This window comes from Camarhynchus parvulus, chromosome 5 (assembly GCF_901933205.1).
Source record: "Camarhynchus parvulus chromosome 5, STF_HiC, whole genome shotgun sequence".
Taxonomy (NCBI): domain Eukaryota; kingdom Metazoa; phylum Chordata; class Aves; order Passeriformes; family Thraupidae; genus Camarhynchus; species Camarhynchus parvulus.
The window spans coordinates 50,955,367-51,077,837 of record NC_044575.1 but is presented as its reverse complement, the minus strand read 5'-3'; the positions used below and the strand labels follow the sequence as shown (position 1 = coordinate 51,077,837).

Genomic DNA, 122,471 nt, shown 5'->3' with positions numbered 1-122,471 from the left:
TTTTGTAAAAGGGCTTTAAATAAAAGCAAAACACTACAGAAAGGTAGAGCATCCCCTTTGACATGGGTTTCAGAGGACATAATCATTTACTCACCTCACAGACTGAGAAGAACAGAGGTTTTAGTTCTAAGTGCACTTTCAGTGAAAAAAATGCACATTCGATGAAAAAGTTTCAAACAATTTTTTTCATTATGACTGATGACAAATTCCATATGCATTCAACTGGTGCCAAGTTAGGTCTTCTAAACCTCTGACAGAGCCCTTATTTCATCTGATCATTAGTTACAAAATTAGTTCTTTGGGAATACCATCTCCTTGGAGAATCAGACAAGTTGAGAAAATTTCCCTCTGGGGAATCACTGGTTTAATATTCAGATTCAATTCTCTTCTAAATTTCTGGTATGCGTCTCTAATATATTGAGTAGAGAGCTGAAGACATTTAGTAGACTATATCATCAATTTGAAATTCATGTTTTGTGTGGAAATGTGAAGGCTGAGCTGCTAGAAGTAAAAGCATATTTGTTCCCAACTTGCCCTGAGCTGGTTCCCCCTTTTTGCACACAGCATTATTACATGTAAAGCTAATTTTGCCATGCACAGGTGCTTTGCAGCACTGCTCCCCATGTGAACACAGCTGCTCAGGTGCCACTTTAGAAGTGCCCTCACATAGATCCTGTTTCCCAGCCAGGATGAAGCAACACAATGATGGGCATCCAGCTCAAAGGGCAGAAACCCACATCAGAGGAGTACCTGATGCAACCTGCACCAGGAATGAAGAGTGGTAGGAACAGGAAAAAATGTCTATTTACACCTAAAAGCAGGCTGTACATGAGAGTGGAGTTTCGAACACACAGCTTCTGGAGGAGGGGAAGCCTCACCCACTGGTGCCAGGGCACTCACTGGTGCCTCTGCAGAGGAAGGATTCCAGTCCCCAGGGCTCTTAATCAGGCATTTAATATAATTGATCTTATTACACTAAGCATATTACTGTTAAGCCTTCAGCTGTTAATGTTCAGTTGCTGTTGGAAGGGTCAGTCCCAGCCACAAATCAGCCTAAAAGCGACATATCTGAAGCAGCAAGATGATACTTCTGAGAGTAATAATTACTTTGTCCAGGGAGTCTCTGAATCAGCACAGCAACAACTCCTAAAAGCACTGACCAGTCATTGTGAGAGACCTCTGGGACACATCCCCCTTGGGCATCTGTCTGCAAAAGTGCCTTCCTCGCACTATCAACTGCCAACCCTGGGCTCTCCTGCTCCTTAACCCCAGCTCTGAGTAACTTGGACAGGTCTGCTCTCCCATATCAGAGAGATCCCACACTGAACTTGCTAGCATCAGGTTCCCAGGGCTCTCCAACCCCTATGCATTGCACAAGCTCTGAAATTCTCCATCCTCCAAAACACACAGAAGCCTCATTGGCTTCCAGCCCAGCTCTTACATCCTCCAGGGAAGCCAGAACTCACCTTCATCTTCCAAGGCAGAGAAAGGTTCCTGCAGGCACCACTCAAACCCCAGCAGAAAGCTTAACAAAACAAGCTTCCCTCCAGCCCAAATCCCAGGACTGCTGCTGAACACACCAGTAAAGATTGATACCCAAAACCAGCATCTCCTCTTTGGGATTGCCAATCCAAACCTTCCAGCTTCTGAGTGCCCTCTATATCCAGCATGAGTAGCTAACAGCAACCAGCTGAAGGCCAGTCCTTAGGAGCTGTAGGTTGTTGGGGCTTTTTGATGTCTAACTGAAAGCTTTAACCACCCACCTGGTGAGGAGTTCTTTTGTGGGTATTTGGGCAGCCATGGTGAACAAGGGGTCAGGGGCAAGTGAGCTGCTCTGGGCCTGTCTCTCCACCCAGTATCATGTGAAACCCGGCAGAAACCATGCTGGGTTGCATTCACACCATCTACTTTTCTTTGTCTCACAGGGGTTTTTTTCAAGAAGTTTTAATATTGGTCAGCTCTTTACATACTATTTGTTTAAAAGGGACCTTATCTTGAATACCTCTTTTGATATTATCAACTGTGATTTCACAAATTATAGAGGCTCAAATTATCTAATGTAAAAATCACCAATGATCTCAAAAACTATGTATTTGAGACTGTCTTCCAATTTCTTCATTTTCCTCAGGCTTTCTAGGGCAAAATTATAACCTTGAAGTTGAGAGATGGAATAGAATTTAAGAAAAAAAGAGTCAAACATTAGCTTTCAAATACCAGGAATGAGGACCCAGGGCTCTAAAAGGATCCTTGAATATTTGGAACCAGAACAGTATTACAAGAGCCATCTGTGCTAAAATTATTCATCTCATTGTTTTTAGACATGGAAATCTATATTTGATAGAATATAGATTTGAGGTGAAAATCTATATTTGCAAAGTTTTGCATGGGATTTAAGCACCCAAGAGAAACTGAAAGAGAAAAATTCAGCCCTGAAGATTTGGTCTATCGAAAGTAAATAACTGAAAACTGGGTGTTTGCTGATTCATTCAGTTTGTGACCAACTCTGTCATTGTCACTTACTTGATTTCCTTCTCTGTCTTACCTCTCTGTTTCACAATGGACAGAGAAGACTGCATGGAAGAGTCCTTGGAAGCTGTAATCAGTTATCAGCACACTCAGATCTGTGACTGAAGGTTGACAAAAATTCAAAGACTTCAAGCAAGTGTTCTTTGTAAGACACAGCTGGATTGAGCTGCTGGTAGTCAGGAAAAAAGCAGGTAAATCAAGATCTGTGTTACAGGGAAAAAAAAAAACAGACTGGATTTCACAACACTGCCCACAGGATGCCTCTGTCAGAGGAACACGCTGGGAAGTCCTCGTTGCTACCACCTATCCCAATCCCTCCTGGTGGAAACCAGGGGCAAGGAATGGCAAACCCCATAGCAAAGGATTCCCAAAAAAGTCCTCCCAATGCTCTCATGCCTTTCTCCCACCACGGGAAGAAGGTGCTCCTGGACTGAGGCAGGCAAGGGAGGTTGTGGCCCCCAAGCCTGCTGCCCTCCCCCAGGAGCTCCCTCCAGCCCCACTGAGGAGGGGGCTGTGCATGGACTGCCCGCCATGGGAGCTCTCCTGGCCAGCCTTTCCCAGGCCATCAGGGCCAGCAACATCAACAAGAGCAGTTTAAGGCCATGGAGTATGAGTCATGCATCCTGTGACAGCCTTTGCACACAGGGACTAAACACTAGGGTACACCATCTCCCAGTGTTTCCGTGTACCAGGAGCCTCCAAACCAGTGCCTCTCAGTTCAGCACAGTGCACACTGTGCCCTGCAGCTTGCACTGCCTCTTTAATGGAGGTTCCTGTCCCTTAGAAGCAGAGCCCAGCCATGCAGTAATCTCACTGCTGGCTTGTTTCCTACAGCCTCGGTTGTGCTGGGGAAAACCGGTGTTGGAATGGGAAGCTTGATGTTGGATAGCCCAGGGGCTTTGCAGCCTGGGTTTGAGGCACAGCCTCTGCTTTCTGGGATGCTCTCTGAAACATTGTCCACAGCTTGTTAATATGACCTGCTCTGAGCAGCCTGCAGAGCACAAAGATATTCTATTGGAAAGTCCTTGGCCACTCAAAACAAACAAGGAAATAAAATGGGATTAAATATAACAGCTCCAATAAAGGCAGCATTCTGCTGCATTATCCCATTTGGAAAGGCTAAACTAAATCCAGTAGTGAGAAAAATCTTGATTTCACTCCTGATTTAGCATTTTCAAGGCTAACATGGGATTACACTACACAAACAGGCTGCTACCAAATTAGTTGACTTCAGGCCCTCCCCAGCTCGATAAGCAGTTGGATCACTATGGCCACATTTTGCTCTGCACTTTTTGCTCTGCACTGCAGTAGGGTTTTGAGTGACTCCCTGTGAGCAGCAAGAAAGCAAAATATCACCCTCCCATTTCTGCATTTTTAGGGCCCAAACTGCTGTTCTTTCCCCTTCTTTGCCCAGGCACAGAGATCTAGACAAGGACAGTTCACCACCATTGGTAAAGACCATCTCCAGACAGGGAAGACATGACCTTCACTTTCCAGTTTCCTTCTCTGCTTTCTTTTTTTCTTTTTTTTTTTTCTCCTCATCATCTCTTTCTCCAGAAAGTCCCCCCAGCAACAAGACCAAATTAATACTTGTGAGGAGTGTCTCACCAGACTGCAAATGCCTCTGCTCTTTATCCTAAAATAATTCTCATGTGAGTGACTAGAATTGCAAATTGTTTTACCTTAGCCAAATGTGGAACTTTAAATTATTAGGACTTTTAAAAGAGGCCAGAGGGTGCCCAGAAATGCCATTTCCACCTGGAGTGAAGCATGACCTCTGCAGGGCATATCTGTGTCCTCTGTCACTGAGGTGGCTGTCCTGCCTGGAGCAGGGGGCACAGAGTCAGAGCTCTGGATGAGTCCTTTTCAATGCAGGTGGCTTTCTTTGATCTCAGGAAGAGCTGCATTTGTATCAGATAATGGCTCAGGGTGATATTTGAAGCTGGCAGGTCCATGAGGCAGCAGCTCACCCTGGGTGATTTTCATGTTGCCAGAGGATGGAGAGGCAGTGCTGGGCACAGGGACATCATCCCACCAGCTGTGGATAGGTCTGCTCTTGTCTAGCAGAATGAATTTGTCATCACCTGGAAATATCTTCTTGATAGACATTTCACTGTACTTGATCTTAAACACACCTGTGCACTTGTGTTCCCATCAGTGGGGTCACTGATATCCCTCCTGTGCTGCCACTAGGTTGAACACTAATTTAGTCACTTAACAGTGAAAAAAGATGCTACAAAGTGACCTTTTGGGAAGGTGGAAATGCTGGTCTCCGATCTGGGGGAGCCCTGCCAACATACCATGTATCCCAAAACCAGCAGCTCAGCTAGTCCAGAGCCCAGAGAGACTTTTGGGTTCAGAGAGGGAACTATGTGACAAAGCCCAAAACACAAATCACCCAAGAAACTGTCAGCAGCCAGATCAAACCCAACATTTGCATTGAGCATCTCAGCAGTACAGTGTGACAAAATCTCCACTCCAAAATTACTGAATCTGGAGGAAGTTTAAATTCAGAAACAAAACACTTATGCTTGAATCAGCCAGTATTTAGAGTGTGTGTTCATGGGTGGGAGTTTATGTGTTTGCATCCCATGCACACACATTTGTATGCACTCATTAACTACTGCAACTTCTAAAAAAAAGTTAAAATCTAAGATCACAAGAAATAAAGATCACTTGTATTAGTTACATTTTTCAAAGGCAAAGTTACAGCAGAGGCTGGCACCACGATTTGCTTTTGCTCAGCTCTTTTCCCACGGACAGCATTTTGGGTCAAAAACAACTGGTTTAGTGAAGCTGCAGAGAGGCAGCCCATGCCAAGGGCAAATTCCAGGCCTGGCCTAAAAGAGCATAATTCACATTCAAATCAGCTGAAGTTATGCTAGCCTGCTGCAGGACTGACCCAGCTCCTGCAGCTTTCCTGCTCAGATTGTTCCCAGCCTGTCACTGTGATGAGCACAGGCTCCCAGGATTTTGGCACAGGAGTGAGGAGAGGATGGCTCAGGACATGCTGATCAATCACAGAGCCTTACATTGGACAGATCTGAAATCAGTCACCAATTTACCAACTTCCAGGCATGTGACAATCAGGAGCATTTGGGGATACATATTTATGTTTCCAGAAGTGAAAACACAGGGAGCTATTAATAGATGAATCTAAAAGCATCCCTGGGACCGTGTGAGGTGTCATCATCTGGCAGCACTTGAGTGTACCCACTGCTGGGAATGCAATCATGTGGGCTGTCATCTGCACCCACCCAGAGCAGAAGCACAGGCTCAGCCATTCTGGGGCCAGCTCAGTCTCCACCAAAGCAGCAGCAAAAGCACTTAGAGAGGGAGTCACTGCTGGAGCCCAGGCACAGATAGGACAGGGATATATTTTCTTCTTACCAACTCAGCTGTTTCTACCTTCCCTTAGGAGACAGGATCCCATCTCCTCTCTCCCCAGGCAGAGTGAGGAAAGCCTGGAGTGATCCCTTGGTTTCATGACAAAGGTACACTTGGGAGCAGGAGGGCGCCTGTGAGGGATGCTCCTCAGCTGGGGGCAATGCTGAAGGAGGATGCAGGACTTAACCTTGCTCTTATTTTCTTGGAATAGGACCTGGCTAGGGTTGGGAAATGGCTGGGCAAGCCTCAACTTGATGCCCAAACCTTGTCAGCATGTGACCCAGCAGAGTGGGAAGCACTTCTCATCCCCTGCATCCAGGCCCAGGGGATCAGGTAAGATTTGGCTGCACAGGCCAGGTGTTCAATGCACTGTGCATCAATATCCAGCATGAGGAACAGAAACACAATCTGTGTGTCCATTTGTTTTCATGTCTGCTCCTCTGTTTCTCCTGCCACGTGTTCCCCTTGGAACTGCAGGCACATTAGACTGTTTTCCAGCTCTTATACAAATAGGCAAGGCAGTACAAGGAGATGCTGTCCTTTCCCAATAACCTCTCTCACATCTATGCTGTTGCCCTGTAGAGGTGGAGGTGATGGCAGAAAGCAGGCTGAATACCCACTGCTAAAAAGTGACAGCGGGAGAGGAAGGTGGCCTGACCAGCTGATTCCTGGTTAAGTCCTCAGTTCCTGGGTATGGCAGGGTGCTGACCTCCTAGGGGGAAAATATTCATATTAATTAAAGCCAAAACCATGAAATAAATGAGCAATTTTACCTCTTTTTTAACCTGTAATTTTTCTGGGAAAAATTTTTCAAATACATTAAAACAGAGGTATTTCACATCTAATCTGTTCTTGTCCTTTAGTGCAGTCATCTGGCATCCCCTTCAATTTCTAGAAGGTCATTCTACTATAAGGCTGTTTCAAATAGCTTAAAATTAGTTACAGATTTATAAACAATTACATATTTATGTAAGATGAGGGATTTTCCTTAATACACATTTAATGACACACTCAGAATATGAACTGGCTATGGTCTGGGATTTTGTTCGTTTTTATGGCGTTTCTACCCATTTATTTTATGGGCTCCAGGGAGTGGAGGCTAAAAGTGAGAACTTGTAAGAGGTTATAAAAGAAAAGAACTGACATATTTTTCATGGCAGTTTAAATAGCCAGGCTGAAGAAAAGAAAAAAAAAATCCAGCAATGCCTTTTATTCACATCTTAGGCTATTGCTTTTTCCCAGTGCTGGACTCAGACATGGGGATATGTATTTTTTCTCATGGGCTTTTTTCCACCACACCTCACCAATGCAGCTCAGTGCTCACCAAGGTGAGAGCATCTCTTCTATCTGCAGCCCGAGGAGGGAGGGGCTGTCATTGTCCCCTCCTTAGGGACTGGGCCAGGCAAAGGAGAGGTTGCAAACAGCCAGGGCCCCACGCAGAAAGCCCCGAGAGCCTAGTCATGGGGGTGCATGGCACTGTGCCTCTGTGTGTTTAAAGCATCACTCCTACCAACATCTGTCAAAGCTGCAGGCACCTGGCACTTCTGTAAATCAGATTTTCAGGTCTTCAGCAGGCATTCAGAGAAAAAGAAAACACATTTATGGGCCACCTGCAGTCAAACATCATGGAGGTCCAGACACAGATTTGCACAAACCAGTTCCTTGTGATGGATGGTCTGAGTACCCAGCAAGCCAAAAGCTCAAACTCCTTCTGTGTTGTTGATTGCATATCTCACATGCACCACTTCCAGCCCCTGTTTTTACAGAAAATTTCTTGAAAGGAGAGGAAACAGCTGGTGAATAATTCATTGTGTACCCTCCCAGTTGTACTGCAGCCTCTCCTCAACAGGCAGGGTTATCTGTACCACCACGAGCCATTCCCCCAATGCTTCTGGAAACAAAGGCTCCCTTTCTGCAGCTGTTTATCCAAAGGACATAGAGAGAACTGCAGGAGGAGTTGGGGAAACAGCAGGAGTGTGAGATCCCACCCAGTGTAATCCCTTCTCAGGAAGTAGAGGTGGACAAGGAGGGCTTGGGACTCACAGTCATATTCCAGGTTTATCTGCCAGCTCTGGTCCCCTCACCACTAAGTCTTTTCCCAACTTATAATGACCCATCTTCCCATACCAGAGACTGCTTCTGGACTTGGTAACAAACCAGAAGTTGTGAAGATTGAAGAATTATGAAAATTAAAGAAACAAGCAATAGGACAAGGGAAAACAGCTTCAGGTTGTGCCAGGAGGTTTAGATTGGATATGAGGAAAAATTTCTTCACTGAAATGGTGATCAAGCTGCCCAGGGAAGAGGCTGCCCAGGGCAGTGGTGGAGTCACTGTCCCTGCAGGTATTTAAAAGATGTGCAGATGTGGCACTTGGGATGTGGTTTAGTGCTGGGTTAACAGACTCTGGAACTGAGTGGCACAGGGCAGCCCTGGGGAATGTGGCAAAAAGTGCTCCAGGGAATACTTTTTGGGGAAAGTGGCCATTCCCTGGGACAGGGCTGCCAACCAGGATAACCACACTGCTCATAATGCACTGAGGACCCCAGTCATCATCTCACTTCCAGCTCATCCTGAACTGGTGGAAAGTTGTTATTTCACCTCCCAGCCCATAACTCACACATCTATTAGTCACTGACAACCAATTATAGTTTTTGCCATCACATGCAGTGCTGTTGATGTTGCCAGAGTCCAGCTTGGGGAATATTTCTCCAATATATCTTTAGATGTAATTTTTAAAAAAGACTGTAATCAGCTAGCTGTCCCAACTGGCCTGCAGCATGGAGGGAGACCAGGGAGAGGTTTGCAAGTTGTTTTTTCAGAGTTGCAGTAAACCCATCTCCAGGCCCCTGCCGCCAGCCAACACTGCCCTTTGTGAGCTGCACAGATGCAGTGGGAGGGAGAATGTTGGTTGAAATCCTGACAGACTTTATGCTAATTCACCAAAGAGCATTTTAGACCATACACGGACACTTAATCGAGTGGGAAAGACAGCAGCAAACACGACATTTAATTATGGGAAAGAAAAACGAAGTCTTTTACCCTGCATTTGGCCTCCTCCCAACACACAGAGTTAATTGTTAGGAGGGTATATTAGAAGGCAATGAAGGAGAAGATTGAAAACCCTGATTATACTGAGGTCCTGAAAATGCTGAATTTATTGAATTTCACATGAGAAAACACAGTCTGTGCTACACTGAGGGCTGTGCCAGCAGCCAGCTAAGAACTCAGGGGGTCTGTGTGTGCATGTAAGAGGGGAACAAAGCACCCCAACTGCTTTATAAGCCTCTGCCAACTGCTGGCCAAGCCCCACTGCATCCCTAAAATGGGGCAGGTCAATATATACTCATGTGGATGCTCTTGGTATAGGTGATGCACAAGGCCAGCATGTTTTTCAGGAGTTGTTTTCCTTTAGAAAAGGATCTAACCAGGTAAAGTTGGAAAGTGCATTTCATCTGTGACCTCTGTGTAATAAATTTCGTTTCATTTGCCTAAATTTGGCTAGAGCCTGAAGCAGCAGCAAGCCCAAAAGCTTTGGCAAGCACTGGCACAGATGCCCATGAGATAACAAGAGCAGTGCGGCTGGATCATGGGAAGATCCATCAGTCCCAGGTTCACCCAGAAGAGGGGGTGTTACCAGAACAGAGAATCAACCAAAATTCTCCCCCAGAGAACCCCATTGCCTCCAACAGTTTGATTCTTAGCCCTGTCCTTGGGCTGTGGTGTTGCCTCAGTGTCCCTCAGCACATTTCACTATGAATTTTTTCAGTTGTCCCTTGAAACCACATAAAGTTTTAGCCCATTTTTTTCTTCATGCCTCATCATGTGTGAGGAGCAAAATTATGACCTGTGGATGTAGTCATTATATCATGATCTGTAGCCCAACATATCTCCCTGGGAAACTCCCCAGATTGAGTCCCACAAAGGAAAAGTAGTGCCAATAATTGCCAATTCTGTCATGGCATTAACAGTCCCATCTGCTTTTGCTGAAGTCAGTAGAATTTTCTCTGGATTTTAGCAGCACAAGATGCCTTTTTTTTTTTTCCTTCCATTTTTTTTAAACAGGAAAATTCCTCGTGGATAAATGAGCTCCAGCTGATGGGGCACCTGCAGTAGCTGTCACTGTGCTGCAGGGGGGAACCTTTGGCTGCTGATGCACTCGCGGCTGCCGCAAGTTGGAACAGGCACCGCGAGTCAACTTTGGCCGAAATGCCCGTGGGAAGAGCCCTGGTGATTCGTATCGTGGTCCCGATTTTATTACACCTTCTGGGGTTTTTTTCCTAGCTTTAAACAGTTTAGGAAAAAGAGTCCTAAAAATTAAAATAATTTGTAAAAAGACAGAAAGAATCTGACATTTGGTGTAAGATAGACAAAATTATTCCTTCAGATCACATGATTTTTGTGCCTGACCAATGTCACTGGAAATACCCAAAGGGAAAACTTGAACTCCCTCACAGACACAGAGTCAGGCTGTCACTGCAGAGGGGAAAGTCCAGCAGAAAATATAAAATTCTGGCTCCTAATGAAGTGCAGCAAACCAGAGGAACCCCAAAGGCTTATGTAACAGGGGCACACCCCTCTCACGGCAGCCAGGTGTGTGTCCCAGGCCAGGAGGGCCAGCCTGGGGACACACACAGCTCCTGGGATGAGGAGCTGAGGCAGGACAGGGCGACACCGAGCATCGATTTGTTGATGGAGATCTCAGGGGAAACTGCTGAGCCGAGAAAAACAAATTGACAGCAGCTCCATCCTCAGCAGCCAAAGGCACTCCGGTTTGGTTTAGATTTATCAGGTGCCTGACTGAGCTTGTGCTAAGCTTGAGCACAAGGCAGGCGTGTTTAGCAGGCTGGTGGCAGGCAGGAAGGAGCACTGTGCCTGTGCCAGCCCAAAGCCTGTGGACAGAGCAAGAACAGTGGGATCTGGAGCTCTGGCTCAGCCCTGCAGGCTGGCAGCATCCACCCCTCGTGATACAGCTTTTAGGTAAATAATTACATTTGGATTTTTTTTTTTGTTTTTGTTTTAATGAGACAAGAATAAGTCTCTCAATTAAAATGTCCACTATGCTATTTAAAATTTGATTTAAACACTTCCTACTGCTTATTGATTATTTATCCCTCTCTCTGAGATTTTTTTGAAAAACAGTCCTCCACTTTAGACAAACATTCTCCTATAAGGACCTCTGTGAGGAAGGGGCTGGCTGATCATTTGCAAGAGTGTTGATCCCTTGGGCTGTTCCAGCACTGCTGGGTTATGCTCCAGGAGACTTGGCAATAATTCATCTCCAAGCTGTGCATGCCCTCAGTCACATTGGATTTTCAGGAACCACGTTAGTGTGGAACCGCACGGCAGGCACACGATGCCTGGGTCAGCAGGAGGAAAGTGTGAGCATACACCTATGGGCAGGTCACAAGTGGAAATGAAGGTTAGAAAAGTATAGAAGCCAGGCAGCTGTTAAACATGGGTGAGCAGATTCCTGTATTTTTCAAGGATTGAGGAGAATTGTTTGACGTTAGTTTGCAGCAACAACCACATCTCAGATCTCCATTGCACTGCCAATGCAAGCGTCCTCAGAGGAACCCAAAGAGATCTCTGCATATAAGGAAGAAGGAGAAGTCTCAAGACAGATTAAAACAAATCTCAGAACAAAGCCACCTCAACTACAACACTTTAAATGGAAGTCAACTTGATGATTTTTCAATCAAAAAGTTCTAGAGGACTGGCCTCCTCTAGAAGCACATTTTCCTGTTCCCTGTATGTTTCAGTTCAGCGTTGGCTGAGCTGCTGGGCAGTAAAACTCACTGGTGAATGAGCTACTTTAAAAGCAACAGAACTTTGTTCTCTTGGTGGCTCAGTTTCTCTGGTGTCTCCAAAATGTTTGTTTATAAGTGGGAAATGACTAACTGGCCTGTGCAGAAATGAAGGCAGTTGAGGTTCCAGCTTTGGGAAGCTGCCCATAGTGTCAGGCAGATGGAGGCTGAAGACAGCAGAGGGAGTGCAGCTCCATCCTTACCACTGCAGGTGACTCAAGGAGTTCAGCTTCTGACATCTGCTTCAGCTCCCTGGAGCCCTGAGAGAAAACCTGAATGTCATATCCTACTGCTCTGACCTCACCTCACCTCTCCACCCACCACCATCCTCACACTTCTGCTAAAAAAAACCTGCCCTCAAACACACTTAAGTCTCTCAGAGCACAAACCAAGCATCAGAGAACCAGTCCCTTCTTCCCCAGACAGCAAAACACTGGGAGTGGCAGTGCCAAGGAGGCTCCCCTTGTCTTTACATCCCCATGTGCTGTCAACTCTGAAACCTAAGGATTGTGCTAACACAGCAGCTACCTTTGCCTTGCTTCCAGGGACCATTGCATCAGGCTGCCAGCTGCAGTGGGCTTGTGCCACCATCCCATACTCCTTCCACAAAGCCCCAACCCCAAATGTTTGCCATGACCCAGCCACTGCTGCATGCCACAGACTGAAACGTCACCTCTGACACAAGACAAACTACAACCCACAGGACACAACATTGCCTCACTCACCAAGAACAGCCCAGGCATTGGGAACAACAGATCAGCACCCTCTGGAAGACCATGGATGCCAGCAGTAACTTAAGCAAAGCTGCTTTTATTCTATACAAGCAAGCAAAGACCTTGAACTTTTATCAGGCACTTATCACCAAGACAACCAAGAAAGGTGCTTGAACCCTGGCCAATATGTTTTTCTTTCTGCTTCACAGAATACATGAATTGCAAGAGCAGGCTGTCTCCAGGAGCATTTGTGCCTCAGAGACAGCAGCCAGGTTTCCAGGGTAAACTCAAATGAACTCTTTATTTTCTTGTGGGCTCAACCAAAACACAGGTCTAAGGGATCTCAAATGCTGACATCACTTTAAAAACCCAACCCCACAGTATTATCTCTTCCAAGCATAGACCTTACTCCAAGGATTACCTCCCTTTATCACACTGGTATATTATCCCAGACCCACTTTCTTCAGTGGTTTAAGCTGAAACACCTGGTGTAAACAGGCACTTCTTATTGTGCCATCTCCAGTTTGGGGGCAGGAGGTAGGGTTAGAGGCTGCCAGCAACAGAGCAGAGATGTGAAAAGGTGAACCTGAGTAATTTTGTCTGTCTCCTACAAAGCCTCTCAGCGTGACTGAAATTCCCACTGGCACTGTTGGGTGCTTCAGCAGGTGATGCTGTACCCAGCTCTGAGTGAGCTGCTGAACACTCCCAGAGCAGCACTCCCAGAGCCACAGAACAGCCCCACTGGTGACAGACCATGTTGGCAAGCGTGGGGTACACAGATGGGATGGGTGGCCAGGATGGGCTCTGTCCACAGCCCTGCAAAAAAGTCTGAGGGAGCCCAAGACCTTTGTCCAAGTGTGCTTCACACCTCTCTGCAGTAAAAAACCCTGCATGTGCTCCAGACACTCTGTTCACCTTGACAGTGGCTGCTCCACTGTGGGCAGCCCTGCAATAGTGAGCCCAGTCAGCCTGTCCTGGTCCCAGTATCCAAGCAAGGCTATAGGAGAGGTCCAGGGAGCAGAGCCAAAGGGGAGGAGACCACTGGGGCTCCTGCAGGTGGTGGCAGCGAGCAAGCTGACCTTTGTGTAGTGCTTAGCAGCTGAGTTCAGTTGTTTCTCAGCTTCCCTATTTACATGTTTTTGTCATGTATCTCATCTCCAAATTACTTTACATCATCTTTTTACACCTTTTTTTTTTTTTCTGTTTTCTGCAGCGGCGGCATCGTGAAACTCTTGCAACACTTTGGAAACATCTGTCCTCCCATTTCCCTAAACTGCATGTGGAGGAGTAGAGGAAAATCCTGGCAAAGGAAGCTTGGACCCTAATGCCCCAGCCACTTAATAAGCCATGAGTAGACATACTAATGGACAAATCTGATCAGGCAGTTACAACAATTTCTGTGCAAAAGCAATGCTTCCAAATGGAAAGTGCATGAAGTTATGCTAGTGCTGAATCCATTGGGTAAAAGGCATTGCTACCCTGATTTTAAGCATCTTTATATTCACAAAATTATCTATCACCTCTACATAGGGGATAGTTACTGACTTAGAAGAAGCAAATGGAAAGACCCTACTATGAACTCACTATGGTTTAACCTCCTGATTGTACTTGGATTTGAAAATTTAATTAGAAAGTAATTACAGAGAAACCGGAAATATTGCAGAGGCCTCATCCAGGCCCAGGAGGTTTTCTTGGCAGCAGAGCAGCTGCATGCAGCACTAGAAGATTTCTGACCACTTTTTTACAAAGCAAAAGACAGACTCTTTCTAAACACCACTCTGCAGCAGAAAGGCTTTTGACTGATAATCCAATCTTTTTTCAGAAAAGCAGGACGGGTTTCCCGTTGGGCTGCTGGCAGAGCTGCGGGAGCGGCAGTCACTGCTGGAGTTAACTGCTGCACCACAGCTCCCCACTGGAGGAAGCTCACCACAGAGCTGCCCTCTTTCTTCATCCCTGTTTGTTATTTCAACAGACCCAGCAGCAGCCAAGAGCAGAGAGAATGAACAAATGGGAATGAAAATAAGTCCTCTAAGACACGCAAAGCATTAGCCAGTTCTTTTTTTAATCTTTCTGCTTGGCCATATATCTATTGTGTTTTAGAGCTGAAATAGCAGAGGGGTTTCTAACAGCAAAGCCAGATCAAATGCAACTCTTGGGTGAGCATTATACTGTATGTACCAGCCTCTAAACAGAAGTGAGGGGGCTGCTTTGCTTTATCTTAGACAGGAGTTTGTCCTGTAATGAGCTACAAGGTCAGAACAGTTCCATGCTGAACAGCAGGGTCTGAACAGCCACACATGCCACCAAAATTAAAAATACCCTAATCACAGGTGAACTCAAACCATTTAGGCCCAATGCTTGGATAGGTAATTTCTGAGTCACAGAGCCCTACTTACATGCCAGCTACAAATGGCTTGGGGGAAAAAAAAAGGATGGTTAGGGTAATGCTCCCCATGGCAACCCAAGCATCTACACAGTGAATCTCCTGCAAAAAGAGGATATCTCTGCTTTGCTCCAAGGAGGCTCCATCCCCCCAAACCTCATCTAGAGAAGGGGATCTACACAGCCCTGACAAGTACAGCCTGCTCCAGAAACAGGAGCTTGTGAACATACAGCTAACACTATGTACCTACACATCCCTCAGCTTTATGCAAAGCCATTCCAGCATTCCCAGCAGCATTGCTTGGAATGAGGGTGCTGCTGCATCAGCAGTCCTGGGCCCTACAGCCTGAACCACAGGTTTCATACAGGCCAATTATAGCACATTATAAACAGAGGATCCTGCTTGTTTTGGAAGCAGCATACAGCGAGTGAGAGGTTCTGCTGCCACAAATAGCCCAGGAGCTGGTGAGGACAGGCTGACATCCACCAGCCTGAAAAGTGCTGGGGTTAAAATGACACACACAGGGAACAAGGAGGTGTTCCCAGCCTGGCCAGAAACTGGAGTGAATAAGTCTGGGTACCAATCCCCTATGGGGCCAGGCTCTGCTTTAGCAAAACCTTTATCCTCCTTATCTAAAGATAAACTGAGAAAAACTGAGCTTTCATCCTGAACCTTCCTTGAACGTTTTAAGTAGCAAAATTTAATAATCACAGGTATACTTTTAGAGCCAAACAGAAGATTTTGTAAGGGTTTTAAGGCATGTTCATGATATACAATACAAAAGGCTTGCAATTCATTGGTTCTTAGGAAACCAGGGCAACAAATTCACATTGAATTCAATCAGGCATCTGCTCAGAGCAATTCCCACTGGGGAAGCCATCCTAGTCTCTAATTATAAAATACTGCATCATTTTTCTAACTTTTGAATATTATTGATTTTTTTTTTTTTAGGTGGAGAGAGAAATGCCAAGTGTGATGTCAGCAGGCAGCAGTACCTGGCACAGTTGCTCTTTCCCAGAGCAGAGCACTGAATGCCAACTGAAGCATGGCTGGATATTGCACAATAAGAGACAAGCTATGCTGTGCATATTTGGGGCAATGGACACAAGGGTATGACCCCTTGTGCCCTTGGGGGTTGCTCTGCCAAGGCCAGGTTGCTATATCATTATGATAAGGGTAATCCTGTTAGGCAAACACATCAAACAAATAGTCACTCCTGATTGCAGACCTTGTCTAGGCAGATCTAAGCCTGGGTTAAAAATGTGCTGAGTGTGCAATTCTCTGGCACAGCACACCAGGGGCTGAGAGAGGAATATGTGGGGGCTTCTGTGCCTCAGGAGCCCATGCAGGCACTCTCTGAGGCTCAGGCTAATTCCTGGAAGTATCTAAAAATTGCAACAGAATAAGTTCCCTCTCTTTCCCCTTCACTTCTTGTGTAGAAGAGGACAGATGACTCTTATGTCAGCCTGTTTTGCTTCTATATTTATGTCCTGCCTCAGGCTCACAATGTTCAGCTCAGATGCAATCCAGTCTGGTCATATTAATACATCTGGGAAAATATTTTTAACAACCAACACCAAGCTGAAGGCCAAGATCATCCACAGGCACCAGGAGCTCTCTGACCCCTCTTGACCGCTTGCTTACGAAACAGAAAGGCTCCCCAAAAGGTGCTCTGTAGATTTTTAAGGGCCAAGCACACTTTTCAGCTTCCCTCTGTAATATGCTGGGTGAAATTTAATCTCTGCTGTAACTCTGGGAATTTCCCTAAATTTCCAAAAGGCTGAATGTGCCTCTTTTATTACAGGTGCCAAAATCAAGGCTTAATGAGACATGGGCTGTGAACCCAGCCAAGGTGAAGAGGACACTGATGACAGCCTGTGAGCATCCCTGAGGGCCTGCAAAACACCTGCAGCAGAAGGAGTTCATCACCTTGCTACCCACCTCACTCTGCCAGACCACTTTATCAAGGAACCAGAATAAAAAAATAAGTTTCAAAGCCTTAAAAATTGGATAATCCCACTGGTGGGCAACATCAACAAATCTGTGACACCAGCTGAGGCATTTATTCAGCCTCTCATCAGCTGGGACTGATGTCTGACAGCAGTCACCCTTAAATACTTCCTACAGAGCCACTGGAGAGATTTCCTTTCCAAAACAAAAGGTATTAGAGCTTCACTTGGGCTCTTAAGAATCAAAAATGGGTAAGGGTGGAAGGGACCACTGGAGGTCATCTAGTCCAACCCCCTGCTCAAGCAGAGTCTGTGGGAGCACATTAATCTGAATTGTGTCTGGGCAGCTTTTTAATATCTTCAGGGAAGGAGACTCCTCAAGGTCTCTGGGCAACCTACTCCATCAAGAACCATTTCGGATGCAGATTTTTGGGATTTGCTCAGCAACAGCCAGGAAACAAGAATAACAAGAGAGGATTTGCTCACTTTGTTGTTTCCAAAGCAGATTTTTCTTTCATGCCATGGATCAGGATGGAGCTGACCCTGTAACAGAGCAGAGAAAGCAGAGCGGCCAAGGTTATGGGTAGCTCTGGCTTAGTGTGAAATGGTGATTCACACAAAGTCAAGCAAGCAGAGACTGACTGTAATACAAATGAAGACTGAGGAGGAAGAAGATGTGGATGCAAGACAGTGCAATGGTGAGTCATGAGAAAAGGGCATGGTTCAAGGCCATGCCTCCTCCCCTGGACAGGGCAATGTTGTCTGATGATTCCAGCAGGGGAGTCAGGAGCATTGCCCCAGCCTAGATCGCTGCTGACTCTCTAATCAGCTGTCTTGTTTATCAAATGAAAATAGTTTTGCACTTTCCAGGAAAACTTCTGTATCTTTTCCAAACTGATTTGATATTCTGGAATGAAAGGACAGCACTTGTGAAAATGCTCCCCTAAAAAATGGAGATGGGCAAAGAGACACACAAAAGGCATGTACATGACCCAGGTGTTACAAACCCAGGTGGATACAGGAGGGAGGTGCTCTCATCTTTGCATCTCATCTGATGTGCAAGAGCCATCCATGGTGAACAGCCCTCACTCACCACCATGCAGGAAGATGTGCACTCCTGCTTATCAGGCAGCCCCAGGCAGCTTCCCCTGCTGCCTTCCCATCCCTGGTGCTGCAGGCAGCCAAGGGCCCTGAGATGACAGAAACAAAGGACAAGCTCATCGGGGGAACCAGCAGCAGCAGAAGAAATGAAACTGAAAGGTTTCTGAGAAAATGTTTGTGTGAGGCTTCCACGAGGTGTCAGCAACAGCTATTATTCATCAGAGCTGAACAGAGTGCCTGGGGCTGCCATCCACCTCCTCACATGGCATGTCCTCACCAAAGGAGAACAAATCCTGGCTAGTGACTGCCAGCAGCTCTGCCCCTGTGTCTCTGCACAGGATGACCAGTCTCTGTCCCCTAACACAGCAGAGCAGAGGGTTCCCCACGCCAAGCCCAGACCCCAAGGACCAGAACAATATACTTGCATATTATCCCTGACCTAAAGAACGCACCAGCTGAAACAGGATGGTCAAAGCAGCACTACTGCACCCTTTGTGCAGGTGGGATGCTGGTGGCAGAGAGATTAAACTGGAGATCAGTGATGTACCTGTGGTGAGGGGGACATACAGTGTGTCTATTCCAGCCCAGCACCCCTACCACAAAACCCCTGACTCTCCTCATTCCTTACTTCACTCTGAAGATGTGCAGTGTTAGCTAAACAGGACATTAAGCATTTCTCTCTGACTTGTTGATGAAGATCCCAGAGGCTAAAAGTGAAGTGGCAGCTGTGCTGTTCCAGCCCACCAGGGAACTGGAGCTGTTGTCCAAACTCTGCTGACCCTTGGTCCTGAGCCTGCCTTTATCCAGAGGAGACTGGTAAGTGTTCAGAGTTAAACCCACGCATGAATTCTTTGCAAGGACTGGAGTAAACCCTGTATCCTTCAGCTCTATTCAATGAGGAATATACTCTTTGCCCATCTTCAATCTCATGCTCAAACCCAGCACTAGACTATGTTCAGTGTGCTCCCTGATAGTGCCTATTTTTATTTTGCTTTTAATTACACACACAGTCACGTCCATTATGTCAAAATTATCCTGCCCTCAATTTGATGAAAGCTTTAGGAAGCAAATGACGTCTGCCACATGAAATGGCAGAGCTTTTCCCTTCGTCCGATTACGTAGTTGGGGTTTCCGTAGTATTAAGAAGGTTTTAGTTGGTCACTGGCTGGAGAAACCAAAGGATCAAGGTCCCAGAGTAGAGTGAAGATGAAAATAGCTGTGAGAGAATACGTCACGTTACTTGGATGTGGCTGCACAGATAGAGTAATCTCTGTCATGTGCCAAGGAACCTGTGATAAGCCCTCTCATAGTCAGATTGGTAATAAGATCAGCTACTTAATTCAAAGTGATTAAAACCAGGATGGACTTCAAACAAACACATCATGTTCATGGGTTTGTGCAAAAAAATATACATATCAGAAAAGTAGAACTTTTCTGGGCTGTCCTGTTACATCACTAGTGCTAAGCACTGCACCCCATAAACAATTCTGGGGCCAAATGTAATGCTGTGCAGCCCACAGACAGGCTGCCTTTCCTAAAGGCAGGATCCCACTTCAAATGTATGTGACAAATACAATTTGCAAAGGGTTACTCACCAGCTGTGAGACCAAAAGGACTTGGTACACTCTGGCCTATTTTTAAGCCAGTGCTGGGGCCAAAGAACGCTATGGTTGTAACCATTCCCACCACCTCCATAGCAGAGCTTGGCCTGTGAATAATGGTACCACTCCTACACCAAAGACATTAATTTCCTGTGAAAAAAACAGTTTGGCTTTGCAACTGTGCTAATGTCTTGCCTTTTGGGCTCTGACTTGCCCAGGTATATGTGCAGGATGAATAGAAAGGCCTAGGCAACCTGACATCACCACACTGGACATCCAAATCGAAGGCAATGTCCTAGCAACAGCTAGAAAAGGATTTGGGATTCTCATCAGGGCATCCCCCAGAGCAGGAAGCACACAGAGATATGGTGGGTACCACTGCCATCAGCAATGGGCAGCAAGGCACGGGCAGACAGAAAGGAAGGGCTGTAGAAGCAGCTATTTTTAAACATTTCTTTTGGTCTGGCACTTTGGTACAAATTATCAATCCATGGCTGCAGCGACAGGACGTGACTGACAGGTCAGTGCCCTGGCTGCAGCAGGGAGTGGTGGAGCGGCTGCATTTAATGGGTTTTCACCTGGAATCGGAAACAAGCAGTGAAAGAGGATTTTCTGTGCCGTGGCTGACATCCAGGATGCCAGGAGCCGCGGTGGATCCGCAGGGATCCTCCGATGACGAATTGTGCTGACAAACGCTGGACGTAATTCTCTCTGGCAAAGCAGATCAGTGGATGTTATCCTTCTTCTATTCTCTTCCCTCAGATGAGGTCAGCAAGAGTTTTTAAGTGTGACAGTGTCCTGCCCAGCTCCCTCACCTGCCTCCACCCCCTCACACGGATCCCCAGGGTTTGCTGTGAACGTTGCTTGGCAGAGAAGTTACAAAGCAAAGCAAGCACAGTTTAGGCATTGTTTCCCTGGCTGAATGGGGGTTCAGAAGAGGCACAACAAAGGGGATGGCTGTTCCTCGCCAGCTTCTTACTCATCGTGGTCATCAGGACAGTTGGTAGCGTGATGTGGTCTCCCTTCCTGCCTCCCCGAGCAGCTTCACAGAGAGGGCTGCGGGGAAGCAAAGCATTTCAGTCCCTGTCTGGTGATTCCCCTCAGTGTGCACAACTGTCTCCATTCCAGCAGCAAACAGCAGCAGTGGGACAACTCCAAGGATAGAGAAATCAGAGCTGTGGCCTGTGAACCCATCAGCAACTAGCATTGCCCACCTGGAGATGCCAGAGTCTGATCTTCCTGATTGAGAGGACAGTGGCTGCAAGAGGGGGAGACACTGGGGCCAAACACACAGAGGAAGAGGGAAATGGTCTCAGGGGGTCAAGGATGGAGCAGATCCCAGTATTTGCTATCAGTAAGGAGGCCTTGTGAGAGAGCAGATCCCAGTAACGCAGCACTTGCTTTCCCAGTGTGTGACTGTACATGTGCATTTTAGGGCCAAGGGACTGCAGGTGCCCAAGGGGAGCCCCTGGTGCAGGGCTGTGGGCAGTGCTGGGCTCACCCCCCACCATGACCATCTATCTCCCTGCTCTTCTGTAGCCTAAACCTGACAGGTGCCTGTCAGAGGGAATGTCTGCAGGCAAATGTCACTCTCTGGAGACATCCGAGAGACAGAAGTTTAGCAGCAAGCACATGTGCACACACGTGTGCTGGCCGAAGGGCAGTGCCAGACCCCAGCCCGAGCCACCCACAGGGGCCAAGAACTGGCACAGGCCAGGCTGGGCCCTGCCAGGGCGGGCACAGGGGTGTGACACCGCCTGCCCCGGCACACGGGGGTGTGACACCGCCTGCCCTGGCACACGGGAGTGTGACACCGCCTGCCCCGGCACGGGTGTAGCCGGGCATTGCCCGTCTGCAGGGGCCGGGTGTCCCACAGCCGCCGGGCACAGGCCCGCTGTGGCCCAGACACCGGGTGCCCTTGACCCATGTGTCCAGGCTCGGGTGTGCCCCGGATCCCGCAGGCTCTGGATCCCATGGCCCCGGGATTCTGCGCCCTTTGCTCTCTGCATCCCTTAGCCCCAGGGCCCCACACCCCATGACACCATGTACCTGTACTCCACACCTTTGGGACCCCAGAAACCCGCACTGCTGGGACCTCATACCCCCGGGAACCGCGATCCTTACACCCCCGGGACCCCACACCCCCATACTTCAGGAACCCCATATCCCTGTGACCTCCCGCTCCTGGAAGCCCCGGTTCCTACCGCCGGGACCCCGCTGCCCGCGGCCCCCGCCCCGCGGCATTCCCGCCCCGCCCCCGCGGGACTCCGAGCCCTCAGCCAAGTTTCTTGGAACTTTGCCTCCCGTGACGCACGCGCCGGCGCCGGGCCCCGTCCTCCCGGCGCAGCCAATGGGCGGGCGGGGCGCCGGGGCGGCGGCCAATCGGCGTTGGCCGGACAGTTCCCCGGTCCTGACCGACCTTCACCGCCCGGGCGGGGGGGCCATAAAAGGGCCCCGCGGCGGCGCGCGGCGCTCCCGCCTCCCGCCCCTCCACTGCGGCGGACACGGCACGGGCGGCACCGCGGGACCGGCGGGGAGGTGAGCGCCGGGAGCGGGGGCAGGGAGACAGGCAGACAGGCCGTTCCCGTGTACCGGGCCCCGTGCACCAGGGATATGGGCGTCCTGTGCACTGCCGGGAGGCCGTTCCCCTGTAGCGGGTCTCCGTGCACGGGAATGAGGGTGTCCAGTGCACCGCGGGGAGGCCGTTTTCCCGTACCGGGTTCCCGTGCGCCAGGGACATGGGCGTCCTGTGCGCTGACGGGAGGCCGTTTCCTTGTACCGGGGACACGGGTGACCCGTGCAGCGGGAGCAGGGACGGAGGGAGGGAGGGAGGGATGGCGATCCCGTGCTCCGGGTGTCTCCTGCACCGGGGTGTCGCTCCGGCTCGCTGTCCCCTGCACCGGCGGGGAGGCGGGCGGGCCAACCCGGCGAGCCCCGGAAGCGGCCCGGGGAGCCCCGGCCGCCGGCACTGACCGCCCGTCCGCTCCCGCAGGTCCGGGCCGATGGTGGGAGGCAGCCCCCGGCGGAGCCCGGCCGCACGCCATGCCCTGGAGCGTCCGCTGGGTCGGCGGCTGCGGCGCCCAGTCCCAGAAGCAGTGCAAGAAATCCTCCTTCGCCTTCTACCAGGCGGTGCGGGACCTGCTGCCCGTCTGGTTCCTGGAGGACATGCGGACCATGGAGGTGTTCCACTGGGAGGACGGGGGCAAGGTGAGCGTGTACTCGCCCTCGGAGGCGCTGCTCTACGCGCTGGTGCACGACCACCAGCCCTACGCCCGGCACCTGCTCACTAAGTTCCCCCAGAGCGCCCTGGCCGTGCCCAGCCAAAGCTTCAGCTGCTGCCAGTCGGCCCCGCACCTGGCCATGGCCGTGCGCTACAACCGCGTCCGGGTGCTCTTCCGAATCCTCAAGGCCATCCAGACCTTGCCCCCGGGGGACAGAGCCGCCCACCTGGACCGCCAGGGCTGCAGCCGCGTGGAGGGCGGCAAAACAGCCCTGCACATGGCCTGCGAACTGGTGCGGCCCGAGTGCCTGCTGCTGCTGCTGGGGCACGGCGCAGCGCCCTGCCTGCGGGACAGCGCCGGGAACACCCCCCTGGACACCCTGCTGCAGCAGATCTCCCACATGCCCGCTGCCAACATGCGTGCCAAGCTCCTCTGCCTCGACTGCCTCTTCTTCTTCGTGCCTCAGGACCTCGAGTTTGCAATGAAACAGCAACTGTTGGACAACCGGCGGCAGTGGCAGGACCTCCTGGGAGAGAACAGGTTCCAGTGCCTGGTGGGCTTAGCTCCTCCATCGCTGTTTGTCGGAGCCATGCGTGTCTTGATCAGGACCATTTCACCTGAGCACTTCCCAGAGGCTCTGGATAATCTGCCTCTGCCTCATTTTCTAAAGCCTTTGGACTTGAAACTGGAGAGCTAGAGGGGTGGTATGAGAGCCTCCTGCTCACCTGACAGAAACAGACTTGTGCTAAAAATGTATCATTATACAAAGCTGCTAATGCAGTGGCCAAGTATCTGTTTTACTGAGAACAGTATTTTTTAAAAGAATTGTATCCGGCACTTTACAATATATTTTATTTAAAGATCCTTGTGGTGAGGTGAGGGCCATGCTGCATTTTATAAAGATGTTCTATGGCATGTACAAATGAGGGTATGGGGAAGAACATATTTGTAAATACATACAAATAAACTAGTGGCAGATGTGATCAAAATACAAAACAAGCAACTGAAAACCCTGGAGTGGCATGTGCCTTGGAAAAGGGTGTGCAGGGTGGGGGAGTATCTTTTTGTTAGGATTTCCCTGTTACATAAGCCTTGTCCTGGAACAGGATGATTCCTTTTTTTACAGCTCTCCTAATACATCTTGGCAGAGATGCTGGGTTTTTTTAAAGGCACAGATGAAAACTTCCTTGTCTTGTACACAAGACCAAAGAGAAGCCAGATACTGTTACAACTTCCCTAAACAAGGCTGCCAAGGATGTGCATGTGAACAAAATGTATTTTAAAATACGCATAAATAACAGTTAGCTTCCTTGTAAAGTTGTCTCTGTTCTCCTTGGAAGGCCAAGGTGTTTGTTGTCAGGCAGAGAGAGATGGAGCACACGTGTTGCTGTGGCCAGAAATGTACCTGCCCTGGCCAGGCTGGACCCTGCAGCCCCTCTGTGCGATTGCTGCAGGCTGAGGAGGTAGCACAGAGCAGGAGGGCCAGCCTGCTGTTCCCAGGGGGATGTAAGGAGGTGTGACAATGGCCCAGGATCCTAGATCATGGCTTTTTCTATGGATTCTGGCCACTCCACTGCCACTCCCATCAATGTGTGATGGCTCAGGTTCAGCTGAGAGCACCACGACAGTCTTGCTGTTCACTCTGGGTGCCAGAGGAGCTTAGATAGCCAAACTTTCCCCAGCTATCCCTTCTGAGATGCTCCAAGGTAGAAACAACATCCTCACAGCTACTCCGGATCAAAAAGCCCTTTAGAGGTAATGTCCTGCTTCCAACACTTTTGTTTTGACCAAGCAAAGGGTACAGCTTCACTCCTTGCCCTGCAGCCTTTACTCTTCAGCATTCTGGGCAGTCCCTGTGTGACTGGCACTGCCCCTGTGTGCTCTGCAGGGAGCTGGGCTGGCTCCATCAGCCCTACAATGATAGTGATCTCCTAGGACACAGCACTGGAGCCTTGGTTCTGTTCTTGGAAGTTGTCATTGAAACTGTAGGGTTTTGTTTCAAGGCTTAAATTCGTAGCCAGGGAGCTGTTTGCCACTTGAACTATTTCAGGACTGCTGTTCACTCTGGGATCATCAAGGAGTTGGTGTGCTTAGGAGAGAAGAGCTATGTTCAAGGCACAAATTTCTTTATTCATTAATTAATTTTGGTTAAGGAACAAAAAAGCCACAAAATGAGGCGCTATAAGCTATTCACGTTTCAGCAGAACAAAGTGGTATTTAATCTAAAATCTCCATATTGCATGCACAATAAAAGATAAGCCATGCTTCTGAAAATGGAGAAGAAACAGAAAGAAGATTGCTATTCTTAGCCTGATAGCACTGAAAATGTTTCCTAGAAGAGAAAATGTTCCTTTTTCCTAAGAAACGAAGCTGATACATGCTCAAACCTATTGCCATGGGAAATTCAAATCCCTTGTTGGAAAACATGGAAAAATTCTAACTGTTCTCTTCAGCTTCCTTGTTGGTTATAAAAATACAGAAATCCAGAGAACTAATCCTAATCTTCCAAACCTAGCCACTTAAAAAAATATCTGTGTTGCTACACTCTTCATTGCAGTATCTGTTCTCCATTGCTTCTGTAACAATGGTGTGGAAACATCTTTCCAAACAGACAAGTAGTAAAGGAGTCAGGTCCAGCTTGCACACGGCAAAGTTTCCAAGGTGAGGTGGGGGAAGAGACAGAGCAGGGGTTGGGACAGAATGTTTATCAGCTCTGCTGACAAAGACATAACGAGATCCAACAGTAGGGGGGAGTTGGTTGGTTGGTTGAACTGGAAAATGCTCCTGCTCCCAAGCTGTGAGGTAATTACACACTGGAACAGCACAACAGGCTGGGCAGGATATCCTACACCTTCAGATGAGCCCTTTGACAAAACACCCTCCCACCAGCTCTGGGTAATTCATTTCAACAAACAGAACTGACCCTCTCAACCCGCTGGGATGGGTGCAAAGCCAGCCGCCTGCTGTGCCCTGTTTTCCTGTGACAGGATCACACTTGGGGCTGAGCCCACGCTGGGATGGCTCTGCCCAGGGTCACCAACAGCCCTGGCTGTGTGTGGCTTGTTGAGGTCTGCCATGCTTAATCTGGAGAGGAACTGGGGGCAAAACAACCAGTGAGCACATGGATCACTCACCCAGCTGGGTCCAGGCTTGTTTTTCAGACAGAGTCACAGCTTGGAAAAAAGGCTGGGGCTTCTTGGCATTGGGAACAGAAGTCTTTTGTTTATAGACCAAGCAATAGCAGCATCATCTTTCCTCAGACTGACCTGCCAGCACATCTCTGTCTCCGGTCATCTTTAGGGCACAGTGGAATGCAGGCTCCACAGCTCAATCAGTTTTCCATCTCCTTCCTTTGGAGAAGGCTACCAACAAAAATACCAAGAAGTGCCAGCTGCATCACCACTGACAAGCTTAAAAAAGCAAACACGGACAGTGATTATGTCATTGCAGAAGAGAACTGTAGTGCTAGAGCCAGGAAGCTGGCCACAAAGGTGTGGGAAAGATTCACAAAGTCCTAACACCATGGGAGCAGAGGGGTAAGGAGATAAAACTTAAAAGCTTGTCTTACCTGCACATGTTAATGTTGTCGCATATGGCAAATTACTCATCCATAGGAAATGCTTTCCAAAAGTGTGCAAGATGGTAGATAGAACCAGCATTCCTGAAAAGCTTGGTTACAGTCAGTCCCCTAAAAAACTACCTTCTGCCAGGAGACAGTGATGAAATCTAATAAATATGTCCCATGGGTTGCTCAAGCACGTTCAAACCAAAATATTCATATACTCCCCACCTTGTAGTACAAAGTGGTTTTATTTGCAGTGACAGTGATTGAAACATTTTCATTCAGAAAGCAAGGGGAGGGAGGAAGTACTGAGTTAGTTTTGACTCTGCAACTGACTCCTCTGCAGTTCCCAAAGTTTAGCCTGCCTAGAGTCTGCTGAAGGAGATGAGGTCCATTGTAATTTTGGGTAACTTGTTTAAAAGATGGGTTTGTGCTCTTTAACAGTCTTCTTTTACCCTGGCACAGAGGCAAGGAAAGAGAGAGACTAGAAAGGGGCCAGGGTGCCAGGTTTGTTTCCTAATTTCCTATTTGTCCTATGTCTGGTGTCCAAGCCATATGGGTTTTTGATTTGCAGTATAAGAAATCTACTGACATCAGCAGATCCTTGTGCATTGCATCATCCCATTCAAGCAAACAAGGCACTTGTGCCATGTGCTTAATATTTAAAGAGCACTGTAAATCCTTGCAAACCAAGTTTCATAAGATCTAAGTTAATAACAGGACTTCCATCCCTGCCTGGTGTCAGCACATGTCTGAGGCTACATCACCATTAATTCCCAGGCTGGCTGCAGTGGTCTCTCCTCCTCCACCTGTAATGTGTGAAAAGGAGGTTCTGCTTATGACTTGCTCAGACCACATAAAATTGTCCTCTCTTACCAAGAATCTCCCCTGTGGTGCTGCAAGGCTGCTGCTTGCACTGATTTACTCCTGCCCTTCCCACCACACAGGAACAGGAGCATGTGGAGCACAAGAGTGGAAGGAGCTGAGCTCCCCCACAAAACCTAACTCAGCAGGAAACACAAATACAGTTTGCAAAAACATCAGAGATCCCTCCCTGCTGCTACAAGAAATGGAACCAAGTTCAGCTGGGGTACAAAGATTGCCCCCACTTGCCCTGATAACCTCTGAAATGACCAGTATCTGTTTGCCCAGTGGTTTAGTTGATAAATGAAAAAAAAAACACAAACACATAAATCAACAAAGCTAATTTCAGAAGCCTCAAAGAGAAACTCATCATGTTTAGGAATTACTGCTAAAGCCAGGAGAGCCTGGGTATCTAATGACCCAGGCCAGCAGTTCTTACATTGAACTTATCACATCTGATTGATTTACAGTATCTGTTTTAAATCCAACTTTACTTTATTGATTTTTTAACTGTGGTGCATCCAAGGCTCTCTGAAGAACCTGTAGCTGAGCCAAACAAAGGTCCCATCCAGCTAACCTTGATTTCTCATGTGTCCCTAAACCCCAAAACATCCCCTGCCATCAACCCTGCCTCCTTATTCTGTAAGAAAAAATATCCTTTTCCTAATACAAATGTGAGAGTTGACCAAAATGGATCTGAATCAGCAAAGAGAAAGGCAGAGACAATTCATAGAAGCAAGGAAGGCAGAGAGGGACTTTGATCTGTCCCACACTTCAGCTTTCTGAGCAAGGTTTTTAGCAAGTCTGAGCCAGTAATTCAGGATCCTGTGTGAGCTCCAGACCCTCCAGCCATTGTAAGGTTACATTCCCTGTACTGCCAATCTAATGGGAAGCAGAACAAATCAACACTTCTTCTTCAGGAAAGCAAATAAGGCCTGAAAAGCTCAATTCCCCAGTTCAGGAGCCATGGCAAGACACCTGCATGTCTGGGATGTGAGGGGTGACCATGGACCAGTCTCCCCCTCCCTGTGCTCCCCAGCTGAGGCAAACACAGGGGCAATACATTCCATGGACCTCAACAGGGAGATGAACAATTAATGCTACACAAGTCCTTCCCCAGGAAAGAGGAAAGCAGTGGAAAGAGGTCAAGGGGGAGAGAGACTTCCAGGCAGAAAGGACTTGGAGAAGCCAGGACAGGGAGCAGCTTCCAGCTCCAAGGAGGGCAGCACCTTCCCTGCACAGTGTGCTGAGTGCCACAGCTGCTCTGCCACAGTCTCATGGCTCTGAGGGCACATGGGCTGATGGGCTGTGCTCCCAGCAGTGGCCAGGCTGGGTACACAGACCTTGACTCTCTTTGGAAAACTGGGCAGCCCCATCTTCTCTCTCAGCCAGCAAAGCAACTTTGCCCAAAATCGTCCCTCTGCTCCTTTGTTCCAGTCCCAGTGGTAATTACTGTTTTGATGTAAGGAGTGGTTTTTGTCATCATGCTCTTAATATTCAGGCTTTATTTTATAATCATTAGGGGTTTTTCTTTTTAGTCGTGCAAGTAAATTGCAATAAACACATACTACATCACACTCCTAGTTTTAATGTGAAGTCATTTTCCTGACAATGTTTGAGGCAGCATTTTAGAGCAAAGGCTAAAAGGATAAGTAATTTCTAACTCACAGTAAGAGAGAGAATGAAATCTCTTGAGGAGCTCAGTTTCTGAACATGCTTTCCTCTAAAACCATCTGCTAGTGCTCTCCTGCTCTCTCCCACTCCTGCAATAGGGACAGCTATTGATGGTTAGTGACTCAAAGTGACAAGGCAGAGGGATGCAGACTCTCACACTGATTTCATGCTAATGCCATGCTCTCTCAGGGCTGTGGCCAAAGGCAGGCTGGATAAAATTCCCCAGCTGATAAAGGAGGTGATCTGAACAACAGCTTGTCCACTTTTTCTGTGAGGAGAGGGGCACATCACTTCTGGTAACATCTGCAGGCTCTCCCAGCAGGACCAGGACTGGGACCTTAAGGGCCCCAGAGCTCAGGAAAACTGCTGAAAGCACGGTAGGGCCAGAGAACCATGGCAGAGCTCCCAGTTCTTTGGGAAAAACACTCTCATGCCACTGGGAAGAATGTGGCACTCCCTTGGGTTTGCCTGCTCGTTCAGATGCCCAAGGTTTGACTCAGCTTTGCTGCTGCCTCATTTTCCCCACCAACATTTGTGGTTAGACCACAAATGCCCTGACAGAAAAACACCTTCTGAGACAGCCCTGAGCTAAGAGCTGCTGGGAGAGCAGAGCAGGTGAGTCACTCACCGAGTCACTCAGCAGGTAGAATATTTTGAAGGATAAAACCAGGTAATTTCCTTCAAAGTGAAATGCCAGCTACACATCACCCAGGCTGCCTTCACTGTGGAGAACATCAGGTGAGGTGTTGGAGCTCTGTACAACAGCCAGGCTAGAGACAAGCAATTCACATCCAGCATTATCCTCCCAACCTTCATGACAGGCCAGCAAGCTACCATCCCATCAGCCAGGGCTGTGGTATCAAGCTCTAGGTGAAAGACTCAAGGTGTAATTCCTCATAATCCTTTGCTCCAGTCAGTCTGGTCTCTATGAGACCATAATTCTTCCTGAGAGTCGCCACCCCAGACTGGGTGTGCAGAGACAGGCACTCCACCCTCCACTCTTTCTGTCAGCAATAAAGTCCTCCCTCCAGCACAGCCTGTCCCCAGACTCTTGTCTGCCACTGAGCCCTTCCAGCCCTGCTCTCAGGATGCACAGGAAGCTCACTACCAGCAGGGCAATGGGCAAAGAGCATCCAAGCTGTCCCTCACTGTTCAAGAGCCTGGGTGAGCCCCAGCTCCTCAGTGAGGATACTGGTTTGTCAGAATGTCCTTTCTGAAATCCAGGTGCTTCCAGCTGTTTGCAGTAACCTTGATGTGAACACATCAATATCAGAGGGAAACAAAGTGAGATCAGGCCCCTATGGAAGCACAGAGCAGGAGGCACCTGGGGCTTGGGGAACACAGCATGGGCAGGCACTGGGGCCAAGCACCACAACACTTGTATCATGAATGTAGTGAGAACCTGAGTCCCTTTGGTACCACATGGCATCAGCTGTGCTTACTCACAGGCTTAGACATGACTGTGGTACTGAGCCCCTGCCCACATGATGAGCAGCCAACCCACAGCACATCTCCTTTTGCCAGTTCAGAGAGATATAGAGCAGTTAAATTCCAGATTGTGAGGTCAAGCTTTTCCAGACTAACATCAGCAAACATTCTTATCAGTAATATCTGCAAATATTCTTATCACCAGAGGTCTCTGGCTCAGTATTGCCCTGCCGTGGCCACCACAGCAGCCTTTAACTCTTTAACTCCTCAAGTCTCCCAGGCCCCCACAACACAAGGCAGACAGCAGCAGACCTTGCCCTGCAGCAGTCCATGCTGCAGCTGCAAACACCATTTTTGCTGGTACCAGCCCAGGGTTGTCAGGCAGGTGTTTCTACTGCACAGCTGAGCCCCATGGGGCTAAAGAAGAACCAAAATGCTCTGCTCTAACAGCACGACTCTCACGTGTTCCCATCCTCTTTCCACTTCAGCTGAATGATGGGGGAGGAAAAATGGGGAACAAATTACTCTGCTAGCCCTGACAGTGAGGGAGTAATTTTCCAAGCTAGAGCCAAACAGAAGAGGGAAGAACTGACACAGAGCTTGGCTCTGCCCACCTCCAGCTCAGAAAGAAAAGCTCTGCTGAGCAAATGCTGTGCCTTTCAGAGGGTGCTAAGCAGCACTGAGTGCTCACTCTGGGAGGTAATAAGTCTCAGCTGGTAGACTGGATCTGCATCTATTCACCTTTTCAGCATTTGCAGTTCATGCATGGGAAGTGGCACTGTGCTGTACCAAACCAAGGACACAGAGCTGAGAGGGTATTCGGAAGTCTTTTGTTCCAGAATCAAAAGAAGCCTTTCCTGCCTCCTACTTGGGATTTGATGCTTTAGAAACTGGTTGCTCAGATACCAAACAAATCTTGTGTAGATTCCCTTTTAAAACAAAAGCATAGAAATTTATGTAATCAAATCCCTGCTTTGGACTGTGACCTTACCAGGCCCTATTCATTAACTGGACTACACTGAAGCTTTACTCAGATCCAAACCTGACACTGGTGCAGCTCACATAGGATACACCCTTGCTGATGGGACACATACCAAACCTGCTGTTTTAATCCCATGATGACCACAGGTGACCTTGACATTAAATACAGTGTGGCAGAAAGACATGTCCCACTTATCTCTGTTAGCTGCCATCTGTGAAGACAAAAGCAAGTTTGGCTATCCAAGCCAATGAATTTTAGCTCAGCTGGCAGAAGGGCTGCACCCCCTGTGACAGCAAGTCTTGAGCTCTGACCCTAAAGAAAACCCATGTTCTTTGTGGTATCAAAACATGAAACTAGCACAGAGCTCCTGGCATTTCCACCTGCCTTCCTAGCTCCCAAGCCTCTGCCAGAGAGCTCTTTATGGGTTAATGGGAAAACACAGCTCTACTGGTCTGTGGCTCACTTTCCTGTTGCTGTAGGATGTGTCTGCCCATCATGCTACTGTCAAGCCCACACCCTCAGTGTAAGCTCAATGCCTGACATCCTGCTGAGCTGGGTAGTGAGGGTCACCTCACTCAGCTCACTCTGGTTTGCTCCTTTCTGAGCAGCCTTTGGGAACTGCCTCAGCAGCAAACCTTCAATTCCTCTTTCCTGTTTGCCTGCTCTCCTTCTCCATCTGCCTTTAGGTGAAGGTAAGTTTACTGCTGATTTACCACAATAAATACATGAGATGGCTGGGTTTGGGGAAAATGACCAGGTAATAAATAAAAGGGACAGCTCAGGTCTGTTGAAGTCAAAGACTGACACTACACATCAGCATCCACCTGTGGAGGGATCACCTCTGTGGAGAAAGACTATTGGAACCAGCACCTAGAGTTTAACAAAAATATATTTACTACACAAGTCTAACCATTTGCCTTTTACAAGTCCCCCATATTGTTGTAATGTCAAATCATCAGTGGTCAAAGGAATATTTCTTATTTTTGTTCGTGACATTCTGATTCTGAAAATAAAAAAGACCAACCCAACCCCCAGATATATTACATTTCTTACAGGTGATGTCACATGTTATGAGCCTGCTGGTGGCATTGCTTTTTTGCCTCTTCTATAATAAAAAGCACTGTTTTCACACAGGCCATCAATAAGCCCTGAACGTTCTCATGGATAAGAGAAGTGCTGGAGGACTGATGTGCAAAACTGCTGTGTGTTCACAGCACCAAATGACTGTACAGGCCATTCACTGATGAGCTGGACACAGTGATCTTTGTGGGTCTCTTCCAACTCATAATATTCTGTGATTCTGTGAAAATGACATCAAGGAAGATGCACTCATTCTTCACCTTCAGAATTCCTGACTTTCTGCAAACATCATTCAGATCTAGCAAGCAGAACATGAGGGACATAAAAGTACTTTAAGAAGTGAAAACAAGGCGATATCACCTACATAAAAGAATCAAGCAAAGCAACAGAACATTAAATGGCTCTGACAGATAGATGTTCTTATTCTTTTATCTAATTATAGACTTTGGTCCCTTTGTCCAGTGTTAAATGCTTCATGGAATGGAACTGCAACCATTTTCTGACAACAGCACAACCTAATAAGTCTTATGATAAGGAAATGCTTACTGGCATTAAGCTTGTTTCTTCTTTCCTCATTCATCTTCCACAGGTCAGAATTACTCTCTTCAACAGTCCCTGAAATCATCATTTTACTTCTGCTCACCCTAGCAACCACAGATTAAGGCAGGTATTCTTTCAAGGCTCTTCCACTCCCATCCCTGCCCCCTTCCCAAGTGGGAGCATTATCTCTGCTCATACTGGTTTGTCAGAATGTCCTGTCTGAAATCCAGGTGCTTCCAGCTGTTTGCAGTAACCTTGATGTGAACACATCAATATCAGAGGGAAACAAAGTCACATTAGCACTGTGCAATGCAATGCAAAAGGCTTCCCCCCAAACCAGGAACAAGGCTGCAAATATTACACAGAACTACTACCACAGGCCTCCTGTGACTTGACTATCTTTTGAAAAGATATGCTCCTATTTCCCAACCAGTGGCACAAAATGGCTTCCAAAGATACTCCTTATCTGTGTGGACTACAGCAGAGACATTGGGATAAAGAGAGGGGAAAAAAAAAATGGTTCCTTCCCCAAGCGTCATCCGTATTAAAATTTTACGAGTCACTGCCGAAGAAGAAAGACTATCACATTATAGAAAGAAGATCCACTTGTTTTGCAAAATCACTTGCTTGGGATGGCTTCCAAAAACATCTTACTTGGCTGAACATAAGCAGAGTTGCCTCCAGAGATGTTATATAGCAAAACCTTATAGGCAAAGCCTACCAATAATATTCCTGAAGCCTATCCAGGGTCCATTGCAGTGAAAGCTTTGCCATGAATACGACTAAATATTCCAGTATTCCCTACTTGCCTGGCTGTGCTTTCACAAGGTATTTTTTTCAAAATAGTAAAAAAAAATGGTTTTGTTTTTCCCCTAGTCAGCGTGGTTATAACTGTGGCCAGTATTTCCTGGGCTTTACATGACAACTGAATTCAGATACTCTTAATCTTAATCGGGAAAACAGCTGAATATAAGTCAAGAGATCAACAATATCAGTGCTAATAAAGTCAGATTTCTTTTACTTTTTGGAGTGAAAGCAATGCTCATATTCCCACTGCAGCAGTGTTTCCGGAGCAGTGATTCTCCAAGACGCTTCATCAGGCACTGTCAAGTGGACCACATATGTTTACAGAAGCATACAACTTCTGTGGTGCTTTCTATTAAAAACTAGATGGAAAAAGTGCAGGAAAATCTAAAAGGAAGTTTTAAGTGGTGACCCAGGTCAACCCACTCAAGAATTTGGGAATAGCTATTTTAAATCTGCTCACTCTGAACAAGCTGTACTTGTAAAACTGAGAGTAACAAAAAGTAAGAATCCTGAATGCAAAATGCAAGCAGGGTAATACTTTGCAAATCATCTGGGTGAGAGGCCTAATTGTTGAGTCCCTTAGACACTGAATTTTAAAAGTACCCATCTCAAGGTCAGAGATGGGTACTTGTGGAGAATCACTGTCACTCAATGTCCTAAAATAATCATAGATGGTAGATACAATACAGGCTGTGCTGCTCCCCTCAACATTTAACTTTTAAAATTAAAAACTGCATGAAATTTGGTGAAATTCACCCTAAGAGAGCATGAACAAAGTTGTATTGTAATGACAACTTATCAGGGATGAAATTTGTGTCTCTTGTGCTGATGTGTTCCACTCTGGCTGACTTTGGGAACTCTAGCAGGGAACCTCAGACTTAAAGCAAGAATCCTTAGAAACAGACCTAAAAAACCACCCATTTGTCCAGGTCTGCAAAAGATTCCTCTTATTCCCCACAGAGGCTGGCAGAACTCAGGAGGCAGGGAAACCTGTGTAGGTGATGAGCCTGCCCATGCTGCCCAGAACAAATGTGCTGAGGGAGACTCTGGAGTCTGCTCTCTTGGCAGTGCAGTTCTGCAGAGACATTGTTATTCCTGAGGTCCCTGAAGCTGACAGCAAATAGATGCCAATCTCCTTCTAAAAGTGGCTCTGAGAAATCACTGGCTGTATGATTGTGACACTCAGGGACTGAATGAAGCATGGCCTTTTTAGTGAAAGCTGAGCTCACCTTGCTGGGTGTGCTTTAAAACTCATCTGGAAAAATATGGCATGTTTTATCCATTTAAGAAAAAAACCCAAACATCTGTTACCTTCCACCTCAAAAGTCTTCTATTAAAATCAGGTTCAAGAAGTCACTACATTTCAAGCAGCCAGCAATGGTGAAAAACATACTGCAGAAGACTAAGGACAAGGTTAAAGCTGACACAAAACCCAGCTGGTTTAAGCTCTGTGTTTTTATTAAAACTGAAGTTAAAGTAGAAGGAGCTGCTTCACTACAACCCTGGGCCTCAACTCCCATCCTACAGCAATTAGAAATGGCAACATGGGGGGAAGGAAAGAAGGTGCCATACACAACACTCAATTGCCTGTGGTTTCCTCAAAGGATTTGCTCTACATGGGCATCATGTAAACACATGAAAGGACAGGAGAAAGATCTCCCCACTAAGCAAAGAACAGTATGAAAAGCCATCAGCAGGCCTTAAAAGCAGGGAGATTCAGCTCCCCAATGCATCCATTCTGAGCAGAGACAAACATGAGTAGAGACAAACACACGTTTCAGATTTTTTTGTTGCTGTTTTAAACAGGCCCCATGTTGGCAGTATTTTAAGTAACCAGCTAACGAGACCTGAAGCCCAACAGATCTCCTACACAAGTACCTATGGCATCAATGTTAATATTTAACAAGGTCAGCATTATTATTATAGCAATTACAAAGACAACCAACAGTGCTAAACATGTTATTTCAAAGTGTTACACTGATCATTTACCATGCTCTCCTTAACTTAAAAGGTCTGACTTTCCCCACAGCTCCATGGAACAAAGTGCAGGTCCATTGCTTCACATGTTTTTGTCCCCAGTTTGGAGTGCTGGGTGTGGCTCACAGAAGGAACAGACCCTCGGCCATCTGTTAAGGCACAAAACGGATTTAGCAAGACAAGCGTGGGAGCTGAGCAAGTAAAATCTCAGTCATTCTAGCAATTACCCTACTTACTTTGCACTTCCCATGATCAGCTGGCTGGTCTGTTCCCTAGAACAATCAGGGATTGTGGGGTTTCTTGCTGGCAGTTGCAGTTTTTCCCCTGCAGCTCAAGCAAATTCATTCTCTATGGTACATCCCCCTGCTCTGTAGGGAGGCACATGTGCCAGGAATTCTGCTGGGGGCTTCCCTGGAACTTTCCTCCCAGCCTCGTATTTTTTTTCTGGGAGAGATCTACTTAGCTTGATCTTTCATCTGACCCAACAGAGCTTAGCTAAATTCATCCAGCCCACAATTAGGGAAAAATACAGCAGCATGGAGTCATCTGTTGAGTGTTCTCATGACTCCTCAGCAAGGAGTCATCTGTTGAGTATTCTCATTTCATGCTTCAAGAGATGTTAACACCTGTGTCACTTCTCCATCCCATACACAAGATACCTCTGCACACCCTTAACAGCAGAGAGCTCTCAGCAAAGGCTCCCCACACTGATTAGACAGCAGGTCCACTGAATACAAATAAAGCACAGTCACTTGTGCAAAGCCAAGATGGTAAGTACAAGACATTAATAAAATTCTGTACACATCTTTAGGTACATTTTCTCTGGATATGAGATTCAAAACACAAGTGTTGTAAATGGAAGTCTCCTTCCTTTATCTGCTCTAAGTGTATCTCAGCTGAGGTTATGAGAAAAGTGTGTTAAAATGGAAAAACCAGTCACTGGTTTCTTCAGTATCAGAAATAGTGAATAATGTTTGAAAGATTAATTCATAACTGCAGCTCCACTCAGTGAAATTCAGCTGTGTACTATTCAATTCCTCTATCAGGATCACAGGCTATAAAAATCCCTGTATTTAGAAGTAATTTCTGAGGGCCAAAATGGAAAGGGCATTTTTCAATTTGGAAGATTTAGTACATTTTTGGTATCTTATTATCATTGTTATCAGCTTTTACAGAACAGAAATCAAAGCTTTTATGTAAGTACATATAAAAAGTCCACCATCCATAAGAACACAAAGATTCTCAAACAGATCTTTACTTTTTCTATGCTTTTTTTCTTCCACTAGCACCAAGAAGGATTTTAACCTTATAGCTAATACAACAATCTGATAGATATATTTAAATAGATTTCAAGTCAGGCAGACTCAAAGACCAAAGGAGTCATCATGGTAATTTCACTCAGCTGCTAGTGTGATACCAGCCACAGAACATTCTAAAACATTTCCTGCACTAAACCCAAACCTCACTTCCCATCTCAATTTCAAGCAGTGAGAAATCCATAACTGATAAACCCAGATATTGCTATAGCAGACTAGGGAGATAATTTCATTCATCCAGACATTTTAATCTTTATTGGTAGAGCTCTGGTTGTAGTAATTCACAAAAGATAATGACTGCAACTCAACTTTCGCTTTCCAGTACTTAAAATCCAGTCCTATATATTACAAGTTCTCTTCTGTCCTGATGTGAGATGGTTAACTACAATAACTCATTATCAAAATATCAGGGTGATCTACCTTGTTTGGCACAGGATTCATCAGTCTTTTCCAGCTACTTGCCATTAAAATACTGTTTCCAACATGTAACCTTGGCTTTCAGGAAGGCTACAAGAGGAATAACAGCTGGAAATACAGCTGGAAACCCTCAATCCAGTCTTACCTCTCTACTCCTGACAGTAGGGATGGGATGTAGACAGGGCCAGTTAGTGTAAAATCTGGACACCTGAGAATTTACACCAAAGTAATGAGAACTCCATACCTTCATAAACAATTTATGCTTCACTAATTGCTAATTGACCAGGATAAGCCATAGGCATACAAGCACTTGAATGTCAAGCCTTTATACTCAGAACAGCATTTACTGAAAAGGTATATCAAGGTTGTTCCTTGAAATCTACCCAGAACTGGCTGAAACAACTAGCAAAAGCTCCCTCAGTAAAGGGAGTTCCAAGAGAAAAGCAAAATATAAACCAGAATGTCACACAAGTCTGAAATAACCCACAAGTGCTTTTGAAATGCTTGGCAGAACTCATCTATTGAAAAGTAATGTAGGGCAGTTATGGGGTTCTGACGTTCACAGGTGTGTGGGAAGAAGGGAGGATCCTGGTCTATTCCATCAGACACTCTTGGAACAGGTAATGGAGACTGAAGACTTGTGAAACTTTGTGCTGCAGAAATAAAGCTATGTTTAGACAATGACCCAAGTTCATAATTAAGAGCTTCTCATTGTAATTTTCCTCATAGTAGCACTGTTTCACATCAACAGTTCTACTACCTTACCTAAGGAATTAGTATATTTTCTTTGACACTTGTTAGTGAAAGACTTTCTCTGTACCATTTAACATGATCCTATCCATTTTTATTGCTGTGAGACAAAGAAAACCAGGAGTTTCTCATCTGTCTAAGATAGCTGGTTTCACAACAACTCATCACAGACATCTTCCTTAAGCTGTGACATCAGGATTACTCCTGCACAATAGCAAGGAGCCAGTGCTGTGAGGAGACTACTATTTCCCTGCAGGAGTCAGAGAAGCAGCTGAACCAGTTTGTCAAGATAAAAGCTATGATAATTAGCAAGGACACTGCCATCTGAATCTGAACACGATTCCTGGGGCTGGAAGTGTGTTTAAGAGTCAGAAGGCTCATTAATCACTGTTACATTCTCTTGTGTGAAGTTACCCAGGTCCCCATTCAGCCAGGAAACAGCTCTCTCTTTTGGGAAGCAAAGCCAAGGTGCTCTCTCTTAAACTCCAGCTGCAGTTCCAGTAAAATGCCAGAAACACAGGAAGTCCTCAGATAATGAATAATTCAAGGAAGGGTGCAGTTACAGCGCACGTGGTACAATCGCCATTTTCTGCTGCACCATTTTCTAGCTGGAACCACAAATGAATATTTTTCACTGACAGCTAAAATATTCCAGATGCAATTTTTGTTCAGCATGCAAGGAAAGAAATTTGTTTACTTCTATTACAGAAATACTATCTTAATATGGATGCAACAAGCTTAATATTCAAATGAGAGACGTGTTTAATTGCCTTTGCTTGAATGATGAACATTTTGCTGTCTTGACACCCCTGCCACAATTTAAAAAAAATAGATAAAATAAACTTCACAGTACTCAGGTCCTTACATTGTCATTACCATGTTGTCTGGGGCAACATTAGGGCACAGTCTTTCACAACAGAACGACTGTCAGACATAGAGAATTCTCTGGTAAATCACACAAAAGATGAGTCTTACCACAGTAATTTATTTCTTAAAAATCTAATTTATTGCACTTTGTCTTAAAGCACAAACAAAACCAAAAACCTAAATACAGAAATAAAAGTAAAAAAACCCATCCTAATTTTGTTGAAACTACCCCAAAAAGTAGTCTGTAAGAGGTCTTGACACCAATTGAATATTAACGACCATAGCAAGGAACAGTATTATACAGTAAATAAACAACTAGCAAGCTCAAACCATTACTAAGATGACTTTGAAAAATGTAATACAAAAGTGTCACTATTAAATAATGCCATTGTACTTGAGCATCTGGTGCTTGGAGGGCACAGAGAAGTTGTTCTTTCTCATGTCCTTTCTCCAAAGTGACTGACTCAGGAGTTGCCACAAGATACTTTTAAGCTGAATTTCAGCTTCTTTGGGGTCCTCAAGACACCAAGTTATGCTTGCATAAAACTTCACAAGCTGATTCCATTACCATCCACTTCCAGACAGGCTAAAAGAATCCCTCTGGGGTAATCTCTGTATAGAGATGAGACAGCAAAGAAGCAAACAATCTGTAAAAGGGAATTAAATCTGTCCTTCCTGTAGGACTGAGATTCAACTGAGAACTGACAGCCAATGCCACAAGTGCTACTAAAAAAAAAAAAAAGACATAACTTCTCTCTCCCCCAATTCACATTCTCACCTTGCACCATGTTTGTTCCAAGTTTAGTGCAGTACACGCATGAACTATTCTGAAAGAGAACAGAGGTTAAAAAGAAAACACATCCTTCTCCATTTGTGTTAAGTGCTGAAAACAGAAACATCCCCACTTTTCAACTCTTGGCCTTTCCTGAAGCTGGCTCTTTTACAGTATTGGTTAGCAGCTGCTTAAAACATTCTGATGATTTATAAGCTTAGAACAAACACAAAATAATTCCTCCGCCTACATAGTGAACTCAGGTTCTCTCATCTATAGTTCTATTGCTTAAAAAAGATGAGGTATCTTTCCAAGAAGATTTAGTATAAAGAAAAATAAACTGCAATGATTAACTTAGGTTATTTCCCAGTTCATCACATACTCCTGTTGCAACATCTGTTAAGTATAAGACACTTCAAAATTTAGCTAACATAGCTAAAAATCAGAATATTGTTAAGTATTTTCTCACAATATCACGATTTTAAATGGGATATATAGGTAATTCTATCAATCACCATATTATTCTTAACAAATTTAAGTTTGGTACTCAAAACAATATGAGTCCAAATGTTAAAGCACTGGCTGGAGGCACGAATACAGCACAACAGGAATTATGAAAGCTGCCTTGTACATTCCTGCTTTGTACTACAAACTCAACAAGCGACCTCTTCTTACTCCAAACTGGGACTCACCCCCAAAACTCTGTCAGCTTCCTGATGGCTATGGAAATGGGCAGAAGTCCCCCTGATATTAGGTGTAATCCAAACCTCTACCTTGTGAATGAAGCCAAATTATGAACAAAATTTCTGGAAATGGAAGGTTAGTATAGCCTCACAATTATTTATATGGAAATGGATCAAACTAAGTTCATTCTAACAATACTGTGTAATCATGATGTTCTCTGATCTTACTAAGAAATACTTCACCATATTTTCTTCCATGCTGCAAGGAAAAATAATTCTAAATATATGTACAAGAGTGATCCCATCAGTATGGTATGGATTTCCAAATACAAGAAGAAATTGAGAAATGCTTGATGTTTCCACTGTAGAGAAATATTTAATGCAATGGAATTCCTTCTCAAAATCAGTACATTAGTTGCATGCTGTTGTGAAGTACTCACTTTCATTGCTAGTAAGGTTAACTTAAAAGTTATATTTCCAAAGGAGCTTTTACAGTAGTACGGTATAACAATTGCAGTATGCCACACCTAAAGAGTCTCCCAAAAGATTATGTAACAAACATTAGAACTCACAGCTTGGGGGTATTTAACAGGTCAGTTTTCCAATACAAAAGTGCTAATATCACAGGTCCAATATGAGTTGCTTTTAGATCCAATATTCTGTACATACATTACAGAAATTCTGTCCTCCTGTTTTTTTCACTGCTTCACAAGCTTGACAGACTTCATATCACTTCCCATTCATCTTCCAGATCATCAGGGTGAAGCAGAACAGAGGTGTCATTATTTTTCTGCAAACTATGGGAATGGCTAAAGGTCTTAGTGAGGCGCTGGAGCAGAGATCCTGAAGCACTGATCGCCCACAGTTCATCTAGAGGGGTCACTGCAAGGCATAAATTATCCATCTTTTAATTACAATAGCAGCTTCCAATTCTAAACATTGAATAAATAATATTTGGATCTGTTTTCCCAATTATAGCCAGAGAAGGCTTTTACTAATGTGATAAAAACACCCTTGGTGAAACAGAGTGCGTGTGGCTCTCCCTGCACATGGCCAGCTTGAGCACCATCAGGTAGAGCTCAAAGCAGACATCCCAACATTTTGGACAGACTGCCATGCAGAACCAACTTGCCTGTTAAACGTGAGACATTCCCAGGAATCTTTTTCCAGTAGTCTCCTGCAGGGTTCTTGTCAGTGACGCCGTCGCGGCGAGCAACGTCTCCATTGGGGCAGCGCACCCACACCGTCCTGGCGCTCAGAGCCAGCTGGCAGGCCTGCAAACCTACAGGGATTGGACATGAGCAGGGAATAACCAGGCTGTCCTGCACTCTAAATACACTTGCAGAAAGTACTCTGAGAGCAGACATCAAGACTATAATAGTTTTTGTATATTCTTACATGAAGCACTGGTGAACAAAAAAAAGGTTTTTAACTGCAGACTTGGCACTCCCTGCATCTATTTGCCATAAGGGTTATCCCAACATGGATATAATTTGTTGTGTGGCCACAGCCACAAGCAACATCCAATTAGAGGACCTTCATAACCTCCTTTTGGAGCCCACACTGTATGTGACTACCACATGGGGAATAAGCCGACAATTACAATCTTAATTTGTCTAGAAATGGTTAATATTACAGACATTATGGACTCTTGCCCCCTCTTCACAAGAGTACTCTGCAACTAAGTGCCATGAGTTAATGCAGTGACAAATCTTTAAAAAGCAGACAGCATCAATGCACAGTTATTTAGAAGGAAACAAATAAAATTTAGTTTTATTTAAAGGCAAGGCAGAAGTGTAATTACCTAATCCACAACATATCTAGCACGCAGGATTAGTAGAAAGATGTGAGAAATAGTGTAAGGTTTTTGTTACCCACATCTAGGTAAGAAACCTCATGTGATATCATAATTAAATACAAAACCCCCCAGCACAACAGTCTCCCTACTGCTTAGGAATTCTGCTTTAGTTTTAATTGAAAGGGAACTGTACCACTTACTAATAGAGTGGCAGCAGCCTGAAATAACACATCAGAAATTCATTTTAAAAATCATATTTCTCCCAGTTAATTACTCAGTGTTTTTAAGTAAAACCAAGGTCCTCTTAAAAATATAACCCTTATCAAACACTTGACTGAAAAAAAAAATTAAGCATTACTTTCCAATTTAAAGCAACAAGGAAAAAAACCAAAAACAAAACCACTGAGAAAATGGCAGAAGCAACAAGGAACTGATGCATTAATTTTTACCTGGTACATGTTCCCAGTCAGTGCCTACAGGCATTTCATCTGTAATTCCAACTCGTACGTGGACATTCCATTTGCTATCAATTGCCCACAACATCTGATCATTTGGACTTGAATGAATGCTGACCAAGTTGATTCCTACTGGCTATAAAAATTAAGCATAGTATTTAAACTTTGTACTACTGTATCTTTGTACTATTGTAGCATTTGTTTTTCACAGAAGTACACAAGAGCAGTAAAATATTTACCAGACACTAAAACCAGGGAGAAATGTATCTGATATTTTATGTGTTATTGTACACAATTATCCATTTTCCAAGAAGTTTAGCCCTTTATAAGTGCAAAAGGAACATGAATGAATGTATCATTACTGATAATGATACTAATATTTAAAGTTCAGTATTCAAGTCTAATAATGTTAGTATTTGCTTAACCACTGCTATTCCAATCAGATACAGTTTGAAGTGCAAGTTGGAAAAGGAGCTCTTCCAAAGAAATGCACAAAATGCAGTTTTTTCCTCTTGCTTGACAGAAAGTTTTCCTAACATTAATAAACCTGTACTTTATTTCTAAGCATATTCTAAAGCAGTACATTTCTACAGTCTGAATGTTTCCTCTCTGCAGTGAAATGATGATCTGCCTTCTTTCCTGTACTCCATTCCACAGGAATACACCCATGGAACTCGCTGCAGAGCACTGCAGTACTGGAGCACCTCATCTGCAGGAGAGGATCCACACCACTACCCACTGGCAAACACAAGTGAAATACACTTCCCATTCTGCTCCCAGGCATGTCCTTACTCCAGTTGCTTCTACAGAGATTTGCCTTAACTACTGTTCAAAATCAGTGGCACTGATGTAACATCATGACTTTGTAGCAAAAGCTATCATCCAATCAGGCTGGATGATTGCAAATATCCTGCAAAACATGGAATTTAAATAAAACATGGATATTAAAAAAAAAGTTTTTCCCCACACCAGCCTAGTAAAGGCACTGCAGTAGACAGTATGATGTCTGCAATACATCATCTCCTCACAAAGCAGCACTGCACTCCCTGCTTTAGCCTCATGGGCATAAACTGAAATTCCAGAGTACTAAACAGAAGAGCAAGTAGCTCTCTGTATGTATAAACCAAGGGATACAGAAGCATGATCTGCATGTATACACAAGCACACAGCCCAGTCCCAGATGGGCCTTCTGTGTACATAACAGTTACCTGCTTTGGCTTTGCTTTTAAAATTTTGGTGCTGACTTGGGTCTGACCAAGCTACAACCAACTCTGACTTGCATCACCAAATCAATCCTGTCTATTCAAGTTTCAAGGCCCCTGACAGACTATATTCTCATGTTTTTCCTCTCATGAGGTATTTGCCCTTTGTTGGAAGCTTGAGGCTGGTAGAGCCTTCATCAAGTGTTTACCTGTGGTCACAGTAAAGCCACTAATTGTCTTGAAAAGCACTGACTACATAGAATACCACCTGCTCAGCTACTGTTAGATTGGCAGTAAACTACTGTCTTGAACAAAAATCTCAATCAAGAAAAAACCAACCCAACCCCAAAACAACAAACCACACCAAAAAAACTCCAAACACATTCAAAACCAACCCATCAAACACCCAAACCACACTAAAAGCAAAACACCCCAAAACCCCACATGATTTTCCCATTTGGACTTCTGCCCCTTTTCTGGAATTGATCCTCCTGGCCCAGTTTCCATTTCCCCCCCCATTTTTCATTTGCTTCTTTCTGCAGCCACCTTGGCTCTCACTCCCCCTGTCCCTGCTCATGTCCCCACAGCGCTGCCATGGGCAGTGCCTCCCTCCAGTGCAGCTCCCTGCTCCATCACATCCCTCACCACACTCCGACTCCCAGTCCCAAGTTTTGACATAAGGGAGCTGGGCAGTTAGCAGCTTGTGCAGGCTGGAGTACTGCATGAACAGGAGACATTGGCCTTTCATCTTTTTTTTTAATATTTCATTTTTTGAAATCCACTTATCTCCTTCTTACCACATTCTTCTAAATAGTCACCACTTTCTGTCACCTTTTTCCCCTGTCCTTCACACCACAGACTGGCAGAGTGTCTGTCCATGCTCTGCAATACACTTCATGTTCCAACCCAGGGTCTGTGCCTGACCCCTTGGTGGAATTTTGTTGCTGAACTGTTGAGATTTGTGCACCTTGCTCCCCACTCTCATACAGCAGGATCTCAAGCCTCTCTTCTACTGTCATTTGTCTAGAAAAGAATTCTCTGAGAAAGAGCTGGAGGAGTATTTCTATCCAAAATACTTACTGAGTGTTTAAACCTGCTGCCTAAGCCTGTGCATTATTACAGATTTAGAGGTAGTGGAAGCTCAGAAAAGCAGGAAACACCCAAAAGGAGAGCCACAAAAGGAGTTGTATGAATCTCAGCTAAATTGCTCCTGACACGACTGCAGGCTCAAGTGTAATCAAAGCAATTCCTTCTACCCTATTCTGCACCACCAACACATCCAAGAAAAAAATGCCAATCATCAAATTCAAAATAATGTGTTTAAAAGCTTGGCCAAATATTCCTCTCAATCTTTGCTTTTCTAAGTAAACTCACTTCATCCTTGAGTTTCCCCTACCTCTCTGGGTTTCACTTACAGCTTCTCTTCCTTCTTCAGGCTACTCAGCTCTTTCTGATAACCTCACATCAATAAAACAATTCTCTTACTACTACTGCAAAGGATCCAGGCAATTCCTCTACCCTCAGCTTTCTGCTGTGGAACAGCCAGTAAAGGACACAACTGACAGGACACACAGTGACATCATTATATACAGCAGCTTTTGGCACAAACCAGGAAATTTGTTTGGAAACAAATACAGGCAATTCTTAGAGCCTGCTGCAAACGTTTGACTTCTGGATTATTTTTTACCCATCTACAACAAGAAGCCACCCTCATGGCTACCACAGTAAGCTGGATAAAATTAATTTTAAATTTTCTTGACATAATGAACTATTTTCTTAGAACAATCATGCTGTTATTATCTCAGATATATTCAATTTTCACTTAGTTTTAATTACCATAAGCATGCTTTAAGTATTTTATAAGTTATATAACAAGAAAATCTCTACAGCTGCAGTTAAAGGTTAAATAGAGTTCTCTTACAGCACTAAAGAGAGATATCTCTGCTAATTCATATATCTGCTGATAATATTTTAGAGACTGATAACCATGAAAATTGATAAATTATTTCAGCGTAGCCTTTACTTTATTGGTTTAACTTCCAACAGCATTCATGAGATTTATATACCTTGACTGTGAAACATGTCCTATTTGTAATTTACTGGAGAATCTGGAATTTTAAAGAATCTTGCAGCAGTCTCTCAGCCTTCCTGCTTGGACACACCAAACTCTGTTTATACATTTATCCACAATATAATCACCAATGTGAGAGATCAACCTGTTATGGATCATTCATGGATCCAGTGCTATTTGATAAAAAATTGCAGAATGTTGTTTTTCTATTACTTGGGGTGCCAAACATTTCTAAACTCTAAAAATCTCACAGGTCTGACTGTTTTAGCCAGTCAGATCTGAATGCAGATTCCCCATCCTGCAAACACTCCAGTCACTCCGTGTCTTTTGATAAGAGAAATCTCCCATCAGGACCATGGACTGCAACACTATCAACTATGTCCTTTTCAACATTAAAGCAATATACTGAGAGCTGTGGATATATTTGTTGTCTGCTACAAATAAAAACAAAGAAAACCAGCTTGCCCCAAGTCTGTTGTGAAAACAGTGTTGATAAAATGAAATAAACTTGAAGGAATCACATAACTGGCAAATTGTTAAATGATATCAAGAAACAATGTCTATGCTAAACATATTTAAGTTACCAAGTTGTCAATTAGCTTTACAATTCTGTGCAAGTTACTTCCTCTCTTTTGCAAACCACAGAGAAGTAAGTTTCAGTGTAAGAATTTAACTTATTGGTAATAGTATCAAACAAAATCCAAAGTAAAAACTAACACATTTCTCCACTCAGTCTCCCCTACATACTACTCAAAAGTTTTCTCTCATTGGTCATAGCTGAACCCAAATGGTTAAAGTTCCTTGTCAAGGAAGAAAGGACAAGCACACGCACACAAAAAAGGCACCAGAACATTTTCCACGTCACTTTTCAGGAGCACAGAGTCCATGTGCCAGCAAACCTCCATTATCTCTGTTCTGCTGCAAATATGCAGGATAAGGAAGACTAAACAGAACATTATCAGTCTGGCCAAGCCCAATCCTTTTTGTAACAGGTTGGTGGCTCCATTCAGCACAAATGTTCTCCTTTCCTTCCAAAGACAAAGCAGAAACACCTTCAGCTGGTCTAGGCCAGGCTGTAAGAAGGTCATATCAGGAATACTTCTCACACTCTTGAGTATTATGAGTTTATCAGGCTAATCTGACTATTTTCATGACTAACAGCATCTAGACCCTCCTAATGAGGATAACAAAGAATGCAACTTAGAGAGACTCTCCCCCAATAAAGGCCTATTTACATATTATTTTCTGAGGTCCATTTGAATGAAGGTTATAAAGCCCTTTCAGCATTGCTTGCTAAATTAAGCGCTGCTTTTTTCTCTGCAGAGAAGTTCAAGGCATTATACAGGAGCAGTAAAGATCAATCTGTTTGGCTGTCCTTGATGCCACATGTTCTTCAGGAAAGCTGGCATTAAATTGCCAGAAAAACATAACTCTTTATTGTCTGTAAAACTGGAGCATTATTTTCCTCAGAAGCCTCAGAACAGCAACAGGACCCTTTGCCCCACTTTCTGCCCTCACTGGATAAAAGGGACAAAGGCCTTGGCTGGGTATTTCCAGCCAAGCAGGTATCTACTGTGCTATGACTAGCACAATCTGGAAGACAAAGCAAAGCCAAGGAGGAAATCTCTTGACCTCTCCCTTCTGCTAGCTCTAAATTTTTTATTCCAACGTTTTTTCCCTTGCAGAAACATGGGAAAGACAACACCACATGGTATCAAATCATAGAAAAGATCAAACCAAACCCATGCAACTACTCAACATGTTCTCAACAGAACCATAAAATACTTTAAAAATACTTAATACAACTGTTCTTTAGAAGTAATTTAAAAAATAAATAATTTAAATTTCATTTAACCACTTTAGAGACCATACAAATTCCAGGCATACTCAGGTTTACCCAACTGTATTCTGGTCACACTGTTTTACAACTAAGATTATAAACTGTAATGTAGCAGATAAGCCCTCTGTAATTACCCCTACAGGTATTTTTAATAACATATTGAAGAACTGAACAGTTAGGAAGATAAGAATTAATTATTTACAGAAATGTGCATTAAGTAAACACTAAGTGGAAGTTCCCAGGAAACAGAAAATAATTTAACACTAGGTAATAAAAACCTCGTATAAGCAAACCTGAGTAACCAAGGCTTTTATTTTCTTATAAATACACTTTTAATGAGCATCAGTGAAACACCTTCTGATGCAGCCTATGCCTGTGAAGTGCCCCCTTTGGTTTTTGAAACTTAAATACCTTACCAACGAGAGAAAGCATTTTGGGGGGGGGTTATAGGGAAGGGTCTTCAAGCTCCTAATTCAAGATTGAAGGGTCTGATGTGTCTAGCAGATATCTCAGAATGTCTCCTTACTCTGTGCTACCACAGCTCATATCTGCTAAATCATGATGATCATCCTCTACCCATGAATTTTTATACCGTGGTGCTTTTATTTTTGAATAGAATAACTCTGAGAAACAGTCAAAACTTAATGATAGTTGTGGTTACTTTATTTGCCTCTCTGAATGTTAAATATATTTCTTCATCTCTCTGAAGAATAATTAAATATCTAATTCTAGATATTTAATCATTTAGTGTTAACCAAAATATGGGACTACTGGAAGAATTGGAGGTATGAGGAAGTTCCAAATAATGACCAAATTGAAGTATGAAAACTGAAGGTTCTCTCAACTGAAGGTTCTTCTCACAATTGTTGTTCTATATGTAAGCCAGTCTTGTCAAACAGCAAATACACCACCTGGAGATCACATTTCAGAAGGACACAGGAGGATTGCCTACTGAATTTCTGGCTGTACTGCTCCCTGGGCACTTTCTGTGGCCTGAAGCTTCTGGTGCTGATAACAATTGTTATCTCCCAGGCCAGGCCACGTGCCGCTTTTCTGAACATGGTGATAGCTGGGCCCCAAAACAACATCAGAGGGCTAAAACTCCAAAGCAGCAAACTACAGTGAAATACAGAGACAGCAGTTTTCTTAACTAGCAACAAGGAGGAAGATAATAAGCACTACACTCAGCAATGGAATCAACGTGAGGCAACTCCAGGACAAATGCTGAAATTGCAATTTTTTCAGCCTCTAAAAGCACCTTTTATGAAACTTACAATTACTTAAGATAGGCATGCCTGTGAAGAATAGCACAGGCTTGAACTTATACATTATGGCATTCTAAATCAGCTAAACAAAAGACACAGCTGCAGAAGCTTTGATCTCCTGTACTTATTTGCAACCCACCTTGAGACAGCTGCTCTTACTACTGCCAAACAGCTTTTCTCTACATCATCTTGTAAAGTGCAGTCCTCCAGGAAAATCATCTCCCTATTAATGTCTTCAGAGGCCTCACATGAGTGAAGATACACAGAACAACAGACTAGTTAGTCTGGTCTAGAGAGAACCAGGCCAAATGACTGTATTACTTCTCCAACCTAAGCAGACTTTGCTTAATTAAAGATACTTCCTCTGAATCTCATCTTAGCATCCAAAGCAGAACTCATGGTAACTCAGAAGATGTCTGTGCAATGGCTGAGAAATGCAAACTGGTCTGTGCTAGTGAAAACTACTGGACTTGGAAAGAACACGCATGTGATTACTGCATTGGAAAGAACAGAGACTTCCATGACAAGGATGGTTGAGAAGTAGATGATGATTCCGAAGTAAAAATTATAAAGCATTTTCAACAGAAAAATTTCCTTCCCCTCTAAATATTCAATTCTTGAAGATCATTTCAAACAAACCCTTCCTGCATTTCAGCTTAATGGCAAAATCTGATCTTGAGGACTGCTCACCACTTCCTCCCCTAAGTACCACTTAATGCACAACTGGCCTTAATAACAACAGAAATCTCACTGAGAAATGCAACAGCAAGGCAGACGCAGAACAAAGTCCCCAGATCCAAAATAAGTGTTCTGTAAGGTATGCAGAATTTTATCTAAATAAAGGAAACAAAACAAAGATGATGATAACCATTCTACCAAGTCAAGACTCATCTGTAAGGCACAACCAGCTCCTTACCTTTTCTTGACATATGTTCAATGTGAGGTATTCAAAAGAACTTAAATCTATCCTGTAGTGGTTTTTCAGAATTACAGATAATTTGCCTAAATTTTAAATGGCATTTTTGGACTACCATTTTCTTCATAGTTTTAATAATTTTTGAATGACCGTGAAAGCATGAAAAGCCTTAATTTATTTTATGGAAGTCTGTGTGCAAGAAAAAAATAGCTCCTCTTACATCAATAAGAATTTCTACTACCTGTAAGAATTTCTCTTGCCTATGATAGCAAGCTTAAAGTACAGAGACACAATTACCAGGCTATTTATGGGAAGAGCAGTAAATCAAAAGTTTCTCTAACTCGAAGCACACAAAATGCAGGTGACACTTTTATGGCAAACTAAAGTCAAGCAGGGCTCTTCTGCTGAGAACTACAAATCATCATCTAAAGCTTTATGTAGCAACTAAGTGTTTCCCTAAACAAACCCCTTGTACTTTGTAGCTCAGACAAGCTATGAGAATATTTAAACACACCTCTGGATTTAATAATATCACTTTTTCAATTCTATTCTCTATGAAATTTGGTTACAAATTAACAAAGAGCAGCAATTAAAGAAGTGACAATAAAATGTCTCAATCTATTTTTAGAGTAAGACTGATTATTTACAATGAGTAGATGATTAGTCACTCATTACAAACATTTGTTCTGTTTCCTTTAATTTGGTCAGATAAAGTTGTTTATCTGATAGATGGCTTGATGTAAATCTGAGAAGGTTTTAAGGCCAGTTTTTAAACTGTGGGAAGCAAGAGTTTCTCAATATCAGATTTTGTGTCAGCATTTTTTTCAGAAGGTACCAGAAATCAAAGCTGAAATGTTCAAAGAATTATTTTCAAACAGTTCAACTTGGGGGGACCTTTGAAAGCAATTTAAAGACTTTCACCATTTGATCAAGATCTACCCTTTAATAATCTAAATTAGTCTTACAGTCTATACTAATTTTCTATTTTATTTTTAGTTATTTTTCCTTTAGGCCAGATATTGGAAAGGCATTAAATCCTAATATTAGATACAAACACATAAAAAGACACTCTATATTATCTATATAAATAATATTTATATTTCCTGCCTTTTTTTAAATTAAATTTTTATGTATGTAAAAATATGGGTGTATTTTGAGACGTGTTGCAACAGATGATAGTTTTGTCCTGCACGTTAACAATAGAATAGAAAAACATTTTCTATTTCCTGGTCTAAAATAATTTCATCAAAGCATTTTGATTTGTTTTGTCAATGTCCTTGAAACAGCTTTCAAAAAGCTGCTTAACTACATAATTATTTTACTTCTAAGACTGCAGAACCAAATTGATGAATCACAGAAATCAGCTATATATAAACTACTACTGCTCAAGATACTCTAATGATGTTATCAACCACTTCTGAAGTACTGGATAAAATAAAAAAGAAGGAGGGCAGATAACAAATAATGTTTTCTCAATCTCAAGAGATGCTTCAGTAAGGAGGTACAGAGAGAAGAGGTACAAACAAGAATGGGTTTAGCCTTGATTTAAGAAAAAAATACAGCATCACAAAGTCAAAGATTGAACTTAAATTATATTCAGTCATTTTAGCATGAGCAAAATCTCATTAAACCTGCAGTCTCTGAATACCTTTGTGAAGTTCTGCAAAGATGAAAGCTGTGCAACTGCAGCACTCCTTTAAGGAGAAGTGACACCATAAAAGCAGAATCTGCAGCTGCTCCCAAGCTGCTCCTGAGTCATGAGATCTGGGACAGCCAAGTCATATTGGCTCTGACATTTACTAGGGAATGAAATATCCATAGCTGGTTTTAAATTACGTTATTTGAGAGTGCTCCTGTACTCGAAGCAAGTGAAAAGCAATTTTGATTTCCTTCTTCAAACAGAAAATGGCTGAATCATTCACAAATACTTCTTACTGTTGTTCTGAACATAAGAGCAAAGCAGCATGAACTGTGTGAAAGTCAATTAAGGGACAGAACAGTAAGGTGTTCCTAATAAACAAATATTGTTCACTTAATTGTTCACTCTTTCAGACATCATCTTGTATTTGGAAATACTTTTAAAGTTCACATATTTTCTCATTTTGCATTAAGCCTCTGCAAAAGCATGAATGGCTGCTCGTTTAATGACTTGTTTTAACATGCTGGAATTGTCTCAAAACAAGCATGTAAGCCATGAGTTTTCATCATCTCTGCAAGCAATGTTTGAATTCTTGCCTCTTCATATTGACCCATTAAATTTGCCATGTCAGGAGTTGGCAAGATAACAGGAAAGAGAATGACACTGCTCTGGGTATCAGAAGGTTATAATTTTTGGAAGGCAACATCATCCAGCTTTGTTGATAAGATTATGGGAAATAATTTGATTTTCAACCTTGTCCACTTTCTACTTAAGGAAGTCACTGCCAAATCATGAGCCACAGCAAATCCCAATTCTTGTAAACACCTTAGTATTGAGAAGTTTAATCTACTTCAGTGGAGGAGCAGAGAACCACTTAGTACAGAGAAAACAGTATCAGCATAGTGAAACAGCTTTTTGGGCTATTCTTCTGGATAGACCTTTGGTAAGAAGATAGTACACAAGTTTAATTCTCTGTCGCCTGGCAAACTCATTTTAAATGGAATGTTTCTTCCTCTTTTTTTTTAAGGATACTGCCTCTATGGGAGACATCATCACCGACACCTTCAGTCTCATCTTGCTCCTGCCCCACCCCCTTGGCAGCAGGGACAAGGTTTTACATCACAAAGACCCACTTGCAGCACACCAAGAACAAGCTCTGGAACCAAGTCCTTTTTGCAACTGATATTGGCACCTATTTACCAGTCTGCCTTGCTATTCTACAAAAAAAAGCTACTCTTTCTCCAGAACCACATTACAAAATGTACAGAATTAGTCATCTAACCAGTGCTGTGCTAATTGATGGGATGCATATCTGCAGTTTTCATTTCCCTGTTCCCCTGCCCTTCTTTGCTGTTAGACCCTGAGATACACATAAGCCAACAACTGGCTGATGAGAGATAAGCAGAACTAAAAGCAAATTATGTAAAAACCAAATAAATTATTGCAACTCCACTGCCACAGATTTACTTCTATTTCTTAATGTGTACTTTTGAAAGTATCACACATTTCAAAATCTTTAAGAGAAATGCTGCAACATCACAGAATGTCCGTCAAGTATGCAAACACATCCAGTGTTACTGTGCTAGACCAGCAGACAGTTTCAGTTCAAGCAATTTTGTGCCAAGGAGTAAAGAATGAAATCAGTAGTCAGAGGTCAGCTCCATTACAGCAGTCCCAACCCACAACAGAAATTACTCCCATTTCATAGATTAACTTGCAAAGTATTAGAGCAGCAATAAAAGCAAGCACTGTGGTTAAAGGAGAGATTTAAAAAGAAAACAACCAAAATCCAAACAACAAACAGACACTGGAGAAACAGATTTTGTCAGTTTTCTATATTTTCCAAATATGCTTCCAGGTTACTTTAGGAGGCTTCTTTCAGCTCTGACCCTCCCAACTGGCAGGTAGAAAGGATATAAAATTTGCCCATTCTGGTAAGAAGGGAAAAGAGCTGCAGTTGTACTGCATGCTTACAAAGCATGGCATGACAAGGGAAGTCCCTGAATTCAGGCCCAGCACCCTATCAAGCATCCCAGACTCACAAGGGTGAGGATAAAGGAAGAGGGAGGCAGGCATTCAGCACCATGCCACCTGAGCAGAGCCTTCCCACACCCTCTGCTCTGCGCTGCTTGCCCATCCAGCCTTGCTTAGCACACAGAGGGTACTCAGCATAGCTCAATGCTACACTCTACTATAAAACCTGGCTCTACTGTTTCCCATGAATTCTAAAATTACTGTTTTATTGTTTAGCACAGAGCTAAACCACTGGGTTACAAAGAATTGCAATCAACATTTTACCTGTATGGGTGGCTCAATCATTATCCAGGCAGGAAGCATCAAACTTGGGTTAAGAGGTTGAGTTCCTACACGGAAATAAATGCCACCGTTGGTGTCACAGGCCCAAACATGCTGATTTCCACAGGTCAAGCTGATCAGCTTTACACCACCTAATAACAAAGAGATTATTAGTAACCTGGCATTTTCCTTTCAAATTCAGCTAATAATCACAACTTGCATTTAGACTTCATTGTATTAAACAAGCTTTAGTCACATAAAAATGATTGGAAGTTAATACAACTTGTGGGAGAATAAAAAAAATTGCTGGATACAATGAACAAAACCAACAGGTAGAACATATGTGAGAAATCTCTCTTCTAAACCTAAAAATGAATGTTTTAGTCATAGGAGAGTGCAATTTCTAAAGCACATTGTAAATACTCTATTACAATAACCAAATTCAAGCAGGGAACCATTCCATGACAAATGTTATCAGTGCCTAGACAAACTTTCACATGACCTAATGTGAACTCTTCTCTGTAGCTGGCCATGCTTGGAGACCTTTAAAGGTGTCAATCTGATAATACAGTCAGCAAAGAACATTCCTAACAGCAGCAGCATTTCAAAAATATGAGAGCATATGGGTTATGCATTTCAGTGTTAACATACCAGTGTCACATCTGTAAATAAAGGAACTGATTTTTAAATGGATTTATATTCCCCACTGTACATATTTATTACACCAATCTCAAATGTGCAGTAGTATTTTAACCCTGTCACCACCATCAAAACAAAGATGCCAAAAGAGTGTATGTTGGAATTTTGGCATGGTTTCTTTTTGGGTTTAGTCTAAATTCCTGCAAAGACAGCAGAGATGCAAACCTGGTATTTTAGATTAAAAAGAACTGCTATTAACTGTCTACTGAAACTCTTACTCTTTCAAATTAATTTTAAAATAGCCACACAACGTAATGTATCTAACATTTGATTTCCTTTTTTCACTCCATGTTGGAGAAAACAGAGCTAAGTCACAGAAAACAAGTTCCAAAGTAAGTGGGACCCAAGCAGTACAGATCCACTACAGAAGGAATGCTCTGGTCAGACTCCAAACTAAAGACACTAAAAATAGGCCTTGCTGGTTGCCTGAACATGCCAGGGCTGCTTGGGATATCCCATTCTTGGTAACAGTTCTGTTCTCAGGGATGTGAAATTTGGCAACAAATCCTTGTAAAGTGCATCAGACACAGCATTCCTTAAAGAGAGGCTTGGAATTCTATCCCACAGAGTGCAAGTTCAAAGTATTTATTGCTGCAGAATGCAATAATCCCAATTGTTAGGGCTTGCTGGGGAAAAGAACAGGAAACAACAGGACAACATAGCTTTATCTTTTAATTATCTGTAGTAAACAGATCTCATTAACCAAAATGATTTAATTTTCTGGATCACAGGAATAGAAATCAATCTATCTCATCCCAAAATTTCCTTTAACCAGACAGCTTCATAGAAAAACCAAAATGACAAAAACTTCAACTGCTTGGGATGAGAATATCTATAGCAATTTTCTTTTGAGAACAGAGGCTTGACTTTGAGCTGCAAAGCCAAAATCTTACTTAAAACATTGTTATTCCTTCTAATAAAGTATGCCTCAAAGCAATGGCTTTGTCACATGATACCTCAGCTGTCCAAGTGTTCTGATGCAGACAAGGATCAGGCACTCAAAGATGGAATCACATATCACCTACCCAGCAGAGCTGATATTATTTACGTCTACAGTACAATTTGATATTCAAAAACACAGCTCTTATGAAAATGTTTTGGGGTTTCTCCCTCCTCCCACTTACCATTTGTATCTTAGGACAAGGTCATGTTAACCACATTCACCAACTGTTTTAGAGCAAGTAGCATGAACCAGCAGCATTGTTTATTGTTAAAACCTAAAGGTCATTCTACTGTGTTTAGAAACCTTGATAGTGATAGTGGAATGCTAATCAAAATAATCTACTGGGTGCTACTCCCAGTACATAATGCAAAAGGCAAGATACTACCAACATAATATTTCAATCTAATGCTGGTAAACCCCATCACTTCCATAAAGAATTCTGAACTGCACTTAACAGAAATTGCTCCCACCCTGCCTGCCCTCTGCAGTCACAGTCCTCATGCTTCTGGAGTAAACTTAAACATCCACTTGACATAATAACAATAAGTCTCCCATTTCTTCAGCCCCATTAGAACAAATAAAGGCTTTTCTATCATAGCCATGGATATGCACTTGTCAAGCAGTGATGCACCACATGCAATTAAATGGAGAAAAAATACCTAAAACATTTTCACATTTCAGTGCTAACCCACAGTGACAGGTACAGAGGAGTGTTTGAGTATTTCCTGACCCCAAACCTCTTTTATGCCACCACCATGTGCCAGAGCTGACAGGAACAGCTGAACGTAAAGGCTGAATTTCAGAACTGCTGAAGTTCACAGGCCAGGTATTACAGTCAGCTAACACCAATTACACTGATTTCCTGTATGAATTCTTTTGAGATTTTCAGGCAATGACTAGAAGTTACTTATTTTTTCAGTTAAAGAATTACTGTCTAAACTGTTAGAAAGCAGTGGTTCATGAGAACAGTTTCAAACCACACTAAGGAACATGAGAAGGACAAAGTGGCCAAATCTATCCTGTAGGTCAGTAAAAGGCATCAGTGTTTAAAGTATGGTATGATGAGTGATTTGAAACCAAATCATCAGGTCTGAAAAATAACTGGTGTACAACTGAAAAACAAGTTAATTTTAAAAGACACAGTTTATAATTTTTCCATTCAATATTATAAACTATACACTAAAATTGTACACAAGGCTTTAACTCTGCCAGCTGTGTCCACCTTTCCTTAAACCTTAAGTTAAAATTGCTTGTCTGTTATCAGACCAGTCATGAACGCTGCCATCAAAAATGGGAAAATTGCAAACCAGTTGAATTATTTTAAAATGGTGAGAGAATGGTGCACAGTCTCAATTTCCTTTCTCTTCACCTGAAAGAGGTGTGCAGATTAGCACAAATATGAGAAAGTTCTAACAGTCAGACTATTAAACAAATAAATCTGATGAGAATACTACTTATGAAGGGGGCAAATAACTTGATTACCCCAGAGCCAAACTCCAAACTGTGATTACATTTCAGTGATCAAATCATGGTCAAGCACCTGAGCAAATGAAAAGAGCAGTTAACCAGCATCACATTCTAAGCATCATGCTGAATGTTTACATCACTATAAATCTCAACATGAGTGCTATCAGCTGCATCACTCATGAATGATTCAACTCTTGGAGCATAATTCTTCCTTGGCAGGAGCTAAAAATGTGTTTAACCATAAAATTCAGATGTTTGCGCCCTAGATCAGGTGACTATGGCTGCACTGAGGTACAAGAGCCAGCCTAGTTAAAGCTGCTGGAGCCCCTGCACAGCACCGTGTCAGGCTGAGCCACTTCAGACTGACCAACACAAGATGCACTGAACACACACCAAGTACCTTGCAAACAGGAATCTTCTTGTCTCCAGGAAAGGGCTAAACAGAACAGTCTTTGAAAGCCACATCTGTTCCTGATATTTTACAATCACCTGCCAGTAGGTACTATTTAATCAAGTAAATGTTATATTCTACATCAATAAACTGAAAGATACTTCTGGAAAATATGGTGTGCTTAAGAGACAGTCTACTCGCTAAAAATGTCCTACCTAGTTGGGAGAGATCCAGTTTTGTCCAATGCATCCCTGTTGGGCAGCTGGAGGAAAGTGTTCTGATAAATATCTGCCCGAGACTATCCAAGCCCCAGATGGCATCCTGGCAGGCAGAGTAGTGCACCATTTCAGCCTCCGGTGGCAGCTGCACCGTAGAAGGACGAAAATGAGGATTCTGATCACTGACACAAAACAGATCCTTGTTGCTTTGGCACAGCCACAGAAAGCTTCCTATAGAAAGGACACTTCTGTTATTAAAATAATTCCTAATCCACTCTGAGAAAGCTTACACATCTATTTTTTCTGAAAAAAAATTATCAGTACACTTGAAGGCAAAACTAAAGCTTCTTGGCTATGCTCATAGGGTAAGGCTTTGAAGTACAAATACACATCCTAAGCCCTTATTTAGGCACTTAAATACTCCATTTCTCAAATAAAGGAAGTAGTAAGTGATCTCATTTAAAGAAATGTTTCATTTGAAGGAACTAATAGAGAGAAGACACATGTAACAGTGCACTATCACCTCTCTTTATCCTTTTGCTCTTTTATATCCTCAATAATAGCCTTGGAAAACCAGCATTCTTTTTCAGCTCTAAACCACATTTTTGCCACTAAAGCCAGTGTACTTAGATAATGCAATTGCTAACTACTGTAACCAGCAGCTCAATTCCCTGACAGGGTCTCACTTTTACCAATAATGGGCAATTTTGCTGCAGTAACTGCACTGACAAGAGAAGCACTACAGGCATTTCAGCAAAGCATGCTCTGAAACTTCCAACTACAAATGCTGGCAATTCATGCTTTGGCAGTTTAGGAGGTTGCTGCTCCTGAGGACCACCCATTTCTCTGTTGGGTGCCCCTCCATACCAAAGGTGAGAGGGAATAATACATTATTTTAATCTCCAGTAGTTTTACAGATATACTTCCACCCTACTTCAACTACTTTAGATCCTAGCAAACAGAAAAGACAACCAAAATCTGAAGTTATTCAGGATACTTAATTATTTACACCATCAATTCCACTCTGTTTAAAAATCAGGTATTATACACCTGCACTGCTGATTTACCAACCTTCTTTAGATGAAGCTGGGGAAGCCAACACAAAAATCCATTTGGTGGCAGAAGCAGTACCACGAGGCACAATATTATTCCAATATGTGCCTTGAAAGAAAGAATGAGTGGCATTAATAGGAAACACAGTTTAGTTTGTTATTTCAAATTTAGAAGAAATTCTATTGCAATCAATTATTAAATATATTTTAGACAAAATTTTCTATGAAAATCTTCCAAGATACTGTTGGGGGGACAGGGAAGTCTCCTCCCAACACCTATGTAAACACACAGAGAAAACTGTGAATGCAGAAGAGGATAAAGAAGAATATTAATGGTCTTCAACAGGGGACCAATTTGGTAATGAGGTTAAACAATATCCCAGATGTATTGTTAGTGTTTAAACAAAGAAATGTACCTAAACAAAGAAATGTACCAAATAAGTATTCTATTTTGAGAACTGTAGCAAGAAAAATAAGGCAATCCCTCTATTAGCTCTATAAAACCGTAACATTAGTGTTTTGCACAGTCACACTGATCATGAGCCAGACTCCACTGTGCAAGATAAAATAGTTTCAGCAGCTTAAGATTGCCTTATCCCAGAGAAGAGACAAATGTAGGTGTTAAAAGCAGTAACTTGTGCACAGTTCACTGGCTGACAATGACTTTTCCATGAAAAATATTTCCCTTTAAATGAGAAAGTATTTAAGACCAAATGCTAATGAATTATTGAATTTAATTTTTAAACAAGTTAAAGCAGCCCTGACTTTCCATGGGTAATTTCTGGGGTGACAGAGTTGTGGTTAAATATTTCCTTCTATTTAATATTCTTAACTTAAAAAAATTAAGATGCAAAAGCACACCAACCTACTAAGTTTCCCTTTGCTACATGGAATTCATTTTTGCCTGAAGAGATCCAGACTCCACTGCCATTGACTCCGAGGAGGCTGGGCTGACACTGAAGCTGCTGTGACCAAAATGCCATTCTTAGCTTGTCAGCCACCTTTTCCACAGGTGCCTGAGCTGCTGTTGCCACCGTGTGAGTTGCCTGGATTATGGTCTGGAACAGGCTGCACTGGTCAAACACTACATAGTCAGTGATGCTTACCTGGGGGAAAAAAGAAAATAAAAGTGCTCTTGATAATTAGTTAAGCTCTGGAGTGAAGTGCATAATGTTTCACCAGAAGCTTTTTTAGAGATCAAAGTGTAGGAATTGAAAGATAAAAATAGTACGTTTTGAGTAATTGTCTTGCTAATAAGCCAAAATTACTGTTAAATGCCAGCTTATAACTCTTTTCTATCCAATAATCCATTTACAAATCTGCATTTTAAGACAGGCCTTTGTTTTAGGATGTGTCCCTCTAAAAACATGCCAAACTCTGCAAACTAAGAGGTAAATATTCAATTTCCCAAAGGAAGAGAAACTTGCACAGTGTAGCAATTTAAAGCACATAACAAAAACTTGCATGCAATACGTCTTTGCAACTACTTCATGGACATTTTAATTCACAGTGCAGAAGGAGGTCTAAATAAGTAATTGCCTAACTTCTGTCATGGATAACTAGATTGGCAACACTCTGGGATACTCCTAGAAAGGAATGAAATTTCTAAGAGCACAAAAAGAGCAGCAGTCTGCCAATAACCTCAAAGCCAAGCTACTCATGATGCTCACATGCAAAAAAGGGATTATACATCCACAAAGACCAAAATTCTTGTAACTAAGGTAGCATGTTGACAAATTTTCTGTAAGACTGTTTTTGTACTCCCTTCTTCCCCACCCCTATCTCTGGAGAAAACAAGAAAAGCTGGAGAAACCAGAGTCAGGAATCCCAAGTCAATACCAGACAATAATTGCAGTAACTGTGTTGGTTTCACCCACATGAACTGCGGCTGAAGCAAGCTGCTCCACATGGCTCAAAGAAACCTCAACTGAATGGAAAAATGTGAAACACATTCTTTTTGTATGGTGACTTATTATTTATTTTCTCTAGCTAAGGAAAAGGACGGGCACTAAAAGACAAGAGAAGAGGCTGCATTCAGCAGCCAGATTTGATACTCTGCCTCAACAGCATGTCCTATGACCTGGCAGAGCATTTCTTGTGTTCTTGAAAGCTTCTGCAATGCTGCTCTGAAAGACCATGGGATGGCTTCCTTCCCCCTTTACAGCAGACACAGAAAGGAGATTTCAGCCATAGCCACACAGAAGTTTTAATATACTGAATAAAGTGTACTATTAATTGAATTTTTTCTTAGAATCTTGTGGGAAAACAACACAAATAATCAACCCAAGGTAAAAGACTAAACTGAAAGCAAAATAAAAAAATGCCTACTTGCCACCAATGGTTATCATCTCCTTGTGGTTTCTTTGAAACTATACCAGTCCTGAACCAGAGATTGCCATGGATATCCAGAGCCCATAATGTCTGCTGATCACCAAGGGTTATGCACACTGGTTCCAAAGCTTGCATTTCACTGGAAATGCAAACAAGTAAAAATGTTAAAAACCTTAATACAAATTTGTGTTAATGGTAATTTAAAGAAGTTGTTACAATGCTAATAGTTTAACACAGTTGAAATTCAGTGGGACCAAGCTAAAAATCACATTTGACATAAAATTTTCAGTTATTCAGTACTTTATATTTTATTTAAGTAAAAAACATACAGCAACTACAACAAAAACGAGTCCTTCAAAGATCACTCAAGATTTGAAACTTGGATACATAACAATAAAACTAAACAAGAAACAAGTCCTATTTTGTTCAATAAATATCAATCAAGAGCTGTGTTCTTTAAGGTTTTGATAAGACAGCTTCATCAATGTATCTCCTCAAATTCCTTGACCTGTTCTGAGAACAATACCTGCAGTTCAGGGACCACAAAGAGAAAACTCAACTATGTGACAGAGATAAATGCTGAATTTAGGACTGAAAGTTTCCTGCACAAGTAAACGATTTCCAAGCTCAGAAAGTCAACAGGGTCAGGTGATCATATCAGACACTGAAAAGGTAGCAAACAATGCCAGTTCTTTCAGATAACCTTTTTTGATAATTTAAGAACAAATAGTGACTGCCTTCTGCAATTTTAACACAAAGTCCAAGAACATGAAATGTACCTAAGGTGTAGGTCAGCAGGTATTTTCATTAAACAAACTCATTAGAATACGAGCAAATTTCACATTTGAACAAAGACACAGTAGTTTCTCAAACTGTTCAAGAGCCAAATACCAGGCTGGGAGGTAGCACAAGTCAAGGTTTCACAATAGGATATTCAGTAGATAAAATCTCCTGATAACAATAACTTGAATTTCTTCCTAAAGTTGCGCCAGGCTGATGTCACAAGAGACACTAAATTCTACATTCTCAAAGCCAGCAGTAGAGACTCAGTGCTTTTAACTCTATCACAGAGGAACTACTGTGGGCATAGGATCAACTACAAAGCTAAGAACCAACTACACAAAGTATTTATAAAAATCTGGGGCTGCGGAGGGCAGAAGCTGTGTGGATGACCAAAAAAACCCCAAATCTCTCAAAACTGGAGAGTTCCTCAAAAACATTATGCCACAGATCCACAGATTAAAGAAGCAATATTTAATAGAAAATCACGTTGATAGACATCACAAAGATATTTTTAAATTTTTTCTCACTCTTTAAACCTGCTTCTGTTAATGACAATTCCTTTCATTACATAGCAGGCAGGGATGAATGGCTGTCTGGGAGCAGGAAGAAGTATAGACAGACAGACAGCTAAAATAGGTATATACACACACACAGTGGTATACAGACACAGGAGCTCAGGCAATACTTTTCCAAACATCAAGGAGCTCCAGCACAATCATTTGTGTCATTCAGGCTATGGGCAGCATGTCCCAGCAGTGATTACCTGACAATGTCACTCTTCCACTGCTCGCCCTCGGGGCAGAAGCTGCGCACTCCCTCGCGGTAGAGCAGGGCGCGCTGCTCGCTCAGAGCCCACACCACGTTGTTCCTGGATGTGACCTGTGACAGTGGATAAGGGCAGTCAACCTTTACTGCTCGGGCACAAGGACGATCCACACTCAGGCCTAGAAATCAGAAAATGAGGATTGCTTTACAAAATTCGGCTATTTGCAACAAAAAGGAAAGAGATAAAGCAACTCAATAAAAGAAAATGCAGAAGGGAATCTCCTTGACATGCTAACTTTTGTCATTTGATCACAATTTCCTTGAGTGACTGTTCTTTCTGTAAACTACTAATAATTTCCTCTAAAAAATAAGACCCTGTACATCCTTCAACATCCTGCACAGTGCATGTCCAGTGCTGTCATTTGTGTTCCTTTTCTCCCTCTAGTGTCAGCACCAGGAATCTCCATTTATAAAACCTCTATTAGAGCTGACAGAAGAGTCAAAGAAAAAGCCAGTAATGGAAGAACTTTTGCCCAAAACATGCCAGAGAGAGAAGCAACCTGTTCTGAGTAGTGACAGCAGAGCAATTACAAAAGAGCATGCCACAGTGTGCAGTACTGAAAAGAGCAGAGAGGTTCTGGTAGATTTACAGGCAGTTTGCACACATTTCTACAGCTAATCTACAGGAACATGTCTTCTTTACAATTACACTGAAGCTTGATTTACACATATGAAACTGCATGTGAAACATCTCAGGAGACATGGCTTTTGTTTCATCTCCTCATGCTGCCAAAACCAGTATGAACACACTCATGTGTACAATATATTCTAGACTAACAAGAACACTCATTTCTAAACCTCTGAGCACACACTTTTGTTATAAATGTTACACAAGACAGTGAAGGGGATGAAAAGATCCTGGAGCAACAATTTTCACTGGCTGCCTCTCATTAGGAAGACTGATATACTGAGAATTTATTTTTTGCATCAAAAGGCAAATCTGGAAGCCTAGAAACAGCAGAATATAAGCTGATGTAATCAAACCAATCTCTCAAAGGGAAGAAAAATATTGATTCAAACCTCCACAGAGCCCTGTATGATTAGCATCCAAAATTTACTCTCCATCACCCCTATCCATGCCTGTTGGCAGTATGCATGTGACCATAGGCAGGCCCCTTTATTAGTCAAGGACTACTACACTTAACTAAAAAAAAATAATTTAATACAGTGTCTTTGAATCAGTGATGTGTACTTAAAAGTTTTCTTAATCACAAAGAATTTTTGCATTGTGCTACAGTAACTAAACCTAAAAGACAAATTACTAGAGTGCCAAAATTAAATGAAAGGTAAATAAGAATTTTGATAGCCACTCAGACATGGTGCCCTGTCTGTATATGTCTTATACAGTTTGCCCTTAACCCAGTCCTCATCTTCATTCACCAGTAACTCCTTCATCATGTTATTGGTAATTTTTCCTTAGCAACTCTGCGTAAGCCTCACACGCCTCAGAGTCCTTGGTACTTTTCTTCCTTAACTCTAAAACTAATACTACCATCCTTCATCCTAGCTGCTTGCATTTAGCCTAAATATGCTTTGCATGACACCTTTCAAATACATCCTTTTCTATTCACTGAAGAACTTAAAACTAAGGCCACAACTTCAAAGTTGCCACTACAATACCCCTTTTTCCAATTTCTGCCTCACTGACATCCAGGAAGAAGACAGCTGCAATTCCTGCTCCACAGCCCATTCTGTTCCCCCATGGCTTTGCTTCCTCTATCACATAAAACACATACCATTTGTCTATACTCCCAAAGCACTTCACCATCTTCTGTCTCAGAATACCTTCCTGTCATTATCAAGTGGTAACTCTTACCCTTCCAGAGACCTGTGCTTTTCAAAACACAAACCACCTACTTTTCCCTATTCTGCCCACTTAAGGCTGAGTTGTTTCAGTGTACCATACCACTTTCAAAGCAAAGATATTATTTTGATATTTTCTATAATCCCTTTCCATTTATCTCCATCTATCTCATATCTTGCCCATGCCATAAATTTTCTGTACTGTATGTACTCCACTTGGCACACACAAGACAAGTGTCCATGAACTAACCGGTTTTTCCACTCTCCTAATTACACAAAATCTCACAACTGTTTCCAAGTGTTTCTCAAGATAAAAAGGTTTCCTTATGTCCTGGATGTGGGTAAAAGTTTATAGCAAATTGCCATCATCCCATGGACTTGAAATCTAATAATCTCAGCCCACAAAAATTCAAAGAGCCTGCAATTAATTCAGGTACCTGTTTGCAGATACAGATCTCCATTTGTTCTGATAATCCAGGCAGTGTCATCACTTAGAGCTACAAATACAGCCTGGGGTAAAGCCTCATACCAGTGCCTTTTTCCTTTTATAGTTACTTTTCCACAAGCAAAAGCTTTGTTAGTCTTCTGTTCAATCTTCCAGAGAAGAGTCCCTGTAAGAGAAGAAAAGAAAGAACATAATAGCACTCAGCAATTACTGCAACAGTCACAGGTGATGTGTCCCAGCTACACCTAAACTAATAGGAGGTGAAAAGCGAATCAATAGCATTAAACAGAAATGCAAGTTTAAAAAGCCCTTCCAATTTCTTTTTAAAAGCCAGACCAGAACAGCAACTGACTTCTAATATATAATAATATCTTAAAAAAAGAAAACCAAATGGAGCTCCAAACTTAACTGCTGGCTTTACCAGAAGAGTACACTGTCATATTAATTTCCTTTGAATGATTCCACAAAGCTGCATTTAATTCCATTTTGACATGCTGTGGTTAACATGCTCCCACATTAACACATCCATGGCAAACTGGGTATGCTAGAAACTTGCACAGATTCAGTGAAAAGCTGGGTGAATTGAAGGATAAAAAATGCAGAGGAACAACCTTTTTGCCCAGGCAATTTGAGCCACTAACAACTGCAGCCTGAAACTACCATGGGCAAATATGACACATGCCCATGCCCTTCACTTTTCTGCAGGGACACTGCTGGACCACTTTTAAGGGTAAGACACTGAGCTGGATGAAGCCACATTCACTACAAGTACTCTCAAATTGTTTTGGCTATAGCAAAGCTCAGCTACAGATCAAACATAATTTCTTTCTTCTTAAAACAGATAGCAAGTCTTCCCCTACAGACAGAAGGGAAGACTGACATGTGCTTTTAGAGATGACAGGGAAGAAAAGTAGTGGCAAGGCAGTAGACAAGGAAATTAAAATGGCTGAGAAACTTTGGATTTTCTCTCCAGTCCTGGAACAATCTGGAAGGCCAAAAGTGACGCAAGTTTATAACCAAAACCTGCTTAATTTTAATTCAACATAATCCTCATTCACAACCATCCAGAACAAATGCACATGCAAATGTACTAAAACTTCAAAGTTTTTTTCTTCAGCATTTATAAAGAAATCGAATCAACCAACCCACGCATACACAAAGCCAGTTCTACACTTACAAGAAAAAGAACTTTAAAATTGTGAATCACAGAACAGTTTGGGTGGGAAGGGATCTTAAAGATCATCTAGTTCCAACCCCCCTGCCAGGGCAGGGACACCTCTCACTTGACCAGATTGCTGAAGGCCTCACCCAGCCTGGCCTTGAACACTTCCAGGGAAGGAGCATCCACAGTTTCTCTGGGCAACCTCTTCCTGTGCCTCACCACCCTCACAGTCAAGAACTTCTATAGCTCTGCAACAAAAATCAAGGTTTTGTATAGACAAGGAGCTCTTCTCTGCCTACCACTAAACTGCTACTTCTGAAGTTCACTGTAACCAGGCAAAGAAATGCATGTTGAAAACCTCCCAAAATGCAATGTGAACCTGCTAGAAAGACAGCCACTAAAACTAGAACACGGGACGAAGAGGTCATGAAGATGCAGTCACATAACTGTGACTATATAAAAAAAAAAAAACAAACAAAAAGAAATCCAAACCAACATAATACTTTTACATGAAACAAGCCCTAAACAACCAAGTTTCTGGAAGTAATTGATTTGGAAAAAAAACAAACTAACTGCCTATGTGGAAATTACATACGCACTCAACTATATATGTAATCTCATAAAGATGACAAATTACACCTAATTAAATAATAACTGATACTAAAAAAAAAATCCACAAAAACCAACCAAAAAAACCCAAAAAACAAAGAAAATGCCCAAGTCTATCCAAGCTTTATATTTACAAGGCAACAGCAAAAGTGCAGCAGAAGCCAACCTACCTGAGGGGGAAACTGCCACTTGCTGGACTCCATCCTCAAACTTCTGCCAGCGCAGGCCGGCCGCAGGAAGGGCACTGCAGTACAGGCTGCCCCGGTAGTCCAGGCACCAAATGTATTTTTCTGAGACAACCAGGCTCAGGATGCCATAGCCAGGGCCAGAGTATCCCATCCAGCTCTCTGCAAACTAAAAACTGTAGAGTCAGAACAGTGTCAGGTGGCTTCAAAGTGCATAAGAAAATGAGTATATAAGAAGAGCAGCTCCCACGTTTTGATTTTAAAAAAGCTAAACTTAAGTACTTTAATCAATGAATAATTTTGCCTTGTGTAAAATAAAACTACATCTGTCACTGTTCTCTAAGGCTGTATGTGCACAGTGAGACTGCTTAAACAACAGATTTAGCAAAAAAATAAACCCCTCCACCCTGTCATCCAGCTCCAAAGAAGGAATATATAAACATGTACAGTCTGCCTGTAGTTCAGGAAATTATTCACTGTCTAGGAAGTGATGAGCAAAGAGAACAAAGCTGAAGGGCAGAGACAGCTGACTATCCAACTCTGGTACTCTCTTTATGGTAGAGGAGCCATGTCTTACGGAAATCTGGTTTACAGCCTGCTCTCTGAAATTTTGATTGCTTGCATGAGGTGAACTCAAGCACTGCATACATTACCAGGGGAGGTTTCTGAACATGACAGAGTGTAAGAATACCATAACCTGAAACAAAAATCTTCTGCACTTTGGGCTGCAGTTGTCAGTAGATAGGACACCATCAACTTATAACTCAACCTTTATGAATTAGTATTTGGTTGATCTCAATACAAGGCTGCTACAGATCCAAAAGAAACAATTCCCCCACCCTACAAGAACTGCATTTCCTTCTCAAGACTTCTGCTAAAAGTCACAGTGATTCTTTTGCAGATTTTACAATTAACTTTAGTACTTATTTTCTATAGTATCTATGAGGATTACCCACAAATAACTATGAAAGAAAGAGGGATAACAGAAGAAGGAAACTGTCAACATTTTAAACAGTACTAACTACTGCTGGCTAGGGGGCAAAGACTAATCCTTATTCTGAGTATTTAGAGGTAAATTAATCCTTAAGCAGAAGCCAGCCATGTGAGATAATTAGCATTAATTCTTCATGCAGTCAGCTGAATTTGGGAACAGCATCATGCAGAATTTGGACTACTGGAGATCCAAACAAGCAGTAGCCTTTGAGCGTGACTGGGTTTTACTGTTCACTCTTTAATGGATGAGTTTCTAACAGCATTTTTGTTGAGCTGGGAATAATACAGCCAGAACAGCTTCTCTGCATTGCAAGCACACATCACCCATTTTGAAGTCAGATACATCACATTTTTTAGGAGTTACAACAATACTGTTGTATTTTACTTGTGTATTGAATCAAGTAAAAAAAGTACTCTCCTAAAGACGTAAAGGAGAGTAATTGCAGGAATGTTTCTTTTGAAAAGCAGGAATTGCAGTAATTGCAGGAATGTTTCTTTTTGCTTCTTTTAAGGTTAAAGGTACTTTAATTAAACCAAAAAGAAATACCTGATCAGATTTTAACAGCACCATTTCATCTAGGCTTATCTTGGCTACATCCTGTGCACCAGGCACTGCACCAACTTCAGGCATGCTGGTCTCTGAGGATGAATATGGTAATCCATGTCCATAAATATCCTCTTCATCACTTGAGGCAGATTTTTCAGTCCTACTTTCATGAGTGTCTGCTACCCTTTCAGCAGTGCTAGTACTACATTTAGCTTTGATTGCACTTTCAAAATTCCACCCAGAAATGGAACAGTTATCTGAATGAACATTGTCAGAGATGTCACACTGGAGTGCAGAAGGGTCTGACAGAGCACTGTGGATTAGGGACAGCTGCTGTTTATCTTCCTCACCAGTTTCCTCACCAGTTTCCTCACTTTCCTTTGGTGTCAGAGATGTCTGGACACCAAGTATGCTGTCACATTCCAAAAACATCTGGTCTGTAAGGTCTGGATCTTCAGAAGATTTTTCAGTATCCTGCAGCTTCATTTTATCCAACTCTTCATCTATTTTACACAATGTAGGAAAATCCTGCTCCTCCTCCTCCTGGCTCAGCTTTCCAGGACAGTATTCATTGCTTGCAGAAACCACCCCACCATTACATTCACCACCAACAGTGCTTGTCAAGTCTTCTGTGAGCAGCAGAGGAGATGCAGATGTCAAAGGATCTGTAACAGCTGAAGTACCCATGCCACTGTCACTGTTTGGAAGTTTCTGTAAATCAGCCACATCTCCATTTTCTTCATTAATTAGTATATTTGCTGACTCAGGAGACTGCAGGACACTGAAAGTTTCTGAACCGTTATCTTCTTGCAAGATTGTATGGGACTCCATGCTGAACATACTTTCCTGATCTGGAGATCCAGTACTCAAATGATCAATGCTGCCACTCATTATGCTGGAAGTCATGGAAAAGGAGTCTGCATTCAAGGAATGTGGACTGTCACCAGAAAGCTGACGCTCATAAATGGGTGTGCCTTCCAGAGAACTGTGGTTTCTCCTTGTCCCACTTTCTGTTATCACACACACACAGGAAAAAGAAGGAGAAAAGTAGTATTAATAAAATCTACTAAATCCCAGTGCCAAGAAAGAAATTAAAATATTTTTAGAACTGGAAGAAGAACAAAGCTAAATCTAAATTTTAACAGTAATGATTTTTTTCAACTTTAACATTAAATGATACATACAAAACCAAAAAAATTCTTAATGCAGTAAACAACTAAAATAACTGAGTACTCACACTACTTCATGAAACTAAAGAGGACAGCTAAGAAAGACACTGCCAAATATTCTGAATAGGATGAATAGATACTACACAATTCCAACATAAAACTGGACATAGAGTCCACTGTGTGGTCCCATTAACAAATACATTAGATCTCAAAGCATGTTTACATAAAGCAAAACAAAAGGAATAAACTCCAAACAGATATAAAAAGACTTCATCAATTTATCACTTTTAAAGGAGATTTTCATCTTAAACAGAAATGGCTCACCACAACCCCTCAGCCATTTCAGAAGCACAACACCACACAACACAGGAAGCCTGCCCAACACAGACTCTTCCATGTAACGTGCTCTCACAACATGCAGTGTCAGGGAAATATCTGCTCCACCTACCCTGTTTCTTCTTTTTTTTCTTTTTCACCTTAATTGGCTTTACAATAAGTTCTTGATCAAAATCTTCAGAGCTGATGGTGCTGAAGCGTTGTGAAGAAAGCTGACCTTCCCTCTGAGCTTCTGGAAGTTGGTCTGCACACAGCAGAAAGCTCGAGCCACTGTCCACAGAGTTCACAGAGCTGCTCCTGCTCCGGGATTCACTCACTACAGAGCAGCCCCTTCTCCTGCCTTCACTGCTCAAGTCTCCCACTCTATCAAAGCTTTTCTCTGATAGTGTAGGAGTTTCCAGATCATCTTTCACTGAAGAAGAAGTGCCATTTTTATCACCAGTAACTGAAGGAGAAGTAACCATTTTTCTTTCTGTTTCCACTGAAGGGCTGGATGATACAGATGATACAACTGATGACGGGGTCAGCAATTTAGGACTTGTATCTGTTAAAGGATTTGACAATTTTGAATTCACATCTGAAATTGTCCAAGTGAAAAATAAAACTATAAATAGTTCAAGTATAAATACTAGCATCAAATGACCTGTAGGGGTATAATTTTGGATAGTATTCAATTAAAAGAATATTTATGAAAAAAAATTCTAAGCTAACAACATTTAAAAATAAATACCTGTGTGCATGCACACACACTATAAACTCCCTGCAAATTAATCTATAAGAAAGCACTTCCCCCAAACCCTGTATCAAACTTCTATTAGCAACATTCTGAATTTATGTTTATGTAAAAAGAATAGCACAGGTCTGCAGCTTGGAAGATCCAATTCTATCATACACTGAAGCACCAGCCTATACCTTTAACTTCTTCATTTAAACATGCAGTAGCTTGAAAAAAAATCAAGGAAAATTACCAGATAAATCACTGCAGTAATTAGCAGAAAATACACTTCTAAAGGCGCCTTTCAAACTATACTTGAAAGTTGAAAATAAAATAATAAACAACCTCTAGAAGTTTGTGAGTAAAGGCCTGCCTAAATGACTAAAGCTATTGCCAACATGCAATGACAAGAAAGTTAAATTCTCCACCACTAAATGAGCACATTTATTAGCATTTTGCTAAAACAAAGCTAAGATGGAGTATTTAAATGCATTAGTAGCCCCTTTTAAAGAGTTCTAGTAACATAAATGTTTAACTCAAATGGCAACAAGTATGAAACAGTCAAATTATTTTTGGAATTTTAGTGAGCATTCTTTGGATTTATTTGCCAATTCTTTCTTTTTCATTGCTAGGAAGGCTGAGATTTCCCCTGGAATATGGCTGGTGACAGGGGGCACAGAATCAACTGTGCTGATCCAGCTGTTGAGACTGATCCTAAAGGGATAACCATGATCAGGAATCCTGACTGCTTCAGCATCATGGTTCAGAATGAGCTCTCAAATGCACAGATTAGAGATGCCTCGTTAGGTTAATGCTGATCCACTCTCCAAAAAGGCAAGCATATTTAATTTCTTAATGCCCCCATTCTCACTGCAGCCAAGAGAGAAGCTCAGATAAGCAGATAAACCAGATCTCTAAATACAACCTATCAGAACAGATGAGTAACTCTACAGGACCTGGCAGGTTTTTGCAATAATCTGAAGTGATTTGTCTGTGGTTTGATGTGTTTCAGTTTTGCTGGTTTTGGCTTTTTGTTATCAAAAAAGTACAATAGGCACCGTGTTCCATGAGGTACACACTAATTTATAGATACTAAACTTACTTATTTCTACATAGTAAGCTTACTAATCTATACAAACCTATTGATGACACTCCTTCAGGTCTATTTGAAATTCTTATTATGTCTCTATCTCCCTTTAAGAGAAAAATCTCATTGTTGGTACAGGACACAGACACAATATCACCGTATCCTTCCAAGCCACCAATCAAAGCCTGTAAATAGTCAGCAGAGAAAGAAATAATTGGCATTAGATTAAGAGAGTGTTTGCACAACGTGGTACTCTTAACAAAAGTGTTCTCTGGATTTTAGTCAACAAAAACAGCACAGGCTAAAGATTTTTATCTTATCAAAAAAAGAAAACAGAAAAAAGAAACAGAAAAGAACTCTGATTCAGCTCCATTTTTATACTAATTGAAATTCCACAGATCCATTCTTTGTCCAACTAAAGGCAACTAAATATAACAATTTAAGCAATATACAATTTGGTGGCAGAAGACTGCCACAGTATGAATATTTAATATCATTTAGACAAAAATATACTAGCTTGTATCTGCATTCATATGCGTTTTTAAGACAACAAAATAGCTAACACTTAACTGTATACCAGATAAAAGGTAATACGTCTTATTTTCAGACACCAGCAGTGGTAGAAGAGAAGAATAAATAGTTCCAAGCACATTTTATAGGCCTAAAATATCTTTTTGCACTAATTCCTAGACTGTAGGTTTCTATATGTTTCACTAAGTATCAGAATTATTTATGATGTTAACACTTTAACTGAAAGCTTTAAATATATGTGATTTTCATAAACAACACACTGAGCTAGTTGGTGAGTATATCATTGCAATGACAACTTGAGAAGGGAGACAATAAATATTCTCTTGTTTGTTTTAAATAGGGATTTAAATCACAGCCATAGAATGTATAACCAAAACAGAGTCTCATGGCATAGCAAGAACAAAAATAAGGAAGAAATAAAATATGCAGCCACAAGATTATCTACCTGGTTCACAGTGTCCAGTAAATAGATGCTGTATTCATTCCAGGTCAGCACCCATCCTTCTTGGAAAAAGCATGACACAAGCCCAAGGTGTTTCTCTGGAGAGCTGTAACTTCCTCTGTCAGGTGGTTCTAAACGAGGATACAGTTCAAAAGTTTTTATTCCTCCAGCAAATACATCTTTCAATATGAATGTGGCCTGAACAGTCCCATGAACATCAGACTTCCACAGACGAAGCCCAGGTCTGGCAGCAAATAGTGTCAAGTCACTCTGTTTACACAGGCCAGGTATAAAACATGCTCCAAATTTGCCAGTGCTAAAATGCAAAAGAATTTATTTTAAAAGCTATATACTCAACTTTGAAACAGTTTAAAAATTAAAGGCACAAATTCACAAATTATCAAAAGTCTTTGATTAAAATATTCAGTCAAACATCTGAAGTACAAATTTACTGACAGTAAGACATGAGCAGTAATTCCAAATAGCAAGTTTCCCCTCAGCTTTGGATGTCAGACACTACATCAACAAAGCAAGTTAAATGACTCCTCCTAATAAGCTTCATAGCTTTAATGCCACTCTGCCCATCTCAAAAAGATCCTACTATGCACTCTTCCTTCCCCCAGAATTCACAAAAAACAAGCAAAACTACAAACTAATGCTAAGGAACTGGCAGCCTTTGCTTGCAAGAAGCACAGAACAGACCCCAGCTGTTAAACCCTTCATTTCACAGAAACACCATTACTATCATCCAAGAAAACCCTTCCATAGAAGATGGACCTTGGTATTCCTCTTACTACTCACAGCCCTGAAAGATACATCATAAACCCTCTTTCAAGGGTAAATTTCCTCTCATTAGAGACAGAGTCAGTCATGCTGTTCCATGACTGGGTTCCCTCCTCCTTACTTGAGAGGGATTACGTAAGAGATGTCAAAGCCACACAAGAGGTTCCTAGTCTTCAACTCAAATTTAAGTGCTTACTATACATTCTCCCTATTAACTCACTTCAGTGTATAAGAAAAACAGGGATGATGACTTGCTTTTTGCATTAAATATTACATCACCCATTAGACAGACTTGACTACAATGCTTGCTCACTGCACAGTAAACAAAGAGGGACTGCAGAGGAAGTTTGGCACTGTTTTCAATTTAAAAAATGAGAAAACATCTTAAATATTTTTGCCTAATAGTGCCTTGAAAATATGATCGTGACATACTTGCAACCACATACTCTCTAAATAGGTATAATTGTCATTTCATGTTCAATCCCACACAGCTATGGTAACTAGCTTTTTATGAGCAGACTGCTGTGTTGTATTAATTTTACTGCCTAGATCACTCTGTCTGTAATTCACTTGCAAGAATTAATAGATGAGCCTGCATCAGGATTTTATGAGGGTTACTTTTTTCTGGGCTGTGTTCCAACTTGGTTGACGGATTTCTCTTCTGTGTAAAAAAGCAGAGTCCGCTGTAAAGTAGAGACAAGCAGCACCTTCTGGTTGTAATCCAACTGGACAATCGAAGAGGGCTCTTCCAATACAAGGCTGGAGTTGCAAATACCCTGTGTCAGACACACGCACAATTCACAAGAGTCAAACCTTCCTAAAAATGCAAGGTGGTAACTAACACTTCAAAGAAATTTATGAGCCCAAGAGAAAAAAAGAAAACAAACAAAAAGCTTTTGAACTCCTGTTGCATGAAATTCACGAAATGAATATGGAGTTAATTTATGTAGGCAAGAGGAGAATTAGGTTGTGTGTGACACAGTATGAAATGTAGCTTCTCTTGGAATGCTACCTAATACACTGCTCTTGAAATCAACAGAAACTTTAGGAACTTTAGGACACATTTTCTTCCTTCTTCCCCACTGCCAGCTCATGCCTCACTGAGACAATCATTACTTTTGGTGATTTCTGTCAAACCAAATTGAGGGACAGATCAGGAGGGACAAATCAGGACAAATGACGTTTAAACTTTTCTCCCATTTAAAAACTTAAGTCAGTATTAAATTTGTTGACATCTCAGGTCTGTATTAACTAACAAGATGTGAGAAAAACTCCATTTACTGGAATTTAACATACCAGTCAGCCAACAGCACCCAAATGTTACTTTTGTTCTACACTCTAGACTAAGATGCTGAACAATTCTGAGAGAAGTACTTCACCAAAAGGGCCACATCAGCCAAAAATACCCCTTCCAAACAAAAAAGAAAGTACTGGCCAAAAGCTGAAGAAAGATTTGATAGTTATTTCATGAAAAATGAGAAGAATCACTACTTCTTTTAAAATGCATTACTTTTTTAAAATGATAAGACAGTTCTGAAAGATATCCAATGGTTGCCTTGCTGGGTGTGCAGACACTGGGCCAAGTGTACACCAATAAAGCCATCCAACTAAACCCATAACACTGAGCAATTAAGTAACTGCTAAATATTTAAACACACAAGCATCCTTTCAGAAAGTGCAAATGTGAATTAAGGTCCCTATAACAAATGCTCACCTGGTCTAGGTCTAGTGCAGAGTAGACAATCTTTCCTTTGTCATCTCCAGAGAATAATTTCATGCCATTGGGACTCCAAGCTAAAGCTGTAATGCTACTTTTGTGGATGCCAGCAACATCAAATCTGCGAAGCTGTGAAACAATAACAAAGCAACAGGAAAATGAGCTGAAGAGAAAATGGATGCACAAAGCCTATTCAGTGACTCCTGACTGATTTAACTGGAGATCAAGCACAAAAGTGCAGGTCCTTCTGAAGTTTATTTAGCACAGAAAACCCCCCTCCACCAAAGAGATCAGCCAATCATTACACATGAGAAATCTCTCAGAAACATATTTGATTAAATACAGCTTTTGTAATGCAAAGCATGCTTTAATATTATTGTTTTATAAGCTTAACATATGAAGCCTAAAACATATTTTACTTGCAAGAAGTAAAATATGTTTTATACCTTAAGAGTTACACCCAGCCAGTCTTGCCTCTTTCAACAGGCAAGACTGGCTGGGTGTAACTTTTACAAAGCATCACGGTAACACTGTACTAGAACTGGCCACACTAGAGCTCTCAGAGATTTAAGCAAATGAAAATATTTACCTGTTTGTTCCTTCCAGGTAATGAAGACACAAGCTGGAAAACTGCAACCCGACCTGAGGCTGTACCAACAGCAACCAGATCATCAAAACAACTCAACAGCTTTACAAAAGTTATAGATTCACACCTCCCCTGTTGAAACAAACCATACAAAGAACTCAAAGTTAATGAGACACCAACAGAGAACTCAATTCTGACCAATCAGCTTCATTGGAAGACAACAGTAAAAGTTAGTATTTACCTCAAAATTATATTTTTTCATCTGGTTTATATGTCTGCAGTAGAGATAAAGCATTCCAATGCTGCTCCCCACAGCAATGTAGTCTCCATTGGTATCAAGTGCTGTCAGGTAAACCACGATGGAGCGAAAGCCTTTCTGGATCTTTGTAGGAATGGCATTGAGGAGATAATACAAGGGGCAAAATTCCTTAAATATAACTGGTGAAGCCACAGATGCCATAGCAAGGATTTGCATCAGCAATTTTAAGGCTGAAATACATACATCTACATGACTACATAAGGAAATCTGAAAGACAAAAGCAAAAGACGTGTCATTGACTTGTGTGGAGAGAGTAAAAGGGTAACAGCCACAATCTAGCAAAAAAGAAGAAAAAATTCTCAGATTTTGCTTTGCATAAAGAAAAAGCAAGTTAAACTCTAGTAGTGAATGTAACCTATTCTTAGAAGAAACTTTTTTTTTACCCAAAAGTGTATTCCTTAAGTTCAGCTAACATATAAAGATGTATAGTAACCACTAAATATGGGATAACCACTTTTTCTTGCATCTGTAAATCTGTCAAAGTTGAGTTGGAATGCAGCGTTTCTTTTCATCTTCCTAGTGAAAAAATCATAAGGACTCTGACACTGAACAATCTATGTGATGTATTTCTTCATCTTTCTGCAGCCTCTACCCTCAATCCAACCAGTGCCCAAGAGCCTGGGATATTACAGGGTTGCAAGACAGAAACAACAGACTAACATTTGTGCTCCACTCCTTAATTCCCCTCAGCCCAAGAAAAAACACAGCTGAGAAGTAGTTCAGCTAGAGCTACATCTGCTATACATTCAAATAGCAACCAAAAATTAGAATAATATGGGAAGAAAAGAGTGAGTAAAAACTTAAAAACTCCTATTTTGACAGACACAGGAAAATATCCATGTAGCAACTGAATTTAGAAAGATAAGGAGCAAACAAGAAAAAAGTACCATATGTCCAGGTTTCCTTTTATGGATAAGAAAATAATTTCATGCTGGTGAGCAATACTGTAAATATACTTAGGGAAGAATATCTACAAAGAGTCTGTTTGCCTCCTCCAAGAAAAACAACAGTCAGAGCTCATCACAGCAATAACATACTGGCACCTTCAGAAAAAGCTGATCAGGAGGAACATAAAAATATTTAAAATATTTGTTTAAACCCAGTAATTTTTCTCAGCACTACAGCCTTGAGAAGAACATTTTGCAGCAGTAGTTGCTGCTTCTCCTCATGGGTGACTTTGAAACATGGAAAAGAAAAGAAGCCTTCACTTCTCAAGTTTTATTTTGCTTTGAACGAGTGCAGTTAACAGAATGCCTTGCAGTTTTCCAACACAAGAATTTTGGGTATCTGTAGATAGGAAAGTTTTTTATGGTTGTTTAAGATCTTAACAGTGAAGATTTTCTTTAGCTTCAGCACAGTTAGAACTTCCTCAGAGAAATAAAAAAAGGAGATCTGCCAATTGAAGTTAGAAATGCTTCCAAATGCTCACAATTATTCTGCGAACTGCTCCTATTGCAATTTGTGATATATCCTATTGTGCCTTGTTTTTAATTCTCTAAGGATGGAAAATGTTTATTGTTTGGCAGCTTCATACATTGCTTGCAGTGTGTATCAACTAAACTAGAAAAAAAAAAAAGAAAGTTGTTCTAGTTTAATATCTCCATTACTGTGAAAGACTCTGGTGCCTCAGTTCTCCAACTATTCCACTTATTGAGCAAGAGCATTCAGCACATACACTTTGGGCCCTGCAACACTCGCTGCCAATACAAAATTGCACTAAGGCCAAAGGGACTGTTTGCAGGACATTGCCCATGCATTTCATAGACAAGACCACAGGAATAAAAACTGGTTATTTGGCTTATATTTTATCTGCTACAAAAACTGCCAATAGCTACACTAGCACCAATTGTTAGAAGTTCCTAATTGTGGTATATTTTACTGCTTGCTAGAGTTTAGAAATTAATTCCACTTTCCTGCAATGTTTACAACCTGTCATGATGTATTTCATGAAATATCAAGACCAGCTGATACATGTGTCCAAACTATTTCTGAATGAAGAGTTCCTTTCAGAGATGTTTACTAAGTTAACAGATAACCTTAGCCCATCATGACACTTCCACAATATTTTCACAAACCATTGATTTCCTATCCTGTATTTTAAGTCTCCTACCCCTTCCTTCAGCATTTTCTGCTTTCTATCTACAGTCAACTAAATATAAAAAGAATCCACTATTAAAGTCTCATTGGCTGTTCTAAATGTGCTGTTCTGCCACTTTAGTAACTTTACTAGCATATGGTCTTTTTTTCTTTTCCCTAATAAAATAAAACCCAGTCTTTGTCCTGAGTCTCATGTTTTCTAATCTTCCTCTGTCTAACCTCAACTTCTACCACTACCCAGCCACTGCCTCATAAATCTGACATATTTTGGGTTTTAAGTCTCCTTTGTGACTCTTGCGATTTACATCTGTCAGTATCCAAAGCTGCTCTCACACTCCTCAGTTACTAGAGGGCTTTCCAAGCCCTCAGAATTCATCCTCTTTCTTAGTCTTCACCACTAATTCTTCCAGCTCAACTAAACCATTAAAAACAGAGTAACTGATTACCAGCCATGGAAATACGCAAATTTTTATTATCCAGAAAAATACTTTTCCTCATTCCTCCACAATAACCCTATCTGCTACCTGATGCATATTTTGGAAATTTACATTTAATTTTTAAAAAGAGAAAAAAAGAAAGTTTGACAGGGGTTTTTCTTCCTACATACAAAAAACCATAGGAGGAATTACTTCTTGTCACATACTAAGTTAAGTTTGAAAACTCTGCTGTTAGGTAAGGGCTCTCTTAATAAAATTTATATACAATCTCTGATGGCAAAGTAATAAAAAAAGAATTAAGATTTTGTTCTGTATAACCCATTAACCCTGTACAATCAAAACAAAGGAAAACTTATCAATGAACTATAATTTCTTGACATTGCACACAAATTAGTTTCATCTTGAGCTGTTTACAGACTAACAAAACACTTCTATTGATTGTGTAAAAACACGTAAGTGAAAACTCAAAACCATACTTTTATTAAAAATACTACTAATATTAGGTAATTTTATCTACACTAGCCAAATATATAAGGGACTAGAACATCTCCCATACGGCCTATACATTCAAAACAGCTGGACAAATGCCACAATTCTCTGCTTTTGAGCCTAAAGTCTTTAATATCCCTCCAATGACAGCTGTGTATCACATGTAGTCTGTAACAGCTTTAGGATTAATTGTTATCTGTTTTTCCTACCTCATTAATCAAAGGCAAACAGCAGATATAATCTATTTTCTCAGGCAGATTTTGGAAGTGGATGCATATGTTCAGTCTGTGTCAGCCCCAGTTATTCTGAAGCACACAACAGTCATATAGGGCAAAGCAGCTGGTGCTAAGCATCTGTCCTGCAGAGATAGAGTGGAGAAAAATACCACATCAAAACCAATCACCAGAGTCCTTCCTTCTCAACTCTCAGACTTCACAAGTTCTTAAATACTGCATTCAAGGTCATGCTTTGAAAAGTAGGGTTTTTTAAATTTTTTTCCCCCCTGGTCTTAGAAACAGGAATAAGGCTCAGTGCTGCCTAACAGAGCCAACTAAAGAGAGAGATAATCCTGTGCTTCAGCAGACAGGCAGCGCCCAAAGGTTCAGTGCCAGGATATGCCACAGACTGACTGCAGGAAACTAAAGCTGTCACTGCATCTCTCTGAGCCCAAGGGTCCTGTGTGTACTAGAGGGACAACAGCCTCATTTTTTAAAAACCTTTGACATTAAAACTTAAAAGTAAGTTCTTCGGAGCACAGACAAACTCCCATATGACCACAGCTGAACACAACACTCTCTGTTCTCAGCTAGATCTTGCCAACTAAAGAGAAAAGCAGTTTTCTTTTCTAATACTTCTCCCACATTCAGCCCCAGAGCAGGCTACCCCACTGTCACATCTCCAGAGCTTTTCACAGCACAATGCTGCAGAGCAGAGAACCCAAACCCTGCCAAAGGACTTCTGCTTCACGTGTCCTGCACACAGGTCACGGTTACCTGATTAACACACACTTGGCTTTACACAATTCATTACATGTTTGCATTTTTTGGCTGTAAGAAACAAAGCTCACTCTGAAATTTTAAAAGTTTAATAAGGGATAAAAGGGACAATATCCAGCACTGGGGTGTTTGGCAATATGCCAAAAACACACAATTAGCTTAAAACAGTGTTTTTACATACTGTTACATTACAGGGGATACATAAATACTCATAAGAGTTTACACATATTCAAACATTCCTGTGAGTTTAGGAACTCTTTTGCTTTGCTTTAACCTTTAATTTGTCTGCATGCCATCTTGTAGATTAAATCAATATATTTTATTTCTTCTTGAGGCTCCATTCTGTTGTTTTGACACTTCCTAATAACCAGAGAGTCAGTAGCAAACTTTTTCTCTTGGTGTCCTGGTTCTTGTCACTGTTATCTTATCATTCAGGTAAGATGGTCCACAAATGTGAAAACCACATAGCTATTTCACACCATTATCTGAGCTAGTTACACAAATAAAAGCATTTTAACATTATACAGCTTTTCTTTTAATATTATGCTAAGGCCTAAGATATATATTGATCACACTATTATTTATATAAGCTATATGGTACATACATAAATTGACAGGTTATATTATATCAAAAAAGCAGTTAAAAGGAATTACCAATTGTACTATATCAGAATCTTTGTGATCAATAAGAACTTGCAAAAGCTAATACATAAATGCAAAAGCCAATAACTACATTTGTCATTTATAACACAGCTCAAATTATGTTTGGTTTTTTTCCTCTGTGACATAATAAAAAATAAATAACAAAACAAAACAGAAAATCTAGATGAACGATGCGGAAAGGGTAGAAAAGGGGAACCTACAATCACTGCACATCCTTATAGAGATGGGAAAATTCAGCTGATGGTCTTGTGACACCCTATGAGACTTCCACAGAATCCTGGGATGGTTTGGGTTAGAAGGGACCCTAAAGACCATCCAGTCCCAACCCTCCTACCATGGGCAGGGACACCTTCCACCAGCCCAGGCTGCTCTGAGCTCCCTCCAAGCTCGCCATGAACACTTCCAAGCATGGAGTACCCATAGCTTCTCCGGGCAACCTGCTTCAGCGCCTCGCTACTGTCACGGCGAAGAATTTATTCCTAATCTAACATAAACCCGCCCTTCTTCCACTGTGAAGCCATTCCCCCTTGTCTTAACCGCCCCCCCCCTCCTCAACTTAAACATATTTTATTGAAACACACTCAGATGTTTCAAACCGCTCCTTCCCGCACCTGTGTGGCTGCAGCCCCTGCCAGAGGAGGACAGAGCCCGTGGCTCCCAGCCGGACACCCAGGGGGCTGCCTCGCCTTCCCGCCGGCTTTACCTCGGCTTATGCCGGATTTACCGCCCAGACACAGAGCCCCGGCAAGGGGAGGGCGACGCAGCCCCCCCGGGTAACGCAGCCCTCCCGGGTAACGCAGCCCCTCCGGGTAACGCAGCCGCCGAGCCCCGGCCGGAGCCCGCCCCGAGCCCCCTCACCGCGCGCTGCCCGGGAGCGCCGCCCGCAACAGGCGCCCGCAGGCGGCAGGCCCCGCTGGCAGCGCCTGGGGAGGGCAGCGAGACCGGGCCGGCCCTGAGGGGTCCCTCCGGCTCCGCGGGGACGCGGCTGCACTCACCGCTCCGGGGCGCGGGCTGCGGCTCAGGGAGGACGGCAGGGAGCGGCGGCGCCGAGCCCCGAGGCGGCGGAGCAGCGGCGGCCCGGGTGCCTGCGCCGCTCGGGGGCCGGGCTGGGCGGGGCCGGACGTGAGGAAACTTCCGCGGGCGGCGGGGTCGCCATGGCGGGTGAGTGAGGGGGGAGTCGCAGGGAGCGAACGAACGCGGGAGTAGCAGGGGGCGGCCAGAGGCGGGGTCCCGGAATTTCTCAGCAAACTAACGAGGTTTAAAATGCCCATGGTGCTCTGCCAGGCCGCCGGGCTGATGCTGTCACACCCCGGTGTGCGCCGTGTCCAGCACCTTGCTCGTGTGGAACGGGGTTCCCGTGTGTTTTACCACGTCTCTGTATAAATATCTAAAGAGTGGGTGGGTGGCTGTCAAGAGAATTGAGCCGGGCTCTTCTCAGTGGTGCCAACCAACAGGGCAAGAGGCAATGGGCAGAAACTTATGCACAGGAATGATGAACATGAGGGACAACTTCACTGTGCAGTGACCGAGACCTGGAACAGATGAGCCAGAGAGGTTGTGGAGTCTCCTTCCCTGGAGATATCCGGATATCCGTGCAGAACCGTCTGGATACAATCCTGTGCCGTGTGCTCTGGGATGGCCCTGCTTGAGCAGGGGGATTGGACCAGCTAACCCAGTGGGGCCACTCCCAACCTGACCCATTCCGTGATTTTGTGTGGACTTTATATCTTTTGATGTGATAAACTCTTTTCAGGCATCTCTGTGGATAAAAGTTGAAGCCAGCAAACATTCAGGCAGGGCATTTGGCTTGGCTTTGAGCCCTGCTTTGGCTGCCAGGGCAGGACCTGAGGTGCAAAGGTGGGACTGCTTTGTGTGATCAGAGGAGGAACAGAGGGTTCTTACATGGAGACACCATGAAACGAGGGCTTTATGCTCAGCAGTGAAGCACCCACCACCTTCAGCAGGACTCAGCCTTTCCCCAAACTCTTGGAGCTCACATGTTGCTGTGAATTAATTCTGACATTCATGGTATGAGCCCTGCACACATGCCATTGCTGCCATGCCTTCTCTCTGTCGTGCACTGCATTAGCATCTGACTGTCATTTGATGTCAGAAGACTGCTACATCTGCCAGCACTACAAAGCCACTGCTGTCTGTGCTGCAACTGCACAGCTCAGAATGTGCTTCCACTTGTTTAATAACATGGTTTTCTTGCAAATAGCAAGACATGAGGAATTAGATTTCATGACCAAAGACAGTTAATGTAAATTCCATTTTACTTTAATCAATATTTACCAGTAAAGCAAGGAAATCCCTCACACAAATAGCTACTGTACACTGATTTGTTTCTGTATGCTTTAAATGGCTTCAATATCTTTATTTTCTCATACAGCAAAAAGTCCTCCTGATAGTACTCCAAGAAGGCCTGTTTTATCTGTCAGTGCAAGAAAAATTAAAGATAACGCAGCAGACTGGCATAATTTAATGATGAAATGGGAGAGACTGAACGATAATGGATTTACTACAGCAAACAAAATAGTCAACATGAGGATCAGTGAGCAGTAAGTATGCTAATACACACGAATTAAGATAGCATAAAGATTGCTTTTATTGAGAGATTAATCTGCTTTCTTCACTAGAAAGTTCTTTTGGGGGATGGGAAAAGAACATGTCACAGTGGATAAGCTAGCTCTTAGATCAAACTCAGGAGTTGCATTTTTTTTGGTTACATAAATTATTTACATTCAAATAATGTCTCATATAGTAATGATATTTGCAAGAACTGGTAAATCTTTATTTTACATAGTCAAATGTAACATATTTTTAATACTTACATAATGTACCAAGTTAAAATCTAATTTTATAAATCTCAGCCCATGTGAGTTCCCTTATTCTCTTGCATGTTTTACAGTGAAGCGTAAAAAACCTCAAGTCAAAAGTTCAGAAGATTTTAAGGAAGAATCAGTGATTTGTACAGATAAAAAGTTTTAATGGTGACAACTTACAACAAAATCAACAAAAGTACCACACCACAACCACCTTAAAAAACCCACAGAAAAACTGAAAAAAACCCACTTTGGTAGAGCTTTTATTTTCATGTTTTAATGAAAAACCTTAACTAACAGGGCTGTGAGCAGCTTCTACAGACTCCTGACAGCTGAAGAGGGTTTGTCTGACAGGGTTCTGGCAGGTACAAGCTGAGGAATATTTTGCTGTAATGGTGCCAGATGTTGCTTTTGCTCTTTAGCAGCTCTCTCTCTCCAGTCTGAGTTTACAGCTGGTGTGAGTCTGCCAGACAGGGCAAGTGTCTGCACACCGGCTGCTCTGGGGTCACAGATAAATGTCTTGGCTTAAATTTGCACAAAGGTGAGTTTGTGGTGAGGCTCCAGATTGTCCTGTGGAGTAGCTGAAGCCTGAACATACCTTGTTGGTGATGAGAGAACAACCTCCAGCACAGGGGCAGGGTAAAGAGGGAAAAAGTGTTATCTTAACACCTGCAAATGTTTTTTTCAAGCACATGTTCTAAGGTACAGTGGTTCTGTTTTTCTCTGAAGATAGTGGTACTAGCCCCATTTGCCCACATGGCCAGCTATGGTTTGTGCTGTTTTTATGTAGGAATTCTCATGAACAGCCTGTGAGTGAGAGATTTTATAGGATCAGACCACAGAGATTTTAAATCTGTGCTGCTCAAGTAAACCTATGTGTAGTTGTTTACGCTGCCTCATGTTTCTGTTTTAGATTTCAAGACAACAAACTGGAGATAGCATGTGATAACAGTGCCACAGAACCCGAAAAACCAACCCCAAAATACAATGAAGAGCTGGACAATTGCTGTGCAGAATTACTTGAGACCTTAAAGCAAATGGTAATACTGATTTTTCAGACTTAGTCAATATGAATCAATTCTAAGTGTGCTCAAGTAACAAGGAAATGTCCCAAAGTATTTATTGTAGACAGAAAATTGTGATTTTCATTCATAGTTCTTTGGTTTCAAATCTGAATAACTATAAATCCAGAGTTATTCATTTATTTGATTGATTGGTAAATTTCAAAGTTGGTTTCACATCTTCTGTCAGCTTATAGTTCTAGTCCCCCGTTTAAAAAGTGATGTGGAAACAAATTGTACAAAGAATGCATTCCAAAGCTGCACCTGTTTTCTGTTTCTCATCCTGGATATCCCCTCTGTTTAGAACAAAAGAAACAGCAAAGCATAAGGCAGTGCTCTACCTGCCATCATATCCTTGCAGCTGTCTTTGATCAGACATAATGTAGTCATACTTTTAGCCTTCCTGCCTGTATTTGCTGTGCAGATCTCCTTCTCTGGAGAGTGGCGTAAGATAATTATGTAACCCAACATTTTTCCTGGATACCTGGCTAGGAATTAATGTCACCTGTCACTCTGACAGGAAGCAAACATTTTTTTTTTCTGCCAGATACTGTAATTTAAAGTTCTTATTAAAAATAACTTTTACAGCCTTTTGCCAAAGTGGAGGCCCATTAAAAGAATGGTAGATCTAGTTTTTTTTATAGATAGAATACAGACCTCCAGTATTTAGAAAAAGCAGGAAACTGGCTAGACTTCCCTCAGATTTTTTTCTGTGGGGAAAATATTTGGGTATTTTTTTTCCTTCATGTATTCTTGTATTCAGACTACAAATGCGTTGATAAAGTTTTTACTCTTCCTGAGGAACAGGAGTCTAAGCAGTCAGTGTTAGATTGGATACTAAACATAGCTACTATGACCTAATTTATTTTTCATTCCTTAGGAGTTTATACAAGCTGACAGGTTCATAGATAAATCTGTGGTTTAGCTGCTTGATGTGAAGATACTGCCTGCAAGCTTCTTTTTGGTGTAAATAATCATACCCAAATGCACAAAGTCAGATGAACATGAAGGAAGTGGATGGAATTACCTATTTTTTGAAGCAAGCTGTTAGATCACCCTAGATACATTGTCAATAGTAGCTTGAGCTGCTTTTCTCACCTGCTGCTGATTTTTTGAAATTAAAGTCATCTTGATATGGTAATGTACAAAAAGATCTTGATAGGGCTTGTGCTGTACTGGTGTGATGTTTTTCCCCACTGCTAAATTGCTATAGGAAAACTAAGGAGGTGAAAAAGTGAGAGGGCTTTAGTATATTTCTACATGTGGGAAACAAAAGAATGTCCAAAACAGAGTCATATCTGCAGTGTTCAAAATTTCCGTGTATCTCATATTAAGTCTTTATATAGATTCCAGTTTTGATTCCTGTCTGGAGTTAAAAAAATGTGAGTTAGAAATGTCATTATTAAATAGCTTTAATAAATAGCATGATTTCAAAAAATGCTTAAGCTTATGGTAGCCTAATATTCCTGAGATATTCATTAACGTTCCGTGTTCATAATTTTCAGACAAAAATACAACTGAAAATGGAAAGGCTTACTTCAACTACTAAAGCAATCTGTGACTTGGAAACATTCCACCATGGAGCTGGGAATTGCAAGGCTCCCTTCTTTCATACATGGCCCACATCATACTTCTGTAAGTAAAATATTGATTATCTTAGCTAATTACATTGTCTCATCAGTGTCATCCAATTTATGACTGAAAAATAAGCTCTCTTATCTGGATGGCTTGCCTGAGAGGGAGAGAGTGCTGTCTCCTTTACAATTGACTAATCAATAAACACATGAATGCATCACTTGGTTTAGAGTTACTGCTGATGACTGCCAAGCATTGTCTGACATGCAACAATTACAGCATAGAACTAAATTTGTCAGCAGCTTACAGTGTCCAAGCTGCAACAGCCACATCCTCTGCAGGCAGGGATGAATTTGCAACTTGCTGGTGTTAAGCTGCAGGCTTAACTACTTGACTTGTCTCTTGACATTGAAATTAAATCCTTGAATGAACAAGCAAGCTATACCTCAGTTAGTTCTCAAGCAGCCAAAGAAAAATACCTCTGATCTCAGTGTCAGTCAAGACAAGTAAAGAAATGTTACACTCTACTGTTAATTCTTTTAGCACTCACTTGATGGCAAAAGGTACTGCCTCCCAACTGGTATTACCCCAGTTTTAAAACTGTCTGAATTCAAGAGAAGCCTGATTGCATGCAAAGCAACTGTCTTCTTTGTGAAAATCATACCTTTGTGAAGCTCTGCCTCTTAATTCACTACCACAGTTTAGAAGGAATCTTAATGTATTAGTTTCTGCCATCCTCAAAGAAAAAGAATGACAAAGACAACTGCTGTCAAAACACCCATTGTGACTGAATCATTTAGTGATGCTGTCTACACCATGAAAGACTAAATCCTTCTGAAGGCAGTGATAGTTCAGGCTAAGTTTGAAGCACAAGCTCAGTCTCTCTTTAAAAATACTTTGTTTGGTTATTTTTTAGGAATTCAAACAGTGAAAGATTACTGATGCATTTTAACCTCCCTACCAGTTTTACTAACATAACTAGTAACAGTTTTTATAATAAATGCTTCAGTTTTGTTCTGTTGGGGCTTTTTTATTGATGGTTTTCACTAGTGGTATTACTTAGTGGTGATCATGCATTGCTGAAGTGCTTCACAGCATGTGAGGGCATCCTTAAGATTAGCTAAAATCAAGAACAATTCTAAAATGTGAAGCTTGTATTGCAGGACAGCATTACCAAATTTTAAAATCAAATTTCAGTTCTTTGAGGAATAAACTGATTATTTTACAGTAAGTCCTGAGAACCAATACCTCTGCTTATTCTATAATTAAATGTGGACTCGTGTCAAAATCAGAAGTGTGTAAAATACATCCCAAAGCTGAGGAAATTGTTAAGCATTTTATATTCTAATGTAAAAATATCTTTAATGCTGTAAAAAAAAGATAGCTACAATTGGGGAATAGCTTATGTAAGTTAGGGTTCTTTTATGATCCATGTATTACAAGTATAATTTATCTTTTAGAGAATTGCTAGAGTGTTCTGGTCAATGTGCTTGGTTTTTGAATCCATTTCAGATGAGGTTTGTCTGAAGCTGTCTGAAATGTACAAGAAGGAACTACAACTCAAGCAAACAATTGTACAAGACATTGCTCATTCTGCTGACCAGGATCTGATGATGGTGTATTTATCCTCGTGGCTGTACCAGCCTTACATTGAGAACAGCAGCATGCTGCTGCTCGAAGCCATGCTGCTGGAAACAGGACACAGGCAGTGCTAGAATTCCAAAGGTTGCATGGCTGCTTTCTAGTGATGCTAATATGAAACTGAACTGGCATGTTGCAAGGCTTACCAAGTAAGTTGATTTTTTGTAAAACTTATTAAAACTATTTTTCTCTATTCATATTCCTTACTTTGTCTCAGCTGATAGTCCTTTTTCTGCATAGGACAATCTAGTTTTGGTTGTTTTTATCTATTTTAAGGGCAACACACAGGCTACAGGTAGGAAGCTAAGTCCTCTATAGTCAGAAAGAGATAAGCACTGCTTGGTAATCTGGGGGATTCAATGCATTTAGAATCTACAGCAAAAAATGTTACTTCCTCCCAAGTCTGGACAGCCTAAAGTACCTACACAGTCCCTTTTGCCACAGAAATTCAGCACTTCTTGATCTTCCATGGGTTTGGTTTTTTTGTTGTGGGTTTTTGTTTTTGTTTTTTTTTTTGCATGAATTAACAGGGCAAACGTTTTTGTAGTTCATTTTTAAGTGGAGGAAAGGAAAAACAAAAAGAAGAATCCAAAAGGATCCACATAGTTTGGTATGTGATTTTGAAACGCTGCTGCAGACAACAGTGTAAATTCTGGTTTGGTTTTGATTCTGGTGTTGTTGGGTACATCACCCTCAAAGAGTGATCCAAGCCTGAACCAGCACCCAGGGAAGGTTTAGTACAACTCAGCATTCTACAGTCATTATATAATAAGGTCTTGTCCCTTTTAATTAACTTTTTTTTTTTTGGTAAGAGATGTTCCATGAAAGCATCTGTGAATAAAAAAACCTGCTTTAGTCAAGGCTGTATCCCCTCTTGTTTGCTCCCTGTCATAGGGCTCAGTGAGTTTTTCCTTGGGTTACTGGTACTGATGTCAAGTGGTTTTGGTTTGAAGGTGTCTGTCCCTCTGTACTGATAGGAAAAGCAGGGTCACTTACCTCATTAGCCCCAAGCTGAAACCTTGGGGTTAGTAAGGGAAATTCATCAGTTTCCTGCAGTAACAGGACAGACATGAATTGAAAAGTTTTCTTGAAAAGTTGTTCTGTTAACAATGAGGTTGTTTCTGGCAGCTAATAAGAGTTCTATTCTTAGCCCGCAATTCCAGCATTTAAAAAGAAATTCTGCTGTAGCTCAAGGAGAATAAAGTTAGGAACAGCTTTGTTGGGTTTTGTTATTTTTTCAGTGGAAGTGTTCCACTTAGTTTAACAGCCACCTTAATTCATCTGAGTTGGGCCAGACCTGTGTCACTATGGAAACATCTCAGTACTTCAGAAATATTTTCCAAGGAGAAAAGATTGATTCACATATAGAACTGTTCTTTTAAGATGAGAGTAGGTGTATTATATTTCCCAGCATGTGCAAATTGATAGGGAAGGCAAAATTGAAGCAAGTTTTCATTTTCTCCACAGGTGGAAATTGTAGTCTGTTCTCATTTCTTAAGAGGAAAAAAGCTCTTCAGGAAGGGGTTTTCATAGTTTTCATATTCACAGACCCTCTTGCTTATTGACTGTTGTTGGGCACTGGAAGATTACTGCAAAATCATTGCAGAGATGTTTTGTCATTCTAGCTCTAAGCAGTTGATTGTTATATTTGTAGCCCTCAAATATAATTATTAGACAGTCAGTACAAAAGAATATCATAAGGAATTGCTCACTGCAATGAAAGACTTTGAAAGACCAGCAGAAATTTGCTTTGTATGCTACCTGCACTTACAAGGTAGGTCTGTATCCTCTGGCAATTACCACCTCCTCAAAAAAGAGGGGAAAAAACCCCAAAACAAACAGTAAGTCATTAATAACTCATTAATGTACAGTATCTTTCACAACTACTCATAAAAGGCAATGTTTTGGATAATCAAATTCATCTTCTACTTACGCAACCACAAAAAAACAAACCAACAAACAAAAAAGCCTAACCCAACTATGCTTAAAGGGACATAGTAGAGCAGTTTATTTAGTCTGTAAATTGTCTTCTGTTTAGATTCAGTTTTAGTGTTTTTCTTCGTGGTAACAATACCATGAAAAAAAAAATCAGTGTTCATACTTGATTTAAGAACAATTCTCCTGTCCTTGGCAGATTTGTCTGATTGTCCCAGTAGTAGCATCTATTCAGCAATGAGGTGACACACACATTTTAGTGTCACACTTTTCAGTAATGTCTGCTCATTTAATGCTGTTCTTTTTCACCTGCTAAACTTTTTGAAAGAAAAGACAGTGCCCTGGACAAGATGCTGGTAGGAGGTCTCTACAAACTATAATCTGATCGAAGGATCATATTGAAAGTATGACAGAAATTCAAGTAATTTGCCAAGTTTTCTCCCTGCCTAGAGCAACAGTCCCTTTGTATTATGATTAAACAGTACAAGGTAGTGTGGAGTTACTGGAAAGGCTCAAGTGTAGAACTCATAAAGGATGCATCATCTGAAAGGGGAAAAAAAGTGTAATACCACTCTAACAAAAATAAGCCATGACAGACTAAAGCAAAAAAATAATTTGGTACCTCATTAAGGAAAATTAGATCACTACTTATGCACTTGCCCATTTATGTCTATGTAACAGCAATTTTTAAAGGTGTGGCTGAACGTTAGACAAGCAACTTAAATACATTTCCAACTGTTCAGTACAAATCAGATCTTGTTTGAGGCTATTTTTGTCTCAACTCAGTGAGTGCTTATTTCAGTAAGGATCAGCTAGGCTGTCACATTGTTCCCAGAATGCACAAGTTTGTGGATTATACTTAAACCTGCTCATTTTTCCAGGCAGATTTACATGCATCAAGTCTAGATGCTAATGAATATTCAAGATAGCTATTAAAAAGCACAGAAATGTGTTTTGTAATCTCAGTGGCACAGAAAATGCACATTTTTAATAGAGCTTTTATTTTACCCATATACAGCTTGCCAGTACACAGCACACCACTGCTGCACAGCAGTACAACTTACTGCATTTTGACATGGCTAGAGAGAAAAGGAATTACGTAACAAAAGGGAACAGTGCAAGTTTTAGGGTTAACAAGATTTCCACTTTCCACCCATCCCCAACATATAAAGCAAATAGACCAATGTTAATTCTAGAATTTTTGGTTGCAATGCTGCTAAATTTATATAAACATAAGTTATAAAAAGTACAGGGCATAGAAACAATTTACAAATAAGTTAAATTTCAATTATCTCAGGATTCACATTAGAAAAATATACATTTTATAATCAGTCTTTTCCAAAAGAAAGCTTATAGGGTTTTCTAATTTATGGCTCCAATTCACTTTGAGAGAGCAAAATATCTTCACTTTGGCCACCTGCTTCCATTGCCAGTAGTGCTTCCACCGTTTCCAAAGGTATCCCTTGGGGTGTGCGAATGTGCATTGTAGTACCATTGGAATCAGTCACAATGACAATGCCTTCTGCCTGAGACAAAACAGCAGTGTCTGGATGAGACAAGATAAGCCCATCTGAAGTCTGAATAAAAATCTGTTGGTGTCCCTGAGACAAAAAATCATGGCTCTCATCAGAAATCTCAAAAGTTACAGTTTCATCTACAGTAACTGTATTTGCCAGCTCGTGTGCTTCCTCCATCCCACAAGAATATTCACTCTGGTGTTTGAAAGCATTTTCCTGGTTCCCATGAGCAGACAGAGAGGCTCCCTGGCCAGGGTTCTGGTGTGACTCAGCCTGAGCACTCTGGGGGTAGTTTATTGGCACAACGTTTGTTGAAAACACCTTCTCAAGTTCCTGTATCTCATCAGTCACATCAGCATTATGGAGTTGCTCAGAATGTTCTTTAATTGCAAAATTCGGGTTTTCTTCTTGCAGCTGATGATATTTTGGACTGTGACCATTTTCTGCACTCGTTGTTAGGCCAGTGCTCTGCCTGGCCCCTGCTTGCTCCATCAGGGAGCTGTGGAGCTCAGGAGCTGCCGATGCTCCCGCCGCGCTCCCGCTCACAAAGCGCGCCTGGACTGGCCCAGCGGAGCCACCTGCTCCCACAGGCAGCACCACTCCAGGGTGCAGCATAGATCCTTCACCTGCCAGGCCTGCTCCCTGTATCCCTGCAGGCTGGGGATACTCCAGCCTCATTTCCACAGTTTGGGAGAAGGTACCTGAATTTTCACCATCGATTCGAACTCCTGAATCAGCAAGTGAGTTATGTTCCTCTGCTGTCTGTAATGTACTTCCAGTTGTACAGCAGGTGATATGCCTCTCTTCTGAAAGCAGGATTTCTCCATTTAATGGATTAAAACCTGAAAAGGGGGAAGAAGTATTATTTTGTTGGGCAATCTAATATTGCATGCCAAAAAAAACCTATATTTCAGCAGTAGTTTTGGAGGAAAAGCTAGACTACTTCCCTGCTTTGCTTCCCCCAAATTAGCAAACCTGAAGCACCTTACAGGAGTTTCATAGAACTTCCCAATGAGAAAGTCATTATAAAAATATAAATATACAAGTATTAAAATATTAAATATATATAGATAGATATTAAAATTGTGGATATATAAATAAATATAAATAATATTTAGAATTCTTTATTTTTGAATAGTGATAGTTATCAAGTATTTCTGTATCAAGAGACCTTATATTTAGAGGCAGCATTTTTCTGCTCATCCTGAAAGCAACCTGGACTGAAAGGCAAACTCAATTTTCTTCCATCTGTCATGCAGCTAGTAACATTAAAAGATACTTTACCAGGCACAAACTTGTCAGCTGCTCACCCTCATCACTTTTAGTAAGTTGATGGAAACATTTAAACTTCTGTTTAAATTTCTGTTCCTAATCAAGCTCATCCTGAACTCAGACATGTCATCAGGTTGCTACGTATTAATTAGCTGTGCTAAGAGCCCCAGCAGCACTTTTGTCCTGTGCCAGAAAAGGTAAAAACCACAAGAAATGCAGTCTTCTACCAGGACCTGACCAGGGTGCCAAACCCTGAAAGTAGCTGGACAATAACTACTAAGCTGCAGTAGTATGAGCTGTCAGTCTTTATTATTAAAGCTTAAAATGAACAAGTAAGTTGGTTTGGTTTTGGATTTTTTTTTTTTGTTATGAAAGATACCATTGCACAAAAAAGGGACTTAACACTGCAGAGAGGACTATTTTTAACATTTTGCACTGTAGACTAGCAAACACCCTACTAGCAGGTGCAAGCAAAATGTAATTTTAAAAACTCCTAGCCCTGAAGAAAATCATAGTGCAGCAAGAAGTAAGCATGGTCGTGCAGAGAGCCTTTCAGAGAAAGAAAATCTGATGGAGGGAAACAAAAATAACCATTGACTGAAAGGCATACAAAGGGCAAAAGCAAAGGCACTTAGAGCAACACCAAAACAAGGTATTTACGAAGTGCATGGTACTGATAGACATATCTTACTAGAGATTTACTTTCCTTTCACTGTTACCCTGCTAATCTGAAGGGCAGCACGATGAAACATGAAGAAGGAATAAAAAGAAAGGCAACCACCTGAAGACTGTGGTGCAAAAGGTGCCTCAATTCCAATACAAGATGTATTCCAATAATTGATACAGGACAGCCTACACCAGCTCTCCCTTTCCCCAAAGTTCCATAAAGCTCTGGTAATTCTGCTGTTGTAGCTGGCTGGGCCAAGAGGAAGGATGTGCACTGTGCTTCCTCTGCTCTCCCACAGCTGACACAAAGGTTGAGCACTCAGAGGGACAGGACAGACAGGAAGCACACAGCAGAAGACACTACTATGCTCATAAATAGTATCAATCACTGATTATCATGCATCCAGCACTGAGCTACTGCTGTCTGCATCATCTGTAACTTTTCCCTCCTCATGAGGCCTTTTCCAGTTAAACAGCTGCTTTTGAAGGACCTGGGAAACAAGAGATAAAACTACAAGACAAAAACCACAGTAGCTTGAAGAACAAAGATTTGTTCAGCTCCTCCATGAACAGAACTTGAAAATCTGAAGAAGTTACCATCTTTTTCGAACAGTGTACACAAATTCCCACTCCTTTCTTTCACTTCATCTTGACTGGCATAAGCATTGTTCACATTTTCTGTTACATCTTCTAACTTGGTCCTTTTGGCTGGTGGCAACAGTTCTTCCCCTGAGCTCTGTCAATACAAGAGATTATTAACTGCAGCCTTAGCACTTGACAATACTGGAAAAGATAACTGTGGGAACATCATGTGAATGATGATCCTTGAAAACAGGATTTACACTAAAGGTCTTCCTAAGAGGTAAGGATTTAAACACAGCCCTCACACTTCACCAGAACTCCAAAGGGACAAAACACAGCTCTCTGCTACAGCTATAAACAGACTGAAGCTCATCAACTGACTTGTCAGAAAGAAACTGTTTGCATGCCCCTCTATCCACCACCAATTAGCACAGCAATCACTTCTCCAGTGTCTGAACCTGCTGTAGGTTAGGCCATTTCCTCTAACACAGGCTGGAATCTGTGGAGCCTCCAGTTACCAGCACCTCAATTAAGTTCTTTTGTCCCTGTATCAAGGACCTGTAAGTCTTTAATATTCTGTCCTGAATGCTACCAAGTGTCTTCCCAAAGCCCATACTTAGTGTGCTAGTTCATATGCCCTGCTATGATACCACAGCAAAGACTACTTTCACAAAAGCCTTACTTTAACATGACTCAGATAATACCAGCATGATTTTGTAAGGAATAATTATGTATTTTTAAAAGTTTTAATTGGTTTTAGTTTCACTGTTAATTTTCACAAAGGTGTTCCATACCTCAGCTAAACGTTTTTGTCCCAGTACATCCACAGGCACTTGCTCACTGACCATTTTAATTACACATTGCGAATAAGGGTCTGCACCTTGCATCTTCTGTTCTCCACTGAGTATTTCTGTGATTCCTAGAGATTCAGCAACCTTCAGAAACAGATATAAGGAAAGAAGTAAAAGTTAGCCTCTCAGATCTGAATACATACATGCTGAAATACAGATCAGTTTTCTTAAAACTGAACTACAACTACATCATATCTAGCCTGACAATCACCTCAGCTCAATGCAAGTATTTAGACTCCCATGTTTTCTACCAGCCTTCACACTGACACAGGACCTTCATCTGAAGGTGTCTGTTAACAGACAAACTTGAAAGAATTATGGTTTTATATAGAATCCAGGGACAGTTACTCAGAGCAGTGTTTAATAAAGATTATTGAGGCTCTCCACCATATAAAAAACATTTAAGTTTTCTGTTTAGAGTATCTCTGTGTAGTTAAGGATTTTCCCCTTTCCTCATGTTCCACTCCTGTGCTTAATCCTTACACAGATGTGCTACCGTCCAGCTTCTCAAGGCTAGGTTGTTTTGGGGTTTGGTTTGGTCTTGTTCTTTTTTAAAGAGCATCATTCTATATTAAGAATGCACATGAACACAGATGAGAAGCAAGAAAGAGGTTTCATCTGTCTTTCTAGATACAGCTCCATGAACAATCAATCTGGAGTCACTGAAATAAGTTAGCAATTTTATTAATGTAGTCACTACCTTTCATGTTTGTTAATGTGACTGTAAACTGCATAGATGCATTCAGTTTTGCCCTCATTTTGCAGTGAAATTACTTACCTCTTTAAATCAAGATCACTCATTTTAAATATAGACCCCCCCTTCCTGATCAAACATCAGGATGTACTTTGATTAGAGGTTAATGCTAAATAAACCTTGCAGTAACATGCAGCTTCATACTACTCTAGATATGCAAGGCAGGTATCAGCACTGCTAGAATTGTTTTTTATCTTTCTAGTTGTATCCACTGACATAAACTAGAATTGAAGTTTTATTATGGATTTCTTTTTCTTCTTGCTAAGTTGCTGGACTTTTCACAATAATGTCTATTTTCGCTAATTAAAAATCTTTTAATTTACCTGCACGAGAAAATCAGAGAAAATTAAAAATGCAAGGCATCTAAAATAAAACAAGCAAACAAACCAACCAATCACAGTTCCAAACAGAGTGCTTTATTACCTTAGCATCTTTTATTTCAACAGGCTGTTGGCAATTCACAGAATCAGAATTACTGAGGTGATCATAAGCCATTTTCTTTACCATGTTATGCAAATCTTCAAACTCCCTATACACATCTGGAAAGTAAGCTTTGGCTGGATGTCCTTTTTCCACCTAGGAATAAGAGGGGAATAAAAAAGGGCTTGTTTCTCCCTCCCCTATACTTTAAAAAAAGATTAAATTAAGATCTGTCAACTGTGTTCTGTTCAACATTTTAAAATAGAAACATTCAAGTCAAAAGACTGTGGAATATTCAAAATGCCACTGAACCAGGCAGCAAAAAGCAAGGCTTTGAGTTGAGACCTACCAGAGTTTTGCCTGTGTAAGACTGAAGTGATGTGTGGAACATCTACATGCTGCACGATATTAATTTAGGAAATTCAATTATGTCTCTACAGGAATCTTTTTATGTGTACTAATGGACATATCCCTAAAATAATTTAATATTTTTACAAAAAAACTCACCTTCATCAAGAGGAATTCATACACTGTAACAAGCTTTGTAAGACGTGGGAGAGCCAGCTCCATTAAATCTTCATTATCACATTGCTGTATTAGCTGTCAGAAGCCAGAATGAGATTATTAGGAAAAAGCAGCCCACACATTATGCACCCCATTTTCAGAACATAAAATATCACTACTTTTTTTTGAAAGATAAGCTGTATGTTTAGGCAGCTTTAAGAATAGATGTAAACTAACTCCGAAATGGGGTAAGTTACAAAACCTCAGAATAGTTACTACTCCTGCACAGACAAAACTCAGTCCCACAAATGTTGCCAATTCATAGAAAGAACAGCAACCTCAGTAGCTTTAGTAGCCATAAAGGATCTATAACACACAGAAAACAAAGAACAAGTTGTGTTACTTGTGGGGATTAAAATCCCCATTCTATCCTCCTATCGTTTGTTTTGGGGTTTTTGGTTCTTTTCATTATAATTTCTTTTACTGTGTTGGAGGAGATACTACTAGTGGCTAGTAACTTTCCTTCTCCAGAAAAAGGGTAGCAAGAATATATCTACATGTCAGAAGTCCCTTTTCAAACCCAGTTCCCATTTTCCCTTTTTCCAGTATTCTGCTGGAAGTATTTTTTTCTTAAAAGACGTTTTCTTCTTAGAACCCATCTAAGGCTTTCATCTTGTCCATACATGAGGATGTAAAAGAAAAAAAAATCTTTTTTGAAAATGATTCATTGAAAATAAGTGATTAATAAAAAAAGGGGGTGGGGGAAATTGGGGTGGGGTAAAAATACTTGCAAAGTAATTGCAGAAGAGAACCATACCTCTTTTAACCTAGCTTTTCTTCTGAATACATTTTGTTCTGCTGACACACTACTAAGTGACTTTGAAGGGGACTGACCAGGTCTGCTAAGCCTTCCAGAACACCTGGACCTTCCACCCATCCTGGGCTGACCACGTCTCTTTGGTCGTCTGGGTCTTCCAGGTCCTTTTGGGGTTACAGGACCCCGGCGTCCCAAACTGGTTTCATTTGGTTGTTCTGCCAGCAAGTATCTGCTTTCCTCACACTCTGATGCCTTAATTAAAAGGAAAAGTGTTTATTCACCATTTTAAACAGTTTTGAGGAAGACAGTTTTAAAATTAAGTTTGTCATCTATGCAAACAATAAATAGCATGTTAAAAAATGCAAAGCTGGATACAAGCATAACTTGCCAAGAATGTTGTGGAATAAATCCAACACATGAGTAAGACTGCTACTTCTGCATCACATATATGCCATTATTTGCAAAATTAGCATTTTTGAACCACAAGATGTCATACAAAATAAAAGGATTAAATAAACATAATGAAAGAGAGGTGGGTTAAATACATTTAATATTTTGAAATAAAAGATATCCTCTTTAGATAAAGAGGTTGTAGAAATAAAACTTAATTAGCAGTAAAGCATACTCAAAGAATAATTTGGGTTTCATTGTAACTATGTCAAAGCATGAAGACTTTATAAGAAAGGCAAAAACTCTGACACCATGAACAGTGACAATCCCAGTAATTAAATTCCAAAATGTACTGCCCAGTTACCACATTTCAAAATCCCGTCTTCCCTAGGAATACACCTAGGAAGCAGCTTCTAAGATCATACAGAAAGTCAAAGTACCTTTTCTATGTTTAAGTTATGATGATCATTTCAGTGTAAAACTTTTTAACTGTTCAAAGCAGTGACTTCATACTTAGGCATCTTCCCCTTCCAAGCTAGAATTTCTAGGAATGTTCCAGCATCTTTCAAGAAATTAGTTTATAATAGTACTGAGGTACATCAGGCTTCTTTGCATAATCTGTACATTTGCATCCCAACATTCAGTAACTCCCTACTATTCTACTGATTAGGAAAGCTCTATAAATGGCAAATTTATGTCAGTTCTATCCAGGGATTAAATTACTAAATTAGTTCTAAATTTGACACAGGATTAGGGGTTGAGCATGGGGATCTTGATTGGCTTCCTGTCTGTATCAAACTACAATAATTCAGAGAGCAGACTTCAGTACTCTGCAATTCTCTTTTTCCAGAGATGACAACTGAGTGTAGAGGATGAGGGAAGGTTTTTTGCTGTAAATTTTCACTTTCCTGAGAACAACTTCACGATTACAAAGACAAGTAATAACTGTGACACCCCTACATCTAAACAAGTACTTTATCCTAACCAGCAGCTGCATCAGTTGCAAAATGTTGAGTGTGATTTCAATATTAAAAGAGAAACTTTTCTTTGAAGTGACCAGCTTAGAACATCACAGGAAAAAATTTGCAGCTGAGGCAGCTTCTACCCTAGAGGGTGGAATTTCACCAGTGTTTGGTGTGCAGAGTTTCAAAGCCTCACTTTGAAAACCTGCTCTAGGAAAAGTTGTAGTTCACTGCTGTGTTCCAAATAAGAGATTTTTCTGTGATGACATTATTTCAGCAACAGAAAATGAGAGCAGATGATGTGTTGCTGTCATGCTAAAGGCTGTAACTGAACAACAGTGTTCTTATCCAAATGCAGAGAAGAATGTCATTTATGCAGACAAGGTGAAAACTCTATGTCAGAAACACAGTAAGAAATGAGCACTCAGTGAACATTTAGTTTTATGTGTCTGTGCAAGAGTACTATTGCTGCAGCACTGCAAGAGACAATTTGATTTTTAAAGGACTTCAGTGGGAAATTTGCCTAATGTAGTCTATCAGTGGATATTTCTGAGCAGTACAAGACTGTGCAGCTATAGAACTGCCATTCTACTTTCCACAGAACTGACAGGTTTTCTAAGTAACACTTTACCTGTTCTCCAGCCTTTGAATCAACAGTTTCTTCCAGACTGGTAGCTAGTGCTTTTTCATGACTTAGAGTGACAGCAATTGAATCCAAATGTGCTGGACTCATCATTTCCTCTTCCACAAATATACTTCCATTAGGCTTATTTAGAGGTATTTTCTGAGGTGAAGGCTCCAGCTGTCCATGGTCTGGGTTAAGTTTATAATGTCTTGCTAATCCTCCTTTTCCTATGTAAGATTTTTCACAAGTCTGACATTTAAATGTCTTGGGTTTCAGATTATAATTTGAAGAACTGAATAATGCATCCTTTCCCTTCACCTTTCCTTCTTCATCATCTTCTATACTCAGCTCAGAGTAGTCATCAGAATCAGACTGATGACCATCAGCCAAATCCTCCATTTTGATGAATTTATAATCTTTAGCTTTGTATTTGGGGGGCCGTGAAATCCGTCCAGAACGAGTTTTCACCTTCAAGGATTTCTTTAACTTGTCATCCTTTTGCTTTTTTTCAAGGCTTGGTGTACTTGCTGAACTGGCTGCAGCCACGGTAGGTTTTGGAGACCTTGAAGCTGATGCTGTGGCACAAGAAGCCCTCTGTCCATTCACCATCTTGGATGGGGGAATCTTGTCCCCAGACACTGACCCGTGAGATGGGAAAGGCCTCTGCATAAGCAACTGAACCGGAGACTCAGAAGAACTATGCAGGAGTAGCTGCTGCTGCTCAGTTCCTGAAACAGGCTGTATCCTAATTATCTGGGGATTAATAATGCCAACTCCTGGTATGCTGGATTTCCTACCAACTGGCTGACTCAGTGTTATAGTTTTGGTCTGGATTGGTGCCAATGATGTCATTGGCCCTTCAGTTTCCTTCATCTGTCCTGGCTGAACTTGGACACAAATGGCTTCCAGCTGCTTTTGTGGAAAAAAGGAAGAGTTGCAGTTACACAAATACAGTATTAATAAATAAGTACAAGACTTATTGAGATAATACACACATTTACTTAAAGCAAAGCATGAAGAAATCACTGCACATCATTAACTTTCCATCTTAATGCATCAAAGCAGATTCCCTTCCTTCAAGCTATGGGTTTTCCAGCACATTTTCTGCTGTGACTGCGGTTCAAGTAAAGCACGTGAAGTTTGCTCTGAGGCCATGTCACAGCTTTGTTTCCTGCTAGCAGGCCTGTCTGGAGTAGCAGAGTCAATGCCATCACCAAGGCATGTTCATAACCTTCAGCAAACCCCACACAAGGGAAAACTACAGTCTGCTACATGACACAGGCCAAATACCCAGTCCGGCACATCCTATAATGTGTGTTCAGTTCACAAAAACTTTGTGGTGATGAGTCACAGAATCAGACGCTACTGTTCATCTCCCTCACAGTTTCTCTGCCTCATCCAAATTTCTGCTTCAGTTCAAATCAATCACTTCACAACCTACACCCCAAAGGTGGGTTGAAAGCCCAGGGACCTGCAACAAGCATGCAGTAACTTCCTGTGCATCACCACTTAACCACTAGGAAACAGCTCTTCTAAGCTGTTCTTGGCTGCACGTGTGGTCACACCGAAATACTGACCACAGCAGCTATTAGCTACATTCAAACACGGAATTTCCTAAACCACATTGAAACCTGTGCCTTTGAGCTATGGGAGTGGAGTCTACACCCGAGGGCAGGTGTGATTGAGGAGAACGGCAACCAAAAAAAAAAAATTATTAGAAAGGATTAAACCCGCCGGAGCACTGGCTTTCATCACCAACGGAGCGCCGCAGCCTCCCTCCCCCCAGCCCCGGGGTTACCTTCTGCGGGAGGAGGCGGGCGGCCGCGGCCCTGCCCTGCTGCAGGGCGACCTGCTGGGCCACGCTCTGCAGCTGCCGGGCGGCGTTCTGCATGATGCCGCCCGCGGGGCAGGGCTGCGGCGGGGGCGCCGCCGGCTTCAGCTGCTCCTGGGCCTTGCTCACTTGCTCGATGACCCGCCGGAGCTCCGCGGGGGCCAGCGGCGCGGCGGCGGGACGGGGCGGCGGGGTTGGCCCCGGGCTCTCCAGCAGCCGTTCCAGTAGCCGCCGCTGCTCGCCGGCGCTCAGCTCCGCGCTCTCCGCCGCGCTCCCGTCCGCCCGCAGGTACAGCACGGTGCCGCTCGCCGCCCCCCCGCCGGCTTCCAGGGCGGCCAAGCTCTGCACCAGCTCCTCCGTCACCGCCAGCAGCTCCGCGCCGCTGCCGCCTCCCTCCTCTCGCCCCGCCGCCGCGCCGGGGGGTGCCCCGCGGGTCTCGGGGGGCTCGTCCTCAGCGGGCGGAGGGGGCGGCAGCGCCCCGGCGCCCCCCGCCCCGGGAGCCGCCATCTTGGCAGGCGCGGGCGGGCGGGCGCCGCATCGGCGGCTGCCCCCGGCGGTGTCGGCAGCGCGGGCGATGCGCGGGGCACCGGCGGCGGGGCCAATGGCGCCCCCGGCAGCGCCCGCCGCGCCCCCCGGGGCGGGGCCGCCCGGCGCCGACGGCGGCTCGCGCGGGCTAAACCGGCGGAGGTGCGCCCGGAGCTCCTGGCCCCGGTGGGGCTGGACGGGGCACCCGCGTGTGGAGTTACCGTGAGTTGGGTTTGCCCGCCGTTCGAGCTAAGTCTGTACCGAGACTTAGTACAAGAGGGACATGGAGCACCTAGAGCGTGTACAGTGGAGGGCAGTGGGGGATAGCTGAGGGACCGGAGCGTCTGTCTTACGAGGAAAGGATGAGGGGGTCGCGCCTTTCCCGTCTCGAGAAGAGACGACTCAGAGGTGACCTCGTGTCTGTGTACAAATGTCTAAAGGGGCTTGTGCCAAGAGAATGAATGGATCCACGCTCTTCTTGGAGGCGCCAGCCTCTGGGATACGAGACAACTGATGCACAGAAAGTTCCACCTGAACATGCGGAAGAACTTAACGGTGCAGGTTACCGAGCACTGGAACAGGTTGCTCAGAGAAATTGTGGAGTCTCCCTCAACTGGAGATATCCCAGAACGGTCTGGACGCAAACCTGTGCCGTGTGGACAACTCTGTAGGACAAGTCTGCTTTAACAGGGAGGTTGGACGAGTTGTGGTCTCCGAAGTGACCCATTCCGTGAATGCGCGCTCCGCCACTCGCTCTCACCGGCCGGCATTTCGGGCAGGGGAGCGAGTGTCACGCAGGAAGGGCGACCCACACGGCAGAAAAGAGCGCGAAGGGGTCACCCGAGCGCGCTGTAGCCGACCCCGCGCTCTGCCGGGACCGGCCGGGCTCCATCAGCCGCAGGCGCGCGATGAAGCTCGGTCCGTGCTGCGGCCGCTCTGGGCTCTCGACCCCGCACAGACAGGCAAGCCACACACACACACACACACACACACACACACACACACACACACACAGCCCCCACCCTCCGGCCGTGCCCTTGTGGAAAGATCACGCCGCGTCTCAGAACAACTGCGTGAGGTGGGTGGGAATCGCTGGGACAAATCGAAGAGACGAAAAAAAGACGGGAGAGAAGGAAAAACTAAACCCCTGTGGCCCGTACGGGGATCGAACCCGCGACCTTGGCGTTATTAGCACCACGCTCTAACCAACTGAGCTAACCGGCCACTTAGCAGTGGGACTGCCTCTGCGACAAATAAAGACAACCTAAGCCAATGTTCCACCTTTTAGTCAGAGTAGAGAAGAAGACAACCTGGGCGAGGAATCTCCTCGTTCCCAGGAGCGCCGGACCCGGGCCCGCGCATATGGAAACATACACTTATCATCTCAGCAACACCAAAAGCAAATCGGAAAATTTTTCCCTGCCTATAGAGAGATGCAGCGCCTGATAGGGAACAACCATAACGGGGGATCGGGGACAACTTCACCTCTGAGTCAATAGGCTAATACTTCTTCAAGTTTACTAAGATATGATTCCAGTTTCTTTTAATTAAAATATTTGAACATTCTTAAAAAGCATCTACTATTCTGTTTAACACACTACAAGGATTTTGTTTTGCACGGACAAAAATTTCACCGTTTCCTGGTGTTTTGATTTTTACTACATATGCTGCATAGAAAAGAACTTTTCTGCTCACCTTTGAAGCCTGCGTTAAAGCACAGGATGTCTGTTTAGCAAGAGGCAAACACCGGGGGGGCGGGGACAGGGAGGGGATGACAGAGCTCTCCAGAATGCAGGTTTTTGGAGACAGCTCGATGAGAACACAGCCCCTGCTCTCTTCCCGGGCTCTTCTCTGTGCCGGGCTGGCGGTACGGCGGCTCTCCCCATCCCGCAGTGGCGCGCAGGATCCGCCAGGGATCAGGCCATCACCGGGGATGAATCTGAGCCCGCCGGGGCGCTACGCCGGCCACGGGAGGCTCGGCAGCAGACAGGGCCCGCCGCTGGATTTATGGAGCACGTCTCTTGTCCCAAGGGCTCCCCTCCTTAATCCCTCACCCGCGGACGGCTCAGCCCCACCATCCCCGAGGAGTCGGGATGCCAACTGACACCTCCAGGGGAGGTATTTCGGGTTTTATTCTAGTTTGCGCAAAGCAGGGAGCTGGGTGGTATCCCACAAAAGTCTAGCCCAGTGATCATCAAAACTTTACACTTGCTATACCTTTTAACAAACAAAGGCGTCAGGATTCCTCTGTTACCAACTACGTAAGTTTTCTATTAATTAGTATTCAAACCACTATTTGGTAGTAGCATCTCGCTTTTCATGCTAATAGTCCGCAGGCGCAGTTCTTTTTTTTCCGGTTGAGTCTGGGGTCCCTCCTGGGTACGTGGCCAGTGGGTTGCGATCTCACACTGCCGAAATTACGTTTCCCCCAGTTACTGCTCCATTCTCTTGACTTCAGTCCTGGTGGCTCTCGTCCAGACAGCCCATTCACCTTGGGATTGTCTTTCCTTTTCCTTAAAAAAAAAAAAAAATTATCCGAGGGTGCGACATGCACAATTCTCACCTGGGCGCGCACCTGGCGGGCAGGGGCGGGGCGCATGCGCCCCCCCGGCCGTGCCGTGTGCAGCGGGCGCGGCGCGGGGCCGGCGCGTGCGCGGTTGCCGGGGCGACTGGAACACAACATGGCGGCCTGAGGGGAGCGCCGGGAGCCGGGCCGGGTCCGGCCCGGCCGCTCATCCGCCAGCCCCGGCACCAGCGGAACGGCGCGGGAGGCACAGTAAGAGGGTACGGGGAATGGCCTCGGGCCCTTTCTGAGGGGTGGTGCGCGCCCGGGCCCTCGGGGGAGGCTGGCGGTCACCGCGGGGGCCGTGGTCTTAGGGAGCACCGCGCCGAGGGGGCTGTGGGTGCTTCTGCCGGCCCTGGGAACGCCGAACCCGCGGCCCGTGGGCAGCTCCCGGGTCTTGCATGGCCACGCTGGTCTCTGTATCCCACTCCTCCGCAGCAGGGAAAGAATGGGTCTGTGTCTGGGCTCCTGCGGGGCATCACCCCGGCTGCCGGTCTCTGCGAGTGCTTTCTCAGAACTGCTAAGTTTTCCTGGTTCGGCACGCCTTGCCCTCCATTGCTTAGCATCCTTCACATCTGGCGTGTCTCTGAGTGCAATAATTACGTACCATGGCCTTGAAGCTCAACTTCTTGTTGCTTCCTTCATTTCTTTGGTTATTTCTTTCTTTCCACGTGTATCAATGTTATACTTAAACATCATAGCTTCTTCCTCAGTATCTTGGAATCTTTGTAACAAAGTGTTTGCTTTAGATTTTTATAATATCCTCTTTTGACTACTGTAGTGCTGTCTTTTGTGTCATTTTGTATTGAATTCTTTAATTCTAAATGATGATTAATTTTCCACACTCTCTAGTTAAAATGATTGGGTGTTGGCTTTGAGTTCCATCACTTGTCCGTAATTTATATTTAGATTGTTCCTTATTTCCTGGGTTCTCCAGCCTCTTGCACATTAAGCTCTTATACTTTTGAATAATTCATGGCCACTTTTTGGGGGTGTTGGATAAGTTCATATTGCTACAACTTGTTCTTCCCAACCTTTATTTCCCTTTCCACTAACGATTCTAAGCTTGAACGTCTGTATGCTGAAACAGAGGGGAGGGGAGAGGTTAGTTCACATCTATGGTTACAGATGCATGGAAGAACTCTACCCAGTGATCAGGTCTCTTTTATTCTTCAGTGTTCTATGCAAATGTAATTGGAACAACTTCCTTTAATTTATCCTCAAAGCTTTCAGTCTTACAATGCTCATAAAAATTTTAACCTTTCTTTCAGTCTTCATCTTTCACTACAACAAATTCAGGTAATCCTAACTGGTAGTAAGTTTTGTTTTGTAGCTGTACAAATTTTCATAGCTCAAAGTTGCTCTGACCTGGCTTTTTTTGTTCAGCCTGTGTTTGAAGTCTTTTGTTTTGGTGGCTTCTTTTCATCGTGATCAGGATGGTGCTGAAGTGGATTTTTAAAATTCTCCAGAAATCTTGGCTTGTGAATGCAAAATTAAAATTTGTTAGTACATCTGAAGTCTAAATTTTATTTCTTCTTAATCTATATCAACTTCTATCCTGTTGTTCTTACAATGTCTGATTTTCTTTCAGCTGCTGATTAAACAATAACTTGTCATGTGATCATTATCATTTTGTCCCTAAGAGAAAACCCCTCTTATTTTAGTGACCTGTTTTGATCAGAGTTTACACATTGACTTTATTCATCAAAGAGACATTTGAAATAATGCAATTTTCATTCCTGATTCCACCCTTTATTCACTCAGTAGAAATTATCCAGGCCTTTGCTTCATTCTTTTAACTGGGTGGATCTCATAAGTGCCAGGTGAAAGCCTCAGTTGTTGGTTATGTGTGGGGTATTTATTTTGTCTTCAGAGCTCTCTGTTGTGAAAGAATTACAATAACAAGTTTTACAGGCTTATGTGGAAAAGATCTTCAGTGCTGTAAGAATGTTCTAAAATGTGTGAAGGATTAAGTCCTTGTACCATATCAGAATTCTGCAATTTAAAATCTAAACAACTCGAGTTGTTTTGAGCTCTCCACTCTCATCTGGACTTCTCTTGTATGTGTAAAATACATTTCTAGAAGAAAATATATAAACATAACCAAATAGCATAAACTTATATTATCTGACTTGTTTAAATACCTGAAGATATTTTCAATAAATTTGTACAATCATGCTTTCCCTGCATTTCTCTGCCCAAGTACTTTCCTTCATTAACACTATGGCTGGTATGCCATAGATATTAAGATCTCATTTTCAGACCATATGATTTTGATTTTTTTTTTAATGCCTGAGAATCAATTACTTGCGTTTAAGAAAGAAATTACAGGATGGCTGTTTATTAGAACAAAAGAGTAAATCAACAAATAACTCACTTTTTTTGTCTGTGTCTGTCTTGTGTATATTTTGGCCCCAGGGCTGGCTCTGACATGATGAGGACATATAACACAGCCAGTGTGTTTGTGACTGGTTGGAGGGTATCAGTTGCTACCAAAAAAATGCATTTACACTGAATTCTGAGAAAGTAGTATTTAAGTAGTCTGAATTTACAATCTCCATCTTATATTTAGCAATTTAGATAGGAAACTAAAACTTAAGGTGGGGATTTTTCCTGACAAGATGTTATTTCTTCAGTCTCAGTTGGTGAAGGTTGAGGGCCAGCTCACCTGAAGCACTAACCAAATTACCAAATTACAGCCAAAACAATTAAACTGTCCTGTGGTCTCCTCCCCATGTTGGAGTCTGTTAGAGATTGCCTCCTTTACTCACAATAATTTTTTGTGCTTTTAAAGTAGCTCTACATGTAAATTGTCTCTATTGAGTGTATGAGATGGTGTGGTTTATTTTAAATTACTCTGTTATTTCCAATTTTTCAAATTGAGATGGCCTAATTAGTTAGTTTATGATGCAGCATGATTGATAATGATCAGAAAACAGAAGCAGCAGATGATAAAAATGAGAGCACCTGACAATTCTTATCTAAGTGCTGCTACTGTATCGAAGAAAGAGGGGTTGCAAGGGGAAGGTTTCTATAATGAAAATACAAGCATTTGGCTCACAAGGAAAGAAAGCGCATTTTTGTTGTTTGGGTTGCTTTTTTTTTAAACAGAAGCACATATGAAAGCTGGGGAGATGAAAAGAGAATAAGAAACACAAATCGATTGTTAGTTGGAAGACAGCATTAGAATGTCCCTGCCTAAGTAACTTTTCCCTCTGCAAAATTTCTTGGCAGGCTTTCTCCACTGTAAGGCTGTGTTTATGCTTGTAAATTAAACATATCTGGAAATCTTCTTGGACACAAAGAGCAGCTGGCATAAAATAGCCTTCATCTCTGCTAGTAAATTCTCTTATCTTCCAAAACAAAGCAGTAGGACAGAAACTGCTTGAGCACTGACCTTAGAAGGAGTCCTCACAGCAGGCAGGGAAGGTGCCTCACAAAGTGCTGATTGTCACAGGCCAAGTCCCTGCCAGGTGCTGTTGTCACAGGAACTAATAAGAGGCAGCTACACTGGATTTACTGCTATCACAAAGCTTGAGACTCCCAGTTATTCTGACCCCCATAAAGGGCTGAATATGATAAAAGAGGTTTTCTGCCCTGCCTCCCTCAAAATGACTGGGTTTGCATCTTTCTTGAATAATAAGACCCATGTCAAAAGCAAGAGCAGAATAAAGCTAACCAGAATTGGATTTTGCTCAGGTGAAATTACTGAAAAAATTATCAAGGATAGAATCTGTAGGTGCTAAAAATAAAAGGAAATAGGAGGATGAGGTGGGTGAAGGGAACTAGGCATTGGGATTGGTAAGGAACAGTTAATCACAAAGCTGAAGGAGAATAAAGGAGGAAAGAAAAAAGTCAATTCTGATGGAAATTAGAAGACCTAAAAATTAATAAATAAAACTTTTTTTTGATTACCCATATCTGCTTCATCCCTTAAAGTTCTGCAGAATTAGAATTGACTGATTTTTCACATCTTTGTATTTGGAGCATTTAATTATCAAAGCCCAATACTACTTTTGGCCCAGTGCAAATCTCAAATCTGAATTTAATATGGGAATAAAGCTTTAAAATCAGAAACTGCTTTGCTTAAAACAAAATATGTTTTAAAAAACCAAACAAACCAAACAATACCTCCACAAAAACCCCCAGCAAATAACCCCCATGTTGGAACAATGATTCCATGATACACTTGCTTTCCAAGATAATTTTGTTTCCAGTACATTGTAAATAAAGGAAGTGTTTTGTTCTGTTTTGGTGAAAGAAGCAAAGAATAAATTCAACTATGAGTTGCTAATATGCTGCAGCATAAAAAAAGGTAGGAAGGGCTGTGTGGAGAAGCATCATGTCTCTGAGCAAGGAAGTGATAGTTCATTGTCTAAGAATTATTGTCTTCTACTTTCTGGAATATGTATTTCTGTAATCTGGGCAGCAAAACTTCATTTGCTGTTTTTCATTACATGTTAACAAAATACCTCTTTTATTTGAAAGTTTTCCATTAGTCAGCATTTAACAAGTAAAGTAAGGATTGATACACAGTCTTCATAATAATTTCAAACATACTGAAACAATGTATTTTTGTTTTTAAAATACCAATTGCTAAGATAAGGAGAGGGAATATTTTCTGATGTTCTGGAGAAAGTGAGTCTTTGGGAAGGAAAGTACTGTGCAAGTAAACACATGAAGCAACATTTTGAAAGGTATCCGTGATTAATCATGGAAATTGTACAGAAAACCATGTTCAAATTCAGCGAGGGAACACAAAATTAAGACTAAGTGAAGCTTTTTAAGTACACATGAATTAAAAAGGTTTGCATGTGGTACAGAAAGGGAACTCTGCCTTCCTCTTTGGCACTGGGGGGTTATTTCCTTGAGTACTCTAATTGATGTCACCCACTGTATGAAATGGGGCCTGGCCACTGGGTCAAGGGTGAAACGATGAATGAATAGTTGATTTCTGCCTTGCCAAATGCACTGAATATACTTGTGCTGTTTTTCTTTTATCTGTAAATAATAATTGGAGGAAATGTGTCAGTTCTCTTCTTGGGTAATACTTTTTTCAGCCTCTTTAAGTACTGTTGTAATGCAGGTTAAAACCAGTGCATTTATCCGTAGTCAATGTATAGCATTAGTTCTCCTTCATATTTGCATTTATATTTACATCCATCACTTAGATGTTATATGGTCACAAAATAGGTTCATTGTATCAGTTAGGGATATAGAGGAGAGGGCTGTGTGTAAGTAGATATAGACTTGACATTGTCCTCCAAGTATATAAGTGCCAACCAGTGCCTCTTGGGTTACTGATTTTATATTCTCAGTTAAATATATCAAGTTCCTAATGAAATCACTGGGAATGACTCATTTGTACATACAAAGTGAAATGGGACATTTTGCTCTTAGGTGAGATTTCAAAATGTAACTCAGAGCTTCAAAGAATATCAGTTAAAAAAAGAGAAATATCTTCAAGTAATGTGGCTTCTGATTCTCTGTTATATTGTTAGAGATCTGTTGGTCCATTTATACACTACATACAACTGACAGAATTGTCCACTTTATGATTGAAACAGTATTTAAGCTATTATTTAATTATATTTAGTATTTAAACTATCTGCTTAACTGTATCAAGGGCAGATGTATACAACTCAGTGGTAAGGCACTGCAGACTGTCATCTTTTCATCTAAAACATCTTTTAGGCCTTTAACTCTTTGATAAATTCACTGAAAATTCTTTTGATGAAGTGAACTCTTTTAACATTATTTTAAAGAGAACCTGCCCATGCATGGTATTTCTCCTCATTTCAAAGTGGAAAATATTGTTTTAGTGTTTAGGTGTACGTCTGACTGGGAAAAGACATATGTCCTGCTCTGATCCATTCAACAGTGTGCAAAGCTCTTTGTTTCATGCTTCCTCTCAGAGTTTCTGTAGCATTGGTTAAAGCCTAGGAGGGCAGTGAAATCATATACACAATAATTGAATAGTGTCTATTTTTCATGTAAGAGGTTTCCATCAAAACTTAATTTTAAATGTTAAATTTGGCAATGCATCCCACTGAACAATGTTTGGAATGTATGCTACAGCAGCACAGAGTAAACAGTATCATCCATACTCCTAAGCAACACAGAATTCCTGCTGGGAGCTCCTTGGTGTGGTAACTGGTGTCTGGGGCACAACACATTATTACTTTTCTTCTTGGGGTAAGCCCAGCTACTCCAAGCTGCAGGAAGGAATAAAGCAATTTACTAATTACTGATCTGCTCAATAAAGAAACAGGAAGGAAACAATTTATCAGGCCCTGCATTTGAAAGTTCAGTGACAAACTGAAGTTCTGACAGCCTCATGGCAGAGGAAGAAGTCAGCTATAATCCAGTCCTTGGCTGCAAGACAGTCTTCCTCTTTTCTGCTTAATTCAGCTTTAGTAGAACAAGTGAATAATCTGAGATAAATACAAGCACTAAGGAGGCTGACTCCACATCCTACTATCTTTATGTTTACATAAAGTTGTTTTGTATGCATGGTGCATTGATTTCTTTCTTCTTTATTCCTGTATTTGAACAATATCCAGTAACTTTTGGGTCTAGAGAAAACCTGTGGATTCTTAACCAGCTTTTTGAGTTTGAAACACATTTCTCAAAATCTGAAGTCTACATGTCTGCTTTTGTTAAGAAAATCAGATGTAGCTCTTGCTTTTTGTGTCTCTTTTCCAACAGACCAAAATATTTCAACATCATATTAAAATGAAAATCTAAATATATGTTAAGCATAGTTAAATTTCATCTCATCATAGGTAAGATTTGCTGGTGATTTCAACCCACGTCCCATATCCAGTGAGTGCTTTAACTGTACACCATGGCTCAGTGCTCTGGTTAGGCACACTCAGAGCTTAGCTGCTGAAATAGCCTCTGGTACTTAAGGATCTTGCCTTGACTTATCAGTTTGAACTAGGGATCAAAGCCAATGATTTGGCAGTATCATTTCACAGGCAACTTTACAGACACCCCTGTGCAAGTGGTTGAAGTTTAGATCTCAGAGTTAGGCAGTAGCTGAGCTATGCTGTTGGAAAGAGGTGTCAGTGATAAAGTTGGGTTCCGTGCCTCATTAAGCACTTCAGTGTCTTCTGGGGACATGTTCTGTCTCCCAGAGTGATCACGTTTTATGACAGCATTTACTCCATTACTGCATGGTACATTTCATCACTGTGCAACAGCAGACATATCCTTCATTATTCAAATCCTTGACACAGAACTTGTTGACTGCTCTGAAAGATTTTTTCTTGCCCTTCAGGCTGTCTTCCTTCTCTGTTGAAGGCTGTACAAGCAGTACACTGTTATTGCCAGTCCTGTTTTCTGCAGGTACACGGGACAGCGCTAATCGTGTCAGCAGCTTGGCTTTCTGCAACCCTCAGCCTCAGCTGCTGTGCTGTTAACCAAGGGTAATCCAGCCTGCTGAGCTCCTGCAAGCTGAACTGCAGATTGTACCCTCAGCCTTTTACTGGCTGGGTTAATAGAACATTGCAGGGGAGATGGACTGTAATGCAATTATCTTACAAGAAAAACTGAAGACCTAAAGATGTCTGCCTCTGCAGGGCAGTGAAATGGAAAATAAAGTGTCAGATGTATTACATCATTATTATACTTTAAATTGCTGTTGTCAGCAAAATAGTGATTCCAGATACACATTGCCATGCAATAGAACACTACTGGAGTTCTAAGTAGAAAGTATTTTCACATATAGTGCAGTGGCTTCCCTCTCTTTTGTTCTAAGCTTGTATCAGTTAATTTAGTGGAAATTTCTTGATACTGAACAGTGTGATATGCCCAGAAAACATGCCTTCAAAAAGCTTCATTGAATAAATCAGTTGACTTCTGCAGAGGGTGCTTCGGATAGCATAAACTAAAACTATGACACCTCAGATGTAAGTTTAAAAACTTCCATGAGACAGCATCAATTAAAAATGAACATGTCCATTTTAATACTGATTAAACTATTTACTTTTTTTCTACACTGTAGACAAATCAATGTGCAAATTTTATTTCTAGCTTAAAGCCTGCTTATTTGTTTCTGCAGGGATGAATACCCTGGCTCCCTTTCACTGGTATGTGAATTTATGGCCATGACTATTTATGAGCTGATAAAAGGTATGTAGCTTATGCTTAAGAAACATAAACTCTCCTTGTGTAGATCACAAAGTGGAATCAATTATTTTTCACTTGGTTGTTCACTGTGACAGATTATAGAACTCACAGGGAATCTTGTGATGTACTGCTTTACCCTTTATTTCTTGCCAGTGGAATATACCCAATTGTTTAAGGCATGGGTAGATGCAGTCCATAGCCATCTATTCTACAGTCAAACAACCTTGACTGCAAAACACAAAATAATTGCTTTATATTACAAAAAACAAAATTTAAACAGATTCTTTGTTAGGTCAGGGCTATTGTGAGGTATTAAGAAAATTATTCCCATTTGTTTCAAAACTATTGAATCCATGAATAAGGATTTTTAGTTTTTATACCTAGTAGAAAGGTATAAACTTTCACTAAGTTTTCTTTATAAAATAACATTGTTCCCTCATACCTCCTATATTTAAAAATTCTGGAGCTGTTTGTCAAAGGAGATCAGAGATCATAAAGCTTAAGGAGGAGTTCCTCCAAAAAATTTATAATAAAAGCTGATTTAAAACCAGTTCTTATATAAACAGTAAAGAATTGGACACAGCAAATGAAGGGACTTACAATTCATGAGTAAAAGAGGATTTTTAAAAATCAATAATTAAGAATTTGTAATGTCTTAACACTTGGGAGTTCAATTTAAATAACTGAACATGTAAGTGTCATTCAGTGTAATACAATAAAGACTTGCTCCTGAACATGACATTGGTGACACTGACTATTCAGATCTCTAACAAAAGGACTAACTCTGTTTCTGACCTAGATAAGAATGTGAGATTAAAATGGAGTTATTTGCTGATTGCCGAAGTAGACATTAGTGTGTACTACTTTTAACAAGACATTATGGTTTTGCTATATTCAGAGTGGTATTCAGATGGAAATGAGAATCATCATTTCAGTATGTTCTGATTTTTTTTACTATTTTAAAATACAAGTTCTTTCAAAGTTTTCCAGAAGATGATTGTTTTAACACCACTTAGTTATAGTAAACTCCTTTTCTATGTTGTGGTGAATCAGTTCAAAATGAAATCTGTGTTCAATAGTAATCTGAAGTGCTGCAGTTAGGGATTATCTGAACATTCACCTGAGTTTACCTGAACTTCTATAAATTGCTGATTCTTCATTATGGTCTGAATTTTGAGTCTGGACTGTGTTTACCATGATACAGTGCCTTATTTTTAATGTTGTGTAAGGTGGTGGCACATGGACTGGAGCTTGTCAAATCATACAGTATAATAGGAAATGAACTGAAGTGGACTGAGAATGAATTTTTAATTTGACAAGGAGTATGGAGACACTTCTTTAATTAGGAGGACAGTTCGCTGTAATGGTACTGATGTGGAAAGCTGATAGTTTTGTAGTTTTTTTCCTTAAAAAAAACAAGAGATCCATGTTACTTCAATCAAGCCTATTTGTCTTTACACAAAGTCAAAATTGTCTTGCTGTTAATTTATAGCAGAAGCATTTAATAACTGAAAAAAAATCTTGCCCTTTATTTAATCAACAGCAGTTTGGTAATTTAAAGAATGAAAAAAGTGGCTGAGAGAGAGGTGTGGAGGATTTCTCAAGAGAAATTATAGAAGCCTCAAGTGCCACTGCCTTAGCATTCACTGCACCATTACTGCCAAATAAGGTTTCTCCAGTGATAAATCTGGAAGTAGGAGAGCATCTGCTCCAGATTTTTCTAGTGACATGTAATGAAAAAGCAATTGAGCATGACTTCTTTTTACAAAGGCCCAATTCCTTAAATAAGAATAATAATCTAAATTGATTTGAATAGCTGCATTTTCTAATATCTTTTCCACTATAAATGACAAAAGTCCTGATGTTGAAAGCACCATTTATCTCTATGGGGCACTAGTAGTACAATTCCCGATGTAAATGGTGCTCTGTTCCAAGTGCTTTGTGATCTAATCCTGCTCAGTGGATTATGTGGCTGCCTGGAGGAGCACTGTAATCAGCTGGGAACACAAGTCTGGCTCTGGGGCTCTGGCCTCAATGAGTTACTGTCCTGATAATCCCCCTCCTCCTCCCAGCCAATTACTCATACTACTGTCATCACCAGATCAGTACCTGCTTTGTTTTTCAAAAATGTGATCATTTCTGCCTCCCTTGATGGCATTGCAGCGTTACATAAAGGCATTACAGCAAGATTAAAAGGCCTTTGGAACCTGTAAAAGAAAAAAGCTGAGCAGTTAGTGAATGGCTCTGAAAAATAGATAAATTTTATAACTGTAATTATTGCCTAACAGCAAGCTAAACAACATAGGTTAGCCTTGAATTTGCAATTCAGATGTGAATCACAGTCTTTTAACTGTTGTGGTAACTTCAGGTGATTGATACAAATCTTTAACCTGAAGGACAATTACTTTGAGTAGAGAGGAGATGAGATATTTAGAAGAACTGCAATGAAATATTGCAGTTCTGCTAGAACTTGGGGAAATAGATACTGCAAGTAGTACATGCAGTAAAATGCCTTACTGGGTATTGAATTGACAATTGTTAGTTGAGCTATTCTGGCGCATACTGAAATATAAATTATGTCAGAAATCGAGTGGAAAATGAATTACAAAGCTAGCTATAGATGACATATAAAAGTAGTATAATTAGAAAAGGTGATATCAATGCACTTCTGTCAGCTGAAGACTATGATATTTGTATTCTATTTGTTCTTAATGAAAAAGGACTCACACAACTTGAAATTTTATTCTAGGAAGGAGAAAGCCATTGCCTTAAAAAAAAAAAAACAAACCAGGAACAACATGTAACAGATATGCAAATCTCTAGGTTGTATATATAGGTAAAAGACCTGGTTCAGCAACAGCTTTACAGCAAATGTAGCATACTTTTATTTCAGGGTCTTCTCTAGGCAGAAACAGAATTGTCTGGGGCAGCCACCTACTGCTGCAGGGAGAGAAAAGGCCCCGGCCCAGATAAATCTTTGCCTGCAGCAGAGCCCTGGGAGGCAGCAGGCAGCCAGAGCTGCTGCCAGCACCCCAAAGGAGCTCTGGTACCTGCTGCAGGAGCCCCTCCTGGGAGGGGATGGCCTTTGCAGTCCTCTGGTAGCCCTGGTGAGAGCAGAAGCAGAACGCCTGGCCTCTCCTTCCTGGACTTGCCCATTCCCCATTCCCATATCTGTAGCTGTTGTCTCACCATGATGGCAAAATTTAATTTTTTACTATTATGTTGATAAGTTTGAAAAAAGTGGTGGTTTCTTTAATTATTTTTTGTTTTTTACAAATAACTGGAAGCACTGATAATGTTTATCTTTTTACTGAATTCTTCTCTCTGCTGTTTGTATTAGTACAGAAATGGGATATTTCAGAGCGATGGGCAACAAGAAAACATAATAATAAAGGTAATTAAATTTATGTGAGGATTTTTAACTAAAAGTGAAGTATATAAGTATTTTTCTCTTTACCCTGAGAAGGTAATGTTTATTCATGAACAAAAGTACAGTTTTTTAAGAAATATATAGACACTGTATTCCTGATCTAGGGGAATAAACAAACAATTTTGTTACTGGCTAAAAACTGAAATGACTGAGCTGCGTTACACCTTGTATGTGTTCTCTCCAACCTAAAAACTTGTTCTTTATCCTCTGTTAATATGTATTTTCATTCCTGTGTTAATCTAGACACAGGAAATGAGGTTCAGTTTTGCAGCTCTTTCTTTCTACATTCAATTCCTACATTTAGTGGAAGTTACACAAACAAAAGAGAGCAGAAGATAGTGGCTTTCAGAACATTTAATTGTAACCATCTCTCTTGGCAGTTCCAGAAAGTTATTTTGCTAATGTTTGAAAAGCAAGGATTTTTAAATTTGGTTTAAGAAATTTGATTTTCTGAAGATAAATTTTTGAATCAAAGAAGTGTACAGGAGAAGCCAAAGCCACCTATTATATCACTGCTAAACAGAAGAACTCTAATAACTTAATCTAGATGTCCTTTATCACCCTTTCCTTCTCTGATAGTCCCTATGCTCTTAGACCTTTCTTTTAATGATGTACAGAACAGGATTTGAATTACATACTATGGACACAGATATCTTCATGCCTGGACCCTACCCACTGTTTTAATGCAGCTTCACAGCTGTGATACTGCCCCTGGACTTTGGAAAGTTTCTTCTTCGAGTAATCTGTGATTTTTTTACAGTGACCTTTTACAGTCATTGCTTGAATATTTTACTGTTTGTAATCTGTGGAAATACTTTATTTATTTTAGCAGCAGAACACCCTGAAGTTAAGAGAATTTGGATCTTGTAGGAGTATCTATTTTCAGCAGGCACACAGTACCTCCCCACACTGGTACTGAGCACCTGAATGTTTGCTTACAAAAGGGCTCTATAGTTACAAAATTGGGATGTGGAGTCCTGGCTGTGTTTTCTATGAAATCACAAGGTACTGTGTTCAGTGGAGGGTTTTGCTTATCATTAATCAAGATAATAAAAGGTAAATAACTCAGATTAGGAGCATGTGGTTTGGATAATATGATCTTCGTTTCCATGGATTTGTAGAAGAAGCTTCTGTGCTTAGTGTGCAGGGTTCATGAGGCAGTAATCCCATCTGGTCTGGCACTCCCTTCACCCTGTGGCAGGTTAGTAATAAAGCAGTTCAGGAGAACACAGTACAAACAAAAGTGATTTACACAGCAACATTTTTGAACATTTTCCCCCAATCACTTAGTATTTAGTAAAAATGTATTTTCTCTGCTTTATCTCTGTGTAGAGTATGGTTCATTTCCTCTCATGAGCATCACAGACTATCCTCAGTCTTGTTAATGCACTTAATGATAAAATTTTTTCTACTTTTTTTGGACTTCCTTATACTTTCTGCAAAAACAGAGGAGATTAGAGAATACACTTCCTCTGATTTACAAATTTGATTTACAGTATAGTGTATCTAAGCCCCCTGTGCTCTTAAGATCTTGTGTGCTGGTATATTTTGAAATCAGGTTCTGATGAAGGAAGAGTTCAGGAAAAAACAAATTAAAGTATTTTAAGATTTTTAGTGATGATGAAACTATAACTCTAAAAATTTGTCACTGATCTTCAAGAAAAAAAGCAAAAATACCCACCATGAGTATTTCTCCAATATCTTTGTGCCCTAGCAACAGCAGCAGTTCTTAATTCTCCTCCCACACTGCTGTCTCTGATATGCAACCAGGACTGATAACATTTGCTTTGCTTCTTTCCTCCTCCACATGGCAAGTGCAGCTGCTGCCATCACCATCACATTAAATGACAACCATTATGCTTTGCCTGCTAACTTGTAGAAACATTTCTACTTCTCCAGCCAGAAAACTCTTAAAAGAAAAATCCCAAATGTGGCAGTACTCTTGCAAAGTAAATTGGGACCAAAAGCTTTAAGAATGCCTTGTTTTTGCATTTCAGCTTGAATCAGCTGGGCTTTGTAGCTTTGTAAGAAAATTTAATGCTGCAAACTTAAGTTTTCTTAGGGAAAAAAACCAAACTTTAAAGATATTTCCTTGTAGTTTTAGCTTAATGTAAAAAATTTCACTCTTTGCAACTACTGAACATTTTCAGAGACCTTACAGTGTGTTCAGAGTGAAAGGAGGGATGCTTATTGGAAATTAATGAATTAATAGAGATACAGTCTTGGCAAATTGAAGGCAATTATGGACAGGTTTGTTTCTTTTTCAGTGCCTCATGCAGTTGTTGCTGTTGAATGGTTGCATAAGCCTTTATGCTTTACAGCACATTGTGTAAGAACTTTTAGTCTTTTATTCAGCCGTGCTGATCTTTCAAATCTTGTTTCCCTTTCTGTTCCCTATAAATCATGATTCCTGGATCACACTTTTCAGTGGCTTGCACAGTTGTTCTTGAATTTGTTACAGTTTTACATTTGACAACAGCACATTTTTTAGTTCACACAGAAGCTAGTCTCAGCTGCATGTCTTGGTGCAGCTGCACAATGTGAATCAGATCTTTTTTCTCCTTCCTCTAAACTTTATGAGGACACTCAGAGCAGTGTGCAGCCAGCTGTTTGATTGAATTTGCAAACAGTTAAAAAGAAGTTTCTTGTGTCTACAAAGGGGCTGAATGTTTTGCTTTCAAGAGTCATGTGGTGCTTCAGAAGTGTTTCTTGAATTATAAGCCCAAAGAAAAAAGCAACAAGTGCAGGAAATGTTACTGGACCCGACTGAAGTCAGATTGCTCTAATATGATAACAATGTTTTCAAGGACTCTGTGCAAGTTTTATATTAACTCAGGCTCAGGAATGCAGTTCAATTTCCCATCTTTCCAGTACTGCTACTTTCAAAGAACCTGTGTTAGGAATGGAGTGTTATAAATACATTTCTGTGTGCATACACAGCAAGAGGGACTGCTTGACTCTGCTGTCTTAAAATGAGGAGAACACATTGTCTTCTAGGATCTGCCACTTTACTAGAAGCAAACACAATCCCAGATCCATTCTCCTTCACCACAAGGGATGATCTCTTTACATATTTTTCCCCAAACCAGCAGGAGAGGGCAGCTACAGATTTCTGTTTAATAACCCAAGCTACTCCTTCAATGCAAACCAGCAGCTGTGTTTGCTTACATTATTCTCCAGTTGTTGATAGGTATTAAACTGTCCACAAATGAGTAATTCTAACATGTTATCTTCCTCACAAAAAAGGGGTGTTTTAATCAAAAGTGACAGTTCAACTGTGTCTTGTCTAGTACTAATACCATCTCTTACCTTGCAGTTTCCAGCCTCTTTTTCTTGGATATAATGAGCTGGACCATATCTCAAAAATCCATGAAGTGATAGGCACTCCTGGTAACAAAACTCCAAAAATTCAAGCAGTAAGTATGGACTCCCATAGCTACTAATCTCACTGTTTCAATATCAACAATAGAGCTCTACAGCTGTGTGCAATTTCTGCTCAGGAAACCACCACAGAAACCTAAATCTGTTGTGTTGACTCAAGAGCAGTGTCTGCTGTCCCTACCCAGAGACGGTCACCCATTCCTGAACCTTACAGGCAGAGCAGAGGAAATATTTGAGTTTTGAACCCTCTTTATAAAGAAAGGAAAAGGAAAGTCTTATCTTGTGAACAAATTGCCTTTTAAAGGTTTCTATTTCCTGTGTGCAATAATAAAATATGACCCCAATGAGAGAACTGCTGCCCATCAAACCTTACAGCACCCTTATTTTCAAGAATTCTGGCAAGTGACTACAAATCACTTCAGTATTGAAGACTAAAGTCAAAAGGTGAGGGGCAGCATTGTGTCCATGTTTCAAGTGGAGTGAAATTAAATTTGTTTCCAGTGCTAGTCCTTGTCTTGTCAACCGTGAACATAATTCAGTCAACGTAGTTCTTTGCATTGAGGCCAGACCTTACCTAAAACACTACTGATGCTTGTCTCTATTCTTTTTGCCCCCACATTTTTAAGACAGCCAATACATGAGCTTTAACCATGCACAAAATATTAAGAGTAGTAGGAAATACATCAGGGCAAGTACCTCAGTATTTGTGGCAAATTTCAAAGGCAAGTCCAAGACAGGTAGTATTTAAGTGGAAGAACTGTCAGCCCATTTAGAGAAAGTAATTTGTAGCACTGAGCTTGTTAGCTAGAAACAAATGTTTTACTTAAGCTGATTACTTGGGTTTATTCTGTTTGCCTAAACACAGATCTTTATTTGGTCTGATGCAGTTCCCCCTCCCCCCAAATCCCTGACATAGACCAGTTAGAATTTAGAAGCTCTGATACTTCATAATCCCCTCGGTACATTCTTGTTAGAGTCGCTGTTACTTAAAGGGTCAGCTCCACCTTTATTTTCAAATATCATCATCCTCTTTTTAATGTCTGCCTTGAGTTAAAAAGTTTTCCAGATGAAGTGTGGCAGAGACAGGAATTATGCTTTTGCCTTTTTAGGGCTTCAGTCTACATTTTGAGCAAATAAAAACTCTTTAAAAAATTTAATTATCATGTATATAGATGATATCAGGGAAAATTCTAAATGTGTATTTGATATGAAATAATAAATAATTTAATTCTGATAACAAATTCTGGCCAACTAAAACTTTGTTTATATACCAGCTATGTGAAAAATACTCTATGTATTCACTTGCAGTATCAACAAGGTGAGGTGGAAGTTAGTACCACATAGAAAACTTTCAAATACAGGTTTTTCTCAAAAAAACCCTCAAAAACTTCCACAAACTAGCAAAGAACAATTATAAATTATTTTATGCTGTACATTCAGCTTTGAAAGCATGAACTCTCCTTCTACAGGAGAAGCCACTTTTCCCACAAATTTAGTTCTGGGATTCATCAATGTAGGTTTTCTAAGAAGTTCCTTTAGGCAAGATTTCAAGAAACATCAAGTAAGGCAAACAATTTTTAAAAAGGAACAAGGTGAAGTTGTAATTGGCTGAGTGCTTTTTAATTGATGATTATTTGGGGTTTTTCTTCTAATTGTATTCCTTAAAATGTTCTCAGAAAGAAATTGGATCTTGTTTATTTATTTTAAAAGCATTCTCTCAGGAAGGTCTAGGAAAAAACCTAAATCAACAACATCGGTCTCTGCTGGGAGAATTACCAAAATTAATTTTTCTGGAGTGGCCAAATTGATTTCCTTTCCTACTCCTACATTGCATTCAGCTTTCTGGAAACCTAAGGAAGGTGGTGAAACCCCTGTGTTCCAGTCTGTCAGATTTACTGGATCAGATATTGAGGTGTAGACTCTCACTTGCCCACTGAAGCACATTTGAAACTTCTGTTGTTTCTTCAACAGTCTGAGAAACAGAAGGCACTTCAGTCTTCCCTGAAACATTTCCATTTGTCTTCTATAGAAGGAATAGAAGTGAGGAAAAGCCTGAGAGAGAGACCCAGTCATGCTTCTGTTGTTAGAGAGCTAACAAGAACAGCAGTGCCTGATTTTGTCTTGCTCTGACAAATTGTAGGAAAACCCCACAAGGTTTGAGGGCTGGTTTCCTACCATTTTCATATTATGTTCCTGAAGGGGGTCAATATTTAATTAAAGCATTGTTCTGGCAGAGCACAGAGAGTGTTCTGCATTGAACTTCCTCAGTACTTGTTCCTTTTAGAACTTGGTGGAGGAGGAGGTTGGTTAAAAATAACATGAAAGGATTCTTTGAGTTCAAGTATTAGGAATGGAATGTTATCTACAGAATTTAAGTTTTCAAATTGTATTACAAATGACAGCTAACTGCTGTATTTTTTTTAAGATTTAAGGGTTTGGGGTTTTTTCAGTTAGCTCTGGAAATTATTCCTCTCCTGTACTCAGTAACTTCCACCTCAGGTTTTACTGAGAATGTGCAAATTGTGCAATCATATGAGATAACTTAATTTTGATGCAGTTTCTGTAACTGCTGAATATTTTTATGTAACTATAATCTAATTCAAAACTAAACCAACTTTTTAGCTGATTCAAAAGCAAGTAAAACTTAGTCATAGTTTTCTCCAAGCCATTGATCTTAACATTAATCAAAAATCTTAACAGGGACTGGTATTGCAGCCAGTTGCTTAAAAGAGCAGTAAAAGCACGTAGCTGATCATGCTTCAGAAATCTGGCACACAGACCACCATCAACAATTTAAAAGAATATTTCCTATTATTAAATAAGGTGAGAGTTAAAAGGCAACATTCGTATCTTACTAGGAAAGAATCTATTCCAAATTGATACCATTGATTTTAAATTCCTGAGATCTAAAAACTTGCATTAAATAATTTGCAATACTTAAATTCGGTGATGTGTTAGAGAACATTTTGTTAGCTAGAAAATGAAAGTCTGTGCAACTCATACTTGGCTGGGGGTTGAAAATCTTCTTCCTACCAAGTGTGCATGCAAGACAGGTTTGGCAAATAACCTTTTTGGAGGTTTTAATAGTTATAAAAGTTACTCTGCTCATAAACTGGGAAGTGATCATCATTTTTTTCCGTAACCAAACACTGGGCTCTGGTGCTGCTGCTCAAAAACCCAGCCATGAGCAGGAGGCATTTTGTGTGAGAGGTACTGCTGCAGGAGCACTGTGGAAAATGGGGCACTGGGGAGGGAGCACTTCACATCCAAGTGTCACTTAGCCAACCCTTAGGCATCAACCTGAGATTTGTGCTCTAGATCCATACTAACTATTTATTTTAACAATTAAGATACACAATGCAGTAAAATACAGGTTAACATAAAGATCCTGTAAGAGTAAAAATTAAGCTTGTTACATTCTCAGCTCTCCTTCTGAGACTCTACTGGGCTGTGCATTTGTGAAAATAATTCTTCTTCTCTCTCATTTGAGCTTTTCCAGTTAGTAG

General features: G+C 41.7%; 4 protein-coding genes and 1 non-coding gene across 10 annotated transcripts; 2 read left to right on the top strand and 3 right to left on the bottom strand.

The window, feature by feature from the left end:
- Positions 1 to 21,926: 21,926 nt before the first annotated feature.
- On the top strand, positions 21,927 to 23,671 carry ANKRD9 (ankyrin repeat domain 9). The gene is made up of 2 exons (XM_030949704.1): positions 21,927 to 22,003; positions 22,458 to 23,671. Exon 2 carries the CDS (start codon positions 22,508 to 22,510, stop codon positions 23,381 to 23,383), a length of 876 nt encoding a protein of 291 aa, XP_030805564.1. The 5' UTR covers positions 21,927 to 22,003; positions 22,458 to 22,507; the 3' UTR covers positions 23,384 to 23,671.
- Positions 23,672 to 38,493: 14,822 nt separating this feature from the next.
- On the bottom strand, positions 38,494 to 81,812 carry TECPR2 (tectonin beta-propeller repeat containing 2). Of its 5 annotated transcripts, none has more exons than XM_030948930.1 (21): positions 81,701 to 81,812; positions 79,257 to 79,405; positions 75,947 to 76,231; positions 75,709 to 75,837; positions 75,117 to 75,248; positions 74,021 to 74,178; positions 72,623 to 72,935; positions 71,699 to 71,831; positions 69,957 to 70,388; positions 68,340 to 69,349; positions 66,785 to 66,968; positions 64,836 to 65,009; positions 62,534 to 62,714; positions 60,985 to 61,126; positions 59,522 to 59,762; positions 58,676 to 58,765; positions 57,602 to 57,835; positions 53,890 to 54,038; positions 42,653 to 42,794; positions 41,538 to 41,687; positions 38,494 to 41,287 (listed from the first exon to the last, which is right to left on the bottom strand). In XM_030948930.1, exons 3-21 carry the CDS (start codon positions 76,178 to 76,180, stop codon positions 41,130 to 41,132), a joined length of 4,386 nt encoding a protein of 1,461 aa, XP_030804790.1. In that variant the 5' UTR covers positions 76,181 to 76,231; positions 79,257 to 79,405; positions 81,701 to 81,812; the 3' UTR covers positions 38,494 to 41,129. The 5 variants fall into 5 exon arrangements, 4 of the variants coding, with proteins under 4 accessions (XP_030804790.1, XP_030804792.1, XP_030804791.1 ...); XM_030948932.1 differs by lacking the exon at positions 81,701 to 81,812 and adding an exon at positions 81,564 to 81,582 and having other exon boundaries at positions 40,760 to 41,287; XM_030948931.1 differs by lacking the exon at positions 81,701 to 81,812 and adding an exon at positions 81,317 to 81,479 and having other exon boundaries at positions 40,760 to 41,287.
- A 25-nt stretch (positions 81,813 to 81,837) lies between these two features.
- On the top strand, positions 81,838 to 100,119 carry CINP (cyclin dependent kinase 2 interacting protein). 2 transcript variants are annotated; one of them, XR_004060752.1, is made up of 6 exons: positions 81,860 to 81,866; positions 83,098 to 83,266; positions 84,444 to 84,570; positions 86,097 to 86,226; positions 87,679 to 87,956; positions 99,616 to 100,119. XR_004060752.1 is itself a non-coding variant. In XM_030948929.1 (5 exons), exons 1-5 carry the CDS (start codon positions 81,860 to 81,862, stop codon positions 87,879 to 87,881), a joined length of 636 nt encoding a protein of 211 aa, XP_030804789.1. In that variant the 5' UTR covers positions 81,838 to 81,859; the 3' UTR covers positions 87,882 to 88,013. The 2 variants fall into 2 exon arrangements, 1 of the variants encoding a protein (XP_030804789.1); XM_030948929.1 differs by lacking the exon at positions 99,616 to 100,119 and having other exon boundaries at positions 81,838 to 81,866; positions 87,679 to 88,013.
- On the bottom strand, positions 90,733 to 101,440 carry ZNF839 (zinc finger protein 839). Its single transcript, XM_030948928.1, has 8 exons — positions 100,901 to 101,440; positions 99,109 to 100,014; positions 97,126 to 97,377; positions 96,312 to 96,404; positions 95,808 to 95,960; positions 94,574 to 94,714; positions 93,795 to 93,933; positions 90,733 to 92,101 (listed from the first exon to the last, which is right to left on the bottom strand). The coding sequence occupies exons 1-8, from the start codon at positions 101,438 to 101,440 to the stop codon at positions 91,110 to 91,112; spliced, it is 3,216 nt and encodes a 1,071-aa protein (XP_030804788.1). The 3' UTR covers positions 90,733 to 91,109.
- A 1,168-nt stretch (positions 101,441 to 102,608) lies between these two features.
- On the bottom strand, positions 102,609 to 102,682 carry TRNAI-AAU. Its single transcript has one exon. It is a non-coding gene; the product is annotated as a tRNA-Ile (tRNA).
- Between the last annotated feature and the right edge of the window lie 19,789 nt (positions 102,683 to 122,471).

What these genes read in the sequence shown, in the direction of transcription:
- ZNF839 (XM_030948928.1), bottom strand. Translation starts at nt 101,440, where the DNA reads ATGGCGGCTCCCGGGGCGGGGGGCGCCGGGGCGCTGCCGCCCCCTCCG. An exon ending in ATGAATTCCTCTTGATGAAG is followed by an intron (nt 95,961 to 96,311) that starts GTGAGTTTTTTT and finishes TCTTATTCCTAG; the next exon opens with GTGGAAAAAGGACATCCAGC. An exon ending in GACAAAAACGTTTAGCTGAG is followed by an intron (nt 93,934 to 94,573) that starts GTATGGAACACC and finishes TTGTATTGACAG; the next exon opens with AGCTCAGGGGAAGAACTGTT.
- TECPR2 (XM_030948930.1), bottom strand. Translation starts at nt 76,180, where the DNA reads ATGCAAATCCTTGCTATGGCATCTGTGGCTTCACCAGTTATATTTAAG. An exon ending in TGAAAAAATATAATTTTGAG is followed by an intron (nt 75,838 to 75,946) that starts GTAAATACTAAC and finishes TTGTTTCAACAG; the next exon opens with GGGAGGTGTGAATCTATAAC. An exon ending in GAAAAAAAAGAAGAAACAGG is followed by an intron (nt 69,350 to 69,956) that starts GTAGGTGGAGCA and finishes GTGTGATAACAG; the next exon opens with AAAGTGGGACAAGGAGAAAC.
- ANKRD9 (XM_030949704.1), top strand. Translation starts at nt 22,508, where the DNA reads ATGCCCTGGAGCGTCCGCTGGGTCGGCGGCTGCGGCGCCCAGTCCCAG.
- CINP (XM_030948929.1), top strand. An exon ending in TTGAGACCTTAAAGCAAATG is followed by an intron (nt 84,571 to 86,096) that starts GTAATACTGATT and finishes CATAATTTTCAG; the next exon opens with ACAAAAATACAACTGAAAAT. An exon ending in ATGGCCCACATCATACTTCT is followed by an intron (nt 86,227 to 87,678) that starts GTAAGTAAAATA and finishes AATCCATTTCAG; the next exon opens with ATGAGGTTTGTCTGAAGCTG.